The following is a 144179-nucleotide window of genomic DNA, read 5'->3' as shown; positions in this document are numbered from 1 at the left end:
AAAAGTTACATTTTTAAAACCGGTAGTAAAAATATATATCACCCCTTTTCAAACTTTTTCAAATTGTATTTAGAAACCATTATTGTTTGAATTATCATACAGTTATCTATAATTTGACATAGGAAATGATGTTCCAACCTGGATTTTAATTTCCTTATCAAAATGTTTTTCGGGTAGAAAGGCTTTGAATTGTTCACTGAACATTTGGTTTTTAATTTAACTTGTTTTTTTAATGAAATTTCATAATTTTGATGTGATGTCATGCATGGCTACTGCTGCTTGCCGTTTTGGTTCATAGTTTATTATAAACCCTCAAGTGTAGACACGAAGTATCATTTTCTGTCAATTCACTATTCGAAAATGCACAATGCATATATTGTTTAATGGACATTAATTGAATGAGTAAGACTGCAGTGGTAAGAACAGTATTTTTTATTTTCATTGGAAAGTTTCTACATAATTAGTACTAATCGAAATGCATTCTCTTCCAATTTCAGTGCTGGTTTTTATAACTTCATTCGGCGTTTGGTGTTGCCGACCAATAAGGCTTTTTAAACATGTTGAGAGCTTTCAAAATATGAATAACAAAATGGAGAAAGGTATTATTATTATTCAAATAAAGATGAAATGATATTTTCGTATTACCAATGTCTTGAACACAGATTTATTATGTCTAATGCCAAATGATTTGAGACTTTTGTTTTCATCGTTGAAGACATTTTTACTTATTCAAAACAGGTTTTCTTACCAAAGTCACAGACTGCCGTAGCTATATTTGTCACAACTTTGCAGTTTAAATGCTATTCGACTTTATATTCGATATTGTCCTTTAACATTTTTGAATTCTGCACACTGATGAGTCCTATGTAGACTTAACGTGAGTCAGTCGTATCAGATTTTAATCCTGATATTTTTGATTTGTTACCAAATAGTTTGATATGAATCATTTGCAAGGATAACATTATTCATGGTTTAGGAATATCACTAGCCTTTTACTTAACTATAGTGTGCGAACATAAATATCATTTATAACGTCATGTTTTAAACACTAAGTATTGAAGCACGCAGTTCTCTGAAGCTCACATCTACGATATATGTTTACGAGCAAAGATTATAATGTCTTATATAAAGTTAAAGTCATCCCATTTGAATTGTAGGTTAAAAGCAGTGTTATTATTTACACAAATTTCCGTATATTTTATAACAAATGCACTTATGTAATGTTTCAGAACTTTTTTGTTTTTAAAATCATAGTTATTTAGAAACAAATGGTCCTCGTGGGATTGTTGAAACATTTTTGAGTATCTAATATTGACGTCTTTCTTTCACCTCGAAAACATAGCAATTTTAATAACAAAGATATATAGACTGTACGTGACTGACGTCACTATTGAAACTGTAACTTAAGTTATATTTTAGACAATGCCTAAGTTAGAAATTGACAATTTTGTTGGTTTTGCTCGTTAGGAAATTATATGTAAACATGTTATAATTTCATGCCATGCATTAACTGTTGATTGTATTCAACATGTTAAATTTTTGTGTCAAAACTGCTGCCTTTTGAATGTGTAGTATATCGGACCGATTCTAAGATCAAAAGTTTTTAAGATTCCTATCATAATCGAAATATTCTATCATACCATGTGTTATGCTAATTTTAACATGAGTAGGCATTACATGTGTCAAATTTCTACCTCTGTATGAATATATTCTCAATGGTCATGCCTACTCATGTTAAAATGAGCATAAATCATGACATGAACTTTGATTATTTCTAAAATATGCACCTTCTGAAACTAAATTGGTACTATTTATGAAACCGTGTTAATTGATTTTTGAGTTAATCAGTTTTATTTTTTGACTATTTTAAAGACTTATCAAGTTTTTCGTATTCTTTCAATGGTATTGTTACAGTTATACTATCATATGTTTTGTTTTAATTTCTGCGTCTTAAAAGATAAATTGAATAACGATATTTTTTTCATAATTGATGAGTATTCGTCTTTTCTGTGTCTCCTTCTTTGAAGTTTACACTTATATGTAACATTAAAGATCTAGAAATTAACAATGAGTGTCGATTGAAAACAAAACTTTGCGACAAAAGAGATGACTTCAGCTTTCCAATTGTGAACTTTCCATTTCTATCTAGCAACAATCCAGCAGCACCTGCATACGGTGTATATATTCCCCAATTGATACGAGATTCCCGTGCTTGCATTTCCTATCATGATTTTGTTGACAGAGGGTTGGTGCTCACAAGGAAGCTATTAAATCAAGAGTTCCATATGTTGAAGTTGAAATCATCTCTTCGTTAATTTTACGGACGCCATCACGTGTTGGTAAACCGTTATGGAATAACTGTTTCACAAATGATATCGGATATGTTCCTTACGTCTTAACTACAATCCCCTTCCCTTTCATGAATGTGACCTACCGAATTAGACTATTTACCGGATTTATTAAAACATAAGCAGCACGACGGGTGCCACATGTGGAACAGGATCTGTTTGCCCTTCCAGAGGACCTGAGATCACCCCTAGTTTTTGGTGGGGTTCGTGTTGTTTATTCTTTAGTTTTCTATGTTGTGTCATATGTACTATTGTTTGTCTGTTAGTCCTTTTTATTTTTAGGCATGGCGTTGTTAGTTTATTTTCGATTTATTAGTTTGACTGTCCCTCTGGTATCTTTCATCCCTCTTATCAAACATACAAACAAACTGACGAAAAACTTGATCGAGCACTAAAAGCACCAAATATTATGCATACCTATTTACAATTATCGATATGCCTGTTAACATACTGATGACAACCCTTCATATGTGTGTGTTTAATTTTGATACCTGTGCAAATCTGTGGTAACGGCAGAATGGCTAAAAGAACCATGTTGCATAGAAAAATATTAAGTATTCCGTGAATATACTCCTTCGAAGTACGATAACTTCAGAAATAAACGGAAGGTAACACAGGTACGTCTAAAATTCAAACGTTACCGTTAAAATAAAGAAACACCGATGCGTAAACTTAAAATAATGATTGTTGCATGAAGGACAAATAGCGATATTTTTTTTAGGTTTCATGAAAAACTGCATACACTTATAATATTCATAAATTCTAAGTGCAAATTGTCGTTTAAACAAAACACACACCTTCTCAATATTTGCAGTTGAAAAAAATGCATTTCGTTTTATATTTTGAACACAAAAAAAATGTGCTTAAAACTAACTTTAGTCTCTCCTTATACACCATGATTAATGTATATTTAATAGTTCGTAGACGACCAAGTAGCACAGTGAGCACAAACAGTGGCTAGTCGTCCGAGAGAAGCATACCACAAGGGATGGTAAACAAACGTCTAGAACGCAGTACGAATCCATAAAACTGTTGTACAGGACGTTTTTCAAAATCGTTTATATCAGGAAACATATACAGACATTTTCCGCTTAAACGCGCTTAGAATAAAATATGTAAACATGGAATCATTTAGTACAAACAAATTGTTCATCATGTTCATGAATATACTATTTTGTTATTTGTAAATTGTGTGTGTTTAACTTAAAACAAACTTACCAAGGACAATAGATCTATCGTTTCAAGAATGTTTTAAAGTATGTTCTTATTGTTGTGGGCAGTGCAACATAATAATATATCATCATGTGATATATATTCTTCCACTTGTATATATAAGATGCAATTTTGCTTTAGTTACTTAAAAACCTATACCATTCTATTGTGATGTATTTCATTTTATTATTTCATTGTTATAACACAAATCATTGTAATCATATATTGTATGAAATTTAAAACCCACAAGGGTCCATAATTGGATTAATTAAGTCTTCTTATTCTTATTCTTATTCTTGAATATTAATCTATGGTCTGCCTGCTTTTAAGAAGATTAAAAAAACTGAAATTTTAGATTAATCTAAAGAGTTCAATTGTAATTGAATTGGAAACTTAAATAATAAGTGATAAATAAAATAGCCGTATGTTTGATAGTGCAACAACGTCGTCAACTTAGCTAATGTTCCTTGTTGGCAGTTAGAGAGTGCAAAAGAAAGGATTAATATTGACAATTGAATGAACAATTCAAGTTGATTGATTGCATGCTCGCTTATATTTAAAAAATGCTCACTACTGAAATAAAAAAAGTATCTTTATCATTTGTTATCTTAACAATACAAAGCAAAAACATCCATTTATGCAGATGATGGTCTAAAAGGCAGCTTTTAAGTTTATTTGAAGGCTTGTTCCTGATTATTAGTAGGTTCATTGCAGTTATAAGAATTACATTGGTTTTTTTTCGGACATGTTAATATTGATACATAACAAACAATTTTGCTTATAGTGCAATTTTATCATTTCTGAATATTTCTTTTTAAGTTAGAGTATTCTCTGTAATTATTCAGCAATTAACATTTCAATTCTGTTCTATTCTCTTTGTTTGATTTTAAGAATAAATATATCATATAAGAACTAGCATTACTGACCATTGATCTTGATTTAACAAAAACTGCAGCGTATGATGTATTGACGACCGGGCAAGGTAGAAAGAAAAGATAATCAGCTTGAAATAATATATAATGTAGCCGTATGTTAGATGAAGGTTATGTTGATGTGAAATACAAGTCCGATGTTATCGCATCAATTGGGAGACATATACTCCGTATGCAGGCGCTGCTAGAATATTGGTTCGTAAAAATTGAAAGTTCACAATTGTGAAACTAAAATCACCTCTTTTGTTTTGTTTTCAACAAACCCTCATTGGAGTTTTATATATGTAAGTCAAGGTATGATACATACTTTACTGTACCGGTAGCATCCTATATCTGTAGTACGATCGGATAGATTCGTTTAACATAGTCACCAAATTTTGAACTATTTAGTTAGTGAACATCATCTATACAGCGGAAAGTATAGATAACTTTTTTATTTCTTTTTAAGAAGTTCATGTATGAAGTTAGCCTCATAGGAAAAAAAAGAACAAGTTGGCAAGAAGAGGGACACAATTGCTTCTCATTCAGTAATTTTTATAACACAAGGGTTACACAGTTTTACATCCTATATACAATTTGCAAATAACTAGACTTAGTTCAATTTGATTATAGTGTCATAACTGTTTATAAAGCAACTAATACTAAAATATATTTATCGCGTCTTTTGGCCAAAGATAAACGGTAGATATGGACATATATATAATCAAAATGAGTTGTTAAGTATACAAAACTTTTGAAAAAATAACCTAATAACAATTATAACAAAATCACAAGATAACACATCTAACAATTCTAAATTATTATTCATATGTTATTTTATTATTTTTATAAATTTGTGAAGATAAAAATATATCTCATTAACACCATATTCTCCCAGTAACATAGATATACTGTTCCCAGATTCTCCCAATAAAGAAAAGAAAACGTTCAAAGGTATGACATATCACAACTGCTGATGATCCTGACATGGAACCAGCATGTGAAAATAAGTTATAGGGTAAATGTTCATATTTTCAGTTTAATTGCAGTCAAGGCAATTGTATAGCGATCCACAGTATTTTGTTTATTGGAAAGACCTCGCGCTCTTTTTGTAAGGACAAAAATCAACTTCAAATTTGAGAATAGGATTCTTTTTTTTCAATTACATTTAGGCAACAGATCTTTTATAAATCACCATTGTCTTAATCCTATATGGCAATAATATTATATACTTGTATTACTCATCTTTAATAAAAAATAATATAATTTAAACTCACAAGATTGCTCCTTTTCTTTAATTAGATTTGAAGAGATCTGACCCTTTGAAATATGGTATTTCGAATGGCTAGTTAAGATTATCACTTACATAACACTTTCTAGCATTAAATACGATGTCATTGAATCAGTGTTTATATAATACAGATTAATACATTTGTTCATATACAGTGGGCTTCTTTTGATTCTTTTCTTCTCTATCAACTATAGTGTCCCATGCACAGATAAACCATGCTTGACCACATATGATATTTATAAAAAAGAGAGTCGAAAGATATGAAAGGCGCCATTCAAAACACCATGGCAAAACACAACACACACAACCGTACACAAAACACAACATATCAAGAAAAAATGGGCAACACCAAACCCTACCAAAAATGGGAGGTGAGATTATTGCAGGTGTTTTGGAAGGATGAGCAGATACTTCATATATGGCGGATGACGTGTTTCTCATGTTAGTACAAATATTGTGATAAGTCTAATGCGGCAAGTAACATTCGCGGAAAAGGGGACACGATTGTCAATAGGACAAATAGAACACATACGTTGTCATATGGGCATCATAGGTTCTATAATGGATAACCAACTCGTGATGGTGACAGTTAAATTTACAAAGGAATGATTACATTTCTTCACTTGGAGCTCTTGGTTATATAGCTTTAACTCTTTATCAATGAAATCACGATGATTAAAAAACAAGCCCCGGAATCGCAAATCAACAGGGAGATATGTACTAATTATGGAGGCAATGCTGGAATGTTGTTACATAAAAATATAGGTACTTAGTATATCAATTAAAAATACAATTAAAAGTGATATTTTTCTTAAAGATTCTGATAAATCGATGACATCAAATAATCAAGTATTCATAGTATTTCGAGCTTGTGCCATCTTAACCTAGGTGGATAGCTCCCTTAAGATCTAAAATACCCTTGAGGTGGTTAATCATTAATTTATTTATTTTACCAGTCAGGCTAGCAAAGATTCGACCAACAATGTTCCATAGGCGAGTGCACGTGATATGAGAGCCAACAATACATTTTTAATGCACCTACCTAACATACGGCTTAATTTTATATCAATGGAAAGTTAAGCATGTGTACTTTCCAAATATCCCGGTCGGCAATTGTTTTTAAATCGGGGTCAAAGATCATGGGTGCAAGTTCAATTCTCTGAATTCTCGCAGTAGAAAAATCGAGTTAAAACAACTGCAAAAACGAAACAATACTATAGGAATACAGTATTACTACTGGGAAACAGATATGTCTATCATAGTATTATTTAACTTTGGTCGATTTTAACGGTAACGTTAGCTGCATCACATCTGATAGATCTTCTTAGGATATTTTCAAGAGCTAATATGTCGATTTTTCCCTATCCGAAAAATAGAAGATGTTGTTTTACAAACAGTTAAAACATGGGCTGATGGCAAAATTAAACAAGTGATATTCGACAGGGAACTGAGTAACGCGCCCTTGCCTTACCACTGTCGGCAAAGCTCCTCGAAAAAAAAAAGAAATATTGATATTATACGTAGCAATTCTTTTGAATTTCGATTGATGTGATTTCATTAGACATTTTCCCTGATGTTGAGTGCAAATTGAAGTGCACACAGAAGTTATTCATCGTAAAAAAACAGTGCAGTTTAGCTGATTGTTGTTATACAATATGGCGGACGGATAGCCAATTCCAAAACCCCAGACTAAACAGTATGTTGAAATAGCCTCTTCCGAAGATACATCTTTAAAATATCAGTCAGTAAGAGACCTTAAACCTATTTTCATAATGATTTATGTGGCTCTAGTAAGCCTACAAGAGATCAATATCTCACGCATGTCGAACTATATAAAGCAGTTGCATGTCTAATATATCCCAGTCACTAAAAAGGTTTACAATGAGTGAGGGGGATGTGGAGGTTATACTTTGATAATCAGGAAGACAGAGAGGAATGTTTACTAATTGTATTGTCCGTCGAAAGGAGCTTATTCAAACATATGCCAGAAATCCTATGGTAGCTAAAGATGAAAACCCATCAAACATTTGGGCGAGAGTGAAAAATGTACCCTATTCAGCGGATGCTAGAAAAATCCAGAGAGCAGTAGAAGAGAAACAATTGCATCGTACACAAAACAAATAGGTAGAGGTTAAGAGTTGATGGGCATCTAACAAACTGTAAGACCGGTGATTGCTTTGCTGTTTGTGTTCCCATCCATACACCGCTATTATACCAAAAACTTTTTTTATTATGAAACATAGGGCTATAGTCCTCAACGGGGCACCTATTCGTCGTTTTGATTATTCATTTTTGTACGAATACTATTTTCTTTAGTGATTTCTTTACATTTGTACTGTCCTTTTATTTTGTCTTGTATGCTTATTGTTCAAATGTTGATTTTTTCTCTGACATAGACACCTTGTGCCCGTGATCGAAGGTTGACTTTCTTTATTAATCGGAAAAATTACTGAATCCGTGCTCATTTGCATTTTAAATACCATAGATGAATATAATAGGAAATACCAGGAACAACCAATGACACGCGTATATAATGTATTAAATGAGTTTGGCTAAGTAAAGCTTCAAGTGATTGTACAGGAAAGCTCCGAGTGATTATACAGTAAACTTTCAAGCGATTTTGCAGTCAATTAAAATATGCGACATTGAAAAAAAATGAATACAATTGGGTTGCTACTCGGACAATGACTTTTAGACTTTCAGACAGGTAAGACTATAAATCAGAAAAGGTAATTGTGAACATTCTGGTAGTAACGATGGGTTTTTCGATATCTATTTAACATTTTTGATCGCTGCTCCGTGACGGTTTTGATTGATTTACTCGGAGCCCAACCATCCTAAGGAAAACGTTTTGATGCATATGTCGTTTTTATTATTTTATTGGTTTATATGTATATAAAGGAGGTTTTGATTAACCAAAATTTTAAACAGAAACGTTATACAGTAACTAATTGAGTTCATTAACCTTTCCATCAAGCAACTTCTTAAAGTTGCAAATGTCGGAGTCTCGCTTGAGAGTCTCACGAATATCAAAATGTTATGCAAGTCCTGTATATGATGTTGCAAAAATAAATACTCCTAGAATTTTTCAGTTGTTTACATTCCATAGCATGCACATGTTGATTGTAAAAATAGTTCAGGTAGTTGTTAGTGCATACAAGTTCAACACATCAACCTTTGGGTTGAATCTGAAAAAAAGAAGGTTTGTTACGAGGTAAAAGGTAGCAGCATATTTCATATAAATATCGTGTCAATTTTAACATCAAAATAAATACTCTTCAAAACGTATTTAATCCTGTACATTTCAATTAGGAGAGATTTTCGGAAAGTCAGTAATGAAACTAAAAATAGAGTCAAACTTTTACAATGCTATATATATAGATCTATAAAAAACCTGGTGTATATATGGGTCGCGACAAAACGCGTTAAGCGAAACTTCTGTTGGCATTTAAATTGATTTTTAGAACTGTTTCCTATAATGATATATATAACTAACTACTATGAACATAAAAAATCTTCATACGTGTTCATTAAATTATCAAGGGTTAGCAAGGAAAGAAAAACGCTTTAGACTGTATTCATGGGTCATTTTAAAAAAAATGTCGCATTTTCAGTACACCCATGCTAAAATTTTTATTTTTAATGGAAATTTCAGTTTTAATGGTTTAAATGAAAGCTTGTCGGATTTGTGATTCAGAACATTAATAATAAACACACCTTGCATCTATTTTGATAAGATTAAACAAACTGCACTTAAGGCCGATTTTGGGGGTATTATTGTGCGCACAGTGTCAGAAAAACACATTTCAAAGGATTTTTTTTCCGATTTTCTGATCGCTTTGATATCTACAAAAGGGACTTTTTAAGAACGTTAATTATTACTCTAACGAAAATTCGTACCTTCTTTGTCATTGAATGTAACATAATACCTACAAACTAAATACAATCAGCGTGCGGGAGGTATATGTCCATCCTGTAACCGTTACTTAAATCAGCTGTTAAATTATTCTCCCTATGAATGTTGAATCAGCCAGTGTTGATTTCCAAAGTGCAGAGTAATCTTTACATTTAAAACGCCTCGTTTTTTGAACGACAGTGTAGAGAAAAAAAATTTCAAGACATTCAGTGTAAAAAATAAGAGTGTACTTTTTTCATGTCTATGCTGTTACCAACAATTCTGATTAATTACACCAACAGTATGCTTATAAAAAGTGCAATAACGTGTTGGAAACCAAATTCACAATAGTAAACCATAATCATTTCACCACAGGGAGTAGTTATTTTACAACAGCAATCAAAAACGAAGAAATTTGTCTATCTTCTTATGTCTATCCTGTTACTATGGTTGCTATGGTTACAGTAACAGGATAGACGATTATAGACAAAAATATCTTTAAATTTTTTATCTTAACATATACATGATATAGGTGCAAAACTAATAGAATATTTATTTGTTTGAACTCATCTTAAGGTTATAACGTCTTAATCTTCACAATTAAGCATTTGCAGGTGCAATAATGATATCGGTAACAGAATAGACAAAAAGGTAACAGGATAGACTTTTATACAGTGATATATCGGAAACGTACGTTCCTGTTACCAATGAAATAAAGCGAAAAGTAAAATAACTTATGAGGGATTTACTTGATGTTGGGTTTAGTTGAAAGGGTGAACAAATGCCAAACAATATAAATGGCTGTCTTTGACTTGCATTACTGGTGGTAATTTTTACAGCATTTGAAAACCAATAAGAGACTTAATGGTATAAAAGGAATACAAATCAAAATTGATAAACAAAATCATAGTCTAAAATCTCACAAGTTGCAGATGACACAACTCTTTTTTTTAAATCTAAAAATGAAATAAAGCATGAACTTAATATAATTTAAACCTTTGGATCACTCTCTGGACTTAAACAATAGAAACAAAACAGAAGGTATATGGCTATGTAACCTTAAACACTGGAAGGACAAATTTGAAAACATTAATTGGAAATATAACATAAACAGTCTTGGTATTTATTTTGGCTCTGACAAGAAAGAAGGTCAAACACGTATTACAGAAAAACAGATGGAATAATCAGAAACAATATTATCGATTGGAAAAAAAGGAAAATAAACATGATTGGTAAAATCAACAACATCAAAACACTTGTTATACCTAATATTATATAATATAATATAAAAAGAAAATAATAATTTAGGTAAATTTTTGTTTAATATTGAAAAAATTCGTAATATGTAGTTGTATTATTTATTTATCATATGAATTTATTTTCATTCTCCGCCATACATGTATTGTGTATAATTATTGTATTTATATTTCACTGATACAAAATATTGTAAAATTGTATATTCTATAAGCTGTATTGCTTCTGAATAAAGTATTATTATTATTATTATACTTTCATTTAAAAAAAAAGCCGTATTTTAGGTGGGTGCATTAAAGTTATTTACTAGACGTCTTGTTTCAAATATAACACTCGCCTACCAGGAGGTTTTTATCTTACAATTATATTTCGTTAGAACGTTGTGATGGGTTTTCTCTAAAGTTGTGTTGATGTTTTGATTGTCGAGAAAATGTATATAGATTTGCAGGACGCATAACGCGCAATGTATTACAAAAGTTGGTAGATTCCTTCCTTAAACTACCAATTGCTCAAGCAAAGTACTTGACATGTTGATGTTTGGACTTAATCCATCATTATGGTTCCCCAATATTTTTTATTTTTGTTTAAGTGGATATCATCAACTCAGTATTGAGTGCTTCGGTTCTTAGATGATCAGATACTAGTTGAACAATTTCTCGTTCATAGATATAGAAATGAATGCGAACATAAGGTTCGGATAGATGATCTGGATGAGTTAAACAATGATGTGTATATATATGTCCCAAATTGGTCACCAAGCCCCTATCGTTTCTACATATGTAATCATTACTGGCCTTCTAGTTTAGAAGTTTAAGCGATCTTGAAGACGATAAATATATATATGAAACCAAGGACAGCAATTAATGTTTATACATAGCATAAGAATAAAACAACTCTACTTTGTTTTAATTTCCATTGTGTATAACAAAAAAAGTGTAAACAAACATATAAAAATCCTCACTAATGGAAGTTATAGGCCTGATATCTTTGATGAAGTTTAATATATATGGTCCGAGAACGCAGTTATCGTCCCTTGATTTTCGTTATCCACGAATACAGTCTCTTGTGTGGACAGTGTGTTACTTACCAATCTTTTTTATAACCCTTCCAAATTTATTTCTTCATGTATTATGCCTCAAATATCAAGTAAGGGGATACAATTACACTGTGAAAACAATTGTTTCATGAATTTTCAGTAAAGTTGTGATTTGGTACAGCTAAATAAGGTTAAAAATTAGCATTTTCGAAGCTGTCAAAAGATTTCAAGACCCCCTGAACATAAAATTGTCCATATATTTGGAGTTAAAGCTGATAAAGTTTTCTAAAATTTTGATATTATTTGTCCAAAAAGTAGTACACCACACTGTAAAAACATCATTGAGAAAGCCCAGGTGAGATTTTTTTTATTTCCATTCATTGTCTAAAATAAATGCACTACGAAATAACTATGCACTCGGAGCATATATGTGCAACTCTCGTCTGGCGTACTTTTTTTTATTAACCTAGTATTGTTATTACAAAATGCCGGGTGGAATTTATTTGAAATATATATATATAAATATATATATATAACAAACGATTTAATGTATCTTTATTTGAAATGTTTAAATTGCTAGAACAATAGTTTTAATTTCATTACAGGAAGAAATAAATCTGTTTTTAAATCAATCATGATATTTCTAATTTACAGGAAACAAAAGAAATTTTCACATGGTATGATGAAGGGAAATTGGAATGATATTTACGTGTTATTTCCTAAAAAGATATGCAGAATTTTTAGTAAAATATTTAATTTGAATGCATTAAAAAATGTCTCATTCACGCATGAAAACATGTATCTCTATTTTACCGACGTTACTTACATTAAAGGGGTCTCATTGGGGGGTTCTGATCCCGGATCCCGCTTACCGTTTTGTCAGATTCCCGTATCCCGCTTACACTATGTACGTAAGCAATTCTTATTTTTTTTTGTAATTTCCCGTGTCCCGCTAGACTTCATTTCCCGTTTTCACGGCACAATAATTTGACTTTTACGTGTTACGCTTAAAACAAAATCGGCATTCCCGCGTCACGCTTAGAGCCCAATGAGACCCACATTAAAGTCGACAGCATTTAAACGGGGATCGCAAAGTAAACTGCCATATAAACAATGATTCAAATGTTTCAGTTTGTTTCAAATAGAAGCAGAATAAGTATGCGTATACAATTTGTATTTATATAGAAAAATTAGTCGACTGTAGGATACAAGTCCTTTTTCCAGCACGACAACAATAAGCATTGTGATTCAGTCGACAAAGAACGGTTAAGTTTGAATTAATTACTAGTCAGCCGTGGACATTGGGTGTAAAAGTTGTTAATCAAATATTTATAATCTATCTTCCGACATGTTTATTTTTGGTTTGTATACGTCATCATCAAACTACGTTTCTGACGTCTATATTTTCGCGGACCATCGCACTTCAGCATGAACACTGTACTTTAGCGTCCCCATCGCACTTTAGAGTCCTACATATACTTGATAAGTTATACTGAAATTTTTACCCCTTAACATCGATTAATGTTTCAAACAATAGGCAATTAAACAAACTAATAAGTTCCGGAACAATGCGATGCGATTTCCTTTTTAGTCATGTTATTATATGTAACATACCACCTATTACCATATCTGTACGTTCGACATCTGTCAGTATCTTTCAGACGCATCATCAAATGGTGAATTCGGGATTTGCTATATACACGGTTCATAATAACAGGGATGACTCTCCTAATTTAATCATTGTCACATTATTTCAAAAAAAATTCCTGTAGACATAATAAATTCTTTAGGGGCCAGTTGAAGGACGCCTCCGGGTGCGGGAATTTCTCGCTACATTGAAGACCTGTTGGTGACCTTCTGCTGTTGTTTTTTTCTATGGTCGGGTTGTCTCTTTGGCACATTCCCCATTTCCATTCTCAATTTTATTCTAGACTATCTACAGTATTGTGCACCAAAGAAACCACAGTGGATGAAGACGACGAGACACCAATATTATATCTTTTGAAAATGCGTCGCCAAGATTTTCTTTTTCTTTTTAAATTGGTTGTGGCAAGGGGTTTATCAGTTTGAATTTGAGATACACAGATTAAATCGTTAAAGATATTAGAATCAAAGGGAAACAGTCTTTGACACTATTTACTGGCAAAAATTAAAGTCATAACTATTTCATAATTTTTAGATAGAAAATCGTACTAAAGTATAATAAAGTCTTAATTCATGCAGACTTCTTATACGTTCAGGTATTTCACAATTTTTTATGAAAATATTCTTTATAAAGCTCAAAATTGTCAGTATTCACCTCAGAAACTAACAAAACCTTTAAATAGATTTATTAAGTCAGGTCATTAAAGATTGCATATTTTGGCGTTAATATTGATTCACTTATAGAGTCTTTGCATCGGAACTAAACACATTTATTGAAAAACCAGTTGTTGGCATGACACGGGTTATTTTTTTCTCATATATTTTATGATGGTATGATACTAAACCCCTAACGGAAAGGAGTGTGCCTGATATTCATATGATGAAATCATAATCTTTCAATCAGTTTAATTGAAGTCTGGAGCTGGCATGTCAGTTAACTGCTAGTAGTTTGTTGTTATTTATGTATTATTGTCATTTTGTTTATTTTCTTTGGTTACATCTTCTGACATCAGACTCAGACTTCTCTTGAACTGGATTTTAAATGTGCGTATAGTTATGCGTTTACTTTTCTACATTGGCTAGATGTATAGGGGGAGGGTTGAGATCTCATAAACATGTTTAACACCGCCGCATGTTTGCGCCTGTCCCAAGTCAGGAGCCTCTGGCCCTTGTTAGTCTTGTATCAGGGGTGTGGAAATATTTGTTGTGAGCACTTGTCCCTGGGCAAGTAAAACTAAAAAATTTACTTGTCCGGAAATTAATTTACTTGCCCTGATGATCCCAATAAATATTGAAGTATTTCTTGATAGATAATATATGATTCTTACTTAGCAAATAAAAGAAATTCATGTTTAAATATGTGTAAAAAAAAATAGGAAAGTAGGAAATGGGTGAACACCAATGGGACAAAAACCTAACAACAAACCAACCCATGAAATGACATGTGAAGGACAATTTTGCAGCAGTTTTTGAATAAAGATTGTAGCCAGTAGGTACATTTACTAAATTTGAGGACAGTGATTGAAGAAATGTAAACCAAATAACAGATAAAACTATAGATTTTGTGGTGTTTCTCTCAACTGACACACTTGTTCTTTTCTAGATTATTTATTATTGTCTTCATGGACTTTAAAGCGTCCCTTCTATTCACCACTTTGACAACAAATAATGTAGACCTTTCATCTATAAATAGCCAGGGGCAATCTGATATCCACGATGTCTGAAATTCTCGCTTCCGTTTTTTTTTCTTCAAATACTTGGTGTCCTCCATTTGCATTTAAGGTTTTCTACACGACTTATGACTCTTTTTGTCTTGCCTGCCCAGCTTTTTATTAAGTATTTATTAATCTGAATCTCGATACAAAATTTAAAGAAATGACACTTTCGGTAAATGATAGATAAAACCTAATCAACGATCCAAGGTCAATGGAAAAAGCCAATGCAATGTAACGCGACTCGGGTGCGCATACTTATTTTTTATTTATTTTGGTAATCGATCTATTTCCGGTATCAAGTAAATTGGTCCTGTAATATTTATCGTCATGAACATTGATGTTTTTACTTGCTGAACATTGGTTTCTTTTGCATAAATTAAACATCTTTATACGTCTTGAAATTAATTTTATGTTTTTGTTGGATTTGAACTTTGTCTTTTATATGTTTTTACTTGTCCACGGGCAACCAAGACAAAAATAATTACTTGTCCGGTTATTCAAATGTACGAGTCGGGCGAGTCGGGCATAGCATTTCCACACCCCTGTGTATTATTTCAATTTTAGTTTCTTGTGTACAATTTGGAAATTAGTATGGCGTTCATTATCACTGAACTAGTATATATTTGTTTGGGGGCCAGCGGAAGGACGCCTTCGGGTGCGGGAATTTCTCGCTACATTGAAGACCTCTTGGTGACCTTCTGCTGATGTTTTTTCGATGGTCGGGTTGTTGTCTCTTTGACACATTCCCCATTTCCATACTCAATTTTATAAAGTTAAAGGACGCCTCCGGGTGAGGGAGTTTCTCGCTGCATTGAAGACCTATCACAGGGCTTTGGCTGTTTTCTGGTCTATGGTCGGGTTGATGTCTCTTTGACACATTACTCATTTCCATTCTCAATTTTATTTATAATTCTATAACAAAGGAGAAGAATTTGATTTAGAAAAGACCAAGTTCCCTACCTAAATAGCAATATATTCAATCCGTTTCCGTGATATACCTTTCCCGACTTATTCGATATTCGATAACGTAAAAAGTGTCTAAGCAGAAATTTGCTGAACCAGGCACTCATACATCCCGGCATTGTGTTATTGTGCTAATGCAAATTTTTGTATTCTTGTCCCTCATTTTCGCTAATCAACTTTGCTTATATACTCTTTTGCGTTTCTTTGATGACATGTTTGTTTGATTTGATATTGATTAAAGTTTATAATATAATGTTGAATGCTGTAACCCAATTTTTGACTTTTGTATCTATTATATAAAAAAAGTAGATGTGGTGTGATTGCCATTGCGACAACTCTTCAAATGAGACCAAAATGTTTGTTTTGTTCTCTCATATGTATCAATATTATAAACTATTTTCGACTATCATACAATGAGAGGTTTAGCTAGCTACACAACCAGCTTTAAAAAGCCATGTGTTACATTGGAAAATATCTGTATTTTTTTGGAATTGTACAAAATGTTAGAAAAATAGTTTTAATTTCATTACCGGAAGAAATAGATATGTATATAAATCATTCATGGGAATTCCCACTTACAGGAAACAAAATTTGATGTTCACACGTTATAAAAAAGGGTCCGTAAACACTTGTTTTGAACAACCTTAGATGGACTCTCTTTTGGTTTGGGTAACTGTTACACGTAAGTAAAAATTCCCTGTAAGTTTATGCTTATTCAAAAGGATCGGATTGAGATATGCATCAATATATTATATAATGCTCTATGTATAGTTAAATCAGTTGATTTTGTTTAATACACAATTGTTTTTCGTAGGTATTCTTCTCAGTGAATGTTCCGTTTGCTTGACGTGGCAATTGCACGAAAATATTTTAAAGTTTCGATGTCAGACTACGAAGATCAATGCGAGAATTTCTTTTTTCGACCAATACAACCACGAGCAGGCATATTGTGTTCTTCCTTACCAATCATCGTTCTGTATAAGCTACATCAATAACAGGAGAATCTATCAAAATCTCACGTCAAAGGAAACATTCCTTGAAATAAGAGACCAAATTGGTAAACATTTAGATGGGCAATGGTCTTGCCATTATGGTAGAAACCTAGAAATAGGATATGTTGGTGTAAAGATTATCACACAAAAAGGTATAATGTTTAACAAATAAAGTATGAAATCGCATTCATTAGATATTTTGGAATATATAAGTTAATGAGGAACTTGACTGTTAATTTAGGTATTCATGTTTCGACTTAATAGAACATATTCATCTGGTGAAAGAGAGAGAGAGAGAGAGAGAGAGAGAGAGAGAGAGAGAGAGAGAGAGAGAGAGAGAGATCAAAACCATAACATTTTGTAGATAAACTAAAGATGTTTTATGACATGTATATGTCGACTAAATTTGATGAAATTTGATGAATGCATATTTTTTATGAGTTTTTGTTTCATTTTAAATATCAATTTTTATCACATTGAATGTGGCTTTTGATTTTTTTAGTTTATCAGTTGTCCGGCAAAAACATACGTGTTACTGGGGCTTCCATGATCAAAACAGGTAAACCCATGTGGTTGTCATGTTTCTCAAATATCCCGTTGATGGTTAAAAAGGTAAAGTTTTATGCAAATAACGACCTTTACATTACATTGACAAAAGACACAGCTGGTTGCCATTCGTCTTTTAATAATGGTGATTGTGAACCCGATCAATGCCATTGTTCTGAAGATGGATATACATACTTTATGAAACATAATGGATTTCCCATTGCTGATAACGTTTCACTACAATGCAAAATGGAATTTGAACTTGGTTTAGAAATGACTGATTGCATTTTTGTACACGTTATAGGTAAGTAAATTTACATAATATTAATTTATCAATAATATGCTAAAACACTTTAGATAAACAGGAGCTAAACGAAATATAATACATTATCATTTTTAATACATCAATTTATATTTTTAGGATCAATATGCGTATTTTATTGAAAATGTGACCAGTTTGTTCAACATACTATATTGAATACCAGTAAACAACAACACAAAACATCCAACCTCTAGTATCTGACATGTAGGCTAAATATGAAATTCACATCCTCTTAAAAGTCAAATTATAAAAAATCAAATATCAATGTAAACATGAAAGATATTTTCTGCAGGATGTTTTTTGGTAACAAATATCAAAAATTCGCACAATCACTTTTCTCTTTGCTAAAGCGTTACAATTTTGTAAATATTGAAGAATGACTAAAGATACAACAGGGACATTCAAACTTATAGAGTGAAAATAAACTGACAACGCCATGGCAGATAACAGAAAAAAACAAAAAAACAAATGATAGTACACAAGACACAACAAAGAAAACTAAAGACTAAACCACACGAACCCCACCAAAATTGTGGAAATCTTAGGTGTTCAGTTCAATATATATGAGAAGATGTGGTATGAGTGCTAATGAGACAACTTTCAATCCAAGTCACAATTTGTAAAAAAAAACCCGTTATAGGTCATACTACAGTTTTCAACACGCAGCCTTGCCTCACACAGAACAGTAAGCAAAAAAGGAGCCCCGGAAAGGGCCTCACAATGACGAGTGTAAAACCATTCAAACGGGAAAACCAAGGGTTTAATCTGGGTTAAACACTTATAAACTACATCAACAAACGACAACTACCGAACATTATGTTCCTGACTGGTTTCCTTCAAATACAAATTAGTTCTTTTATAAAAAAGAGGCGAAAGGTATCAGAAGTACAGTCAAACTTATAGACACAAAATAAACTGACAACGCCATGGCAGATGACAGAAAATACAAACAAACAAATAATAGTACACAAGACACAACAAAGAAAACTAAAGACTAATTTTCAACATCTAGATGTAAGTCAACATATGAGGAAGAATTAACTTTATCTGTTATATATCCTTGATCTCTGCTGCCCTGGAAGGGTAGGCAAATACTTCTCCACAAGTGGCACCCGCCGTGTTCATGTTATAACAACTCTAGTTCGATCGGATAGATGCGTTCAATATAGTCAGCGAATTTTGGATTAAGTGAGAGAACATCATCTATATAAATAAAGGTAGGACAATGTTGCTCGAAAGTTATAAATCGAATGAGAGCAACAAAAATCCGAATCACAGAATAAAACTGAGGGAAACACATCAAATGTAAGAGGAAAACAACGAAACAACTATATAGGGGAAAGTAAAGTTAAACAATATTGCTAACTTCTGTTCTTTTCTTTCTTTCTTTCTTTCTAAAAAGTTCCTTTATGTCAGCCTCATAAGACTAAAGGCACAAGTAAGCAAAACAAGAGGTGTAATTTGTTACCATTGAAATATTAACAGTTTGTTGGAAAACACGTCCTCCACACGTAACAATTTTGTTGTCAATCAATAAATCAAGCATTCTGATAATGTCAGTTCAAGAGATGTTTTTGTTTGAATCAGAGTGATTTTTCAAAAGTTACACTTATTCTTCCCAACGACAAAATATAGGTCGCACTTTTTAAATACAACTGTTTCACAATCCATGACTCGTTTGGTAAGATTCATAATTTTCTTAGATATCTAGTTTTGTTAACATATTGGCTCCCAGATATCATAACAATGTTTCATCTCTTAGATACACAACCAGAGTATATTACCAGTAAAAATACACATTGCCAGAGTTCAGATTGAATTCTTATGAATCCCTAAAGGTGAACTGAGAGATTTGTTTCAGCTCTCAACAATTAGATGCAAATACATTTTAGATTATGCCTGACAGACCTATGTTTTGACGTTGGAACTTTTTTTTCTAGGATATACGTTTTTACAAAACTTCATAGTCTCATCAGTGTTAGCCACAGAAATAGTTTGTAAAAGAAATGTTATATATACAGATGGGCGTAGTTCTAACCTGTACAGCAATTACACTTACTAACTAGTCATTATGACTTGTCAAAATTAACATTTTTTACAGGATTTAAAGGTGCTCTGACCAGTCCTAGGACCACATTCAAGTTTACTCGAAAAGATGATTTTGTCCAAGGACTGTTTTTATGAATGCCGAAAATGTATATTAAGATACTTTTATACATGTTATATGTCAGCTTCGAAATCAGTCATGTCATCAGTTAACTTTGATTTTGATTTTGCAGGTTAACTGTTTGCTGGTCTGCTCAATGCCATGCATATTTGTGAATAGGCCCGCTCTACGTCGATTGTTTTTAGCGTATTTTTTTCTTGATATAAACAATACTGATTAAATAGTAACGCATGAATTTGTAAATTAAGTACGCATACAGCTGTGCTTTTCAAACTATTTTTTCCTTTGTATAAATTAAAAACGGTACTGGTTACAATTCTAAATGGCATTGAATATATATTCCAGTTAATATCACATTCTTTAAGAGGTATATACTTGTATTTCTTATAAAATGTTAACAGTTCTGATCGGTTTTAAAATGTAGCATAACTTTTATAAACTTGGTTATCAGATAAATTCGATAAACAATGCCTATTACACATTTTTGGAATTGGTGTACAGTTACTGATATTTATCATGTTTATAGTCGGCTAACTAATATTTTTTCTGCACCAATTAATAGTTACATTGATTGTTTACAAAAATGAACCTACTTGCTTTAGAATCACGCATCTGGCGTATTAGATTATAATCATTGTACCCTTCACACTACTGGGTCGATGCCATTTATGGTTGACGTTTCGTTCCGAGGGTATTTATAGCCCAGTAGTCAGCACTTCGGTGTTGACATCATTATCAATTATATGGTCATTTTAAAAACATTTCTGTTACAAAACTTTGAACTTTTCGAAAAGATTACCTTAGCCTTATTTTGCACAGCTTTTTGGAATTTGGTCCTCTATGCTCTTCAACTTTATACTTAATTGAATTTACACCTCTTTTGATCTGAGCGTCACTGATGAGTCTTATGTAGACGAAACGCGCGTCTGGCGTATATACTAATAGTGCTGGTACCTTTGATAGCTATTTTTGTAATTAAAATGTTTTTTACATATTATTTTCCTGAAAGATCTAGACAAACCAAGAATTATACAAAACCAAAACCAGCAATGGTTTGCAATGGATTATGTCAAAACAATATGTTACGCATTGGTACAAAGAATAATCTTCAAACTAGAATGGGATTGCTTTAATTTGAAACCAAATTCTACAATCAAAAATGGAACTCTCATCATATCGACGCTGTCATTTCAAGTGAGATCATACATGAATAATAAAATATGCACATGCAAATCAAGTTACAAGAAACTAGAAAGTGCAACTTCTTTCACAGTGAAGGTCAGCAGTAAGTATATGTTCAAATTAGCTGGCTTAATTGCAGATATAAGCCGTTCATCATAAAACAGTTTTCAACAACTTTATAGGTTCAAAAAGATAGTTCTAAAAGGAGAAATTAGTCAAGATGCTTTTTTTTTAACCAAATATATTTAAAAAAAAAAATAATGTGAAATCAATCTTAGAAAGTATTAAAACATCGGCAAATATTATTTTTGAAATGTTCATTACTGATTACAGACGCAAACATTTTAAAATTGATATAATACAACACTCACTACAATGTAAACACTTGAGAATTTTAACTCAACATTGTCAATGCCTTCAGCTTATATTACAACATTAAAGGATCAGTTCGGTATATTGAAAGTGTTCGTTCATATAGTTGAGTAGTATCAAGTTAGTTTCAGATCAGTTCAGACTGGTGGAGTATAAAATCAATAAAGTCGAGTACAGAAACATGTCATTTATACTTAACGTGATTTGTAGTTTTTTTGTATTAAGTATTCCTTGATAGAGTGGTGTTTTCTATATTTAACCTAGTAAAGCAGGGGTTATAAAATGTATTTCCCACATCCATTTTACGGACAACATCACAAGTACACTAACCGTTTTGAAGATGACGATGGACAGGTTACAATTGTTAAATTGTAATTTAAAATCACTGAGTTATATTACACTCCATGTTAATCCATACAACAGCAACACTAAACATATGGAGAAAAACTTACTGCATTTCCGACGTATATGCCATCACGTTGTTAAAGAGGCTCTTCTTTCGAGTCGTTCGTTCTCTGTCTTAAGTTGTGTTTTGTCGACAACTATATATCGTTACGTATTTTTCGTTCTTTGCCATAGTGTTGTCAGTTTAGTTTCGACTTTGAGTATCCCAAAAAAATTAATAAATAAAAAAATACTGAACTCCGAGAAAAATTCAATCGGAAAGTCCCTAATCACAAGGTAAAATCAAATGACAAAACGTATCTGTTTCTGATAATAAACTTAAAGTATATTTTCTGTAGTTTGCTGCAATGTTTTCAGAAGCTCCAGCACTTGTATTGAACAACAAGTTTGTTTGCAATCAGTCGACAACAATCTGCATTGTTTGTAATGCAAGAAGTGAGCTTCAAGTTGTGCACTTTGGGTCCTGGATTCATTTGTACAATGCACAGATCATTAGATTTGTTAATGGTTCTAACAATTCAAGTTCATCAACAATTAAATTCGACGCATGCAGCTTTGATGACGAAGGAGAATACGTATGCCAAGCTCATTCAAATGAAAATGGACTAGTTTTTCTAAGCAATACTTCAACAAAAGTTAATGTTAAAGGTAGGTAGGTTTTTAGATTACAACTGGTCAATATTTAATCAAATGTATTTGTGTATGACAACTTATATTTCAATTTACACGTATTGGGTAGCATAAGGGCTATTTAGATATAGGAAGGTGTGGTATGAGTGCATATATGTCAATATATGTAAAAGGATGTTAGTTGATTCTTATAATAGTTCATTGTTGTCAAGCAAGTTTAATTTATCGGTTGAAGACCAAACATGTTACGGTTTAAATACTGCTTTTATATCTGTCGAACGTTTATGTCTAGAAACAATGTCGTGACCTTTCAAACTCGTACTTGTATATTAAGTGACACGAGTGATTTACTAATTGTCTTTTAAAGAACAAGAAATTAAGACTAATAAATGAGACATTATTAAAACCGTCATTGGATTTTTTAGACTGATATATCAATATATTTATGACGGTTTACTGGATTGGCGATAAATGCAGTTTCCTTTTTGTGACAAAATTGTCGAGAAACATTCATAGTATCTCCCATATTCAATACCACTGTTTCAACAAAAAAACAAAGGATATCACAGAATAAATTAACACTGCAGGGGTGTGGAAATGCTATGCCCGACTCGCCCGACTCGTACATTTGAATAACCGGACAAGTAATTATTTTTGTCTTGGTTGCCCGTGGACAAGTAAAAACATATAAAAGACAAAGTTCAAATCCAACAAAAACATAAAATTAATTTCAAGACGTATAAAGATGTTTAATTTATGCAAAAGAAACCAATGTTCAGCAAGTAAAAACATCAATGTTCATGACGATAAATATTACAGGACCAATTTACTTGATACCGGAAATAGATCGATTACCAAAATAAATAAAAAATAAGTATGCGCACCCGAGTCGCGTTACATTGCATTGGCTTTTTCCATTGACCTTGGATCGTTGATTAGGTTTTATCTATCATTTACCGAAAGTGTCATTTCTTTAAATTTTGTATCGAGATTCAGATTAATAAATACTTAATAAAAAGCTGGGCAGGCAAGACAAAAAGAGTCATAAGTCGTGTAGAAAACCTTAAATGCAAATGGAGGACACCAAGTATTTGAAGAAAAAAAAACGGAAGCGAGAATTTCAGACATCGTGGATATCAGATTGCCCCTGGCTATTTATAGATGAAAGGTCTACATTATTTGTTGTCAAAGTGGTGAATAGAAGGGACGCTTTAAAGTCCATGAAGACAATAATAAATAATCTAGAAAAGAACAAGTGTGTCAGTTGAGAGAAACACCACAAAATCTATAGTTTTATCTGTTATTTGGTTTACATTTCTTCAATCACTGTCCTCAAATTTAGTAAATGTACCTACTGGCTACAATCTTTATTCAAAAACTGCTGCAAAATTGTCCTTCACATGTCATTTCATGGGTTGGTTTGTTGTTAGGTTTTTGTCCCATTGGTGTTCACCCATTTCCTACTTTCCTATTTTTTTTTACACATATTTAAACATGAATTTCTTTTATTTGCTAAGTAAGAATCATATATTATCTATCAAGAAATACTTCAATATTTATTGGGATCATCAGGGCAAGTAAATTAATTTCCGGACAAGTAAATTTTTTAGTTTTACTTGCCCAGGGACAAGTGCTCACAACAAATATTTCCACACCCCTGGACACTATATTTCTTTCAAATTATTAAGCGCTTGTTCGGGCAATTTCCAGTGAATATTTAAAGAAGAAATTATTTATCATGATGACATGTCTTCTTTTCAAAATACGACATGGCTTATTGATCAACTATAAAGCATTCACAAATAGTATGCATTTATATCTTTGTACATTGTATGACTTCATTTTTTTTTCATAACGAAAAGTTTAATAAATGCTTTCTTATTCTATACACACACATACCAAGTCACATTTTATAATAGTTAACCTTTATAGATAAAGGTACGGTCTTCAACACGGAGCATAAGCTCACACCGAACAGCTAGCTATAAAGGGCACAACAAACTACTACTGTTAACCCATCCAAACGGAAAAACTAACGGTCTTATCTATAGAAAAAACGAGAAACGAGAAACACTTATGAACCACATTAACAGACGACAACCACTAAACATCAAGTTCGTGACTTAGGACAGGTGCAAACAGTTGCAAATATGTTCCCTGCGTCGTAACTACAATCCCCTTCCCTTTCATGAATTTGACCTACCGAATTGGACTATTTACCGGATTTGTTATCACATAAGCAACACGACGGGAGCAGGATCTGCTTACCCTTCCGAAGCACCCGAGATCACCCCTAGTTTTTTGTGGGGTTCGTGTTGTTTATTTTTTAGTTTTCTATGTTGTGTCATGTGTACTATTGTTTGTCTGTTTGTCTTTTTCATTTTTAGCCATGGCGTTGTCAGTTTAATTTAGATTTTTGAGTTTGAATGTCCCTTTGGTATCTTTCGTCCCTCTTTTGCAGCGGGATTTAACGTTTTAATGGTACCAAACCTTCTACCTTTCCTGAAACAATAGTTTAATATTACAACATAGATAGACACACTATAAAATATCAATTGGTAGGGCTTAACTCAATCCAAAAACGTAGTAACACAAATTTACACACAATGAACGAGTAAATCTGAACTGTGAAACACTGTTAATACATAGTTAATAAAAATAAGGAAGAAAAATTAAAGTTAAAGTATAAAAAAGCTGAAAAAAATACTTAATATAATACAGAGGTAAATGTCTATATGATATTCCGTTTAGGAATACCAAGAAATTGCTTGTACACGTATTTCATTAAAACTAATCTAAAACTTGGTATATGTGGGTGAACATCAACAATATAAACAATTAGTGCTCGATACAACCTCGTGTTATTCATGTACAGGCGCCAGAACACTAATTAAGGAGAAAGGAATTAATTTTGATGTTCCTAGTACGAAGAAGTGACAATTTGTAGTATTTACAAACAACCAACGCTGCAATATAGACCAGATACATGATTACATTCAATAAGAAAAAAGCATTACAAATAGTATCAACAGGTCAAAGTAACAAGAAAGTACGAGTTGAAAGTACTCGCAGTTACTGACAGCTAGTTAAAAGTCAAAACAATTGATAATAAAAAAAAATGTGCATCAGAGACTATAAATTCAACTAAAACACATCGCAGGGATTAAGGGCATACGATACAGTTACAGGGGAGGTAAAGACGTTGCTAACGTAAATTGTTATTTTCGCTACGTCAAACTATGACTTACCGGGAAAAGATTTAGTTTTCGACTGATTTTTATCATTCAAACCTATTTAACTTGAAAACGAGTTCATGGACCCCTTTCTTTTAAAATAACATTTGGTTTGATTACGCCAGAAGATTTTGTGTGTCAATTTTCATAAAAACGTAAAAAGTGCAGTTCTTTTTTTTAAATTTGATAAATATACAGCAAAAAATTATGTTTTTTCTACATTCATGAACATTTGATAAATAATGTATCAATTGTTTGGATACTTATTGAATACAGAAATTATAAACTATTTAACAAAAAGAAATTGTGTTTATCTTTTAAAACAAAAAAGTTATGTCTTTCTTTCGAAAGGGATAATAAGGCGACAAATCCGAATTTTCAGCAAATATACAAAATTGCGACCTCATTTTACTCAAAAAGTAGCATATGAAGGTATATTTTTTATTTCATATTTGATTAAATCAGGTAAAAATAGTCTATAAGGACTTGTTTATCAAAATGTAAATACGGGATCAAAACTGTATCATATCCCCTTAAGTATTATAACGTCATGGACAGTCAAAGAAGACATGACTTGTGTAATGCAAAACATAAATGTATCAACAATGAGAAGGATAGTCAGGAGTTTACTTCTCTATACAGGTAAACAAGATAATTAAAATTTTATTCAATATGTAACATGAAATCATGTAACAGACGTGGACGCATCCAATTGTACGAGGTCACTATTTATTTATGTCTATATTAATAGTTATATTGGGTTATATGACAATCGGTAATTCCCGGTGGTCATTCCGAAAGTCAATAAGATGGTATCTTGGCGATAATACAAACGAAATATGATATAAATTATCGTGTAAATAGAGTTTAAACTGTTTCTTTCAGACATATTGTAATTTTAATGTACGATTTAGTATGTTATAAATCAAAAATGAGAGTTTGGGTTAAATCCATGAACATGAATTTGACAGCTAGTGCCTTTTTACAATTTTTTTTTCAGGACCACCGTATCTTGTTAGTACAGCTATATTCGATGAACCTACCTTAAAAGTTTCTGTTCAGATATATTCAGCACCGCGCCCATTAAGTATAGAATGGTTTGTAGAAAAAGATGTAGTAAAGAACTCTTCCAGATTTGAACAAATTTTAGAGATTTCTTTGGTTAAGAGAAAAATGCATGGCAAGACAATTTCAACGAAAGGGTATACAGCAAGCCTTAAGATTAACAATTCTGCCACGGGAGGAATATCATCAGTTTCTATTTCAGTAACAAATGAGTTTGGAAATTTGACAAAAGTATTTGTCTTAAATGAAAACAGTAAGCACCTTATAGTTTACAAAAGAAAAAAAGACAATATTGCAGCAAAACATTAAAATTTCGTCGCTATATGTAAGAATTGGTTGCCTCATTGAACCAACCACATCATAGACCCAGAAAACTATCAAAAGTATTTTCTTCGAAATAAGTTCAAAAACATATTGTTCAATTAAATAAAATATTTCAGATAAGATAGCAGTTGAACAAAACTAGTAAAGAGGCTAACAAAAGACAACGGCATTTCTAGCAAAGCAAGATTAAATATAACAAAAACAATATGACGAAGAGTGAATTCAGATTCTTGCACAGAACAAAGAGTAATTCCAAATCAGTTATATTATTGATTGATTGATTGTTGGTTGCTTTTCGCCGCATTAGCACAAAAAGGCTATATCACGGCGATCAGTTATATTAGAACTACAGACTAAATAGTTACCTGTTTAGACAAAAAAGGAAACAGTATGAGTACACTGTGTTGGATACAAACATTGAACACAATTAGATGTACTGTTTAAAACAGACAATAATTTATCATCAACTAAATTTTTGGTTGTTGTTAATGTTCTTAATAGGCTCTACCTTAGTATTCATTTTCATTCTTTTTTTTCCAGAACTTTCAATGACAACGAGCTTGAATCTCCGCGTTGTATTATTTGTAATATTTGGAATAGTATTACTGCTTGCCATGATTGTAGTTTCAGCAATTCAAATTAAACTTCGTAAGTGTTTCTCCATCTCATCTCTATTTATTTTCATTTTCCTGAAACATTTTTAAAATTTAAAAAAAAAGATAAAAGTGTTATCAAAGGCTGCAATTTAATCGATTTTAATGTAACGCCGTCTCAAATGATGGAATCGAATCACAACTGTAGAAAAACTATACCTCACTATGATTTGTAACACCATATATAGTTTAACATGTTTATGTCGATATCGATTTGATACCTCGACATCATAACATATCTTGAACTAAATCCTTTACATCAATAAATTCAATACAGCAACTATAGATTTACGTTCATGACATACAGGACTTTATCTATCGTCACCTTTACCTTTTCTGGTATAGATGCTGATATATTAAATTAACTGCTTTGTTTGTCTTTTGAATTTACTGGTCTACAAGTGAGAGGCTTAGCTAGCTATAACAATGGTTAAGTCAACAAAACAAAATTCCTGTGCCAAGTCAGGAATATGACATTTGTTGGCCATTCGTTTGATTTGCTTAAACCTTTGGTTTGGCCATTAGGACTTTCCGTTTTGAGTTATCCTCGAAATTCGGTATTTCTATTTTATTTTACTTGTTAATCGATTATAATATTTGATTATAATTAAGATATTTACCTCAAATCTATAGAATAGAACATTAAATCCCACTAATTATCAACATATTATTTTTTACGAAAAAAAAATGAATACAACAATAAATATACCATAGGCTCTATGTGGGTAAAGATCGGAATGAATTAGCGGTCATTCGTTTAAAAAATCACCCTTGTAGTTAACACTGTTGTCGTAAATTGTTTATTCAATTCAAATACATTAAGATACTGTTTTGTTAATAGGGTCTGGTAGACAGAATGCTCTAGGGTCAGTGTAAGTATTGCCTCTTGTCTGTGTTAAGTTAGGGAAGTTCGCTTCTCAATTTCAAAATAATAAACGTTTCATAACACTAGTATATAATGATAGGGGAATATTATAGGAACCAGCATATCCAGGTCAATATGCTTGTTTTCGATATTTTAGTCATTGAAATTTTGGCGGAAAATATCCTCTCATGATTTTTCATTGCTTTATCAGTGACAAGTTTAAGTTCTATTACAAATAATTAAGATTTTATTAGACTTTTACAGGTGGGTGATAATTATATATGTAAAAGATTTATAAACAGAAAAATGGGGGTTTTTGGGCAAATTTTTTTAAGGCATTAAATCAATAAAAAGTGACAGTTCTAATTTGCTTATTTCTTTCAGATATTTTGCCGCGACCCCACAAGAGTCAAATGCTCACCAATATGATACGTCTGAACAAATTTCTCAGTATGAAGAGATTGATACAATTCAAAGTGCTCAGCTGAATGAAAATTCGCAAAATATATTTGAAGAAGCTGATAAAGATGACAAGGAAAATAGAGAAGAAGAAGAATGTGAATCCGAAGACGGATATCAAATACCGCATGATTATTTAGAAGTATTCTGAATCATTTATGAGACGAACTACAGTAATAATTTATCTATCAAGAATTGTTAACATTTGAAATTACAGAATACAATTAAGAAGTTCAAATTGGTAGTTTTGCTTGATTTGTAAACGTATTCATAAGAAATTTGTGCAAACATGTTGCCATGGTTATTGTTACTTGAAATGTTGACGTAAATATAGATAAGAGATCCAAGTTGAAGTTGTATGTTTGTGTTCTACTACAAGAGGAAGAAGAACCTTACGTTTAAAAATCTTAAAGAAATAATGATAAACGACAAGAAATGAAAATGAGAAAGAAACAACAGTATAACAGTTATACGTCGAGGCACAGTTGATACCTAAACTATAGACGCGCGTTTACTTTCAATTTATTAATTTGTACTGTTCTAGCGTTAATTTTAGCAAGCTATGCAATTACAAAACCGCAAATAAAGCGAAACTGATAGTAGTACGATTTATGTCAAACGCAACTGACACGTACAGGTTTTGATCTCACAACTTCGGTCTTGACACGGCTGTGCAAACCACTCGTCCAACCTTTCAAACGTTCGGAGAAATATGTATATACATATACTGTAGATTCATCTTTATATTAGTCAACAATCTTTCTTACGAGGGTGCTGGCTCGTTATGAGTAACGATACATGTACACAATACATAAATTATATAAACGCCACAAAAGTACACAAAGCAACACCAGTAATAAAATAGGAAACATTAAATGTATTTAGCAATACAGATTTCGGATATTCTTCATCTGTATGATTATGATGTAAAATAAATGATATCAATCTATTCTGATTCAACTTTAACAATCTTGAAATATAATAAAAAAAGTTAAACCCGATCATCTAGAGAGGATTGTTCAATTCTAAAATTTCAAAAATAACGTAGGTTTCATATTTATTGACAACAGACATTGCAAAGATATACTTCAAATAAAAATAGTAATGTGCGTTATGAACTGGTACACTTCTAAAATTTCAAAACCATAATTAAGATGTGACAATAACATTTGCGTGGAAATGCATTCCTAAGCAACTTTATTGACCGATCTGAGCTGGTAAACTACTCCAAATTTGACAATCGTATAGTAATTACAACAGAGTATCTAAACATTCCAAATGAATAGCAGTCTGATAATGATAAAAAAAAAATAATAATATATGTTGCATGTTTTGACTGACGTTAAATAATTGAACGTGACTGCGTACTTGTACATCCCTGCGTAAGGAATAGATCCCATCAATTTAAGCCTTTATTTTTTTAGAGTAGACAAAGGTTAAGATAGCAACTTAGACTACGGTAATAAGATTATTAACCCAAATGAAAAAAAGAACAGCGCGAATTTGAACTACACCTTTTCATTTATTCAATTTCATAAATTTTAGTCGCTTCGATAGCCGTTTCTTCGTTTGTGAAATTGCTATTTTGACCTGCCAACATACTGTTTACCACATTAACACTGTAGAAGATACACATAATGTGTAGTCTTGCAATTAACATTGCAAAATATGGTGTATTACGTACCAATAGAGTGACTGTCAAAGAGCTCTTGGTGAAATGTGTAGGATGAAAAATCAAAGGAGAAAGATAGTGATATGCCATTTTTTTTTTCAACCACTTCACAACTTATCATGTCGTAAATCTAAGTCGAATTATCATAACACATCATTAGAAAACAACATATTATTATTTCAAAAATCTTAATTACAAATCGATCTAAACAACTTACGGACTTCCAAACATATAAAAAAAAAGATGATGTAGTATGATTGCCAATGAGACACATTTCAACAAGAAACCAAAACAACATAGAAACTATAGGTCACCATATGGCCTTCAACAATGAGCAACGCCCATATCGCATAATGAGCTATAAAAGGCCCTGCAATCGCAATGAAAAAACAATTCAAACGAGTAAACTAACGGCCTAAAACGACCACAAAATTTTATATCAAAACCAAAGGTACTTTCAAAGTAACGCAATAACAAACAAAGAAACAATATATACTACTACTATTTGAAACCAAACTCAGATTAAAAAGTTCAAAATTTTAAATTTGAATCGCCTAATGCACACTTCTTTTATATTGCAAATTGACATAAAGTTGTTCACAACTACGCTGATGATACCATTAGGGACGAAATGGATGAAAAACCTTCATGATAATGAGAGCTTTTACAGTATTGTTTTTATTTTACTGTGTATAACTATGGAAGATGTTAACTAAACAACCGACCACAATATTTATACAAATAACACACAAACATGTACATATATTTTCAAAAAACAAGGAATAATTGAAAAAAAAAACGGAAATACAAAAAAAAAAATATTTTCCATTATTATTACCATATTTGATTTAACATATTAAAATTCATTTTCCGGACATGCATATCCTGATTTATTATCACTTATCGGAATAATAATGTTTTTTCGCATACATTTGATTGTTTTATCTCTTTTTTTTTTCGAAAGTATTTAACTTGAACTGTAAGAAAACACAGAAGGTAAACAGTGAATATGCCAGCTTTAGATGGCACTTATGGTAGAATCAACGTTTTGGAATAAAGAACGACAACTCTTTCTACACGACCCATCTGAAAAGTTTCGTCACTCTTGTAAAAACTCGTACATCTTTTTTATGGCTGCCGAACGTTTCAACGCGAACTTTGAAAAAAAGGGACGGATCGAAATAATTTCGATGTTAAGTACGACATGAATTTTTATTTGTTTAGAAAAACAAGAATTCAGAAATATTGGTAACTTGAGTAGTTTATTAAAATTATATTGTACCAAGGAAATTACCGAAGTTTGGACAACAACATCTGACGCCATGTTTCGTCTGCTTCAACTTTCCATTATCAGTGAGGTCAAAACCCTAAATAATCACAGGTACTTCATTTAAAGGTCACAAAATCATAATTGATGATAACATATTTAGCATAAAAGTTCCGTCCAGCCATGGGAAAACAGAACAAACCTCTACAAGCAACACATTTCGAGATTTTTCTTTGTAATAGCCATGCGGCATGCGGGGTAAACTCCGGCACACTGGTTGACCATGACTACATGTGCTTATGTTACTTACTTACTGCCACATAATTCCTCATATCGAGGAACAGTGATAATGACGTTGGTTATACTGTCGATTGTACATATGATTACGATTATTCATGTAACCCACAGACTAATTCAATTTAACAAAAGTTTAAAACAAAGCAAAACATATTCAAATAATTTTGTACTTCCTTTGACATGTTTGGCAAACTCTTTCACTGATTATGCCACATATCATATATCTTCCTTATACAGTCATAGGAGATTAAAAACTGTTTTGTTTTCTCTCTATTAGCAGTGGCGGATCATGCACTTTTTGTAAGGGGGCCCACTGACTGACTTAAGGAGGGCTGCTCCATTCACGCTTCAGTGATTCCCTATATAAGCAACCAACTGCAAAATTTCATTGAAATTACCAATTCAGGGGCAGCAACCTAACAACCAGTTGTCCAATTCATCTGAAAATTTTAGATCAGATAGAGTTTGACCTGATAAACAATTTCTTCACAGCCTGTCAGATTTGCACTAAATGCTTGAGTTATAAGTCAAAAGCTGATTTTTACCCCTATGTTTTATCTTAAGCAATGGCAGCCATCTTGTTTGGTCGGCCGCGTCACTGGACACAATTTTAAACTAGATACCCCATGATGATGTGGCCAGTTTGGTTTAATTTGGCCCAGTAATTTCAGAGGAGAAGATTTTGGTAAAAGATAACTAAAAGAGGTAGGGCCAATATGCCGAGGATTTTTTTCACAGAAGGGCCAATTTCAAAAAATGCCAACAGAGTAAAATTTCCTATAAAAACCAAAAATAAAAATGCTTTTTGATCAATATCTCGATTTACATATAGTATGATATGTGTGATCAATAGTTAATTTAACCCTAAAAAAGGATGAAAGTCCAATATCCGGATTTTCGGGTGTTTTTATGTGGAAAAAACAGGGAATCCCCCAAGAAGGACATTTCAAACCAAAGAAAAGTTATACTTTTTATGACTGTTGTTATTCATACTACTTTTTACTTCAAAAATGAAATTGGTTTAGTGTGTCCTTTTTACATAAAAAACAACTTTTTAAAGAAAAAATTGTAACATCGATAAATTGTACCAATATAGTTTCTAAATAAGAGTCATAATGATAAGAATCGCCGTAGCTCCACCAGTAGAGCACAGAACTACTAATAAATGACGGTTTTGAAGAAAGGGTTCGAACTTCGCTCAGAACTTTTGCATTTTTTTGTGTTGTTATATTAAATTTTAAAGTTTCTATTATATTTTTTCGGTTGTTTGCTTGATTCATAGAGTCATTTTGGTTCATTTTGACTATTCAGTTAGTGTACTAGTATATAATTTTACGTGTATCAAAGAAAAAACAATGTATCGCTTGTTGTGTGCAATCCTATGACTGTCCATACTCTTGAATTACTTTCTATTCATGTGTTTACGTTATTACATATATCCAAGGGACAACTGCCGTCAAACTGATGTAGGTGCCTGTACATAACCAATAACACGAGAATTAATTCTATAGAAATTAAGCCTACATGTTGCGGGTGTAATATACACATAACTTAAAATAAGGCCATTGTATACAATTTTCATAACAACAAAACACATTTCGTCGAAACCTTTTTTGAACATGGTATTATATGTAACAAATGCAGTCAACAACAATTTTGTCGCCAAATCACAAACTGTAAAGATACTAGTACTGAAATTTTTACCACCGTCTATACACGGGTACATAACTCATCAGAAAAATAAAACAACATAACAGAACAAATCAATTACACTACAAATCGTGATTGTAGGTAAAACATCAAGAAGCTGTTGCATCTGTATCACAACGAAGGGTCGATTTGTTAAAATTACAGAAAAGGCAATACAACATGAAGTAGTAACACAGGGTGATCTATGACCAACTGATGTAAGATGTTCTGCGGTTAAAATATATACATGCACATGTATTTTCTTGTCTAATCTTATAGACGATAAAGCCTTAAAAGACCAGGACAAATACTGTGTAACAGATATACATATTCAGAATGAGAAAATCACGATTTGAATTAGTTCGATATCATTTGGCTCCTTGAGAAGTTACATGGTATGGCACCTTGCATAAAGGATGTTAATAATAAAATAAAATCAATATTAAAAAATCATTAGTCATGGCCTTGTTTTTGTAGGAATACCTGTTCAAGGTATGAAAATAAATGATGTGACGTATTTTTATGTACTATAAATAGCATCTATCGGGCTATTTAAAACATTATTTACCTATCTTATCGAATGAAACAAATTGCCGACAAATTGTCCCTACCTCTTTACGAAAAATGGTTAAAAATTTATTATAAAGGGCAATAACTCCTAAAGGGAACATATCACCATTTTGATCCATCTATAATAATATTCATGATAATAACCAAAAACAGCAAAATTTCCATAAAATTACTAATTCAGGGGCAGCAACCTAACATCTAAAAATTTCAGGGCAGTTAGATCTTGACCTGATCAATAATTTAACCCCATATCAGATTTGCTCTAAATACTTTGGTTTTTGAGTAACAAGCCAAAAGCTGCATTTTACCCCTATGTTCTATTTTTAACCATGGCAGACATCTTGGTTGGTTGGCCGGGTCATCGGACACAATTTTTAAACTAGATACCCTAATAATGATTTGGGCCATGTTTGGTTAAATTTGGCCCAGTAGTTTCAGGGGAGAAGATTTTTGTAAAAGTTAACGGACAACGGACGACGACAGACGACGGACGCCGAGTGATGAGAAAAGCTCACGTAGTCAGATACGACCACAGATGTATATTTAGCATATGAAAAACACCATTTTTTTTAATATCAGTTGAAATCAAATATATTTCGATTTTGGACCCTTCAAATTTAAAATGGACCACATCATGCACATGTAATTTGAAAACAGGTATCAGGTGAACCCAAACATTACTATTCAGCAGCAGTCTCTTACTACAGATTTTCGTAATTTTACATCATAGCCCTACAAAAATATAAAAAATAAGGACATTTTTTATTTTTTCTAGCTTCTCTCATGTGAAAGCGGTACCTTTTTGGTCACTATTTATGTATTGCATCTGAATAAGAATTGTAACATTTTATAGTGACTGAACCGGTTTAACAAATACTTCTCAATAAACAGAAAAAGAAGGCAACTTGGAACAGCACCATCTATGCCAATATGTATGATGAAAAAATCAGATCAGAATAACATGTCAATATGTTAGTTATATGTCCTTGTGAACATATAGTGAGAAAAGGGAATATTAATAATTCTGCAGATAATGCAATTTCATCAAGTGTTCTGTACATTTTCTGTTAAAATTTTCACACAATCAGTGAAATATTCAAAAAGCCATAACTAAATTTTTTTGAACTGGAAGTCACAAACAATGACACTTGTTCCATTTACCAAATGACTCATGTATTTCTGTGAGAAAAAAAAATCAAGTGCAATTTTAGAAATTAAAGGAAAAGAAGATAATTTTGCGGCACAATGCCACATGTTAATTGTGAATATACTTACCAAATATATTTTCTTTATCATGATACTGACGGCAACATTATCAAGGAGTACACTAAGTATGGAAAAATGCATAAATTACAGATAAACTAATTAAAACACCCTATTTTGTGTGCATCTCCTGCCATATCAATATTTTTTGCATTTTGCATCTATATATACTAGATGAGTAAAAACCAATGTAAATATGGTAATAAAATTTTGTAGTAAAACACCCCAAAAAATGTTGTATTATAACCCCAAAATCAATTCTAATCTTCTTTTTGTGTACGGAACCTTCTAGTAAAATTTCATAGAGATCCATTCACTTATACTAAATTCCATTCTAGATTTTACTTATATTAAAACTATTGTTTGGAAACAAATGTGTCTTCTGAAAACAACTACAACATGGTTAAGCATTACGTGAAAGCAAAATTTTTAAATGCTTGAATTTCTCATGTCCATTCTCAATTTTATTTTGCAGTCATATAAAACTTGAAAAGTAAGCTAACAAAAAAAAAATGCAAGAAATGAAGTAAAACTGACTCTGAATTATGACATGAAATTGATGTAGAACCTACAAACTGAAGCTGATCAGGAATATGAATGTTTATTTGTTCGAGAGATTTTTTTTCACCGAATCCCTTCAGCGCTATGAATTAAGATTATTTAGTCAAAATTTAACACTAGTATTAAGGTTCATCAAAACAAATTAGCGAATACGGCCTTATTTGCACCTAAAAACTACTGTGTACAGAATTACTTGTGCGGTTTGGGAATTTTTGAATGTTTTTAGATAAGTTAAGTTCATTTTGCATATCTGAAAGATAAAAATCATTTTTGGTGAAGATCTGGATTCAAAATATTTTTTTTGTCCTCTGCTTGATCAGACTTTTTTTTCATCGATTTGGGAATTGAACATTTTTTTATAAAAAAGAAAAAAATACCATACCCACTCCTGCCTTTTGAAGTTTAATGATTGTTCACTAAACGTTTTCCATCTGAACTTATAATTTTATTTTAAACAAAAACTATATGTTAATGTAGCCCAGGACATTCGTCCTGAACATGCATGAAATATTTGCAACTGGACGATAAGTAACCAACAACCAATCAATCAATAGGACATTGTCTTGGTATAAAGCTGGCATTAAAGGTAGCGCCTTCCTCATATTAAAATAGTATGCCACAATCATCATTAAGGTAATTGTTTGTGTGTGGTGATCCAGCCAACTTATCGAGATGGCCACCATGGCTAAAAGTAGAACAAAATAAAGATGTTAGCTTATAACTCTAAAACCAAAGCATTTGGGGCAAATCGGACGGAATTAAATTGTTTATCAATTTAAGATCTATCTGATCTGAAAATTTCAGACGAATCGGACATCCGGTTGTTGGGGTGCTGTCCCTGAATTGGTAATTTTTAGGAAATTTTGCTTCTACAAAAATCTTCTCCTCTGAAACTACTGGGCCAAATTTAACCATACTTGGCCACAATCATCATTGAGTTATGTAGTTTGTTTAAAAAATGTGTGCACTGACCACTAACCAACTAAGATGGCCACCATGGCTAAAAATAGAACATAGGGGTAAAATGAAAGATTTTGGCTTATAAATCGGACATGCGGATTACATTTTTTATCAATTTAAGATCTATCTGCACTGAAATTTTCAGACGAATTGGACTAAGGTTGGGTTGCTACCCCTGAACTGGTAATTTGATAGGAAACTTTGCCGTTTTTGGTTATTATCGTGAATATTTTTGTAGATAAATGACCAAAATGGTGAGATGACCCCTTAAGGAGCAATTGCCCTTTACAGTAAAATTAAAAAAAAATCTTGATTTTTTTTTTGTAAATTTTCAACAAATTATTTTCCTCTATAACGAAACGAATGGGCCAAGTTCATTATAGATGAAGATAATTGTAAGAAGCAAGAATGTTAAAGAAAGTAAGATCTACAGACAAACATTATTATTAATAGCTGACATACGAATCAACTCGGTATCTGGTTAGTGCATCGGACTACTAACACAAAGGTTCCTGGTTCGATTCCCGTCTTGGATGAAAAGTTCAGCAACCGAATTTTCGGCTCTCTCTTGACAACATTTGCGAGTATGGTCTTGAGGAAACGATGATAGTGCGTCGGAAGGTGACGATAAATGGCTGATCTGTGTTAAGAAAGAGCCATATTTCTTGCACGTTAAAAACACCCTTGTACATTTCGAAAACGAGCAGGCTAATGCCGCTACAAGGCAGCACTCGCACCCGCAAAGTGGAAAGCGATTAATATAAGTTGCAAAACTTGTTTCCCAATCCACTATAAATAAATATGTTTAAACTAAACTAAACTCGGTAATTTTCACAAGTCTGAGAATCTTTAGGAATATATATTTTCCTTCAAGAGGTGAATGTTTGGCAGACGTGTGTGCGTGTTTTCCAAATGGTTACTGGTTTGCTCACAAATACACAATTGACATAGATAATTGAATTTCGAGAATAACTTGTGCAATGCGATTTGAATCTAATGTAACTACAAGAGTTTCAGACTCTACGGTAAATATAATAGGTATGTTTAAAGAAAACAAATAAACACAAAGCAAATATCATTGATAATCAACATACTATCTAAAATTATGAGTAAACTAAAAGATAAGAATATAAAATTAAAAACATTTTTTAGAGAACAAATTCGTAAGGACGAAGACATGTATGGGCTGCAGGCTCTGTCAGGGTAAACAGTCAAGGTAACAAAAGTAACGAAAGGATACATACAGTCCAAAAGTTAAGCACCACCTATCTTTATGGCCTGTTTTTTTTCATTTAAAAAATCAGTTTATCCTCGAAAGAAAGAAAATATACCATAAACATACCGTAAACTTAAATTAAGTCACTTTTGCAGGTTGAATGCATTTGAAATTTGCGTTCATACAAATAGTGAAAAGTACACATATCAGAAACGGAATTTAACTTCCACTGTGATTATGATGTTTAAAACAATTAATCACCCAATATCATTGTCAATATTTGAGTCAATATGATGTATAATCATCTCCCTTCATGTAAAGCACTATAATACACTCTGTACAAGCCTTCGGAACTTTAGTTGAGCAAATAAATTACATTCAGCAACAATTGTCTCTCTGTTTCTCTTATACCGCTAAGATTTTAAAAAGTTGAATCACTGCGATTAAGATTTTTCTAATGGTATCTCAGACATATTCGATATGGAGACATGGAAGGCGAAAAGATAGTGTCCATTGCGTGTAGCTCTTTCTACTCGGTTACAATCATTGCCCTGTGTTGTCTAGTATTATCGTACATGTACAAGGGTCTTGGCGCGGCAGGTGGATTATCAAAATGTGGGACTGCAATGTTTCTAAGTACCAAATCCCTGTATGTTTGTTCGTTCATGCTACCCTGCAGATTATGCATGTCCATCGTAAAACAGTATGATATGAAACCCCATACTGTAACACCACCAGCAAATGAACATTTTGCTGGCATCTAATGTCCCAAAGTTATTATGGTCACTCGCCCTTTTGAAACGTAATTGACGGTGCCTGAAAGTTCGAACAGGTCCCTTGACAACACGCCGTGTTTCCAGAAAGCCGCTATGAATCGTTCAGAACAATATGCTAACACTAACATGACCACCTTGAGGTCAATGGTTTCTAAGCCGTGGGGTAGGAGTTAATGGGTTGGCCTTAGCACGACCAATACGCATTTTTTCAAAAACATGTGATAACAATCGAAGCATATGATATATTTTTTGTATCAGCCCGCTAAGAACCAATTCGAAAAAATATGGAGTATACGTTAATTTAATGTTATTTCATACAGTAAAAATCATATGTTGTTTAGTAAGTCTATATGATAAAATGAAAATAGTAAAACACTTACTCTTTAATAATCATGATACATGTGTATGATATGTTTTGTATGTATGGCATTATAGTTCTAAGTTGAAAGTCAGTAAAGATGCTAGTTTAAATGAATACTCAAGAAGCTTGTCGAACTCAAACAGGTGACATGTTCCCGGGGTGAAGGTTTAACAACGTGAAAACAACACTCACTATCATTTCAAACACTGAGTCTTAAAATAAGAAATAAATCGTTTACAGAAATACATTCAAAGTAAGATGTGTCAACGTACATACAACATTCAATCAAACAAAATGTGTTTACCACAAACTGTTTGTATATATAAACGGAGGAACGATAATAAAGATTAAACGTTAGTATAAAAAAGCAAAACACTATCATACTGTAAACACTCACGGTTCATTACAGGCAGTATTTTATTTAAAAATAGAAATATGGCTGAGCTATTCCGTCATCTCACCAAGCATTTAAATAACAGGTATTTTTTAATATCAGTTAGAGACTAAATCCGGCAAAGAAAATAGTACACTTGCCTGGAGATTTACGATTTATAATTCTGTTATTAAGAATGAGAATAAATGACTTATTGAACTTATTGTTTGCTCCATATTGTCTTTTGAACCATAAACAAACAAACAAAAAGTTATAAGGTTGCAACTTTGAAAAAAGCCTGTGTAACGCAGAACTTGAAATAAATTAATGAAAAAATACTGAAATGAACCTCAAGTACCAAACAACCCACACATTACAGTTACCTTTTATCTTTTGCTATTGTTTTAGATAAACCTGTTCTAACAACATCAAATAGCTCATATTGCAATACGTCATCATCTGTTAAACTGTATTGTACTATAGTTGGCGAACAATCAACGGTTGGTTTTCATCCTTGGACACATGTGTTTAATTGTGTTCATGTACGTTACCTCAACGGTATAACTTTTGTAAATACATCTACGTTAGAAATGTCCAATTGTACTTACCAAGATGCAGGAAAATACTTCTGCAATGCATGGAACAAATACAACGAAAACATTTACAATAATAACAGTAGCACAATTGTAACTGTCAATGGTATGTTTTTGCTTAGATTGATCTGGATTAAAAAAAATAAAACGAACCAAAAATTAACAATCTGTAATCAAACAATTGTAACTGGCCTTTTATACAGATAACTTTCACTTAAACAAAAATATCTTGCTTGTTTATGTGGTTAAGTTATCTTGTAGCAAACCTGAACTAATGCTCAGTTGTTTGTACGGTATTGATTGTAACCATTAATGAAAGCGTATGATTTGGCAAGCGTTTCTGTGCAATGCCTTGTTAATCATTCAACTTATCAGTTTCATATTACAGTTAGCTACTTTTACAATTAATGAGAGATGAAATTAGAAACAATAACAATTTTGTTTTCACAGTTTTTTTTAACTTGATTGATTTAATAGTTCGCGTAAAATAGTCATCATTTAAACATATATCATTGTATATACTTTCGTTGAGATGGGTTTTGCACAGTTTTCTATTTTTTTCTTCAAATGTTGTTTTTGATGATAAACAATGATAAAAGGATGTAACATTTCCATGACATGTCATAGACAATAACATAAAAAAACAAAAAGTAAACAAAGACTCACAAAACCAAAGGACATTTACATCAACATGAACTCCAATAAAAAAAGGGAGTGAAATCAGGTGCTCCGGAAGGGTAAGCATTTCCTGCACCGTATACGGCACCCGTCGTGTTATTTCTTTGTTCACGTCGGTAATGATGGAAGGTAATTATGACAGAGGAAGAATATCAGATAAGATTGCTGACACACTTTTTTCATAATAGCTCTTTAGCTTGTTACGAAAAGCGTTGGATGAAAGTTAATAAAAAAAAAAACACATTCTGATTAGCTGTCATTCTCATGGTGCTGACAGTTAGTTCTTGCTTTTCCTGAAAAATCTTAATATTGTACTTTCTAAACAAAGCGAAATTTACAAATGAAACTTGTTTAGATTAGATATGTCATTGCAGATATTCTTCTGATACAGTCAAATGGCATATATATTTGCCCAACTAGACAACTTGTATAAATTGTCACTCTACGGCAAATATTATGTATAGGCATTTGTTTCAATTTTATCTATAGGTCCTCCAAATATTTTGTCAGCAAATGTATTGCGAACACATCTTTTAAACATAACAGTGGACATATATTCTACATCCATTATTGAAAAACCAGTTTGGATTATAATGTCAGATCAACAAGAATTTGCAACTGTTCTAAACTCAACTTTCCGAAGTACAGCTGTTTCGTTACCTGTCTACAAGAAAATCATTGCATGTCAAGGATATATCACGACTTTGATTACAAACGATTTTAAAGACCTAACATACACCGTATTAATTAAGAATTTATTTGGAGAGACCCGAAAACGCTTTATTAAGCGCCAAGGTAAAATTATAATAATAAGGATATAAAATTGCATGCCAAGTTTTAAAAATGTCTCTACCATTGATCTGTCAATAGTATTTATTTTTGGTGTAGAATGATATCAACATATTCGATATTTTGAAAGCAATTTATTCATAATTATATTTTTAAATTTTCTCAAGAATGTGTGCGAACAAGAAAAGAACACAGTAAATTTTCATTTTGCTTATATTAATAGATATATAAAGTTTTATACAACTTACATTCATTTACGATGCATTAGAAATAATTGAATATGAAAATTAGTTATATAATCAACATGAACCAATGTTGGTATAAATTTGTTAACAGTTATACTTATACATTTCTAGAGTTGGCAGTTTCATATGATTGTCGGATTTTGATTTTGATTGTATCGGTCTTTGGAGCTTTTTTCCTTGCAACTACAGTGACACTAGTTATTCTCCGAGGAAGACAGTGCAATAGTAACTATATATAAATTAGTATCATAGATGTTTTTTTATGGGCATTTTCAAATCATAATTATACCACTAGATAAGTAATTTTTAACTGATATGGTCATTTAAATCTGAAGAGCATTTCATTAATCAACAATACCTTATTGAGACCGATACCTTATTTCGGTAATTTTCAGACGATTAGTTTTGTTCAAATATTTCGTTTGCAGTCAACTAAGATATACTTAGGCGATATTCGTTAATAGTTGTTACCCGAAGACAATACCAACGCTATAAATTGGCTTGCCAGATTTAAAAAGTACTGAAGTGACTGTTATCAAATATTTCAACAGTATTGGATTAAAAATTCCAAAAATCTTGAGAAGATGAAATCACAAAATAACTCAAGGGAACATTGAAAACGGGAAGTCCTTAATCAAATTACAATATCAACAGCTTAAACACATGAAACGAATGAATTACAACTGCCATATTCCTGACATGGTACAGGCATTTTCTTCTGTGGAAAGTAACCTTAACTCTTCGAAACTTTTCAAATACTGTTAAGACTAACATGAAAGTTTAATAATGCAATTTGTCTCATAGTTTTTTTGCGGGAAAAAGTAAGGTTATATGAGATACACATCTACGAGACAGAAACACTACGACGCAAAATATATTTTTTTCTCTATAAGCAGCAAACTGTCTTCAATAATAGTAAGCTCTATATAATACTAAATTTTGCAATTTTGAAAATATCCTGAGTCTAAATAATTACCAATACTTATGTCCTATTATGACTTATATTTTATTTTCATTTTTCTAATTATTTTTCCTCGTGTAAAACAGGTTTTGTCCAAATCGTTGGCCCATCGGAACATTTAGCAACCATTTCTGTGTAAGTATCATGTGTTTACTTTAATAAAAACATTCGCGCAATAAAAACATATCAAAGGTCTATTAATTCCCCAGAATAGATAGTGTCTGTTTTGATGTTAAGTTATAATGAGGCCTCTCATGACCATTTTGAATTTCACATATAATTATAAACACTCTAATACTACGTTAACCGAACAGATATCAAAATCAAGAATTTAGTAATTTCATTTAAGCTATATGAATAATTCCTACTTCCGAGATATCAATTTACAGATGTTGCTTTGTTATCCGATATGATTAAAAAGTAAAATCACAAACAAACTAAACTCAGGGAAAATCAAATCGGAAAGTCCCTTATCACATGGCAAAACCAAATGACAAACCACATAAAAAGCGATTGGACAACAACTGCCATATTCCTGACTTGGTACAAGCATTATCAAATGTAGAAAATGGTGTATTAAACCTGATGAATTGCGCTAAACCTCTCACTTCTTACAACAGTCTCATCAATTCCGTTATATTTACAATGATGCGTGAACTAAACAGACATAATAAATAAAATATGGGTACATCAGTCATCATCATGATCATGGTGTTTCAGAAACAATTTAACAGAACACAAAAGCATTTATCAAATTCAAAACACATTCATTGCTTCGAGTGTCTGACGTCAGAAAATGTATAAGTCACATATGTTTGTCGTTCAATGATTATACAAACAATTTCAAAATTTCACATGGGCATTGTTAGCACACAGGGTTAAAAAATCAAAGGTATGTATGAATTAATTTAAGCAATAGACAGAGATTTGAAATATTCTATAAATAGATTATTCCACTACGCGATTAAATGATTTTGACGTGTGTGAGTCAACGTATTTTCTAATTTATAATAGAAATATAACATAATGCCATATTATAGAAAAATAACATACTGACAGGATCTTTTATAGTCACGTTATAAGAACCAAAGAAACACACCAGCAAAAACGAAAGATAATACAAACACATTGACAGGATGTATAAATACCGAGCCACGTAAAAACAGAAAACAATCCAACAGTAAAAGTAATATCAATAATAGAACAAAGACAATTGAAAGAACAGTATAACACGTTAAGATGACAAATAACGTCAGGACGCAGAATCTAGATACATTCATACAATATGTATTATTGAATTCTGAAATGGTTAAGCATGCCGTTTAGGTATGTCAAATACAAGAAAACCAGGAGAAGCTTTTATAAACATATGAATACTTGTGTTTGTTATACTGGCTTGTATATTTTGTAACTCCTCATGGCTGTATTGTGCATGTTGTTAGTATTAATTGTTTCATTGGTCATCTCTTTACTGATGTACTACATTCTCTTTATGAGAATCAAACTTGTATTCTATTACTGAAAAAAATATTACACAAGGGTTTTCGAGGTCAAAAACTAGTCAATACACTGAATAAATTTGTCATTGGTACAAGGACATCATTCGTAAACAAAAAATGAACATGCAGACATCGTATACGTTAAGGTATTTCACATCAAAACTTTATGTTTAATTCCGTACAAAGCAAACATATGTAAGCATCAAAACAACCTCCAAAGGGCTAATTTACGTCATGTTGTGGATCTGCCTTTACTGAACATTATTGCTGTTTACAATTTATCTTTATCTATAATAATATGGAAGATCATAATCAAAAACTGGCCAATTTTGTTAAAATAACATATTCAGGGGCAGCAAACCAACAACGTGTTCTACGATTTGTCTAAAAACTACGGTAAGATCTTGACGAACAATTATACTCCGTCAAATTTGCTCTAAATACTTTGATTTCAGAGATATAAACCAAAATCTACATTTAATCCCTATGTTTTATTTTAAGCCATGGCGGCCATCTTGGTTGGTTGACCGGGTTAGTGAACACATTTTCAAAATTATATACCACAATTTATTCCAATAATCGGAAAATCATTCTGATGATGTTTTTTTTTTTAAATGGGTTTCACCACCCCAATAGTCAGCATATCACATATATCAATTATATGGTCATTTGAATAATTAATTTCCTGTTGACAAAACTTTAAAGGAGTAGGTCCGGTAAGGACCGATTTTGGCCTCAAATTTCAGTTTCATCTGACGAAAGATTTTGACCACTTTTTAAACACTTAAGTGTCTATTTTATTTGAATTAATTAGTTTATGTGAAAGATTTTAACAGATTTAGTAATTAAAAACGATCCGATTCAAGCTCAAATATGAAAAATCTACCTAATATGCCGAAAAATGTCACTTTTCAGATGGTTTTTGGTAAAAATGAAAGTGGCCGCATCCGTGTTCATCCTCAACCTTTATATATGTTATGTATTATCGTAAAATACAACTTACATTTCAATATTAAGGATGAACACGAATGCGGCCACTTTCGTTTTACACGAAAACCGTCTAAAATTTAACTAAAATGCTAGAATTATGAGGAGTTCAGTAATTTAGCATGACTTAATGGTGCTAGTACCGGATATATGTGCATTGTATTGTCAAAAACAGCCCATATTTATGTAGCAGAACCATTCTACTGTCCAATAAATAACTAAAGGTTTACATATTAACAATTTTGTAAAACTGCTATATTTTGGGGCCAAAAAGGGGTCTTACTGAACCTACTCCTTTATCGAAACACTAAGTATTTTCTCATCCCAGGAATGGACAACTTTAGACGTATTTGGCACAACCGTTTAGAATTTCTGGTCCTCAACGCTCTTCAACTTTGTACTTGTTTGGCTTTATAACTATTTTGATCTGAGCGTCACTGATGAGTCTTATCTAGACGAAACGCGAGTATGCCGTATTAAATTATAATCCTAGTACATATGATAACTATTGAGATCATTAGATCAATGCCACTGTTGGTGACCGTTTCGTGCCCGTGGGTATCGCCAGCCCAGTAGTCAGCACTTCGTTGTTGACATGAATATCAATTATATGGTCATTTTTTATAAATTCCCTGTTAACAAAAAATAATTTTTTCGAAAAACTAAGGATTTTCTTATCCCAGGAATAGATTACCTTAGTCGTATTTGGCACAACGTTTAGGAATTTTGGATCCTCAATGCTCTTCAACTTTTTTCTTGTTTGGCTTTACAACTATGAGTCTTATGTAGACGAAACGCGCGTCTGGCGTATTGAAATGGACACTAATCGATATGTTAGGCTGACGACATTTCAAATGCAATGAAAGGAATCGTGGTATATATTGTAAATAGTTACTAAGATATCCATATTAAAAGGTTATAGATATGTTTGTCTTGATAATTCAATTGATGAAATTTTGCTATTCTTTGGTGAAGTTATTGTTATGAAATGTATTATTTTACAAAAATACTTGTTAGGGTTAATGTTCATCAACCAATGACTGATTTTGAACTTGATTTGCAAAGCGTTTAATCCAATGTGAAATGATCGCATTGTTCATTAACATGATCATTGAAGTACATTCATTTTACTCTCAGATTGCATACAATTAAAATTCAATTGAAAAAAAAGAGATTAAAAAATACATTTGTGCATATATCATGTATATCGAGCAAATATCTTAGTCAACTCGATATGGCGAAACATTCCAGTCATTATGTCAGGATTAACGCTTCATGTGAAAGATAAACTGTCGGTTTTGGATTTTGACGATCTTCAAATTTTCGGTTTCAATTCAACAAAATCATATAAGTTACAACGTGATATAAGCAGTGTTTTGTCTTATTAAAGTGTGTAATTATGACGTGCATTACATATCCATTATGTCATGTTACTATTTTGTTGCAAGAAAATACATAATTCAAAACTGTAAATATCTCCCGAAATAACTATTTGAGGACAGTTGTTACAGCCAGAAATCACCTTTAAAGTGTAGCCAACAAAAGACACAAATCAATAATTAAGTTTAATAGATTTATTCTACAAAAGTTTACAAGAAGTATTACACTAATATTACTGTCAACTTAACTGTTAAAACATGAGTCCCATCTTTTATCATATCTGTATCCGGGAATCCAATCAGAATATAACGTCCACTACTACGGTCAAAATCTAGTATGATAAAAGTGTCAAGCCAACTGATATTTTATTAATGTCTATCGATGACTATGTCTGAGAGTTTAATTTAAGTGTCTGTATATTTAAAGTTGTCACGGAAATCTCTAGAACACTCTAGAAATGGAAAGTCCTGGAAAACTACAACGGAAGTTTCTGGAAAATCTAGCATTATAAATAACGCCTTTTTTTTTCTTAGGATCATTCTGGAATCTTAATGTAAGTCAAATGGAAAGTTATAAACATTCCATCAGTATATTTGATTGTTCCAGTGAATGTTTTGTAAACAAATATCAGACCATACAACACAAATTAGGCCAACGTAAATAAATACAATAACTACAATAACATAACACAGTAACCCAAATGAAAAGGTGTACAATTGATTTGAAGATTAATTGGTCGGTACACTTTCACTTATGTCAGCCTTGGTATCTATGCTTTAGTTTTTGAGATGGAGCCGAAAATTTCATGTGTCCCCTTTGTTCTATTTTTAGAAACTGTCGCCGTGTTTTTGAATGAATCAAGTCCCTTAAAATTAGATACTACTCTCAAGAACATTCAATTACATTGTTTAAGCATTTAACAAACCAGCTTCAGAGAAAAAGATTTTTTAATTGGACTTTTACCAGAAATGTAAAAAACATACATCCTCTGGGGGTCAATTGACTATTTTGATCATCGTTGCTTATTTGTAAATCTTACTTGCTCGAACATCCCTTGCTATTTATACTGTCTTTCTTTCAATTATGATATTTAAAGATTATTATATGTTCTGTTAAATTGTTCCTTTTAAAATTGTTATACGATAAATTCTATTTATAACTTTTGGACTATTTTCTATCTCGGTCTATTTCTGAAAGTTATTCTTACATACTTTTGATTTTTTAACCCTATATGCTAACATTGCCTATGTCAATTTTAAAATTGTTTGAATGCACATTGAACGACAAATCTATGTGACATATAAAATTTTCTGACGTCAGATATACAAATCAATGAATGTGTTTGTAGATAGATGTTTTTGTGTTCTGTTAAATTGTTCCTTTTAAAATTGTTATACGATAAATTTCTATATATAACTTTTGGACTATTTTCAATCTAGGTCTATTTCTGAAAGTTATTCTTACATGTACATACTTTTGATTGTTTAACCCTATATGCTAGCATTGCCTATGTACATTTTAAAATTGTTTGTATGCACATTGATCGACAAATCTATGTGACGTATACAATTTTCTGACGTCAGACACACAAACCAATGAATATGTTTGAAGATAGATGTTTTGTGTTCTGTTAAATTGTTCCTTTTAAAATTGTTATACGATACATTCCATATATAACTTTTGGACTATTTTCAATCTCGGTCTATTTCTGAAATTTATTCTTACATACTTTTAATTTTTAACCCTATATGCTAACATTGCCTATGTAAAGTTTAAAATTGTGTGTATGCACATTGAACGACAAATCTATGTGACGTATAAAATTTTCTGACGTCAGACACACAAATCAATAAATGTGTTTGTAGATAGATGTTTTTGTGTTCTGTAAAATTGTTCCTTTTAAAATTGTTATACGATGATGACTGATGTACCCATATTTTGACTATTTTATTTATTGTGTCTGTTTAGTTAACGCATCAATGTAAATATAACGGAATTTGATGAGACTGTCATCAAAGTGTGAGGTTTAGCGCTATAAAACCAGGTTTAATCAACCATTTTCTACATTTGAAAATGCCTGTACCAAGTCAGGAATATGACAGTTCTTGTCCATTCGTTTTTGATGCGTTGTGTTATTTGATTTAGCCATGGGATAATAAACTTTCCGAATTGATTTTCCTCTAAGTTCAGTATTTTTGTGATTTTACTTTTTTTTATATGGCATTTTCCATATTGGCCCTTATATAAGCCGTAGACTCTCATATCACGCCTGATGGCTTGATATGAGTCGTGGGCTGATACCACGGACCATATGGAAAATGACATGTAATAATATATTTATCACATATTTTCAAGCAAGAGAAAAAAAGATAGCATATACCAAGTGATTTTTGAAAAAAAAAACAAAAAAAACATTTAACGAACAAAATTAAAAAAATCTCTTCACAGTGAGTAAACAAAGTTTTGAGAAAAGTTTAACACATTTTTAACAATAAATATATTAATTCTCAGAATTGTTAACATTAAACAACTTAAAGTGTTACATTTCCAATTAATGATGAGGAAGAATACACCGTATCGCTACTATGGAAATATGTTCCACTTTAACTTTCGATGTCATACAACAATCACTTTTATATTGTGGCGTCATATATTTACTAAAATCATTATGACTTAAAAAAAATTACGGGAACTTTTGTGATTTCCACTGTTGGTTTTTACATATTTTTCTACTACAGCAGATTCGTAACTTTCTAAATTTCTTTTAACTGTGTTCTCATTTTTCATTTTTTTTTTGGTATTGGTATGAATTTACATCCATCTTCATTTGATTTGCGAGAAGAAACCTCTCCTGATCGTATATACAGTTAGCTGCTTCGAATAACAACTTGTTTACAAATAGTTTTTGATTATCAGGTTACCGAAAGTTAAACTCGGGGGCTCGATATGGATTTCAAGGGCTGATATCGATATTGGCCCCGAGGGCAGATAACCAGCCTTGACTTCCGGCTATTATTGACCATGCAAAATCGTACATATCAGTACAAAAAATGTGATAATATCAGATTATTACATGGCATTTTTCATATCTCATGTATTATCAGCCCTAGGTTCAATATCAGCCCAAGAGCTTCATAGCTCGCGGGCTGATATTGACCGAGGGCTGATAATTCATGAGATATGAAAAATGACATGTTATGATCTTTTTATCATATGCCTCAACAATGGAGAAAAATAACAGATTAATATAATGATCCATTTACGTGGTTCTAAAATAGAAGTTCAAAGATTGAAAAGTTCACGCACGTCGGACACGGCCAAATTTAGTAAATTCGATATGGAATGTTTCTATCATTAGCCCCAACAGAGGAGAACAGTATTTTAATATTGACCAATCGACAAAATAAATAGTTCAGCAATATACATAATGAACACTTCCAAGTTGGAAAAGTCAACTTTTTTTAAAGTAGCCTTCTAAATTATGTTTGAAACTTTTAAAAACGCATTTAATAAATATTTTTGCTTAGTTTTGTTTTTATTATTTTACACAATATACTTTTCACTATCCAAATAATTGTTTTGTATACTATTTTGTAATGTTTTTCACTGAAAACGTAGCATTGAGATGTATTTTCCGGAATTTGCCGAGTATCCTCGGAATGCAGTACGATAACGTTACGGAAAGGCATGTGATAACAATCGAAGCATGTGATAGACTTTTCGTATCAGGCCGCTAAGGACCAATTTGAAAACTATATAGTTTTCAATAATTTAATGTTATCATCATACAGTAAGAATCATATGTTATTTAGTCTAAGTATTTGATAATATAAAATACATAGTTATATCTAATAAAAAATATGTTCTATCAGTAACCTGACAACGGGTTGTCGGACTAGTCGGAAAAATTCATAATATATATATTATAACCCATTGATCATTCCTTTTCGTTTTTGCTCTAACTATTGTAGTTAATGAGATGTATGCAAACAACTTATTATGTTCACTATGTTCCATGTTTATCCATAGCCACCATGTTTGTTGATGGATCAAAATTTCGGATACAATTCATAAGCAAGCTAACCCAAGGCACATCCAGTTAAAGTTAAAAAGTAATTGGCTTTTTTTACGAGAAGATTTAAAAAAAAGTTAGAGACGAAAACATGTAATACAAATAACGATATTAGTGTATAAACTCCTTAAGGGCAGTAATGAATGTTCCAACTTTACTGAAAATATCATAGCTGGTCGATTTTGGATTATTCATCACTTAAACACCATGTCTAGTTTGCCCAAATTGCTAGAGTTTTAAAGATGAAACTCAAAAACTGCATTTGCCCCCAGGTTGCTTTAAGCCATTGCAGTCATGTTTGTTAATAAACTTAAAACAGTTTCCCGAAGACACATTCAGTTAATGTTTAGTAGTAGTAGACTCAGTACATTTTTTTTTTGTAGTTACAGAGTTAAACATTTTAATTTGCGATAAACTTATAAGTGTAAAATTGTCTTTAAAACTCGTTCAAGGTCAATTGACAATTTTGATCATCCGAAATGTTCATGTAGATCTTACTTTATTAAACATGTTTGCAGATTTCAGGTCATCTTTATCATCAACAAAATCAAGATAATAACGAAAAACTTTTTTTAAATTTAGAAAAGAAGATATGGTATGATTGCCAATGAGACAACTCTCCACAAGAGACTAAAATGGCACAGAAATTAACAATTATAGGTAGCCTTACGGCCTTTAACAACGAGCAAAGCTCACACCGCACAGACTGCCATAAAAGGCCCCGAAATGACAATGTTAAACAACCCAAACGAGAAAACCCACGTTTCTTCTAATTATGAATTTAGTGGCAGCAACGCAACCAAGGATTGTTCGATTCTTCTAAAAATGTCAGTGATGATAGATCTTTACAAAGTACACAATTTACTACTAATTGTCAGATTTGCTCTTAAGGCTGAAGTTTAGGAAATTCAAGACAACACCTGCATTTAACACGTTCTAGTTTTAACCAGTTTAAAAAAAAACACATGGTCTGCTTACTTTTACACAAGAAATGGTTTTCAGAAAGAGTTAAGCTGTATATTTTCTTTTTTCCATCTACAACATATTTACACATTGGGTGACATATTTGTACCAGGATCTGTTTATCCTGCAGAAGCCCCCAAAAATTCCCTAGTTTCTTAGGGGTTATGGCTACTCGGTCATGTTTTTTAATTTTGTGTTTTTATCGGATTTGTTTCACCATTACTTTGTCACATTGTTATTGACTAATGAGTTTTACTGTGCGTATTGTTGTGCGTTTGTTTTTCTACATTGGCTAGAGGTATGGGGAGGGTTAATATACAAAAAAACATGTTTAACTCCGCCGCAACTTTGCTCCTGTCCAAAGTCAGGAGCCTCTGGCCTTTGATAGTCTAGTATGTATATTTGTTTAGGGGCCAGCTGAAGGACGCTTTCGGGTGCGGGGTTTCTCTTTTCATTGAATACGACATGGTGGCCTACGGTTTTTGTCTGCTCTATGGTCGGGTTGTTGTCGCTTTGACGCATTCCCTATTTCCATTCTCAATTTTATAATGTTATTTTTCTTTCTTTTCTCATTTGTCTTATAACAAGCTAAGGTGGTTTGGTATCATTTTATAGCTTGGAATATAAAGAAGTAGATACAAATTGGTCTAGATCTTTAATGAAATGTGCAATTTATTTTAGGGCAGTGTGAAATTAATGTGAACGACTGTTCAGGTAAATATTGAAAGTTGTCACATAAGGCGAAATAACTCATAAATCCGTTCTATTTTCTTCCTGCGACGCATGACCAACTGAAATAAGAACAACATTTGTAATTAGATAAACATGATCGTCAATGTATAATTCTAATACAATTTGTATGTAACAATTTTTTTCATTGGCTCAAAGGTGCCGTCAAATCTACAGTTGACCAGGCGTAACTAAGGAGGGACAACCATTTTGAAATGATTGCATCAACAAATGTTCGATTACTACTATACAAGCGAAAATAAAACAACACCTACCTCGAATTTGCCGTTTAAATGTTATTTTATCCGAATTTGAAGCGTACAGGTAACATAATAACCTCCAGTTTTTAAGTTTTCATTTGTATGACGTCACGTTTACCAATGACGTATTTGCGCAAAAATCATTCATAAAGTTTCGCGGATTTTTTTTTATATGTCAAATTTAGACATCTTTCCAAGTTTTATCGTATTATTTCTTTTTGAAATGCATTAGAATCGGAATAACAGTACTGTAGTTGAAGAATTGCCACCGTCATTTGCAACTCTTCAACTACAGTACTGTTATTTCTTAAAGCAAACCGCACATTAGAATACAAGTTTGAAGTTATTTAAAATCAAATTATATGTTTCTGTCATTTCACAAGTAATTTATCAAAAAAAATTTTTTTTGTCTTACAAAATGTATTTTTGAAACAATTGAAATCCAAATAAATTAATTTATTTCTACTTATACATGTTATATGAGGACATTTATCTTTTTTTAAGATTGTTTTTTCATTGAAGAATCAACCCGATCATTTCACATTTTAAACGACGTGTTTTAAGGAATTGCCTAGCTCATGACCTGTGTTAGATTATAATGCAAACTACAGATAACTTAGTCATTAAATGTTTAATGTTGTATATTGACGTGATGTGTATTTAGATCATTCATGATTGCATTATACTTTTGATAAACTATAAAAACCATAGTGCAGCATTACCATATTCCATGCACGTTTCAAGTGCTGTAGTGGGCATATGGATGATTATTTCATGATGATTTCGACTATTGTGTAACAGTGACAATTGTATAAAAATCAGATTACAAAAAATGGAAATCGTTCACTTCCATTACAGTCGCTAAAAATAGTTAATATTGACAACAATATGATTTGCTACAATATAAATCGTGGACGGTATCAAATTATGATGTACCCTAAGATGTATTATATGTCGATCGTTAGGAACTTATAACATTTAAGTATGCGTACGGAAAATGTGATTAAAATATTTTAGAAGCAGATTTTGCATACGGCGTATATATCTCCCAAATGATACGATATCCCCACGCCTGTATTTCTTTTCATGATTTCAATGGGAGAGGGTTGCTTCAGACGGGGGAGCTTTGAACAACGAGTTCCAAATGGTGAAGTTGAAATCATTCCTTCTAAAATTTAACGGACGCCATCACGAGTTGGTTGACCGTTATGGAATAACCTTTACACAGATGATATCGAATATATTTCTTACGTAGTAACTACAATCCAATTCCCTTTTCATGAACGTGACCTACCGAATTTTAAAACATTTTACATTTACATTTACATGAGCAACATTACGGTTACCACATTATCTGCTTACCTTTCCTGAGTTCGAGCACCTGATATAACCCCTAGTTTTCGGTTGGGTTCGTTTTGCCCAGTATTTTGTTTTCTATGTTGTTTCGTGTGTACTTTTTTTTTGTCTGTTTGTCTTTTTCATCTTTAGCCAAGGCGTTGTCAGTTTATTTTCGATTTATGAGTTTGAATGTTCCTCTGTTATCTTTTAATTCTTTTAATTTTGTTCAAAACATATGCATGAAATTTTAACCTCTTAATCTTTAAGTTAAAGCGCCAAATTCTATCAATAAATACCATTTCGGCACCTGATATATATTTCATTTCATTTTGCCATTTGGTTAGGGACTTTCCGATTGGAATTTTGGTCGGAGTTCAGTATTTTTATGGGATTTTACTTTTAACAATACTTGAATATATTCACGATTTTTTGGACATAGATCATGTAGATAGTACAACAAGTTGAACAGGTTCTGATTACCTGATTACCGTTTGGAGCACCCATGAACATCTTCGATTTTTCATATGTTCATGTTGCTATGTATTTAGTGTTCAATGAATTGGTTTGAATAATGTTGTTTGTATAATTGTATATTGATAGATAAAAACAAAGAATGAAAGATACCTTTATTGCTGATGTTAATGCTTTTTCAACAATTCATCAATATGTTTACTTCATGGTTATGGATATATATACATGACATACCTATTTTGCAATTTTATTTGGTTAAACTTTTTAATCAAATATATAAACCTTTTATATGTAAATATCGTATTTCCGCCCATAGCTATGGAATGCCATGACTGTCTTCTGATGTTGATTTTTTAATATGTTCGGTGCTTTATGCATTATGTTCAGTAGTATCTATACTATGTTTAGTAGTATCTACACGTTATGTTTAGTTGTTTTCATATTATGTTCATTAGTTTTCCTATTATGTTCAGTAGTTTTGACATTATCTGCAGTAGTTTTGACATTATGTTCGGTGTATTGGTTATTATGTTTAGTAGCTTCATTATTATATGCAGTGGTATTTAAAATATGTTTGGTACTTCTGATGTTATATTCAGTGCAAAATTTCATTATGTTCAGTACATTCGACATTTTTAATCGGTAGATTCAATATTATTTGCAGTATATTATGTATTCCCTTCAGTGGGTCCGGTTTCTTTAGATTTAGTGGATTATTCATTATGTTCAGTAAAAGTATCAGTATTATACTCGGTTCAATAAATTATATGTTCAGCGGTTGTATCATTATGATGATGCAGAAAAGATTTGGGAAATCAATAACGGAATTTGTTTGAAAAAAACCCGAACGCGGATATTTTTGACGGACGTTTTCTTCATGGTCATCATGTTTATTACGGTATGGAATGAAAATAGCAGAAATGGAAGTAGTATTAAATCGGTTTGATTAACGACCCCACGCTAGATTTTTTTTTACAAGAAAACATTACATGAATCAATTTATGAGATGTCACGACTTCTTGATTGTTGTTTTCTAAACTTACAGTGGCAAATATTTCAGGTAGAATTATTACGGCGAGAAAAATTTTCAAACAAGAAATAAGCATGTTCATGCGTTGTCGTTGATCCACCATTATTATAGAGAGACGACAAAAAAAACAACGACAGCAAAAAACAAAATATAAAAACATTTTCTATGGTTTTTATATTCTTAGAAGGCAACTCTTTATTGTTGGTTGATTGTACATTATATCAACAACACCTTGTACAAATGTTCTTTTTGAAGACAAAAAACAGTTAAATATATTAAACAAAACCATCCGTCACAATGATAACTGAGGGTTTAGACTTGGAGTAACGGAAACCTAACACGAAAAATGTAAATATTTTAATCTATTTGTAATAATTTGGATATATGGCATAACACGCAGATAAAAGAAGATATATCATAAGTAACATAATGTGTTAGTAACATAATACGGTCACTAGCACAATGTGTAACGAATTTATTTTACCGACTATCTTCACATGTGGTATGTAGACTTATGGCCTTATCAATGTGTTTTTAAAGACTTCAGCAATTTAGTTTAAACATGTTGAAGATCCTACTTCCATTTTCTATACAAAAAACAACTACTAACAATGACAACGATGTTACGTTTTAGCTTTACATTCGTTTTATGAATATATTTCAATCGTTTATTATCATTTAACCCTTTCAGATAACATTTTTGTTTTGAAAGGGGAATAACTTTTTACTAAACTCACATGGTTGTTAACCCTATAATATGGTAACCAACCATATATGTTTTAGGGCACCCTATATCAAATACACATAGTCACCACGTGAAGTCCCTCAACCAATCTTATCCCTATAAATCTAACTATGGCAATGGTGTTTCAACGACAGCGCACGCAACTGCTTGTTTCTTGTTTGAAAATTCTTCTTTCCGTCATACACCGGCGTGAAATATTTGCCACCGTACGTTCAGAAAGCAACAATCAATTAGTCATGACTTCTTACAAATTAAGTCAGGCGTTTACCAACATGGGAGCGTGAACCAGACCGATTTAATACTGCTTCCATATCTTCTATTTTGATTTCAGCACGTATAAAAGGTGTCCATAAAGAAAACGTCAGTCAAAATTATCCGCTCTCGTTTTTTTTCTCAACAAATTCCGTTATTGATTTCCCTACTTTTACTGCATCATCATAAGGTTATAACTGCTGAACATATAGTGCATTGAATCAAGTATATTACTGATACTTTTACTGAACATAATGAATAATCCAACGAATATAAAGAAACCGGGACCACTGAATGTAATACATAATGTACTGCAAATACTATTGAATTTACTGAACATAATGTCGAAAGTATTGATAATAATGAAAAAAGCACTGAATATAACGTCAGAAGTACCGAACATAATTTAAATACCACTGCATAGGATAATGAAGCTACTGAACATAATAAACAAAGCACCGAACATAATGTCAAAACTACTGAACATAATGTAAAAATTACTGAACATAATAGGAAAACTACTGAGCATAATATAGATACTACTAAACATAATGCATAAAGCACCGAACATATCAAACAATCCCAATCAGAAGCCAGTCATGGCGTTCCATACATAACCTCAATACAGAGACAGGCATATATTGCAATGTAGAAAATAGATTATTTACTATGTGCAATAACAATATTGTTGAAGATGAATACCATGTTGTTCTATAATGTAATAGATATGGTGATGTAGGAAAACTATACATCAAGAAATAGTATTGGCAATATCCATCCACTTTTAAACCTATACAGTTGTTGTCAGTTCACAATGTTAAAAACTTAATAATTTAGATATTTTTTTCTTTAATATTGAAAAAATCGTAATACATGTATGCAGTTGTATCACTTAGTTATCAACTGATTTGTTTTTCATTCTCCGCCATACATGTATTGTGTATAATTATTGTATTTAATTCCACTGATGCATTCAAAAATATTGTAAAATTGTATATTCTATAAGCTGTATTGCTTTTGAATAAAGTATTATTATTATTATTATTATAAGTTGGTCTTTTGCTTTCTTGTCATGGGGTTGTCATTATGTTTTTAACAATCGACTTATAATGTCCATTTGTTATCTTTTGTTTATTTGATTTTGTTCATAAACTGCACGTCCTGGTTACAACAATTTTAATTTTGAGGTTTTTATATGTTTCAAACATTCCTTTTGTCGGTTTAAAAAACAGTTATATTCTAGATTTTTTCCAACTACTACCACTTGATGACATACATTTGTACAAAAATAAAAAGGCGAAACAACAACCTACGTATTGCTGTTTTTCATTTGAAACAAAACCAACTACAAGTTCAAGATTTACATTAAGATATTTTTTATTGTACCAATACATTTTATATAATACTCATATTCAGCTACATAGGAATTATAGACATGACTGTCAATACTTACTTGAAAGGTGACATAACACAAGTAATATAGCCATGAAGCAACCAAAAATCATCCAATATTCTTTTCCTATAAAATCCCCAAAAAAAATATTGTTACACTATGAGTCGAAAAAAAAAGTTACCTAAGAAGCAACATGTATCTAGAGGTCATTATTGATATTGAAGGCTAACAACATGCTAAAACAGTTGTCAAGAGATAATATGTCCCCTTTTAAATTTGATACTCTGTTTGCATTGCATATTGCATTGCGATAATAGCTGTAATTGAGTACTGCCTAATTTGCAATACACTTGTATGTCTTGTAGATGTATGCAACTATAATATTGCAACTTTTCATTATAAGACCTTTAATTCATCTACACAATAATGAACACCGATCGGTGGAAGAACTAGGCAATGTTTAATCGTTGATTTATTCCTTATTGATTATTTGTCTTATCTGACGGATGATTTGTTTGATCGGTTATATATTCCATATCGTTGATTTGACTTATTTGACGGATTATCTGTCAGAACAACTGTGACAACCCTCATTGATTTAACAGTCAATGAATATATGTAGGACTAGGAGATGCGATTTGGACACAGAAGTGAGATGGCCACGCTTGAGTGCGATGATCTACGCCGAAGTGTGATGGTCTATTTGATACATGCTTGCCAGTTTTGTGTCCTTTCTTCAGACGTTCACTTATCATATAAGTAGATATTTTAATGTAAAACAAAAGGTGGTATTATTGCCAATAAGACAACTCTCCATAAGAGACCAAAATGACACAAAAATTAACATCTATAGATTACCATACGGCAATGATCAATATCCATACCGCATAGTCAGCTATATCAGGCCCCGAAATGACAATATTAAATAATTTGAACGAGAAAACTACCGGCCATACTTATGGTTTGTTTTTAAATTTAAATTCATTATTGACCATCCTTTTTCAATCATAGAAGTTTACGGAAATCAACAATGAACATTTTTTCACTGGTATAGTTATGATTTTGTTATTATCATTATATATGTATGTTGGCCTAATTTATGTTGTGTGGCCTGATAGATGTTTACAGAATAATCTTAGAATTGTGCAGCTTCGTAATCACTGGAACAATCACAGAATGATTGGAACTTTCCATTTGACTTACATAATGGTTCCAGAATGATCCTGATAAAAGGTGTATTATTTAAACTTCTACAGTTTACAAGAAACATTCGTTGTATTTTTTTTAGGACACATATTTCTAGAGTGTTCTAGAAATTTCCATGACAACTATGTATATACAGACACTAAAGTAAAACTCTCAGACATAGCCATCGATATACATTAGTATTCACAGCATTTGGATTGACAGATTGAGAGATCGTACTCTACGATGTTCTACATCTGATGATATTGCGTGACATGGATTGTTCTCAATACATTCGAGTTTAGAATCAAACTCTCTCCATCACGATACTAGTATTATAAACGAAGCACTCATGAAACAAACAACATATTAAGCATGTTAAATAGAACCGTTGGTAGATTTCCACCGAAAAATCCTCCCCGTTTCGCGTAATATTTAAAGTTTATTAGATCTTTATTATGTCAGTAACTGCTAGTAGTTCTTTTTTATTTAGTTTATCATTTTCATTTTGATTACTCACTGTTATTACCTATTCTGACATCGGAGTTTAACTGTGTGTATTAATTTTTCTCTCTTTTATATCTACAGTGGCTAGATGTATAGGGCAGGATTTAGTTAATTTTTATGTAGATGATTTAGTATGACGTTTATTTTTACTGAACTAGTACACTTTTTAGTTATGGGACCAGCTGAAGTCCGCCTCACGACAAAAGTTAAAAAGTCTGAAATTGTTGTCTCAGTTTATTTGAATATTTACTCGACATCTTTATTTGTCTGAATGATCTTTAAAAACATTTCAAATAGTAAGAATTTGTCTAATAAGGTTCTTGGTTTTTCTTGATTAGTGTCTTGACAGTATGTACATTTTTAAAAAGTATCTCTACCTTCCTGTATCATCTGATAAGGGTCTTGTTTAGTTTCGGCCAATTTTTGACTGTCTTAATTCTGTCCCGATCATTCTTGACATATTCTTGACATTCAAAATAATGTCTGAATATGTTTTGATACATTTTTAACAGACTGAAATCTGTCTGAATATATCTCGATAATTTCCTAACGGTCTAAAAGATGTCTTGACACTATCTCAACAGTATAAATTTCGACTGAACTGTGTACAGACACATTCTGCACTGTTTAATATTACTACTGCTGTTATACATGTTATGTACTCATTTCTATTTATACTTAACTAAACTTTGAAGAATACATTTCGTGCACCTAAATGAGAAAACCCAGAATGACCTCCACGGAAGATTGATTTTAATTTATTCTTATTAAAAGTGATTGTTTTAACTTTGAATATATTTCATAATTACTGACAAACAGCATTCAGATTGTTGCCATTTAAAAACTGCCAGTCAAATTTTCTTTTCGTAAATGGGTGACTTAGGGCAGTTTAAAAATGTGACTTACACAGGCTAAATTTGCTCACATGAATTTCACATCAATCTCACGTGAAATTCACATGAAAAATTTCACGTGAGATTCATCTCAATCGAGCTTATACATGAAACTCACGTAAAAATGTTCATGTTAATTTCACGTGAATTGAGATTCACATGAATCTGATTTGAAATTTTTCACATGAATTTCACGTGAAATTTACAACAAAAAAATTGGATATTTTTCATGATTTTAATTAAATTTGAAAATTTAGATGTTATTTGAATTACTCTATTTTAAAAATTCATGTGAATTTCACATGAAAAAATTTTACGTGATTTTCATGTAAAATTCACATGAGTTTCACATGAAAATCACATGAAACTCACAAAAATTGTTTTCACGTGAGTTTCAAGTATAAGCTCGTTTGAGGTGAAATTGATGTGAATTTCACGTGAAATTCACATGAATTTAAATTCACGTGAAATTGATGTGAGTGAAATTTGCCTGTGTAGTGTCTCTTTTGGACCCTGAAATTCATCTTTTTTGTATTTGAGGCTAAATACGGGGGGAAGGGGGGGGAATAATGTGTCCTCATCTTGATTCAAAAACTTGATTCTTTTACAACCAAAAACATTTTGTATTCAAAAGTGAGTGTTGAATGTCAAAATTTGTTATCAAAATTAAACAGTTGTTACAATTCTCTCCTGATTTTTTTCTCTAAAAAAACAAACAAGAAAAACATGTTCAGATCTATACTTTGCATGTCTGCTTGAAATCCATTTCATAGGTCCGATGATGGGACAATTTATATCTTTTTTTAATCTTTTGGAAATTATTAAATATGTTTTAATGTTAAAATAATTCACCATCCGTAGAGTTTTTCTATCACTGTGTAGAACGAACTTAAAAGTAAGTTCAAGTATATTTTTTTTTAGAATTTATAGTACCATATTGCTAATGTATTACTGTATTGCACGGAAAAAAACCTGATACATAATCTATTTCCTATGTCCTGCAAGCACAGGCAGAAGCAGTCGCGGAGTTTGAGTCTTTGTATGCAAATATCTGGATAAAAAACTACTTTAAACGACTTCCACTCAAAAACTGAAATTAGTATCTTCTGCTTGCAGGAAATAGATTATTCATCAGTTTCTTCCATGGAATACAGTATATGGTACTTAGAATTCTAAAAACATTGATACTTAAACTTACTTTACAGTCTTATGCTTAATTTGCCAATGTATAAGTCAATATAAAATAGAAAATGAATTGGGCGATGTGTCAAATAGACAACAACTCGACCAAAGAGTACAGAAACAACCGAAAGCCACCAATGGGTTTTCAATAAGATATGATTTTGACATTGGCAAGATAAGCATATATCAAATGAACTTTGTATGAACCATCGCACTTCAACGTAAACATCATTGCATTTCTGCGTAGTTATCAATAAGATAGCGTCTTAATCACACCAGCGTGATAAGAAAACGCACTCCAGCGTCGAATCATCGCTTCTCACTGTGAAAGCAAATGGAAGGATGAAATATTAATATAACAATTTAGATCCGTATTCACAATTGACAAATCAACATCCGATCGACCGAAAAGGCTCTACTTGTGATGACCTCCGTAAAATTAACGAAGGGAAGATTTCAACTCCACAAATTTGAACTTTTGGTAAAAAGGCTTTCTTGTAAGCAGCAAACCGTTATCAAGAAAATCATATTAGGATATACTTGCCCTGGAATATCGTAAACACTGGAAGCTATATACTACATGTCTATAAAAGCGTAAATTTCATAATGTAGTGGATGAAATCGTTTCTGTTTCCATAAAGTTTAGTTTTCAACCGATCCTCATTGTCAATTTCTAGATTTAGGTCAAGATTGAAGGTAGACTACATGTAGCTGTATCTGTTGTATCCTTAGTCGCAAGTTCATTGGGATAAATGAATTCAACATAGTCAGCAATTTTGAAATATTTAGTGAGAGAACATCATCAATATAGCGGATAGTAGTTTAAAGGGATACTGCTTACTTTTATCCTTCGTTGGAAGAAGTTCTTGTATGAGGTCATTTGAGTAAAAAAACAAATAGACAAGAAAAGAGGGATGGAAGATACCAGAGGAAAAGTCAAACTCTTAAATCGAAAATAAGCTGACAACGTCATGGCCAAGAATGAAAACAAGACAAACAGACAACCAATAGCACACATGACACAATATGTAACACTAAAGTTGTTCATATTATAACAAATCCGGTAAGTAGTCTAATATGTGAGGTCACATTCATGAAAGAGAAGGGGATTGTATTTACGACGTAAGGACCATATACGATATTATTTGAGAAACGGCAATTCTATAATGGTCAACCAGCTCGTGATGGCGTCCGTAAAATTTACAAAGAGATAATTTCAACTTCACCATTTGGAACTCATGGTTTAATATCTTCCTGGTGAGCAGCAATCCTCTATCAAGAAAATCAAGAAGTGGGGCGCGTTTGATGTCATTTTAAAGTCGATCATTTGTTGAAAAAGCCGTCCTTCTAATGTATCGTATAGATTGTCAAACAATATTTTCATCGCTTGAGAGTAATTATATTCATAGCAGAATCTGTTCTTTCCAGATACGAGATACTTGTATTTACGTTGTCTTTCTATATTAGAAAACAAAACAGGGCCAACCTTTTGAATGTGTATTTTAGTTGATAAATGATAATACTTGTGTGCAGCCTAGAAACAACAGTCAGAAGTTTTGTGCTGCTGCAAGATAAAAAAAAATATGAGCTGACCATTGTAGACAAGACACAGTAAGCTTTACACCCGGAACTAAATTATTTAAGAAATGTAAACATTCATACATATACAAAAGTATCACATTTTTTATTAATAGAATCGATCAGAAATTCGTTTTACGTCTTGCTAGTATTTGTTAAAGCTGATAACGAATAGGTTCGGTACATTGTTTACCTTGTTAATGCTACAAATGATATGAATTCAATTAACGTGTCTCGAACAAATTTATAATTCGAAAACTTTTTTTTAAATGTTTCAAAACCATAGTCGATTGGATGTTTCGTCATATCATTATAGTATGCAATATAACGGATTTTACTTTTGCTATGCGTCATTTCAAATTATTAGAATCAAACCTTCACAATTTTGTTCTGCTGCTCCAGAAAAGTATGGAATTAGTAATGAAGCAATACCCAGCATAGTGGTCATCAATGACTTCAAATGGTCTGAAAAAGAGCAATAGAGTTATGAAAAGTTAAATTGGTTTAATCAGATCATGTGTCCAACTCTTACTTAAAATTATCTGACATATTGGTCTGTTTACTTTCTGTACTTATTGAATATTGCATCAGTGTTTACGGTCCTTGCCAGAAACGCTTAATCACAGGACTTATCTATTAATCTTAGTGTTAAACATAATGTTAGAAGTTAATAACCAAAACGATTATGCACTTTTGCGATAACTGTTGTCAATCTTGTCCTTTCTGCTTTAGTTTTTCTTTATAAAAGAAAATAATAGCAACTAGTTAAGCTCTTGAATAAATATACACTATAACACACCTGCGAAATTGCGGTCATTTAGAGCATTGTTGAAAGTGTGTAAACTGCTACAGAGAGAATGTTTGTAAAATATTTTGTGTCTGGAGAATTTCAAAAAAGTACCTGGAGACAGCACAATTTCTCCAAATCTGTATATTTTTGGGGTTTTCTGTCAAATTTCATTATTTTCATGTTTCTGCATACTATGAACATACGTATACTATAAATAAAGTGTATTTGCTATAAACTATCAATTTCAAGTTTCTTCTCTAACAGGTCGGGACCACTACCTTATATTGAAATGCATAAATTAGCATACTTATGTTCTCGCACATGTAATTGTTTATTTACATGTGACGCAATTTATTTTTACCTAGGTTTTTAACCAATCCACTAAATGAGTAACAATGCATGATGGACTACTACGTGTTTACAATCAACAGAGAACACGTGTTATTTACTGTAATACAACACATTTTTTCGTGCAATGCGGGATTTACAATTTCGCTTAGTTTTTCATTTTGTGTATCCTCATTTATAGTTCGTGATGCAAAGTATTCCTTTCATGCTCAGATTAACGAAGAGTTGTTTCTATGCGAAGAAAAAAGGGTTTGAATTACCCGATATATAACCATTAATATGTTTGATGATGACACGGAGATTTCATGTATTCGTCCACCAGACAGCAACGAAACAACAGCGAAAAACACAATTACCCATGAGACAAACTTTCTAGACCGTAGTGTAAAGTAAGCCGTCGATAACAGCCGGTGCTAATATTCACGAGTACAGCAATTTGCGTATAGACAATTAAAGGCAAATGTGTGACCCTTGAATTTTGTGTTCGTAAAAAAGGCGAAAAAATATTTTCATACATGACAGTGTTAACAAAATCTATAGGACTTGTATTTATTTTTTGTCACATTTCAGTATATCATACTTCCAAGCTGTTCCCTTAATTTTGAAGGTAGTGAAGTCAGCAACTGTAGTTTCATTTTGTTTTCGTTTTTTAACGGGCTGGAACATTTGCCAAACTGAATAAAATCATTACAGCTGATTTCCTAATGTTTGCAAAGTAAAACTTTGGTTGGTTTGCTTGCTATGTGTGCATAGTTGTTTATACAAGCTTTGAAAATAAGATTGACATCTTTAAACAATATATATATATATAGGCATAGTTTAACTTGTATATTTTATATTTGAATTTAATTGGTTGTTATCCTAATATGATTGTACAATATACAAATAAAGCAAGCAATCTAACCAAAGTTTTGCTCTACATGCATTAGGAAATAAGCTGTAATGATGTTATCCATATATTATGTATGTGCGACGAGATGGAAAATTTGATATGTTTTGTGAAAATTGCAGCGTTGGATCTAATATAAAAAAGAAGATGTGGTATGATTGCCAATGGGACATCTGTCCACAAGAGACCAAAATGACACAGAAATTAACATGTATATGTCACTAACGGCCTTAATTATATAAAAAATTGAACGAAAAACAATAATGAAACACATAAACAAACGACAACCACTGAAATACAGGCTCCTATATATACAAACCTATATACGTTTTTATTTATTAGATATATTTCTTCTCCTTTTATATATGATATTGGGCCGGTTTTTTGTTGTTGTTTTTTTTTGGGTTTTTTTTGTTTGGATTGTTTTACACAAGTAATTGTTGGGTCATTTATAGCGTACTTTTCGGCATTGAACCTGTGACTGCTTACTTTACTAGATTATGTATTTATTGGAAAGATTTCTCATTTGGCACTCATACCTCATCTACTTATATCTATATACAAAGCACATATTTGAATACAAATAATAGGTAATATGGCACCATCTGTGATCCAGAGGCTTTAAACATTGGAGATATTTTACATACGTCAATATGACAGCAACCGAACAATAAAAAACCTCTGAGGTATATTTTGTGATAAAATTAGCAACGAACGGACTTTATCGATGGATGAAGCTATACAAAATGTATTAAGCTATATACCATATTCGCTCAGTGGCGGGTCCAAGGAGAGGGGTTCAAGGGGTTGGACCCCCTTTTTTTGAACGATCAACGCATTTGAATGGGGACATGTAGTTATGTAGTTGGAACCCCCATCTCCCCTTTTTTATACTGGGTTAGGACCCCCCTTTTTAAAATGGCTAGATCCGCCCTGCCGCTTTCATAACACTTATTTTTAGCATACTGAATATTATGATGTTCTTACTTTCAGTTCAGATCCTGACAAAAATTTTACTCATCCAGTACAGAAAGAAGTGTTTCATTGAAAGTTTTTGTGTTTTATCTAGGCAGAAATGATTTTTGAATGACATTATACAGGTTTAAAAGAGCTCAAACAAATTTCATAATGGACAGTGGTCATTTCATCTGAAATTTCACTGTTTCAGGTCGTAAAATTATTGCACAGGTACAATGCATAACAATGGACAAAAAACCTGTTCAACAACTTTAACAAGGCGAAATTGAAAGTCGAATAGTGAAGCCCGTAAACAATACTTTTTTAATCTGAGCATGCAAATCGAAGATTATGTTATATATTTTACAATAATCATATTCGCAGAACAAAAACATATAATTTGAGAATCCCAGACACTATATTAGTTGACAGTTTTTCCACTAATTCCACGTGTTTTCCCTTGTAGTAAATTCATAGTAGCCCACAATGCATTGTAGCTCATTGAGTCGATTGGTCAGTTTTTCAAGGCCGTATTGGCCTTGTGTTTGGGAAATTACTATGCAAATATATTCTGACGTAAAGAAATCTAGAGTTCTCGACCTGTCTAAGGCGATCACTGCATTATTATATAGAAAGTCTCTATCAATGCGAAAGTATTTGCCCTTTTCCCGAGTTCTCTGATGAATATAATGTGCACGTTTAAAACCGGAAGTCTTGTATGACTTAAAAGTTGGTCTGACATCCCGGAATTGGTTTCTTAATAATGTATACTCGATGAGAAATATTGATACAACTTAATATAACATATTAATAGAATGTATCATCTTTATATTCATGATATCAACCAGATATAATAAGACTGGTCCTAAAAACAAAAGAAACATACCATGGAAGAATTTGTTTTCCAAAACAATCCATTTTCTTTCCAACATCCATGTCTTACATAAATGTTAAGCACCTACAACATTTTATATAATTATTTATCAAAGTAAGTAAGTGTTTCATCTTACATTATTCAACATAGACATTTTTAAAGCATTATACTGAGTTAATTTTGAAATGGTTTACTATATAACGTAATGCTCTCAGATTAAAGCTTTGTGTATGTAAAGTATCAACCATGTACTAAGTTTGAGTAGAGTTTGAGGAACGCTGGCAATACTACCCAAACTGTGTGTGAGCCTTTTCCAAGCCAAGGGCTTCTAAATCCCTAGAACTTCCTTTTTTGTTTGTTTGTTTGTTTGTACTTGTCTATCCCAAATTCATGCATTTGGTTTTGATGTTATATTTGTTATTCTCGTGGGATATTTTCTGATGATTGGTCCGTTTCTGTGTGTGTTAGTTACATTGTAGTGTTGTGTCGTTGTTCTCCTCTTATATTTATGCGTTTCCGTCAGTTTTAGTTTGTTACCCCGATTTTGTTTTTTGTCCATGGATTTATGAGTTTGAACAGCGGTATACTACTGTTGCCTTTATTTAAATAAAACTAATTGGCCGATTTTCCTTATTTCATATATCGACATTCTGTTTCGTTTAAAACTTTATTCATAATTTTATTCTATTTTTTTTTTTTAACTTTTGCTGTGTTTTATCATTGCTAAACGCCTGATAAGAAGCGACTTCGCTAACGTCTTACTTTCTTCGTTTCATTTAGTTTCTAGTGGATAAAATTGAGAATGGAATTGGGGAACGTGTCATAGAGATAACAACCCGACCAAAAAGCCAAAGGCCAACAATGGGTCTTAAACGCATCGAAAAAACTCCTGCATCCGGAAGCATGCATTAGGACCACTGCAAAAATACGGCGGGGATACACATGTTTTTGATATCTCAACCTTCACACTATAACTCTTGCTATAATGGGGGAAAAAAGACACACAAACACGCATAGTATTACTCAGTCCAAAGGAAGTTCGAGTCGAATGTCAAAAAAGATAACAAAAGAAACTAAACAAAACGACCTATAATGGTTTACTTTTATAAATGGTTATTTGCATGGAGAGTTGTCCCATTGGCACTCATACCACATCTTCCTATATTTATGATACTTAAATTAACAAAGAACTACTATCAGTTACTGACATGCCGGCAAAAGACCCAAATTAAACTTATTGAAAATTATTCGTAATTACACAACATCCAAACTCATGTATGTATGTATGTAAGTATGTATGTATGAATGTATGTATGTATAGATGGACGGATGGATTGATGGATGGATTGAGATATTTTATATTTACATCTGTTCCACACTTCCCAGATAACAAAGCATGACAATATGCCACCTGCTGCTCCAATGTATGACCATCCTAGGAATTCGTATGAACAGTTATCTGAAAATATTTATATCAAATGACTTCAAATGCATAATATATTTCAAACCAGGTCGGACAAGGAATTTGATCTGATTTTTTAGTTTTTCCATGTGTATCATGCATATGACAGGTAAGCTCTCACTCAGATCTCCGGTTTTCCTATATTTTACACATGTTTATAAAATTGTAAAGCTGGAACATACATGTAGATCTTTTGATTGATATGTTTCATGCTTATATTTCTTTTCAGATTTTGGTTGCATATTAATATTTGCCTTTTTACATGTTTAAAAAATATTTTCAACATTTTCGATTGTTATGCCGTCCGTAAAAGTAAAAAAAAAACCAGAAACTAACATGTTTAATTCTTGCAATGCTTACGAATAAAAAAATAACCGTTTCAATGCATTAAAGGTCGAACATTGACCGTGTCTTTAGCAAATTGTACTTTTAATGTATTGTAATTATTTGAAAAGCATATCAGTCTTTACACTGTATTCATTGATACTGTAAGAGTGTGCTACTGACCTAATATGGTATATATGGCCTCAGTAAATTCCATATGTGGTGAGAGCGAAACTCAAATCCCCATATCGAATTTACTGACCCAATATATACCACATTACGTCACTAGAACACTATGTAACCAAGTTATCTTTGATTCTTCTTTTGGTAAAGGACTTTCCGTTTTTATATTTAACTATGGAAACTTAAACATATTGCTGCATTTCAACATATAGATGTTTGCCATTTGGTTACAATGATAAATATGTAAAACAGTGGTTCAATTTTTTTCTACAATATAAGTTCATTTGTAATTTTGACCGAAGTCTTGATGAAGGTAGTCACATGCATAGTGAACTAATTTAGGACGTCAACATTTATATTTTGAGGTTTAAAGATAACCACGACACCGTTGAGGTAATAAAATCTATAAGTGATTATCTATTATGATACAATTATTGTTGACATTAGTATATCTGTCAAAGTCATTCTTCATGTAGTCAAATGGATCTCATTTTCTTTATTTAGAAGCCAGTAATTTTTTTTGTATTCTACTGATTCGTTTTGAATATCTTGGAATATAAAATCTTAAAGTTTTACCAGATTTTAATACGTTAACAAACACAGTTGCGTTATGTATGTTGGTCCCATGAGTGCATGTCCACGGTCCATTTAGGCTGTCATCAATATGCCGGTTTAGAGTAAGCACGGTTGTGTTAGTTTTTAGATTCTGCAATATTTCATTATTGTTGATTGGCACGCAATACGATGTCGGAAATGGCATCACACAAAAGCCTTCTTCTTCATTTGACGGGTTACGGAATTCAACAGCCAGATGCAAATTATCAACCTTACATTGAAGGGCAATATGTTTTCCTTCAATGTTCCATGTCAGACATATATCTATGTCACAATAATAAGCAGCTGAAAGATAAAACATAAAAAAAAGAAACTCAGTGTGCATCATTTTTAAATAACAATTCTCATAACCACAAAGCAAGATGCGGCACGAGTAGTCTCAGATTTACTTCAAATTTGGTTTGTTGGTAGTTATCGATTAACTAACAAGAAATGTTGATGCCGCTGTTGCCATGGTAACGGGTCCCCTTGGATTTTGACTCAAAAATGCATATTTTGACTTACAAAAACGATCCATTTTAAGCAGGTATCATGTACACTTTGTTCATTATAATATAACCCTTTTTGAGTAGATTAAAGAGAAAAATAAGTCTGACGAAAAGGGAAGAAGGGGTAGCACTGATCTAAATAGTGGCGTTTTCAATGTATTCAAGAAAGCAAATTATAGGCATTTTGCATGACATAATTGTACAGTTTTGCATCCACAACCAATTATACTTAGTTAATAAATTGAAACTATCACTGATGCCTAGAAATAATTTGTCAATAAGGTTTGGGAAATAGGTCGCTAGGGTGGTTGTTATGGGAACGTAAAAGTGTCATTCAAGGAATTTCGTGTTTATGGTGAAATTATTTTGACATCGTTATTAAAATAGCTTTAAAACAATGAAAAATACAAAATAAAAATCATTTGGGACATGTTGTGCATTCAATGACCTGAACTGAAAGATAACCTAAAGCTAAATAAAGGCAACAGTAGTATACCGCTGTTCAAAACTCATAAATCCATGGACAAAAAACAAAATCGGGGTAACAAACTAAAACCGAGGGAAGCGCATTAAATATAAGAGGAGAACAACGACATAACACTTTGACCTTTCGACAAAAAACGCACACAAAAATGAATGCTTAAAAAAGCAATAACTCAAATAAAAATCAGTTGAGGATTTCAACGAAGTCCATTTTTTGCCACCCAAGTTCGAACTTGATTTGTTTTTGAGATAATACATGTATTAGTTTCATATCATTTGATGGGCAAACTTTAAGACGTACAAACAGACGTACATGTATGGACGTACGTTTAGTTGGACAAGGGTAAAACTTAATGCCTCTCCGCTTCAGCGGGGGCATACACAAATGTTAAAATTCATTGAAGGACGGAAACTCTACTCTAAATAGAAAATATGTAAATCCCTTTACTCAGAATATTTAAACTCCTGTCAGGTTTTTCTAGATCTGTTTATAAAAGTTTTTAAGATGAAAGACGATTCAAACTTGCATTTTACTCCTATATCTTATTTTAACCATGTTGGCCGTCATGGAATACATTTTAAAGTTCTTTCTCTTATGATGACTGTTGTCTAGTCTGGTATAAGGAGAAGTCTTGTAATTTCATTCGTTTAAACGGTGCATTAGAGTGAAATTAATTTCTCCTGGGTGTTTTCATCAATGTAACATAAGGGGCGTTAAGTTTTCTCGCTTCACAATTATTTTCGCGGTTTTTTATTGCCCATGTAATCATTCACCACGACACCGTCAATCTGAACAGTTCGCTTTTTTCTTGGTAAATTTTACTTCTGGTTAAAAGTTTATTCAGCTATTTGAGAGTTTTTTGTTTGAAACTGATGTTTGAATTATATATTATATGTGTATATATATATGTATGATTATGAATTATGTTCATTTCTTATTAAATATAGAGCATCGGCGTTGTCGTGCGACTATCCACTTTACAAAGTCTTTGGTATTTAGTATAGCCTTTTTATGGCGTGTATATTCAGAGTGTTTATATATATTTGGATATTTGGTACAAATATTGAGTATATTTGGATATTTGGTACAAGTATTAATTATAATACTTGGATATTTGGTACAAGTATTGGTTTTATGTCTACATTGATGGGTTGTTTATACCAAGATAACGGTACAAGATAATTTTGCCGAAAATGTTACATTTTAAACACTAACGTGCGTACTTCACTAAATCCAATCACTGTGTGTTAAAGATTTGAACTGATTTGATCAATGCAAATGCTAAAAGTTTTGTTGGAGGTCTTTGTTTAAAATGGAAGTTACCAAAGTCGTGTTTAGTGTCAACATTAACATATGAAACGCATTTTCACTAAATACAATATTTGCATTCTAATATTAAGACTGAACACAAATAACACCACTTCCATTTAGACAAAAAATGTATTACAATTAGCACACATGCTTAAATTTCAGTATTTGTGCATGTTACAATGATTCAAGTACCTGACACGTACGTGTTCATTGTATTGTCATTGTTCTTATACAAATTATATTCATCTTTCAAACGTAATCTACTTTCTTATTAATAGCGTTAGAGTTTACATGTTTAGCAACTTGTAATAACGCTATATTTCTAGGCCAAAATGGTGTCCTATTTGGCCTAGTCCGTTTGATTATTATTTTCAGAGGAAAATAATTGTTTTTCTAAAAGTTTACGAAGACTAACACAATGTTAGAGTAAATTTCACTTGGCCATGTGGCTCTATCAAAAACTAATAATTTGGTTTAACACACGACGGATTTTGTTTATCTTCCACTGTTGAAATAAACCATTTCTGTTGAACAAACATAGCAATGAGCAGATGCAGTATGGTTCTATAAGTAAGGGAGGACCATTTTAAATTTTTTGATGGGGATAACAGATACTTAATGAAACGAATAAAATTATCAAAATCATGCTGAAAAGGAATAATCAATACTTATAACGAGTGAAAATGATTATTCTGTCTATGCATAACCACTTGCTCGTAAGGTCAATCCCAACCAAAGAAATACACTAGTCATCCTCTTAGCTGTTCTGATACTTCTTCTTGTAGGTTCAAAGGGCTTGTCTTGAAAATAACATTTGGTGTTTTGTGGAGAGTTGTCTCATCGGACGAGATCGTTTCATTATTGTATTTGAAAGAATAATCAGTCTCATAAAATTGAATTGTTCAAATACTTTACTGTTTTAGATTACACATATTATACGTATGTTCTTAAAGAAAACTGCATGTTTAATAAAACAAAATGTTTTTTGTCCCAATGAAACCTAAAATATATTGACGCCGCGTAGTTTTTCTACATAAATAAATGGTTTCTAGGCACTTTTTTAAATATAAATAGATGTTTGCTATGCATTTTTCTAATATAGATACATGGTTGCTAGGCCTTTTTTTCTACCTTAAATGAATGATTGTTTAAAATCGTAAGTGGTGACAACCCCTAGACCTTTGAGGTTAGATTTATGTAATAGTTTATCAGCCCTGAATCAAATGATGTATAGTTGTTAGGTACTTTATTTTATCAAATAAGGGTGGTTGCTAAACACTTTTGAAATGACCTTGACTCTTTATTGTGCATATGTAAATAATACAGTTGCTTTCACCGTCCTGGACATTTCCTCAATGTGTAGTATGCCTCTTTCTATTACATTTCCTTTAAAATTTCAATTAATATATACCAAATAAAAGGTAAAAGTCATCGGGTCAAATATTTGGTAATTTAATTGCCAATAGTTTACACATCATAGCCATTCAATACTTATTACTTTTTGTGGATTATCTTAACAACATGGCCACATTTGAAAATGACACATTTTTTGTTTCCAAAGCAACTATCCTAGAACCCAATTTCCTAAACATTTTGTTATAATTTATTGACATGAAACATTGATACGTTTTATTTATTACCACAGATTTAATGGAGATGGATGCAAAAAATGTCCATTCTGATAATGCAAAATGTGTAAAATTTGTCTCCTCAACTATAATGAAAAATGACCTTCGGTTGTAACAATATTCAGCAAAATATTTTTTATATATGACATTGTCATTTTGTTTTTTAAGTTTCATGTTTCTGAAAAAAACATTTACAAATATCGTTATAAAAAACCTGGTTTTCATGACGAAAATAGATGTTTTGTCAATGCTAAATTACTCAAAATGTACAGGAAATATCATTTACTTGGTTTCCATGGCAACCGTGGTCTATCAACATTTTGGTGGGCTTTTTTCTTACTTTTTGACAAGATCACATGTTTTGGCTTTGTTTCAGACAATTCAGCGACTATGAGTGCCGACCCCTTATATAAAATGGTTGATGGTTATAGAGAATTACTCTTAAAAATGGAGGCATCATTATATTGTGTATATAAAAAAGAAACGTTGATGAATTTGCTTTCTTGTTGTACAAGAAAATTGAAGCTTTTGTGTAGTCATCTATTTATATGTTTTTGCGTTAGGTTCGAGTTTAATTTGATGTACACATATGGTTTATTTCTAGGCTTACTCTTTTGTGTTTTTCCTTTACTGCGTGCATTTACTTCTATGCGGCTAAGTTAAGAAACTTTGAAACGTTAAAAGTTATATACAAATGATATGAAATTGATGCCACTGTCATACGAGTGAGATGTATAATTAACAGGTTCAATCCACAATTTTCTAAATAAAAAGAAAATGTCTGTACAAAGTCAGGAATATGATAGTTGTTATCAATTCGTTTGATGTGTTTCAACTTCAGATTTTGATATTTGAACTTTTCGTTTTGAATTTTTCTGGGAGTTCAGTATTTCTGTGTTTTTTTGTTCTTTTTTGCAAGAAAAAAATGGTTTAAACCAACATTCCAGATTCTAAATTGTTTAATTTAAATATTCGTGAAATTTTGGTTATGATCGCTTAAGGTCTGGTAACTTTTACAGGGGTAAATTGCCCTATTCAAATTGTTTCAAAAAGTTACTACACTGAATGAAACCCTTAAATTTTTTTGAAAGATCCTTGTGCTTTCTTGTTAATCAAGAGTGCTGCGCATATTTCTAGAAAATAAAACTTTAAAGAAAACAATATTTTAAGTTAACCTGGCAGCATATAACGTCAAAATATAGGTTCGTTCCTATTTTGACTACAGCTTCATATTCGATAACTGTGCAGCCCTTTTCTATTAGGTGATATCCTTAACTTTCTATTTCAGTTTAATTGTTTTTGAGAAATATCGTCACTGGTAACCCGTTTTTTTTTAAATTGAGAATTGTAACTATGTTTTCGTTACATTTGTCTTCGTTATTCAAGCACTTTGCGGACTCGTACAATCAATTACTGCAAGGATGTTGAAACAGTAAGCGATGCGTATTGACATTATTAACCTCAACAATTTCGGGTTATTGACGGTTTCTGTTGAAATTGTTTGACCTCTGTAGAAACCAGCTAAAATAAAATAAGTTTTCTGTGTTATTTATGCCCTCTTTATGCTTCACTTGTATGTAGACACTTTAATTTACCCCCAAGGGTTTCCGCTGGCCCATTTTCGCAATGTGCGAAAATAATAAATGTGGTTATTAAAATTCGTCATTTGCGAAAGAATTTGGTAAAAAATATATATATAACGATTTTATGTCATCCCTTTCTCTACGTTTTCCGTTTTTCTCGAACTTTACCTGATCAGACAATACTCGTTAAGATTTTGACAGAAAGTCAATACTCAGCAGATTGCATGTTATAGCTATCGACAATAAAGGACTAATTAATAAAGGCATTGATTGTATAGTTTGAAAAAATGATATGGTGAAATGGCGTACGTCACATCAAAGATTTGTATAGTGATCATAGAAATCCGTGGTCAAATGTCACATGAAGTGTAAAATCTCAAGTTTGTTTATTTGCAGACGACTGCCTACTTTTTCGAGAGATTAACAACCCATCAAACTCTCCTAGAAGATCTAAAAGCTCTGGAATTATGAGCACTAAATTGAGGAATGAAATTTAACGCATAAAATGCTAAATAATGAGCTTCAAACAAAATCTACACACTTTTACCAACTAGACAACAACAAACTATAACAGGTACAAACAAATACTTACCTAAGTCTTAATATATCTGATGACCTAAAATGGACCAGCCACATAGGGAAAACAACGACAAAGGCAATTGTTCACTAGGGTTCCTGAGAAGAAACTTACGCCAGTTCCCCCAAGAGTGCAATAAAAACTAGGATACTTAGCCATAATAAAATCCGTACTAGAATATGGTGCTGTCATCTGGGACCCATTCACCATCAGGAGAACAGGAAATAGAAAGCATACAAAAAAGAAGACCACGTTTCATCTTGCACGATTATTATAAATCCAGATAAACCGGGTGCGTCTCAAACATTCTTTCTAAGCTGAAACTACGACCTCTCAAAGAATAAAGGAAACATCAGAGGCTGACTATGTTCTACAAAATGGTTAAGGGATTGGTGCCGGCTATCGATCCAATTGATTACTTGCAAGAGATCAGAAACAAACTCCAAGGCAAAAAACTTTAGTGACTTTCAATTCACAAACTTCGTAGAAAGACAAGAAACCAGAAATTGCAGATCGTACAAACTGATAAACTGCAAAACAGACATTCGAATGAACTCTTTTGTTTTTCTTCCAAAAATACAATAGTGCATTGCAACCATCCGGACGAGCTAATTGGATGTTAAAAGACATTTGAGGGTTTCACTGCTGCCATCCAACGTTTGAACTAACCAGTCCCCTCTCCTTCCAATACGCATATGTTCGCGATCGGATCCTGCACTGTGTTACAGACAAGTACAGATACACATACAGAAAGGTTTCATAAACCCCTTGGCAACGCACGTTATCGAATCAAACTTTCGACGTCTCCTCTCCTTCTTTTAATGATAACCCAGAAAAGAAAACTATTGTTATGATGAAAAATGTTAAAAAACAAGAAAAATATCTGATTTAAAACATTAACCTTTGAACATGTTGACTTTGCTATAGATAATTGATTTGAGAGAGTACTTTATAAACGACGTGTTTCAAGCAAAGTTTTACGTCTCAACTTTTTCATTTATATAGAAAAGTGAAACTGTCGGTATGAAGAAATCTATGCAAAAGGTTGGGAACAATGAGAGAAACCCTTCAATGTAATGACTATACGTTAAAGAGGGATAAATTTCAAAATCTTTTTTTTTTTTGTTGTAAAAAACACTATTTAGTACAAAAAGACATACTTTTCTTTTGAAGAAAGTTTCCAAAAGAACTGTACTTCTTTCTGGTCAAAATATGTCCAAGAATTCTGTTATATTCCGGTACTGATATCATGTATATCTTCTTTATCGAAAGTAGGTGGTTCCTCATTTAGAAAAGTTGTTTAAAATATAATGAATGTTCCCCCTTTTAAGTTAAAAAAAAGTTCTTCTTGAAAAAGAAAATGTTGCGTTTATTCATTACAGTGTAAGTTTGAGAGAATAATCATAGACAACAATGTGCAAACTCATCTTATTAAGGGGGGAAAAGGGGGGGGGGGTAAAAAAGAAAAATTAAACGAAAAATATACTTATGTTACTTGGCGATGAGAAATAATAAAGTGGCAAAAATATATATTGTTTTGGCCAAAGAGGTGACGAAAAACAATTTGACTCAGGATAAATCCTGCCCCCAACTCTGCTACAGTACAGGACTGTCAAAATATGTGCAGTTCAACTTTCAGTATGAGTATAATTTGTACTACCAATCTCTATGCAAATTAGGTCCATGTAATTATAAAGAGTAGTCTTATATTGTATAGTTTGGTTATCTGAATTTTTCTGTACATATGTTATGTTTGTCATTGGTTCTCTTTATCAACTTTTCACTTTCATCCAATTGATTTGTTCATTTGAGACTATTTATATTGTATATATATATATATATATATATATATATATATATATATATATATATATATATATATTATATATATATATATATATATATATATATATACAACTCGTCTAAACATCAACCCAACAATGTTAGATCTGTAAATTTGCTTTCGCAAATTTTTGGTTCTTTCCTCGCCGGGATTCGAACCCATGCTACTGTGATATCGTGACACCAAATCGCCTGCACTGCAGCCGTCCCGCTAGACCACACGACCACCTGGGCTCTATATATATATATACTGATATCTTACTGTATGTTTTGTGTGTATGGCATCAGTTTTGATTCATTAATATATTTATTTTATTTTTCTACTCTGTCTATGGAATTTAAATTTGTCAATTATTGGTATTTTTTGATACTCAAACACCAGGGTTTAAATTATCTCCCGTGTTGATTGACACTTTCAACCTTATAGTAGGTTACTTTTAAATGTATAACTAGAAAATAAGAAATCCGAAATTTAGCTGGTAAATATTCATAAAATTTTCCATTGCATGGAATTTAAAAGCACCAGGTACCGCCTCCTACAATCGTAATCAAAAACTTTACATCTGAATCCATGACTGAATGTTTCATTTGTCATTATTTACACTTTTATCTACGGATTTATCAGGGTTAAACTTTTCTGGTTTTAATGTATTGAATTTTGTATTGTACTAACCTCAGTTGGTAAAAGCAGTACAATTTACAAGATGAACACTTAAACTAAATGGCTATGTGGTATGTAAATGTTCCTGTACTTACGTGTAAAATATATTATAAGAATAAAAACATAAGTCTGTATCATTTCTTCGATTGTTTTGTTATTCAAGTTGAAGCAGCCATTTAATTTATTTGTTTTAATAGAATAGATTATAGAGATGATTACCTCATCTGTTTGTGTAGGTTGGTAAACAAGATAAACAATTATCATATGAACAAATAGATACAAATTAACCCAAAAAGTGCACTCGATGATCATATCGATGGTTCAACAGTAGCTTGGTTAAACAAAGTAAAATAATGACACAGATATATCTACATATAAAGGTAAAATACGTTTCAAAACACTTATTAACAGTAATCTTAATTGTATAATAACTATAAAGATTTTCTTTTAAGGATGTACTTTGGGAGGTTATGGAAATTGGTGTCAAATGTTCTTACTCCTTGGTATTTTTCTATTGATACAGGGTAAATTATTTACCCCATAACACCCATTTTTCTTTGTATAAAATACTTCAATAGCTCATAATTTAAGCAATTTCTTTTGTTTTGTTCTTTCGATTTGAGACCCAAATGATACCAATGCAAATGTAAGGTAAAAGTCCATGTCAGCCTTTTCCCGCTTTTTTAAAAACTCAAATATATAGAAAAGGAGGTCCATGACCTAACATTTTTTTTAGCTTATTTTGTTCCTTGACTGGTTCTCTTTCAAAATGTTGTATCAATTTTAATTTCTTGATTGTTTAAATTTCACCTAAGTACATCCGTAATACAAAATATTTCGTTCACAACATTTTACACAATTGCATAGTTTAAATTTTATATGATTGAATTTAATTTGAAATTAAAAAAACTGTAAGTACAAATAATTTTAACATGTTTGCTTCAATATATTGAGATCATTTATCTTAAACTTAAAAAAATGCATTTGTTTGCGTAATATTACACATACAAGTAATCCTTTATACAGATAATACAATTATGGACTACTATTTTTCTGGTTTATTAATGATTACATGATAGATAATTGTCTGTATATTGCATGTATTATGATAAACACACATAAATTAATATAGATAACAGATAACCACCCTTTAAAATACACGTCTAAAAATAAGGATTACTTAGTACATGTAGCAATTCAGTTATACGATATAATATAAATGCACATGACTTTATCGGCGAAAAGGTTAGGTCAAGGTTTACAATAAACAAACATTGATTATAGCATAAGCCACACAAAATGATGGTTGACAATTTATAATCAGTGCTGCAGTACTGTTATAATTTATAACAAACTTAGACGTTTTTGATTTTAAAGAACGTAATCTATGAATTACTGGTAAATTATTGAGCTAGGGATTTCGTTACAATTAATTACTTATAACATTCAAAAAATATTTCCATAGATCTAAAGATTTGGTTTTGAAGTTTGGTTGTACCTGCAGAACTGTTACACTTATTTCAAACGGGATAGCACATCCTCATTTTTACGGTAATGTTGTTAACCGTGCCCAAAGTTTAGAAACTATCCTGGTAAACTTATCGATCCTTTAAAAAAAACTTTTTCTAAAAGGTTACCAATTCATCACTGTAATAAGATCATTGATTATGTTTTTATTGGTATTAATATTGATTTTGTTATCAGTAAATAAAAGAAAACTAAGTATAACTTGTATGTTTTATACATATACACATTCGTGGATCTGCAATCTGTCGTAACCTGTATCTTTGCATTGCACAAGCTTTTTCTCTGAATGTTTATGACGTCTTTACACTAAATTCATTGGATGTTGGATGTGTACTAATTGATAATTTAGTCTTAGATGCATGATTTTTTTATTAGTTGTTAGTGGCATTGAATAAGCTGTAAGATAACTGCGAGTACTCTTAGTACAAGTACCCGGCCACGTCAACTTTTTTTTTTTTTTTCATCTGATGAGTTAAAACCTTTTTCAACTGATTTTTATAGTTCGTTCTTATGTTGTACTGTTATACCACTGCCTCTGGTTAAGAGGAGGATTGGGATCCTGCTAACATGTTGAACCCCGCCGAATTCTGTATGTATGTGTCTGTTACAAGTCAGGAACTGTAATTCAGTGGTTGTCCGTTTGTTTATGTGTTTTATATTTGTGTTCCGTTCATTTTTTGTACAAAATTAGGTCGTGTGTTTTCTAGTTTGAATTGTTTTACATTGTCATGTCTGGGCCTTATATGGCTGACTATGCGATATGGGCTTGGCTCATTCTTGAATGCAGTACGGTGACATATAGGTGTTAATTTCTGTGTCATTATATTTATATTTAAACAAATATTCAGTTAATAGTTTTTTGGAAATTATCAATAGGCTTATGTTCAAACTTCCCAATGCTCCTTTGACAGCATGCCTGTATCAGCAATTTTGATTACATATAAACGTTTCTTTCTATTTCAGAACCTCACCATGTGCATGGATTGTATGATTTAAGACCTAAATTCCATAAAAACTAAAATAGTAAAAGCAAGTTTTGTTTGTTTAAAACATCTTTTGTTTTATTCAACAATATATTGCATGGTGCTAAAAAAATGGTTGTTTTCGCATAATACATAAATCATTATTTTATTTATTATATTATCATTTTGTTTCTTTTTTAGATTACACAGTATAGTCTCTACGCTTTACTTTTAATCATATCCTCATTGGACAATTGCTGTATGTAAACTAAGCTTATATATGATATCTTTTTACAATACATCTACTGCAATTGCAAATGTTTCTTTGGTTGGATGACAATCGATCATGTTGATCTATTTTTCGGACTATCAATTAAAAATACTATAAATATGAATGTTTCACTTTATTATACTACAAATATAAATGTTTCTCTTAAAAACGTTTGTGTTTTCTTGCACTTATTTTGCTTATTCAGTAGGTTATGTGGTATAATAATAGCAATGGGTCAAACAGTCTACCCATAAACAATGTGATTTTTCTCTCCCAAAAACTGATCAACTGGTAATTTTAAATATATTTAAAAATAAAACAGTTAGTTGCGGTCTATGTCAAGAAATTAAAAACAAAATAATGACTTACTATTCAATGAGTCGCTTGTTTGAGAAAGACAAGCTGAAGGACACCTCCGGGTGCGGGAATTTCTCGCTACATTGAAGACCTGTTGGTGACCTTCTGCTGTTGTTTTTTCTGTGGTCGGGTTGTTGTCTCTTTGACACATTCCCCATTTCCATTCTCAGTTTTAACTTTGACATGAAAACTTCTATCCCTTATATATTGTAAAACAATTAATTAAAATCAAAGTTTTGTAGTTCAATAATGTAAAGATTTGTTTTCAAAGTGGAAGTTATTTTGTTTCTATATTTGTTTATAAAAATACAAATCAAATGTATTACCAGATTTGTTTTCATTTTTGTAAAAAAATTAATAGATATCACATATGCAATTAGGCGAATAACTCATATGTTGTCTTATAAATTAGCAAAGAGAACACAACAAAAGAGCACATAGTTTTATATTAACATTTACCAAGTTCATTTATGCAAAGAATTAGAACTTTTAAAGATATTAATTTGAGTACACAACTAGAAATCTTAGATACTAAAGCCCGGATATTAAAATCTGACAAAGCAAAACGAAAAACAAAATATATATATTTATCATATACTTAGACTAAATAACATATAATTTTTACTGTATGATAATAGCATTAAATTTACGTGATTTCCATATTTATCGAATTGGTGCTTAGCGGGCTGATATGAAAAGTTTATCACATACTTCGATTGTTATCACATGCCTTTCCGTAATGTTATCGCATGGCATTCCGGTGATACGCGGCATATTCCGGAAAATACACCTCAATGCAACGTTTTCAGTGAAAAACATCACAAAGTAGTGTACAAAACAATTATTTGGATACTGGAAAGTATATTGTGTAAAATATTGATAAAAAAAACAAATAAAAAACAAACAAATTATCAAATAAATGCATTTTTTAAAAGTTTCAAACACAATTTAGAAAGTTACTTTGAAAAAGTTGACTTTTCCTAACAGTATTCATTATGTACATATATATTGTTGATTTTTGTTTGTCAATTCGTCCATATTTAAATGTTTGTCTTCTCTGTTGAGGCATATGGCAGAAAGATTTCATGTCGAATGTACTAAATTTGGGGTCCGACGTCCGTGAACTTCTCACTCTTTGAACTTCTGTTTGGCAACTACGTAAAAGAATTGATATATGAATCTGTTATTTTTCTCCATTGTTGAAGCATATGATAAAAAGATCATAACATGTCATTTTTTTCATATCGCATGTATGTTCAGCCCTCTGTCAATACCAGCCTTCGAGCCATGCGGCTTTTGGGCTGACATTGAACCTTGGGCTGATAATACATGCGATATGAAAAATGCCATGTAATAATCTGATAATATAAGTCTACAAACCTTTTTTAGTGAAAGGGTGTATGTAATGTTGAAATGTAGTTGTATCGTCGCCTCTGACTTAAAGTAGCACAATACAAAGATTTTATAACTCCAACTCCTAAGTTTTAAAATACTGTAACTTTCCTAATAATGCTTGAACATTTATATTAGTGGTAGTTATGGATACCTCTTTCAAAGTAATGCAATGTAAGTATTATGCAACAATTATATAACCAATTATAATGTTAACTGTGTCTACAATATTTTTCACAAACTTTCCACTTTCAATTGAAATTAGCTTCTGCATAGGTATTCATAGAAGGTTGCAATTGATTTTATTATATGTTGTTTCTATGGCCATTATCTACAAAAGGTGTCTCCGATTTCAGATAGAATGTGTAGAACAAATTTCACACCTAATTAAACATTATCTTATTTTATGTGGTTAGGAATTTTACACTAATTGGAGATTTATGAGAGAATGAAATACCATAGGGACAATTTGAGACACCCTTTTGAAGCCCATGATGTGTTGATTAAGATTTCGTTAAAATTTTCTGTAGAGATGATACAACTAAATTCATATAATTGAACTGACCCAGATTTTGCCACTAATTACATAATAATTGCATAATAAAAATTTTGCATCCATTTAAAAGATTAATCTTTTATTTATCTATATATACCTCATTTATTTTTTGTATGCATTCATAAGACATTTACAGCATTGTAAAGGTCAGTGATTGGAAGCAAACAAATCTTTGTATTGTGCTACCTATAGTTACAGTCTTTAAAGCAGGGGACATATCATAATTTTATTATTTCAGCGTCCGAACCTAGAATAGATTTGCAAGCTACTACATTTATGAAAAATGGAGCTAAACTATTTCAATTCAAATGCTCGTCAAATTTTGCTTTCATGGGATGTACTGTTGAGATTATACTGAACAATAGAACTTATGATTATATAAGATATTATAATAATGCATGCGTCCACTTATACGGTAAATGTAATTACACGAACTGTGAATGTTCCACTGATTGTAAAGAGTTTACATGGTTCGTCACAGCAAAAGACAATTCAGTAAATACAACTTTTGGATGTAGATCTAGACTTAAAGCAGACGATATAATATATTCAGCAATAGTATTTGTTAAATATGACATAAAAAGTAGGTATGCTTGTTTCTTACTTTCTGGTGTAGCTTGACAGGCAAGTTGTCTGATATGAGAATTGATATCGGCTGTTCACATTGTGCATTACTGTTTGCTGTTCTATATTGAAATATGTCATTACAAATAGTTGAAGCTGTTCTGTGATGAAAAAAGGATTGGTCATAGATTTTACATGTCGATTTTATTTTACTTCCAACTTCTTGTTATATTTCCTCATATTTCTGTAAAATTTGAGCACTGTTATTTGGTTATAACGATTGATGAGAATGCGAAACCAATGAAGATAAAAAATAAACTTTTTAAATCGAGCAATAAAAACATTAGTTGTTTTCGACACCAAATATATGTTTTCATTATCCTACTTGCCTGATTTACTGGGTACAAAGTTTTGACAAAATAGCCATTTTGAAATGATTTATTATATTTTGTTGATGAATGCATGTTTGACTTAAGTTTGATTAATTTATCATTGTAGGTTTTACAATTTTCAACAAGACCTTAGATCCAATCAGGCTACAAGGTAAAATTTCGAAAACGTCAAGTAGACCAGACAATTCAGATATACCGTTGGGAACTCAAGGTATCAATTTTTATGATAGATAAACTGGCTTGTTGTTGAAGCAATTTATTCAATGTTCACAGTATATAAAAACAAATACCTCAGGAACTGAAAGTAAGTGGAAATATGTATATTTATGTCGTGCACATGTTATCATTTTGCGCAGGTTATTACTTAACACATTTGTGAACAAGTAGTTACTTGTATGGTGCCTAAATACAAGTTATTACCTGTACAAATAACTTGTACAATTGTTCTGAAGAAAAAATAAGAACTTGTACAACTCACTTTGAATTTTATTTGTTTCTTCTGTGTTTAATGTTTTATTCATAAATGCTTTTCTTTTGCTTTGTTAGTCTGGCATTTGTTTTTTGCATTGTGGTAGTAGTATTTTGATTTCCTCTTATTTATTAATTTGTTTGTTTAAATTTGCTTAGTAGATTTCAAGTGTATTTTAAAAACTCGTTTTGTGTTTGTTTCCTCCTTTTTCACACGTGTTTATTATAGTTGTTTTTTTTTTAAATCTTCAAAGGTTACAGACGAACGACAGACGCAAAGTAATAACATTAGTAAATTGTCACCTTGAACAAATTAAGCTTAACAATGTGTTGCCACATTAATACAGACTACTAGTGCAAAGTGACAAAGTTGTTAAAAGCAACACAAAAACAAAAACAAAAATGGAATTTTAATACCATTTATTTTGAAACGTAAATGATTACAAAAAGTTGCATTTATATTATCATATCATACACAAACCAAAGTAAAGTCTAGTAGATCAAGTAACCTATTTGTTTGCATAAGAAAACGAAACATGACATCTGGAATTACCTAATAAGTTCCATCTTCTGCATTTTCATTTGCCTGTCCGCATAAAGAAAGCAATTGTACTGTTTTTTGACATTTACCTCAGTTGTCTCTGGTATGACCAATATTGTCAAATCTTTTCTCTGAATCATTCACATTAATTTCAACTAATTAAACCAAGATTTTCCCTTATTTTGTATCCATTTTTTACAAACTTCAGCAATTCATCTTTTATAATGCTACAGTCCATCGGATCTCGGTCTACTATTTGCTCTGGTATTATAACATTGTCTCTAATTTCTAAATCTTTTTATCTTCCTTTGGAAGAATACAACATTTCATTAACCTATCTTTGTTGGCCTGACAGGGCTCTGTTTTCTTGCACGTAATATTTGGAAGTTTGTTTCTATGTCAACACCTTTTTCAGTGCTCGTACCAGTTTCATCATTTGTGTCAGTGTTTGTGTAAAATTAGTTTCGTGTGAATACTGACATATAAGACAAAATATTGGCACACCACAAGTTAATTATTTCATCATAACATATTTTTCAACACTGTTTTCCATCTTTACACATGTTACATTTAAGTCTTTAATACTAAACTAAATGGTTTTGCTCATGTATTTGTTTAGTTATTAGTACTCACATGTTTAAATCTATACCTTTAGGCTATTAAGTAATAAATTATTTGTATAAACGATTTGTTTGAACATCAGATAGGCCAGGGTAGAAATGTGATTTTGTACAAGTTATTATCGTTTATCAGTAAAAATTGTACTAGTAGTAATAACTTGTACAATTATATTTGTACAAGTTATAACCTGTATAAAATAGTAACATGTACATGACATATACATTTAAAAAAAAATAATCACTTAATTATAATCAATCAACCAAGAACCACTTTTGAACGAAACAAACAACAAAGCTTTTTTACTTACTTTATTACGTACGGAGCTACAAAAATACAGCTAACAATAAAAAACAAAATGAAATTTCAATAGGTTCACATATTTATTTTTTGCAGGATGGGTAATTGCAACTTTTACATTAGTTGGGTTGTTTGGAGTTTCTTTTATAACGAATATTATATTTGTCGTCCAGCGTGTACGACAGAGAAGACACAAAGGTAAGCTTACATGTATACACAAACATTTTATTTACATAATAAGGTGAGAAGATGTAGTGTTGTCAACCATCTTCTATTTTTTTTATTCATAAATTGGACTATGTAAAGTATTGTTGTAATTTTTTTCCCCATTTAGACTCACTCTTTCGATACGTACGATAACCATTGCAGTAATTCTTTGGCGTAATCCCCTATCAAACGAATCCTGATTTTTTTTATGGTCCACAGTTCCTGTCATTCATTCCTTTTTTAAACAAATGACCAATAATCTTTATCAGTTATATCAGTACAATTGTAGAGTAAGATGTTTTGTCTGACCAACTGTTTATATGGGTTGGATATGAGCAGATGTACAGATGGGTTGTGTCACTTACTCAACTAAACTAAATACATTAATCTCCAACGTTAAGAAATACTCTAGGTTAATAAATTTGGTGTAAAATTAGTAAACAACATAAATCTTACATGTTAACGTCATAAGTATCTTGCCTACATTTGTGTTTACTAATGAAATAAACATTACAGATTGTTTCAGTTATAACATACACATAAGACATCTTGTGGTTGATATACTGCCATGACCAAATCTGAAGAGGTCTGATAAAAAAAAAAGACAATTGAAAAGCTTGGCCTTTGTGATTTATATTTTTTTTTTACTAAAATCACATTTAGATTACATGTTTCTTTTCTATTATCAACCTTAGGAAAACAAATCTAGATGTCTGCATAATGCTACAATTTCCCGTAAACTATAGACAGTCTAGTCTAAATGGTGTCGGGCTTGTTTTAACTCATCGACAATGACTAATGATTGAAAATACTATCATATTTTTCTTAACAGACACACACGAATTAAAACTGCATATGAGTTATTCAAACAAAGGTAAGCGAATAATTTAGCTAACGTCTGTTAATACAATAATTTGAAAAGCCAATCGCGCTGGGGTTCTAATAATGTGTTTCTTTTTTTTTCTTTTTTATATATGTGGGGAAATTAATTGAAATTTACAAAAGTGCAATATAATAGTAATTTGGTTGAGGTACAGACAGTTCTGTTTAATTTAATTTGACCCATAGATGTTATCTGTGGACCAGTTTTTTTACCAAATAGTCATACAAATTGTGACGGAGTCCGATTTTCCACTTCACCACTAGAAATTCTTTAATTTACTAGCTTCTTTGCTTTTTCGAAAACGCAAGTATTAAATTTGCGTTCGTTGTTTGAATGTTGATATTTACAACTAAATAAATCATAAGTGGGATGTTAAAATTAAGTCGTCTCTTTCATTGTCTTTCTTTTTAATTTCCTTTTCTATATTACATTTATTTTTTTATATTTTAATCAAAGGATCTTTTTCCAATGACGTGGACACAAATGAAAAAAGTATGGATCCAGGTTAGTAGTCAGATAGTTGTGAATTGTATTGATCAATATTGAAAATTTATTATTTGTTGTGAATTCGTTCTTATTATTCTATTATCAAGAGTAAACGGCATGTATGTAAAAAAATTATTTACAAAATTTGTAAATCATACTTTTGAATATTTCGGTGCATGTTATCTTCATTGAGTTTTTTTTTATTATATAACATTATATTTCTCAAACACTGCTCCATGGATTTCTTTACATGACAATATCCCACGCAAATCAAAATTAACTTCTAAAAGATTTGAATAAAAATTACATGATTAAAATAGTGCTTACCAGTTTCTTCCTTTGTGTGAGTTTGAAATATGAATAATAAAATAATATTGTAATACTTTTGTAACTCGAACGTCCCAATTATGAATATCATATTAATATTGGAGGTTCCAGATTGATTCGGACTACAAGTTCATGTTATCGTCCATAATATCCATATTTTTGTTGCTCATAACTTGATATCGACGTTTGATTATTTCCAGAAAAAATTGTATTCCTTAATTATTTTGGTAGAAAATATATTCAGTCAGTGTTGCTTACATATTCTATTAATATTTACAGATAATAAACAGTCACAAACAAATACAGCAGCGCATAGATGTAATGATGAGGATCATGGAAATGAAAACAATACAGTAACACCATTTGACGAAATGTTACCAAATAATAACTTCTTTCATCTTAATTGATGCATTATGCCGTACATGCTCACAAAACAATCAGCATTAACAAATCAATCTGCAAATCAACTTATCATAGATACGCAGCAGCAAAAACATTGTTTCTATTTCGTAGTCTTGCCTCATCTTTAAATTTATAAAAAACAAGCTAATTTTTGTTATATTTTCCCCACAATATACGTTATTAGTACGTTCCCCTTTTTAAATTGTTATACGATGATGACTGATGTACCCATATTTTGACTATTAATTTATTGTGTCTGTTTAGTTAACGCATCAATGTAAATATAACGGAATTTGATGAGACTGTCATCAAAGTGAGAGGGTTAGCGCTATAAAATCAGGTTTAATCCACCATTTTCTACATTTGATAATGCCTGTACCAAGTCAGGAATATGACAGTTCTTGTCCATTCGTTTTTGATGCGTTTTGTTATTTGAAATTGCCATGTGATAATGTTCTTTCCAAAATGATTTTTCTCAAAGTTCAGTTTTTTGTGATTTTACTTTCAAAGATTTTTTCCTGCAAATCTTATCATTAAACGCAATATACATCCGTCTCCAGACTTTTGTTTGTGGGATTATGAAATGTCTCGCCGTCATGAGTCCACACGTGATGTAAAGGTTTTATGAGATTCTTATTGTTGAAAATTTGGTAAATTTCGAACATTTTCATGGCACCTATGTTTCTATCTATACCATTTTATATAACAAACACGTTTGTCCACACCAAGCTTATACTTACCTTCAATAATCTGAGTTATTAGGAGGAGGTATGATGAGGTACAGATGTTATACATATTTTCGTCATTTGAATGCATTTTGTATTTAGAAAGTCTTAAGAAATGTCTGATTTATTTAACGCAGCAAAAAATCGACAACATACAGTGCTCATTTTTTTTCTAAATAAATCAGTCCTTAAATGAATGCAAATTTTGTGCGAACCGTGCGGTACAAGGTCAGTTATATGACAGGCTAGGATTAAACTTGATTAAATTTTATTTCTCAATATATAAAAAAGAAGATGTGGTATGATTGCCAATGAGACAACTATCCACAAAAGACCAAAATGACACAGAAATTAACAACTATAGGTCACCGTACGGCCTTCAACAATGAGCAAAGCCCATACCGCATAGTCAGCTATAAAAGGCCCGGTTAGACAATGTAAAACAAATCAAACGAGAAAACTACGAGAAAATCAAGTACTCTCGATTTATCGGAATCATATTTGATATTTTGTTGATACTTTAGATTCTGATTTGAAAGCTTTCAATTTCTAGCTACAATTCTTATCATAATGGTTACAATAACAGTTTTAAATTCAGCGTTATTTGCATTTGCATCGAATACATGTATAAAAATGCTTATCATACTTTTTTTTTTATTGTTATACATTTTTTTCCCAAATGGAATAAATAGCTTCTTAAACATGCTAAAATAGAACCAGTACAGAGCCACTCAAAATAGATATAATCAAAAACAGACCAACAGTAAAAGTATTATATTAATCAGGACAAATAAAAACAACGCGTTTTTAAGATCGTAAATAACGTTAATATCCATATCCCATCCTTTAAGACCATTCGGTATTATTTTTGAAGTCGATATAAAAGTTTACCAAAAACGTTTTGGTACCTTCAATTGAACTTTTAGAGAAGAAACAAAACTTTTCCTGAAATACATCTACAAAGACACTGGTCACTATAGCATAAACAAGTGTGCAAACAAATCTGTCACATGAAAAAGCAAACGAAAGGCAATGATGATGAGAAGTTATTACTAGCCGATGCAAATTTGTTTCCACATCTTTATTACAAAACATAGTATAAGAGGGAGCAATACTACATCAATCCGAAACTAACCCAAAAGAATTTAAAGAAATAAATCAAATTTAAACATTAAGAACTGCTCTTTCCTAGATTTAGACATTTCGTTTTTACAGGGACAAATTCGTCCCTTATTGTTAATTTTATCTTTTGGGATTGTGATGCTTCTTTGGCACCATCTAACGGAGTTTGTATTTCGAAACTCGTTCGCTTTACCCGTGTCTGTTGTTATTTGATTTTAACAATCGTTATCTATGTATTACTGGTAAATTATTAATTCAGGGATTTCGTCACCACAAATTACGTAAAACCTTTTCTAAATTCTTCCATAGATATACATATTTGATTTATAATTTTGGTTGTAGAAAACATATTTCAAACGGGATAGCACATACTCATTTTTAAGTAAATGTTATTTACTCTGATCGAAAATTTTAAAACGATCCTGGTAAACGTATCCATCCTTTCAGTAAACTTATTCTAAAAGGTTACCAATTCAACACTGTAATTAGATCATTGAATATTGTTTTTATCGGTATACATATTGGTTTTGTTATTAGTAAATCGAACGCTAACTTAAGGTTATTGTAATATACATATACACATTCATGGATCTGTATGTTTGTTTTGCACAGGGTCATGTTTTGCTCTGACTGTTTATGGCGTCGTTAATCTAAATCCATTTGATGATAGACATGTACTGAATGATAATTTAGTCTTAATTAGATGCATGATTTTTTTCATTGGTTGTAAGTGGCTTCCCTGCAGGCACACAACATTGATTTGACATTGAATCAATGTTTATTTTCTATGTTGAATCAATGTTTCACCCACCACTTTTATTCCCCTTTAAAAGTGTCCTGTACCAAGTCAGGAAGATGGCCATTGTTATAATATTGTTCGTTTCTGTGTGTGTTGCATTTTAACGTTGAGTCGTTTGTGTTTTCTCTTATTTTTTAGATAAGACGTGGCACGGTACTTATCTATCCCAAATTCTTGTATTTGGTTTTGATGTTATATTTGTTATTCTCGTGGTGTTTTGTCTGTTGCTTGGTCCGTTTCTGTGTGTGTTGCGTTTCGGTGTTGTGTCGTTGTTCTCCTCTTATATTTAATGCGTTTCCCTCGGTTTTAGTTTGTTACCCCGATTTTGTTTTTTGTCCATGGATTTATGAGTTTTGAACAGCGGTATACTACTGTTGCCTTTATTTGAATTATTATTAGATTTTGCAAATTTGTATCAACGTTGAAAGTCTATTTTGAATCAACGTTGATGTTCAACTTTGAATCAATATAGAATAATTTTTGCTTCAACATTGTTTCAACCAATAACCTAATTTGAATTCAGATTGAATTCAGGGTTAATACAATATTCCACACAGAATCAAAATTGGGTAGTGGTTGTGTTTAACTGTGTTTCAACCTAAAACTTAAAATTCATTCATCCTGTATTTTCTGTGTCTTGCAGTCCATAATTTTATGCTGTAGCAATACTCAAGCTAGTGACTTCTCAAGGCACTCGACATGCTAAATGCCATAGCAACATTCTGCCGCAGGAAACTTCATGCAATTACTGCTCCATCCGACCCAAGTATAACAAATAATCTCCAAAAAATTGTTTAACTTTAAATAAAGTCATTGTCTAGTTATATTTGACATGGTGTGGGTTTTTGCTCATTTTTGAAGACTGTATGGTGACCTAAAGATGTATAAATTATAAATGTTTTTTTGGTTGATGGTTGTCTTGTTAACAATAGGTACACCAATTAAAAGTGGTTGGGTGCACAAAACTTTGAATACATGTAGATGCCATTCACTGTCAATTACCCGTAAAAGATTACTATTTTTAACAATAAAACTGAGTGATCACATTCGTTTGATGAGAGCATGGCTTGACCATGATGATGTCAACAACCCATCATCTGAATAACAAATATGTGTGTTAAGGGCTTTCTACGAACCATAATTTAACCACCGATATTTTTTTTAACATTCAGCGATATGCAAATAACAACACAACTTATCATCCAAGAGAATTATTGAAAAAATCAGCAAAAACAATATTTTCAGTATTGAACTATTATAGCTGGGGCCTTTTATATCTGACTATGCGGTATGGGCTTTGCTCATTGTTGAAGGTCGTACGGTGACCTATAATTGTTAATGTCTGTGTCATTTTGGTCTCTTTGTGAACAGTTGTCTCATTTGTAATCATACCACATCTTCTTTTTTATATTCCAATTTTCGAAAGCACACATTCCTTATAACACATTTCATTGCCAAATGTCTATTTGAAATGTCTGAATGATCAAAATATAAAACAAAGTTTGCTGTTCCTACCCCATGTATTCTAATGTCCAACCACTGATTATAGAGAAATTTTTAATACGATAAAATTAAAATAAATCTATTTATTAATAATAATAGTGAAAACTTCAACTTCTTTCTTCTCACACCTTGTCTTTTTGGAGCCCATTTTAGAAAGTTTGTAGTTTTGTCTAACACTTGTTGTTCAGTGATTCCATGTGATCTTGATGATGACATCTACAACATCAAAAGTTATAACATTGTTAAGTTTTATTCTGTTCAACACATTTAACTATTAATAATTTCATAATGATATTATTTTTAAGTATAAATCAAAAGCATAAAAACCTGTGAAAAATAAATGACAGTTAAATATCTCAACTAAGTCTCAACTACATTTCCTTTTATGTATACCAGAAGGTATAATCTGCAAGAAAATCATCCTAAATACTACATTTCAATTTGAACAAATAGAAGGTTTATCATCTATATCTTTTTCTGTATTATTTGTGCTGCTGCATAGATATCTGTCTAATTGACATATACAGGGGTGGTAAAGGGGGTTCTTAACCGGGAAACACGTAAAATTCAAATTGGGGTAAATGAAGCACGAGAAATAAAATCGTAAATATTAAGGAAAAAGTACTAGAATTCGAAGTAATTAGTCAGTTGTTTTTCAAGATCACACATTTATGATAATGTACATGAAGACCCTACAGTCACCTTTTCCCGTCTGCTAGTTGCATCCGATTCGGGAGAAAAAAAGTATTCATAACTTGATCGCAATAAATATCCTTGTAACACATAATTTAAAACAATCTCTAAACTGACTTCGAAATTAAGTCCCTCTTTTTATTATCTTGTATGTGGGACAAACATGAGAAACTAGGAGTACCAACACAAAAACACGGACAATGAATAAGGGGAAACAAAAATAACGTACATGTACCAAATACAAGAAAACGAGAAATAAAACATCAAAACATGTGAAATAAAAAGGCTAAAATCTCTTTACCACCCCATATACCCTTCATATATATTTACCTTGACAAAACTCCACTTCAATTTTGACAGTAAAATATCAAAGGTCCAACTTGGTATGTCACATAGGCATAGCTTCTGACCTTTCGATCCAAATTTTGTAAACAAGCCCCCCTCCTTTTTAGGAGATTTAGTGTAACTGAATTGATCATGTAAATAACGATTAAAATTTCTTTTTACTTTTGATTCAATTATATGATGATTTTAAATAGTAAATGATAAAAATTCATGAGATCTTGGGAGAAATCTTGGGAATGGTAACATGCTATAAAACACCCCCCTTTTCCTCGCGTAAAATTTCAATTTTTCAGTAGTTTTCATAACAACATGATCAACTGATGATATGCTCACATTTCTTAAATACGATACCGTAATCACATCAATTACTTTAAATACTTACGATAACAATGTAAAAGCTGTATACAGGAAAGATATTGTGTACAATCACAGTGATCTCGTTAGCGGATGTTCAAACTTTGGCAACTAAACGACTGCGTATGCGAATATTCTTAAAATAGAAATGTTAAAAATGCCGCGAAAATTTAAACGTATTTACACTCTTGGTATTTTAACTGAATTTTGTCTCCAAATGACCGTAGATCGCCTCCGAATAACCTTTTGACGTCAAGCAACAATCACTTTTTTATTGTGACGTCAAATTTTTGAATTGTTATGTCAAAGTTTACGGGAACCTGTGTGATTCTACGTAATGGCGGACAAATTTGCATACAAGTGTAAATACGTCTTATAGATCTATCGGTTGTTTATATTAAAAGTTTTGAAGCATTGTTTATGTACTGATGTACACATCTTTGAATTGATAAAGAAAAGAAAAAAAGAATGAAAACAAGATATTTGACATCAGTAGCCATGGAAAAAAGGGAGGTGGCATATATTAAGGGAAAGGGGTTATTCACAAATATTTGTATTTACTGTATGATGATGTATACAAGCTGGTTCTATTAATTTATTTTGGTGAAATTTTAGAATTTCTATTATTTGGGGTGCAAAGTTCATTTTTATGCTAATTTATGCTGATATACACTGCCATTGTTTTATATATATAATTCTATAATCAGTGTTTCAATTAAATATAAATCTACTAAATATTCTATTTTATGTGAATATCATTGTTAATTTAAAAAGAATTGTGCCTAATACTTCTTTTTTGACAATTCAGGTATCCACAACTACTGGGTGTTATATAGTTTAGCCAACGTTGATTCAATGTTGGTTTTTCAACACAATGTTAATTCAACGTTGAAACAATGTACTAACTTCAACGTTGCATTGTCAACGTTGAATCAATGTTGAATATTTGTTGATCAATGTTTAACCTAAAATCAACAAAGAATCAACGTTGATTCAACAAAGTGTACCTGCAGGGTTTAATCTACCTGTCATGAATCAGTTACTGCGAGTACTTTCAGATCTGTACTTTTGTTTTTTGGGATATACAAGAACGTCCACTCATTGTATATTTGTATTTGCATCTATTTGATGAGTAGAGCCTTTTTCAACTGAATCTAATAGTTCGTTCTTAAGTTGTACTGTTGCATCACTATGCAACGTAGGTGTAATGTTGGATGGAAAGGTGGATTCCGCTAACATATTCAACCCCGCCAAAATCTGTATATATGTGCCATTGCCAAGTCAGGAGCCTGTAATTTATCGATGGTCGTTTGTTTATATGTTACATATTTGTTTTCGTTCCTTGTTTTTAGTATATAGATTAAACCGTAAGTTTTGTAGTTTGAATTGTTCAACATTGTCATTTCGGGGCTATTTAAAGCTGACTATGTGGTATGGGCTTTATTTTTTGTTGGAGGCCGTATGTTGACCTATAATTGTTTATTTTCTGTGTCATTTGGTCTCTTGTGGAGATTTATTTAATTGGCGATCATACCCCATCTTCCTTTTTTACGGACTGTTAAAAAGTAAACCAAGACGCAACAAAACAAAACTAAATAAAACGTCAGTCGTACATGATTGACACAGATTATTTCAGTTTATTAGGTCATTCCACTTTTCTGTGGAAAGACCTATTGTTTTTCTTTTGATTATTTTTTTCCGCCTAATTTTGTTCTTGCGATAAATATTTGTTTCGCAATATGTCGCTTAGATATTTGGTATATGATATCGAACAGTTTATGCGCTTTTGAAATTTACCCTGCGTAACCGAATACTTTTCTTTGTAGGAGTTATCTCCCCAAACACTGTTTTCCTTGTGTCCACGACTCCTTCTCAATCGTAAAAGATTACGACAAATTTATTTTATAAAATTGCTCGTTATATATTTCGCATGCTTTGTCCAATTTCGACCGAAGCAATATGAACGCTCCATATGACAGTTATTTCCCCTTTTGTATTTGAAATTTTGAAATGTATTTTAAACTGAAACACCATAAGGGATAGAGACCTAGGATCTTTTGATTTGAGGTCCTTGGTCCAAAAAAATGAAAATTAGGTCAAGGTCAAAGGTCAAGGTCATATTCTAATTTTTGAATTTGTCTTATTTTCACTAATTTTCATTAACCTTATAAGATATCGACAAATTATTTTGTATAAATTGTTAGTTGCGACATGTGGTAACTAAATAATTTTAGTTGAAAGGGTGCGTAAACAATGAATGGGAGTTTTCGTCCCTATCATATCTTAAATTATATGTAAAGTGATATAACTTATTAACCATACATATTAGAGACCTAGGATCTTTTGATTTGAGATCCTCAGTTTGTGACCTTGAAATTGAGGTCAAGGTCATAGGTTAATTTTACGTTATAGATTTTGGCCTTTGCTTTAAATTCATATCTATACATCATAAAGCCATATGAACTGACATTCTAGACTGATTTTTTATGTTTTAATATCAAAATAGATATTAACTGGTGAAAAGACCTTCAATTGTTCTCTCAACAATTGGTTTTTAATTTTCTCTATTATTCTTCCAATATACAGTCACTGAATAAACCTATATAAACCATCATGCACTTAACTGAAATAAAAGACTTTATGCAAACACTTTCATATAATTTCCTAAAACACATGTTTCACAATACAATTCTGGGACGATTGACTTCTGGTTTTTGCTGCTATTTTGCATCGTATATCCATTTCAAATTACCCTCTGGAAAAAAATAAAAACAAAATAAAATTACCAATTATCAGTCAATAAAAATAACACAATGAATAGAATTATAAACTGCAGAAACATTATTTTAAGTGAATATGTTTTTCTGATGTCTTTCTGCACAAAAACATCAGAATGTATCTAAATTTGTATATAAACAGGTCCATTTAAAAAGAGGGACAAAAAATAACAGAAGGACATTCAAACTCATAGATCGAAAATAAACTGACAACGCCATTGATAAAGAAAAAAAAACCAGTCAGACAAGTAATAGTACACAGGACACAACATAGAAAACTAAAACTAAGCAGCACATGCAACACAAACCCAACAACAAAATTAAAGGGAGAGGTTATCAATAAACAACCTGAAGTACAGTATACTAAGGAATCATACAAGTGTCCTGAAGACATCAATATCTCATTTTATTCCATCACATATATTTTGTCTTCTTTGTAAACACATAAATGCTTGAATTTATACCGTGTCGCTAGGTATACATAAAGAAGTCTATATTTAAAAGAACGTGCAAACCTATGATTGTGTATGATAAAAACCACAATTTGTATACTTGTGCTTGTAAAACAAATTCTTTGTAGAGGTGTCTATATACAGGTAAAAGCTGGCTCTTTATTCTATTTTAAAACCGAACAAACAACAATACACTTGCCGCAAAAATGGTAACATTTGTATAAAAAAGATACCTTGTTTAAGCTGATTGTTCAGTTAAGTCTGTAAAACTCGTGTGTTCTGAATTATAAAACATAACAGTAATGGTTTAATATATGAAAAATATGTATGAGAAGGTATTATTAACAAACTTACTTCAATATGTATAAAAAATGCTTTTGTCGACAAATGGTCATTGTGAACATATTACTACATCCAGAAATAACCAAGTCGCAGTCATGCATTACAGAATCACAGTCATACATTATGAACAGATAAAACCGGACATTGCTTAAATCATAATATCGTAATTTGTCTAAGTGACAATTTTTCAACATTTATTTTAACATAATATCATAACAAAAGTTTAATAGATGTTCAAGGTTGTGTAACGCCATGAAACGGAGGAAATATTTCACAGCCTTTTCGAATACGCCTTTCGACTATTATCATTTCCGTTGATCAACCATCAGAACGCAGACGACTCAATAGTGAGAATAGTTGAACTGTCTGATATATTATATATACTAGCTGTTTTTCTTTTGCCATATAAAATAAAGTATTAATATATGTACTTTTTATATTGGCCCTGTAGCATGCCCTTGATGTTAGCAATGGCCTCGAACAGTTATTCCTATTCTATTACAACAATCTTTATTATATACAGAATAATACATGGCACAATCCGTATCATATGCCGTATCATCCCGAGATACTAATATCAGCCAGAGGGCCTGTAGGCCCAAGGGATGATATTGGTCGAGGGTGAAACGGCGTGTGATACGGATTTTGTCATGTATTATTTTGTGTATCATATATTTTTAAAAACCAAATTAAAATTGTAAAAAATGCATTTGTGCAGAAGAAAACTTCACGAAAATTATGACCAAATAAACAATAAAATTTCAGATATTTCTACATCTTATTGAACTATTTTATAAAAAAATCGATTTTAGTTGAAATGATAGGACGTTTTTTTTTAATAGAAATCATTTTTTTCCCTAAGCCTGAAAATGAAGCAACTGGTTGTCAGAGGTCAAACGTTGACGTCATTCTAATTATGACGTCACGCCAGGTATGCAATACTGGTTTTGCTATGCGATATGGGGTATTCGTTACAAGGAAGGTGATACAGACAGGAAAAAAGAACCTTTATTAGATATACAAAATTGCTCTATTTTGTACTAAATATATGATAAATATTTATATCTTGGACATGTAACATAGCCAATAAGAAACAATATATATGCATTACTACCAAAGCATAGCGTAACTGTTAATTATGTTAAAACTGTACAATAATTCATCAGATACTATTCCATGTGTATATTGTCGTCAGCGAGTTTGACTTGCTTTCTTTATACAAATGAGTAGTTTCTTGTAGAATATAATTCGTATTATCTCAAAAAAAAAGGAAAAAAAGTCAATCATGGATTAACAAACCATCATCATTCTCTCTATTTGGGGTGGTGTGTGTGTTTACGGTCCCTGATTCAGCTTGTTTTTTTGCTGAAAAAGAAGTGAAGATGAAGCACAATGAATGTATTCATTTGAAAACAATAACAGGCACAATGGACAATGTTAGTAGTGTTGCCGATGGGACCAGATTAAAATCATTATAATATTATAATCTAGATTGGGGCATATATCAAAATACATCCATCAGCAACATGACGACTAACACCTAACCGTTTCTTCGTTGTTGCTGCCAAGGTATCATGCTATTACACAGGAACAAACATACTTATCAAGGAAAACAAATGTGTACTGTTTTTATATTGGATAACAGCACATAGATGTCAGTAAATATTCACCAAACTACGGGAAATCATACGAGGTTTTTACTTTTTATTGTAACCTCAGCAACGTCTCATTATTACGAATGATACTTTGTGACGTCAACTTAGCTATACAAAAAACTTAAAAAGTCTCACAGAGGGAAAACAATGACGTGTGTCCATCACTAAAACATTTGTCATTTAAAATTATGTGCTTTACATATTAACTACAATGTTTGGATATTATGAAATCAATACAACAAGACAGTAAGAAATTTGGCGTTATTATACATACATTTTTCCAAAAGGTGGTAAAATATCAACAGTATCACACCTAAAACAATACCAACACCAATGAAATATTCTTTATCTGAAAATATACAACTATTTACAATAATCTGATTTTTTGTAATATAATATTTTTCTCTAAAATACTTCTATTAAACATTGTTTTAACAGTACCATGGGATGAAACCGCTGATTGTTTTGTTGCACTTTATCTTGACAATAGTCTGGTTTTATTTAAAAACAAATATCAAACCCTAAATAGATACAAAAAATCACAAAAATAATATTACAAAATCACAAAAGGATAGAAAATGTGGCGCGTGATTAAAGCTTTTTGTAAATCTTGACATTTAAATTTCTAACATAAAAAAAACACACACACATACACACACTAAGAGTAAGTAGTCCAGGAATAAAAGTTTTTCCTCATGGAAAATGGAAAATACATACTGTATCGCATTCAATACTAACTAAGTATGATGCTGTTTCTAAGCTTCGAAGGACCAAGATCTATGCTTAGACAGTATCATACAAATAACAGAATAATAGAGGTCTGCACTGTGAGAGGTATATACAAACATGTTGTGGCTGGTTGAAACATTTTGACCAATGACTGTGGTGAATCATCACAGTATGAAAACAAACTGTATGCTTTTTTTGTAATATTTGTAAATTGACATTCGATTGACATGCCTATATGATTGATACTCCCCCTTCCCCCCCCCCCAAAAAAAAGACTAACACGAGGACAAAATACTTAATCTTCTAAACTATGGGAAAGAGAATACCCACAAAGATATTTTGAAAAATTTTAAAAACACGTTTGTCAGAAAGACGAATCAGTGAGTACACATCATGATTATATACATATCTCGTTTAAAATTCACGATTTGAGAAAAATTATTTTTGAATATGACTTTTTATGCATATAGCATACAATGAAGGCAACAGTAGTATACCGCTGTTTGAAAGTCATAAATCGATTGATAGAAACAAATCCAGATTAGAAACTAAAACTGAGGTAAACACATCAACTATTAGAGGAAAACAACGATACAACAGAAAAACAAACAACTAAACGATCAGATACAATGTTTATTGACCTAAAGATTGTTGACAATATCTTCCACATTGATTCACAAAAATGCAGCAATTTTATTAACAGATTTTTTTTTTTTGATAATCTAATATTATTCATGTTTTACCTACATTTGCATTCCGTGTAAAAGAAACCTGCAATCATCGGAGAGACGGTAACGATACAAATCATACCAATAAAAATCAAGTGTCTCCCCTCTGTAATAAAACATATTATTACATTGGTTGCAATGAATTACATTGATTTCCCAGTTAAATAAAAACCGATAATTTCACATGTAAAATAAACGTGGTTATTTCACTCTTTGACGTCATATAACAATAGGCGTTGTCAAGACGTCGGTAACGGCGGATCAAAACAAATGGTAAATGCGTTGAAAAAAGATATAGTTCCTCACCTGCTTTACATTAATTTCTTTCAAAAACGCCATTTGTTAATGTAATAAAAAGAATAACTAATTAAAAAATTCAAATATCGAAAAATATTCAACTCGTGACCGAACAACACTAATAATTTTCAATTTGTTATGTTCCGTGTATATATAAATCATGTGATCTTTCATTTCATTAAGTTCAATCATATGCTGAAAAAATATCTGTTTTTTGCGGATAGCAATATTATTAAAGAACTTTCAGTAATGTTAAATTTAAGTAATTGCCATTCCATAGGAACAGATAAATGAAGAAGGATACATACCTTCTATATAAATTCTGTTAACTGTCATGTATAAATGTATCACTCAGCTCGACATGATGTGATATATAAGGGGTCAGTAAATTCAATATGTGGGTTCGATCTTCGCTTTCACTCCATATGCAATTACCTGACCCTTTATACATCGTATTAAGTCACTTACACACCATGTAAGTAATAATATTTATTCTAAGAGTTTTTTTTCGTATTTGAGTTTATAGTCTACACAGAATATAATGGCAAACAATGTTTACAATACATGATGTATAACATTGAGACAAAACACTTTAATAATATTACTTACTAAATATGCAAATACATACATCAGTTCCGTTCAAGCATGTGCATTCTGAATAACAAAAGCATGAAACACATTATTAATTTGAAACAAAACAAGGCATACGACACCGTTAACATTACTTGTAACTTTTTTACAAGTTTTACAGAACAGTGCTAAAGTTTAATATATTTTAAAGCTAGAACTGAGGTTAATAAAAGAAGTTCTGTAATCGTGATATTGAAGTGATGTTTCCAGTTTTAAAAAGTAAAAGAAAGTCATCAGGCAGAAATAAATTTACTAGTCACTAGTAATGTAAATTAGACATCAATGAATGCATGCTCATAATCACTTGTCTGGATTGAATTTCATGTCAAGTTCTATAGGAGGCATTAAACATTAGGTATTATTTTAGCATTAGATGCATGATTTTTTATTAGTTGTCAGTGGCTTTGAACTAGCTGTCAGTAACTGCGTGAACTCTCATATGTGTACTTAGTGTCATTTTGTTATTGGGATGTACATGTAACCGGCCATGTCCAATCTGATTTGTTACTAGATCAGATTTATCCCCAAGTTTGAAATTACACGAGCAACACAACAGGGATCACATATGGAACAGAATCAGCTCATCCTTCTGGATCACCTGAGATCACAAAGATTAATCTTTAGTTTTCTTTTTTTCTAACGGTGTCAGTATATGTTTCACTTATGAATGTGATTGTTCCTTTTATATCTTACGTGTCTATAATAAGGTTGATCACACAAAACTAAACGTTTATCATTGAAACAACCAACCCGATGACAGTAAAATCACGCTAGGAATATGAATGTTTTTTTTTTTGTTTTATCTATATACATTATTATGTGCATATACAGTTTTGATTACTTAATCATCAAAACATTTCGTAGATATATCGGTTAGGATATCTATCATCATTAATACATACATAAAAACAGGTCCATTTAAAAAGAGGGACATTACTCTGTAATATTCTCGTTATTCTTGCAAAAACAAATTGAAACAATTGAGTAGTTGTATTTGTCAAAATTCAAATGAAATAAAAATTAGTTACCAATCTTCCTGCACCTTTTTGAAAACGTTAAAAGTGTATGATATAATAAGCTTGCAATTATAATCAGGGTGAAACCTAACATCGTCCATGCATAGAACTCTTCATAACATTTGCCTAAAATATAATTTTACAAACAATGTAAAGTATTAATAATCATATCATGTATTTACCGTGTTTACTTACTATAAAAATAATACAATCCTATACTTGTATAGTACAAAAAAGAGGAGTCAATAGACCCATATGTTTGCTAAAATAATTGATTACGTTGTTACGAGATTTTATGATGTTATGGCATTGTTTACGTTGTACTAGTAGCTAAGCATTTGGCATTGAAATGAATGATTTCATTAGGTTATGCTCTATTTTAAACGGAATGAATCGCTTTCTTTGTTGTATTTTTAAAAGTAACTATAAATAAGAAGATTAGGTACGAGTGTCAATAAAATAACTCTCCTTCTTCATAACAATTTTTGAAAACGATATAACTATAAGTTACGGTACGGCCTTTCAACACATAGCCTTGACTCACGAAGGACAGCAAGCTATTTAGGTGAAATAATTGAGTTAAGGATGTACTTAGGTGAGGTTTTGGAATTCGTGTAAATTTTTCGGACTCTTTGGTGTTTTTCCATACAAAACAAGGTAAAATATTTTTCCCCATTACACCCATTTATTTTTTTCATGTAAGACTAAATAGCTCATGAAAGGTCATTTACCAAAATTTTAGAAGATTCTTGATTTTATTTATTTTGTTTTGGGACCCAAATGATACCAATGCAAATATAAGGTAAAAGTCCGAGTCAGCCTTTTCCCGCTATATATTAAATCTCAAATATATTGGAAAGGAGTTCCATGACCTATCAATTTGTTTAGCTTATTTTTATCCTTAACGAATGCTCTACAAGCTTATAGTATCAATTTCAATTTCTTGATTTATTAATTTTCACCTAACCTCACCTAAGTACATCCTTAAACAATTCAAACATTAAAACTAACGGTCTTATTTTTTCTAAAAAACGAGAAACGAGAAACACTAATGAACCACACCAACAAATAACAACAATTGCCAATATAGACCGAAGATTGAAATTTCAACGAGTTAAATATAGAATAACCATACATTGTCTCGACATATCAATGTTATTTGTACAAGGCTTAGAAACAGGTAGAAAGCGAGGCTGTGCCGAGCATTTCTACCTGTTTCGAGCCGAGTACAAATAACATTGATATTTCGAGACAATGTATGGTTATTCTGTATATACTGCAACTCTAATAACTGTTCTAAATGAAGCATTTAGGGTACAAAAACATCATTTCTTAATTTTCAACGGAAGACGTAAAATTTGCGCGAACCTGTATGTTTTATTGACGTCATAAAAAAAAACTCTACGGAAACATATTGTCAACGTCATAAACAAGGTGATATACGGTCAGTGACTGTATATCACATATGAATATACGGTCAATGCAATTTGACTGCTCAAATAGCACAGCGGCAGTATATAACATTTTTACATGCGTCGACCTTCATTCTTAACTCTGGCATTACAACAATAAAAAGACACACAATAACATATCGATTGCACTGCTTGACCCGATTAAAAATACATTGAAAAAACAAGCTAACATATACTGAACTTGTAAGTTCGATCTATGAACAATGTCAAACATATGTCTTATTACAAGTCAAGTTTTTTATCAAGTAGTTCGTTTCTATGCATGTGCTTCGATTGTTATTTTGACCTGCAGTGTTTCTGGTGTTTCGTTGTTTTCTACTTATAGTTGATGTGCTTCCTTCGGTTTGAGTTTGCAACCTAAATTTCTCTCAATCGATGAATGACCTTTAAATAATTGTATTCTTTATTGCACTTACTTCTTGTTTCTGTTCTTTTGTAGATTTCTAAAAGGATATATACATTGAAAGTTAAACAATTTTGATTTCGCATTTTAAATGAATTCATTCTTAATAGTATGTTAATTGTTTTTAGTATACATGTTACATGTTTTCATCAGATATTCAATAAACAGATGACTATAGTCTCAATAACCTTTTCATAAAATATCTTTCATATTAAAAATATACCTACCATGTTCTGTACTATTTTCTGAACAATTGAGGAAAGTGTTCAGACATTTGCGTTTTAACTTGATCTTTTAACATTTTTGTTATCGTTAATATATACTAGTCAACAAAAGAAACGAAACAAGACTTTTTTTCAAATTTAAGATAAAGTTTTCCGTTTATAGGACCAATATAGAAGGTAGTAATACTTAATAATTATGGAAATATAAATTCGTTTAAAAAAAATATTTTTTTGCTTTCGTGATGTTTTTTGACGATTTTTTTTTTTGTTTTTTACAAAATTTATATAAAACGACAATTTGAAAAAAACAGAAGTTTCAACTAATGATGCCAACCTCTCATTTAAAGGTAAAGACAATGTTTGCCATCAATTTGTTTTTAAAAATCATACAGTTTCTTCGTTTATTTGTTTACCAAAGTTCGGTCCCACGAGAAATCGTTAAAATGTATACATTATCAAGACAGTATGTGTAAAGTGATATTCAAAAAGCGGTCACAATCTTAAAACTAATCCGAAATGTTCCAAATTTACTGTGTGTTGTTTTCATATCCAAAGCATTGATTTGAGACAAAAATAATATATTTTTTCTGCATTTTTTGAGATTTCAAAAAAACACTTTTATTTCCTACAAAAATTTGAAAAAAAAACAATATTTCAACCCATTAGTTACAACATGAAACACAACTTGATTAGCATATTGAATATTTTTGAACAAAGTTGAAATTTTATTTAGTACTTAGAAAATTACGTGTCGATTTTTTTTCAACTTTCCGCAAAACTTATTTGCACCCCATAGTCGTTTGCAGGGAATTTAGATACTTTCCGACAAGTTTTGATTTTCATTATCACATGTGCATACATTGCAAATGAAAGCTTTTTAAAATAGTGTATTTCATTTTGTTTTATATTTAATACTTTTTGACAAATTTTATTTCAAAGTCGTTTCTTTTGTTGACTAATATATGTTAAACAGGCTAAATAGTTATCAAAGGTACCAGAATTATAATTTAGTACGCCAGACAAACTAGTCAAAACATTTACTTAATGTTACCATTTCTCAACGTAAAGATATCTTCAGGTATTAAAAAATGGAAAACAACACGTTAAATAATTTATTGCGTCCGAAGCGCTTTTCTGGGTTTACCTTCATCATGAACGCTCAAAGCCAAACATTTGAAATCTGAAGATGTATAAGTACCGAAAATCGTTGAAGAGCTATATGTCAAAAATACCTAAAATAAATACCCAAATTCATCTAAAGTCAACTTTATTAAGTTTACATCCAATTCATTTGTAATATTCTTTACAAAGCACAAAAATGTCAGTAATCACCTCAAAACTCGCAAAACCTTAAAAAAGACTTATTAAGAAGGGATATAGTTACGATACTGTTGTTAGGTCTTAAAATATTGCATGTGTTTGCTTTAATATTGATTCACCTATAGAGTCTTTGCATTGAAATTAAACACTGTTATTCTAAAACTAGTTGTTGCCATGACATGGGGGATGTTATTTTCTCATATATTTTAAGATGGTACACTACTTAACTTCTAACGGGAGGGATTGTGCTTAATATTCATGTGATGAAGACATAATCTTTCAATCAGTTTGATTGAGGTCTGGAGCTGTCATGTCAGTAACTGCTAGTTGTCCTTTGTTAATTTATGTATACGTGTCATTTTATTTAGTTTCAGTTGTTTCCTATTCTGACATCGGACTCGGACTTTTCTTAAACTGAGTTTTTACTGTGCCTACCAATGTGTGGTTGATTTTTCTACATTGGCTAGAGGTATAAAGGGAGGGTTGAGATCTCACCAAAAAATGTTTAACCACGCCGCATTTTGCGCCTGTCCCAAGTCATATGACGTCCGTTATCCCTGAACTAATATACAATTTTGTTTATGGGCAATCTGAAGAACACCGCCTGGTGCGAAAGATTTGCGCTTCATTGCATACCCATTGTTGGCCTTCAGTTGTTGTCTGCTTTTTGGTTGGGTTGTTATCTCTTTGACATATTCCTTATTTCCATTCTCAATTTTACTTACTCTTTAATGTTGGTTCATCTCTTATTGTTGTATTAAATCTAGCGGAATATTTTCACAGACTAATGCTCTTAATTTTTGGAAAATATAACGCTGTTCATTAAGTTCTGTATGTTATACAGATAGTCATGACAATAATCATTCTAAATTGTACTTGTAAGTCATAACAGTTTATATTTAGCAACACGAGCAGCAAGCTTTTAGATTTCCTTATTAGTGTTTTCAAATAAAAAATGTAAGTACCGATATAACAATATCTAAAGACTTTGTTTGATCTAGTGTGTTCGATTGATAAATTTCAGCTTCGAAAAGAAAACAAAATACATGACATATACAGACAAAGCAATATTTTGTTTGCCCAATTGCACAACATTTTTTTGTTTTGTGTGCTAAAGTTAAAATGAATTAACACCATTTTTGCTGCAATGTTAAAGGAATTATTTTTATAAAAAATCCCCGTGACCTTTGCATGAGTTTTTGTGCTATTGCACTATCCAAATGAAGGACATTCCTATAAAAGTCTAAATTGTATGAATGGGGAAAGTCAAGGACGTCAGCGCGATAACGTTGACTCTCATTAAATATCTGTTTCACAGGTTTTAGTAAAAATGCTCCTGATATCGTTATTAGTGTCCCGTCCACTTTTTCCGAATGTGACATACCGAACTAAACTTATTACCGGGTTTGTAATAACACAAGAGACATGCGGATTAGAACCTGATTACACTGCCGAAGCATCTGACATCGACAACGTTTCGGGTCGCTTAGTCTTAAGTTTTCTATGTTGTATTTGTGTAATACTAATTCCCGCACCCGGAGGCGTCCTTCAGCTGGCCTCAAAACAAATATGTATACTAGTTCAGTGATAATGAACGCCATACTAAACTCCAAATTGTACACAAGAAAATAAAAGTTAAAATAATACAAGACTAACAGAGACCATGTATGTATGGGCATGTCTTACGTCAGGAGCCTGTGATTCAGTGGTTGTCGTTTGTTTCGTTGTTACATATTTGTTTTTCGTTCATTTATTGTACATAAATAAGGCCGTTTGTTTTCTCGTTTTAATTCTTTTACATTATCATTTCGGGGCTTTCTAAAACTGACTATGCGGTATGGGTTTGGCGCATTGTTGAAGGCCGTACGGTGACCTATAGTTGTTAACTTCTGTGTTATTTTAGTCTTTTGTGGAGAGGTGTTTCAATGACATACATACCACAACTTCTTTTGTTATATATAAATGAAAATTATTATAAACTATCCTATGGGAGGAGGAATATTATACTGTTATTAAAAGTTTAAAAAAAAAGATCATACGATAACATCCTCGCTTGACACTCGTTTCATTAAAAATTAAATCCGAAATGTTTAAGCTAGAAAGATAAACAAGATAAACTGTGTTTTATTAAATACATGTTTTCATTTTTATAAGAGATATCTTGGTGTTATTCTTAAATCAAGTCAAATACACATTTACTGTTAACTAAAGGGGGAAAAAATACAATGCTCACGTGTACTAATTGTACGCCATGTTGCTCAAAATAAACCGTAAAACCTCTACGAGAAAACTGCGTCTTATTTGCTTGTAAAGAAGAAGCTCACTTCAACCTTTATAATAATTACGCGTTAATGCTTTTGGTCATTGTATCCTTGATTCCTGGAAGTTTTATCACGTGACTGGTAGCATATAAATAGTCATCTGCTATTTTTTTATAATACAGTTTAATGAATGCAAGGCATGAAATGACACATGTTAAGATTTGAAATTCATAACTGTACATTGAGGGTATTGGGTGTGCTTATTTTACCATTCCCATCTCAGGGTTTCAATAATCAGTTAAAACTCGTTCCATGTATTCACGTGTGACAAGTACACTAGCATTGATAAGTGAAGAAAAATGACATTTAAAAAGAATAACAGACGTACCTTCTTTTAAAACAGTGATGTTAACAGTTGCCTCGTCAATATTTGTACCATGAGTGCACTTCCATTGCCCGTTGATGCTACTCTCAATATGTTGTTTTACGATGAATATTGTAGTATTTGTAGCACGACTTTGTCGTATTGTGTTGTTAGGAGAAGTATAACATTCTGGGACTGGAAATGGCGTCAAACAATGGGCCAGTTCCTGATTCAACGGATTGTAAAACATAACTTTCCATGACAGTTTATTTACTTTGCATTTAAAAGATATTCCATCTTTTTCAGCTTGCCAAGTAAGACAGACTTGTATGTTGCAAGAAAGAATTACTAAAAGAGAAATAATAATATGTAACATTTTCTGCTTTATACTCTGCTATAAGTAAAATTAAAAAAAAAAATACTGAACTCCGAAATTTAAAATGGAAAGTCCTTATCAAATGGCAAATCATGAGCTCAACACATCTAATGAATGAATAACAACTGTCATATTTCTGTACATGTCAACGATGCGTGAACAAACCAAACAGACATATCAGGTAAATATGTCAAAAATAGACCACTAGTGTCATGATTTAATTAACATCACACAAATCCAACGGATGTTAGTTATATTCTAAACTGAATGCAGTTTCTTCAAATATAATAATTATATGAAAGCGTTGAGCAGAAGTGCATTTATTTCTTAAGAATTGAAATTATGTAAATTAGTGGCGGATCTAGTGGGATGGTTCCGCGGTTTTGAAATACCCTTTTTATTTTGATGATCAATGCATTTGAATTGGGACATTTATTTAGAACTCCCCATTTCCATTCTAAAAATGGCTGCATCCGCCCCTGTAAATTAACAATGATTAAAATATCAATATCAAATATTCAAAATGTAGAGCTTTGTAGAATAATACATATGCCTCTGCAACATACATTCCTGATAATTGCAAGACAAGAAAACATGTATGCTCCTACTTCTGATTGATTGTCGAAGAAAAAACACAGTTATTGCATGTAACACTTGGTAACTATCTTTTTGTCAGCTGAACATTAACCATAGATAACATACTCGTTCTATTCGTGTAAGGTGAGAATGTTCCAACACAATCTACCAATGTTGTTATTGTGTAAAATTGTCTCAATAATATGACAAGAGCAAATCGTCAAGTGCAGGTAAGATAAATATGAATTTACCAGTATTGCTTATGTACAGTATCAAAATAGTTAAAATGAAAAATGTGTCCTTCATTTTGATCTTGCGTGGTTAGGTATTTTTTTCTTTACTGCAGTTAGATGAGACAGACAACAGTCCATACATTTTACTTCTGAAATAAACAGACTAAATGAAAATAAAATAATGGACACATGTACATGTACAAACATAACAACATAACAACATAACAACAGTTTTGTGTAAAAAAAAACAAACTGAAAAGGATTAGTAGTTTGACTTTGAATGAGAGGCCGAACCTACTTCCATGGGCGTAAATGTTGGTATAAATTGGTTATAGATAGGAAACTTAATTTTTCAGTAAGGATAGAATATATAAGGAAAAATTTGATTTTTCAGTAAGAGAAAACATTGAATGACAGAAATAGTAAATATTCAATGAAGTAATTGTTTTTCTTAAAATCTTTCAAAAATATTAAATAACAAAGGGGGTAGGTCTTATTTTCTTCTGAATCTTAAAAACACAAATATTCGAATTGAATTAAGTATAATCATCTATGTTTGATTTTTCTAGGACATTTTCTTACATTTAAAATGAAATTAATCACATATAATTTGTTCGAATTTCAAGGATAAGATGCTTTTGTTGTATATAGAATGATACTATATAAATTATTCTTAATATTCTCAGGAAAAAAAAACCTTACAGTTTAAACTATTGTTTTCTGATGAAATTTAATTTGTACTGTATTCTTTATACAAAATATTGTCATTTTGTCAGTATTTTTTTGTAAACGAGAGGTTTGGCAGGCCATATTACTAGGTTTAACACACAGTCAGCTTCAATGCATTTTTGCATTGTATTTTGTTGCAGTTCAGTGTTCCTGTTGTTGCATTGTATTCCTATTTTAGTTGGTATGTTTCACGCGGTTTTCGTGTGCGACCTTGATTTGTTTTGCTTTATCGATTAATAATTTTTTGATATAGCCATGATAAGAATACGGCTAGTAAAAATGAATTTACCCAATCTTATTGTGAGTTACAAGATGTTCTCTTTAAATACAATCAAGCATATGGAATGTTACAAGGACAATATATAAGGCATGTGCCCTATGTTTCCTTTAAAGTATCAACGTATTATAAAAACATTGATGAGATTCGATTTCCAATGTGACAACGTTCTACAAAACGACACGCACATTTACCGCAGTGCCTTCTACAATGAACAAATGCCACACCTTATTGTCAGCTATTTGATGTGTTGATGGCCATGACTTGACAAATGATTAAACTATTGATTCAAAAAATATTAAAGCCTCATGTGTCACCCTAAAAAAGTAAGTATACCAGACATGAACCATTTAAAGTAATATTCACTTTGAAGGGTGTGACTGGTGGGTTTGTTCGTCAAATAGAATTATACCTAACTTAAATTGGATAAAACGAAAAGGCAGCCTTATACTTAGTTTCATTTCAACTTTATTTGTCGGTAGCAAATACAACAAATTAAAAGTGTACACTTGTTTAAACAATGTTGAACCATCCCTTCATCAAAGTAAAACAAAAAGAGGTTTATTCTCTGAAAAAAAAATCACACTAGTTGAAACATTACTATAACGTTTTCTTTATGTTAAACACCGTTTTTAAATCATAATTACAAATTGTCAATACAATATTTGTATAAAAGGAACAGTTTAAATCGCCTGGTTAAACAATCCTAAGATCATAACGATTATTGTAGGCTTTATTTTTATATTTAACATATCAAAGAAGATCAAATTACTAACATTTGACCTGTACTTTCAAACTTTCTATCATATCATTTGTCGATGTTTTCGCATTACCTTTAAACAATTTGGAGGTAATTTGATAACCAACTTTAATTTAAACTATTATACTTGATTAGATTGCGTTATGATATTTGATATTTGCTTCACCACGGTTCACTTGAACATACTTTTTGAAAGTAAACTGAACTAATCAAATAAGAAATGTTTTTCGACAGTATTTGGATAAATAATTTGTACGTCTATGTATGTGTTTTGGTCGGGAATAGATAGTTATTATGATAAAAATTCGTTGTATAGAGTCTATGCGTATATTGAATTGATTTTTTTTACACCTTTATAAACGAGTGATCTGAAAACTATTTAAATAAAGAATTATAGGTTTTGATACTTCCATTAGATACATCAATTATTGGATAACTGTTCCTTTTTTGTTATTCTGTGTACTCTATCATAACCTGAATGTATCACCATATATTTTTGAGAACATACTGTTCGTTGTTTTTTGTTTTATAAGAAAGTAACCTTAACTGTTTTTTTTTAAAGGTAAGTGAAATAACTCTGTTTATTTTACTTGAAATTTCTTCCAGTTTTTCTTGTTCATTTCAATAGAATGTCAAAAACAAATAAATGCCCGGAAACAACATCATGCATAAAAAAAGACCACACACAACATGGATATTTATAATTAATGTTTTCATATTATATTTCTATCCTTTACCAACATTAAGTCTGAATTGAAATTCAGAAAAATCTTTATATAAAGCTAGATACGTTATCTCCGTAATAAATATGAAACAATCATTGTTTTTTACTTAATATATCAGGATTAAATCATATTTAAAGTGTGAGTATTCCGTAAAAAAATAAGAAATATAAGTTTTTCCACCGTAAAACATCTATGTTCAAATTATTTGGCTAGCATTCAAATTTAACTAAAACGAGACCAGTAATAGATTTGAAGAGATGATCGAACTGATTGTAAGTAAGTATATCCATGGGTTGTATAAAAAAAAGCGTGATTTGAGCAATATCGTTATGTTCCAGTCTTTGGAAATGCTATATACTGATATACTGACATATGTGAAAGTATATTTGGTACTAAGTCTAGGTCCTTCCTCTGTTCCAAGATTTTTCACATCTTCATGCAGCTATGTCATTTAATTTTATACGTAAAGATTAATGGTTTACTTTACACTAATTCGTATACAGGTTAGTATCTTTATTTACAGTATTTGTGCATCGCTACTTTATCTTTTGGTGCGTGTCTTTATATATACATGTATGTTGTGTAATCCTTATGTGAAGCTTGTGTTTGACAAATATACTATGTGAACATGTGTGTTTTTCCCCGCAAAAGAGGCATTCAACCTCACTTGCATAACGCTATAACACCATTTTAAGAATAGGAACAATTCATAATAGTGTAATTAATGTAAATATAACTGCAACACTCCAATTTGGTGCAAACATTGGTTAATGAAAATTCCAAAGATTTGTGTAATGATTATCTGAGACTCCATAGTCTCATGTTTTGCACCTAAATGTATCGAAATATGTGCAATAATGTTGATAGCGCCTACAAAGTTTTCTTCATGCGGCACCCAGTTAAATTTATTTGCCAAGTGCTAAATAATGCTTCAATTTGTTTACGAATAAGTTTTGTATTTGACATAAATTATGATATTTCAACTAACCTGCACAAGGCAAAGGCTCCAAAATATTTGTATGCACCAGGAGAGTTTTCTATATCAACTGCAATAGAAATCTATTATGATTACTTTGAAATGAACCAATGAACCGATATATGTATCGTAATAAAATAATGGCAACCGTTCAACTCTATTTCTATACCCATACAAAAAAAGAATGAAATGTATTGCATAAACGGAATGTCACTTGAATACGTATATGTGCTCGAACGTCAAGGTAGTGCGTCTGATCAAAACTTTATGACACACAGAAATGTGATGATCTATTCTTTGGATGTATATGGTATGTTTATTAAATGTTAATATTTTTTTCGAAATCATAGAAAAATGTCTTTTTTCTACTTTTTATATATAATATTATTAACAAGGAAAGTATAAATATATGTCTCGAGTTTGTTATTGTTAAGTTATAATTAGAAAAAAATGTCTGTAAGTCACGTAAATCATTTATAAATTATCTAATTTGTGTTACTCAAGATTATTCAACGGCTTTCTTTGATACACGGTGAAAGTACTTTTCGTGGGGTAACAGTTTCGTGGTTTTCGTGGATGACTTTATCCACGAATTTATGTGTCCAACGAAATAAAACAACCATTGTCCAAATCAAGACATTGAAAAATCCCCTTCGTTAAATTTGACTACTGATGGATACGATGTAGAGAATATATTGAATAACGCCATTTCCGAGAATACATTAATAGCAGATACGGAACTACAACCGCATGCAGGCCTAGGTTTATACCAATTTGATCTTTAATAACCTAAACTGTTCTTTTGGTCTTTTACTTCTCATAAAAAATATTTTTTATCAATGCAAGTCAGATTTCCGGTATAGATTTGCTACTATGATAAAGTGTTCATTTTATATTCTCATAGTTCTCATACATATGGTAAACAATAATTTCATGCTGGGCTTGATTTTGATAAGAAGTATTTGACAATTCAAGATACGGTTATGGCATTTGTTTATGTTACTGTTTTCTTTAGGTGACAACATTATGGCCTAATTAACCACTCTGATGGTCTTTAATCTGTTGATCACTTTATCATGGGTTAATTAGTGTTGTCACTACAATTTACACGGGTCAATGTTTACTTTGCAATTTCTTTCAATCCAGACCATTTGTAACCTTCGTTTCTAAAGGCTTAAACTTATCAACATTTTTTTAGAAACTTAAATCTACGAAAATAAAGCCCACGAACATGTCAATATTGCTGCAACCACGAAAATTTGATACCCACGAATTAAAGTATTTTCATAGTAATGCTCGATTTCCTTAGTTTACAATATTTTTTTCAATTACTGATAATAAAATATTGGTCAACTACAAAAACAGTTATTTAATCTCAAATATGTTACAGCAAAACCCTGTTAACAATGAAATACGATCTATATATGAGAACGCACTAAATCATATCTTCACGTAGCTCCTATTTAAGGCTCGACATTGAATATCGAAATGCACATCTGATGCAGAATAATTGATATCATTAATATCATTATTACTGGATCGATGCCTATGGTAGTTATACAGAATGATATCAGCTCAGTAGTAAGTACTTCGGTTTTGGCATTCAAATTTTGATATTTTTTATTCAAATGTGCTGCTACAAAATATCAGAAACTATTTTAAATTAAAAAGGATCTCATGTCAACCATTCATAACCTGCAGGTTGAATCAACAATTAAAATGTAAGAATCAGGAAAAGAAAACAATAGAATATACAGATTAGCCACCTTCTCTGGTATTTAAAGATCGAAGATTACTGAAATATTTTCTTAGTCAGTTTAAACACCGATGCATCATTTTGTTCCGCACATTCGTTGTTTCGAACTTTCAGAATTTCAAATAAGACGTAATTTTAGTGCCTTTTCACCATTTCGTCTGTGACGTCACTTATTTCACTTTGTTTTCTGTAGTTAGTTTATACTTCAGTTTTATCATATATATCTTTTATATTCATTTGATCAAATTTACTATTTGCAATAGCATAAATTGTTGTAAATAATAAGGATGTTCTTATTCCAAGCAGAAAACCCTAGCCGTATTTGGCACAACCTTTTTGAACTTTTGATCCTCAGTACTGTACAACTTTGTACCTTTTTTATATCTGGGCGCCACTGTGTGGACGAGGCGCATTTCCTGCGTATTGAATTTTAAAACTGATGGCTTTTGTTAGTTATTATTCAAGTGTTTCTTTCCCTAATATGTTCTTCCATTTATTTGTATTGTAGTCCTGTAATGTTATGTTTTCATTTTAATGTTATATTTAATATTGCCATTAAAGTGCGAGGTCTGGCATGCCACGAAACCAGGTTCAACCCACCATTTTTTCTTTAAAAATCTCCTGTACCAAGTCAGGAATATGGCCATTGTTATATTAAAGTTCGTTTCTGTGTGTGTTACATTTTAACGTTGTGTTTCCGTTGTATCGTTTATTTTCTCTTGTATTTGAGTGTGAATTCACATTACTATAAGACGTGTCATGGTACTTTTCTATCCAAAATTCATGTATTTGGTTTTGATATTATATTTGTTATTTTCATTGGATTTTGTCTAAAGCTTAGTCCGTTTCTATGTGTGTTACATTTTTTATGTTGTGACGTTGTTCTCCTTTCATATTTTATGCGGTTCCCTTAGTTTTAGTTTGGTAACCCGATTTTGTTTTTTGTCCATAGATTTACGAGTTTTGAACAGCGGTATACTACTGTTGCCTTTATTTATGGATTGTTGCTTTTGGTGTAAGCAACGTGTGTGAAAAACAACTCATATGTATGCTTACTGGTAATGCTTCGTTTGCCCTTTCTAATATATTCAATGCGTTTGTAGATCTTTAGTAAATGTAAACATTGTAGCTTGTATAATTTTAAAGAGTTAAGAACACATGTAACACAACTGGTTCATATCAATTATCATGATTATATTCATTGCAAATTGTTATGGTTTTTGTAATGCTAATGCTACCAAGTCATTTTATAATTTATTTTTCCAAGCAGATCAACATGATAATTGTGTTACATTTGATAGATGTGTTTCTCCTGCTGGCGGAAGTGGGTATGTAAAAAACCAGTGTTATCAATAGAGTAAGATTATATAGAACATATACTCACTTAGGCATACAACGCTTTTTTTCTTCTGTGTTTTATTAATCAGACTAACCAGAATATGTGTATTATAAATTGTTTGTTTGTCAGTTTATGTTTTATCTACTAGTTTTAACGGTACTCTGGTGTATTTTGTCTCTCTTTACGAAGCACTAGTGTAAGACTTTTTTACATATTGAAACGATAAATCGAAACTTGTTTCACTTAAAATTTGCTGCTTAAAATGAATCGACCGAGGTGTGGACCATGTGGACGTAATTATGACTTCGTTAATTGCTATTGACTATATTGTGGTTTTTCTGTGATGTTTTGTTACATTTTTTTTTTGGTCTTAACATTATTTTATATAGTGATTGTCTTCGAAACAAAATGCCATATTATTTGGTAGTTTGGTGTTTTGTTTTCAAATTTAAGAAATTAAATAATAGATAAAAAAAATCAGTCAGGACTTAATACAGTTAGCACCTTTCAAATCAACTTTGATATGCATAAAATAATACAGCTATCGTAATTATATATTAGTCTTACAGAATGCCTTGTCGTTAGGTAGTTTGTTTTATTGCTGTAGATATAAATCTAGAAATTTCAGTTAGGACTAAATTCAGACAGTTACCGTTAATTTTTCTATAACTTCTTCAAATCGAATTAGATTTCCATAAAACTATCCAGTTATCTCAATCATTTACTGATATTTGAAAAGCTTAAGGAGGCTCGCAGGCATAAGATTTTCAGAAAAAAATGAAACATTTATTCTTCATTACAAATTGTATTAATTACCTTAAGTGGTTGTTACTTTATCATATGGCGCAAAAATCATTCCAAAAAATCAATTCGTGTTGACCGCCGCTGACTGTTAAAATGTAGATGTCAATGAAAAACCTCCAAATTATCTCCCTTTGGTGCAAAAATGCCATTTTTTGGCATTAAAATTGAAATATATTTTTTAACTCATCGGTGACCTATATTTTTTATTGTTGTTTTCTAATAAGCTGTACGTAAACTAAATAATTGTAAAATTTATACGATTTCTGTAATTTATTTCTTTTTTTATTTCAATATTACCGCTATTTCTCCTATTAGTTCAAGAGAAAAAAGGACATTAGCAAAAATGTATCCTTCTGTCGAAGGCAGATTGTGAGCGTAAATGAACGGTGACCTCATTTTTTTTTATTTCATTTTGCTATTAAGTATAAGACAAAGTTCATTTATAGAAAAATATATCGAATTAAAAATTCGATTTAAACCCGCGAGCCCCCCTTAACAACAATTTAAAGATGACTTTCTAAACTAAGTCAGAACTTAAAATTATAGCTATTTTACCTGATGACTAAATCATTTATTTTGACAGAAATACAGGAACTACTGAACAAGCCGGCATTCTGTAAGATGAAGTAATAATTAAGACAGATGTACAGTTTAATGAAAATCCATGTTGATCTGGAATAATGTTATAAATAATCAAAGTTGACTATCCAAATTTAATCATAACTAAACATTTCAGGTTTTTTACTTCTTAGTTAAATCTTTTAGTCTGACACCAACGAGCCAGACCACTAATTAACCTGGAATTGTGTAAGATCAATATAAACTTTTTATTTGTATTATGTATGTTCGTGGGTGTCAGGAAAAAACCTGTACTTCTGTGAGGTCTACGGTATATTTGAGATATAAGATGATGACCAGTCTAAACAAAATTTAAAGGTTAAGACTTGAGTTGAGAAAAGTCGGGACTGGTCGAAACCGATTGAGACTGGTCAAGACAATAACCAGACTATACAGAAATAATCAGACATGTTAAGTAAAGTCAATACCATGTCGACTACAGTTAAGTTCAGTTGAGTAATGTCGAGATTATGTCGTGTCTTGTAAAATGAAATCATATCTTTTCAGATTCTGAGCAGTCTATAATGAATCACATTTTTCAAAACATGTTATTACCAATGATAACATTTTAAGACTGTTATGGCTTTTAATTGTTCATAGTTTCAGAAATTTACCCTTGCTTATCGAGGAAACAGCTGATCTTATCTTGCTTTTCCTGATTATAAAATATATGTAAATAAAATAACGATTTTTTAAGTTATATGTGAGCGAGTTCTTACTTTATTACAGTGTCAGATCCTGATCTGGAATATAAAGGTGAACAATTAACAATAAACGAATCAACTGTATTGCAATTCTACTGTTCAACAATGAACGCATTTTTGGGATGCACAGTTGAATTTTTAAGGAATCGAAAAACTTACGATGACATAAGGTTTATAAATAACACTTGTCATCATAAAGACGGAATTTGTCAACCTTATCGGTGTCATTGTTCTAAAGATTGTACAACAATTAGTTGGAATTTCACAGCGATGTCAAATCACGTTAATTCTACCTTTGGATGCGGAGCAAGAATACAAGACAATGGGAACATTTATAAAGCGAACTCATCTTTGCAATGGACAGGTAGCGGTTAGTATTATATTTATATTTAAAGAAATAAGAAGGTGTGGTGTGAATAGCAATGAGGCAACTCTCCAAAATATACCACCAGTACATATGTATTATTCACTGGCACTGTTCGACGATGAATACAACAAATATCGCTATGATACACCCTAAAATAAGAAACGAGATACTAGTAACTAACAGTAGAATCTGTGTACAAATTATTGAACGAAAAAAAAATATGTTGCAGACAAACAAATTAAAATCAATTATGTCTAGACTCCTGACATGGGACATCCACATACATAATGTGGCGGGGTTAAATTTGACTGAAGTCACCAACCCTTCTGTTTACCTGACAAATTGATTTCACATCAAAAGAACGTATACCAAATCATTTGAACATGTTAGAACATGTAACAGATTAATGACAAATCAGATGATTAAAGAGCAGAGTTCAACATCACACAATCAACCACCTCGTTCATGTCGCCTAATTTTTAGCCAAACAACAAAAGATCTGCGTTTTCAAAAATTGGTATCATCCCTCAGCTGGACTTCAATTTATGCCTCTTTTTTCACATTCGTGCAGACAAAATAAAGCTATATTTATTATTGACTCTATGAGTAATTATTTTAATCTTGGAATTCTGGCTAAAACAATGTTTAGGAATAAAAACATGTGTAAGTGTAGAAAATTAATATACAACAAAGACATGTTTGATTAAGTTTGTACTCATTTTCAGATTTTATCGTCCTGCAGAAGAGTTTTATATTGCTAAATGTAGGAATAGCCACTACAGGTTTTCCAATTACAACAGTCGAATCAAACCAGTCATCTGCAGGTAGTCACGGAATACAGAATCATGAATGCATTTTTTTCACGCTATGTGATCTCTGATCTTAATTTTGAAATTATTTGATATCAATCCAAATATGCTTACGCAACCAAAGAATATGCAACGAAAGTAAATTGATATAAACGAGAGGAGAAATATTTTATGTTCAGAAAAAGATAATTATCATAGTTGTGTCCTACCTAACAAGATTCACCTACAACTTTGTCAAGAATAGTTAAAATTTCATGAATAATGTGCGTCCAAAACGCTTTTATGATGTAAGCACTATTACAAATTATCCAAACATTTGAAAGCCATTAATAAAAAAAAATATAAATGCGATCTATATAGCCAAAAAACCACCAGTATTATACCATAGCAATGAAACATTGATGAATTAAGCGCGTTTGCAGACTAAGACAAAATGACTTCTCTTGCATTGGAAAATATATCTTTCATGGGTAAATTGAATACATTTGAAATCCATAGCAGGATAATTGGTGGATTTTGGGTATTTCTAACGCAAAACTATAGTATGAATAGTTTAATGTCCTATTTTAAATTATGATTTAAATCAAATTTTGTTGAAACAATGATAACGAAAATACCAACTTTAATTTTGATGTACTTAATGCAATAGTTTTGATATTATGCAATCAACATTTTAAATTGTTGACGCTTTTTCCTACATGTATCAATATAAAATATACCTCAAACTCATGGCTACGTTCAAACTATCATTATCCATTATGTGTGCATGATATGCTCGGTGACATGAATATATATATATATCTAAATTGAAAGCTACGTTCAAACCTATGATTGCGTTGGATAAAAACCGCAATTTTTATACATGTGCATGTAAAACAAATTTCGTTGTAGAAGGGTATAAAAACAGCACAAACAACATTTTCCAAAAGACAAAAAAAGTGAAAAAGTATATATAAACATAACGCATTTGACTAACAGGTCGAACAACTGATGTTCTTTAACCCTGCTGACTGCCATTGGCGATTGCCAAATAAAATTAATCACACGATGTAACAAAATGGATCTTAATATAAATTTAATACTAAACAAAATTTTTTTTTACTTGTGACCACGATGTTATGCCACAAACATATGGTGTCAATATTTGTTTAGTACACCAGATCCGGCTTTCGACAATAAATGTCTCTTCAGTGATGTAAGGGATCGAAACGGTATTTAGAAGGCCATATTAAAAGTACCCTAATTTTTAGAAAAAGTACCCTCATTTTTAGATACGACTCTTGATTTTTAAGAGTCAATATAGGATGAACGGATCATATAAACCGGAGTGAAAATATGATACAAGCCCAAACAAAAAAAATATAAACGAGTCTTAATTGAAAACTACGTTCAAACCTATGATTGCTTTGGATAAAAACCGCAATTTTTATACGTGTGCATGTAAAACAAATTTCGTTGAAGAAGGGTCTAAAAACAGCACAAACAACATTTTCCAAAAGACCAAAAAAGTGAAAAAGTATATTTAAACAAAACGCATTTGACTAACAGGTCGAACAACTGATGTTCTTTAACCCTGCTGACTGCCATTGGCGATTGTCAAATAAAATTAATCACAAGATGTAACAAAATGGTTCTTAATATAAAATTAATACTAAACAGAAAAAAAATGCAACGATGTTATGCCACAAACATACGGTGTCAATATTTTTTTAGTACACCAGATCCGGATTTCGACAAATAATGTCTCTTCAGTGACGTTAGGGATCGAAACGGCATTTGGAAGGCCATATTAAAGTACCCCCATTTTTAGAAAAAAAAGTACCCTCATTTTAAAATACGACTCTTGAGTTTTAAGAGTCAATATAGGATGAAAATTTACAGATCTAACATTGTTGGGTTAATGTTTAGACGAGTTTTATATATTTATATATTCTACAGTAATTATTTGAAATTGATATCCTCTCTATGTATATTAGAACTTTGATACTTTTCTTCTTTTTCATTTATTGTAGCTGTTGTCATTGCTGTACTTACATCGTCGAACGTATTTATACTTACTACTTGTATTCTGATCGTGTGTTGTTTGCAGAAAAGACAACAAGGTATATTGGAATATAGTATTAGATGCACTTTCAATGCCAAACAAGACGCATGTTTAAAATACAAAAAAATAACAAGTCAGTTAATTTCGGTTGCACATATTGAACAATGCGCGAGATATACATACAAATAGATATACGAAGATTTGGTATGAGTGACAGTGATATCACTCTGTCATCTGAATCACAATTTGTAAAAGTAAACTTTCAAACGTAAATAAAACGATCATCAACTCGGAGTCTAAGCTAACAACGAGCAGCAAGGCACAACAGACCCCAAAATGACAAACTACTGGACACTCTCTAAAAATGAAATATGCATTATACAAAAATTAATTAAAAAAACTAAAACAAAACATTCAAAAGCATTTGAACTGAAACAATCAAGCACAGACTTAAAATGACGGAACGAATGGAAACAACCGTCATATTAAGCAATGTCAATCATCTATATAAACTGAAAACATAAAAAAAAACCTAAAAACGTACTCCAACAATTCTTTTATAAACAGCATGAGACCAAAATTGACGAAAATACCTCCAATTGCACCATAGTAACTAAAGTATGTATGCTGGTACATTTTGTTTAATTCTGTGTTCTTTAATAAACAAACAACGACTTACGTTGCAAAATACCATCTTCCATTGCATGCAGTACTCATAAAATTTAATGTATTGCGTTGTAACTGCAGATTTCTTTACTTTCTAATTTCTTTATTTTGTAATACTATTTTCAGTTTACATACAGAACAGAATTGGGTTGTTATATTCCCTTCTGTATATTATCAATATCATCTTTCAACATGTTTTATGTTAAAAGGGTAAAACAAAAATATGAAAAAAATCGATCTCTTTTAAAATTGTGTTACTTTCCAAATGGTTAATAATTTAATGCAAAAAGCAAACATTTCCAAAATTAAAGGCAACTTACATATCGACATTCAATAATTTTAGCTAGTTTCAAATAGTTGTTCTTGTGTAGTTGGTGCTTTATTGCAATTAGAGCATATGTTCTAGTCAAACATTTAACATTATAGAAATAACACATAGCTGAGAGACTTCATAAGCAGATGTACTATATTGAATGTTTTGTAATTATTTTCATTTAACTTTTCAATTCAAAGTAATAAACACTGACGTCCTGTTCATACAAATCAACTGTATTGAAGAAAACTAATACCAACGTACACGTGATGGGTATTGGGCAGTTGACATATGATAGTGGAAATTTCTTCCTAGTATAAACCAATAAGAATGTAGCGTTTCGTCGTGAGGTATAATTAGTAGAAGTAGTCTACTGAGAAATCACCTCAATTAATTTGACTGCCAAAATATCCATAGTAACTTTACGAAGAATTTCTTTTAGTACATGTATGATAAAATGTTGAACAAATAACCTGCACTTTTATTATCAAAATTACATAATCGAAAAATGTGTCACAAGGCAATTTAACAAATATCCCTTTAGCAATGTGATAAAGAAATACAATGTGTTAGTCTAACGACAGATAATATTTTACCTGACATTTGTGGACAGGCATGTTAGTGTACCACAGACATATCATCTTCATTTTTTACAGGTTTAGGTAAGTAAATACTTGGCAAAGTAATACAAGTCAAATGTATTGACAAACACAACATTGGTCTCAGACAGAAGTTCAATAACAAATCATGTATACACAACCAGTCTAATATTGGTCTACAAATGATCATGAAAAAGGGGAAAAAATACTGTTCTGTAGAAAAAGTCAAAGCAGCTCATGCTTTATAAAACAAAACAATTATCTATATCAAGAGTTAATCAATATTTCAGAGTCAGCACAAAAGGAACAGGACAAAGATAAGAAACAAGTGGGGAGAAATGAATATGAATGTAAGTTATCAGATTATAATGTTAATCAGTATTTTGATGTTCATTGATGTTTTTCGTTTATTTTATTTCTTAAAAAAATCTATGATCTTCAATTTCTAAACCGTATTGCTACATATCCAATGTAAGAAATAACTGCACAGGAATTGTATTTATTTGAATAGTCTTATAATTTCTTCTGTAATCAGTGCTAGTAAGGGATAAGGATTTCTCTAATGTTTGTGCTATTTTCACATTTCTTAATCGGTATGAGAAAAATATTTCTTCTAACTAGTGAAATATCTGTTCTCGGTGGATGATTAGTCGAAATTTGATTGTGACATTAAAATGTTTTGTTTTCTTCTGAATTCTATTATTGTTACGCCATGAAAAAGGCGAACATGCCTTATGACGTCGCATATAAAGAATGCATGTTTCTGAAAATCTTTCAAAATGAAGGATTAAAATCATCAGAGAAACAGATTCTGACACTATAATCTCGTGTATTATGATACTTCTCCACTCTCGACAGTTAAATTTTAATTATTTAAAAAGCTCGGCCAGCCTCGCGCTTTAAATAATAAAATGTAACTGTCTCGAGTGGAGAAATGTCGTTATACACTTGTTGCAGTGATGGAATCTATATGTACACCTCTGAGAAGCCAAAAATGTCTCGAATTGAACTTATTTTCCTAACATGATTTTGGTTTATATGACTGTAAAAAAAATACTGGTGAAGAAAAATCATATTATTGTGGCCTTTTTTTGTGATTATGCCCTTTAAAAATACAAAGGTTTGATGATTTTCCATTTTGTATCAAGGTTTATCCATTTTTTGGCTATTATCGTAAAAAAAAATCCCAGTTTCATAATTAATTTGTTTTTCTTACTTTCAATAAAAATGAAGTGGACAAATGTGTAAACTTTTATGATTTATTTCTGTTTTAAGAACAAAATGCATATTGTTTGACTTTTTTGTTATAAATGATTGAAATACAAAACTCAGAAATTTGAAAAGAAAATTTGATAAGGGATGTACATGTTTCTTGTACACTCATTTCTTGATTCCCTTATTCATTTTCTCAAATTTTGATTTATTGGTCATGAATTTTAAAAATGTAGTACTCAATAACTCATCATTTTAAATACACAATTTTCCATAGAGTAAAGTTTGATAATAACATTTCGTAAATTCATTGATAGTTTCCACTGTATCACAAGGTTTGGAAATAATTCCAGAACGAGATTTTAGCAAGACTGAAACGTCAGAAGAATTCATTCTGAAGTCTTATTTTTCATGGGTAACACATATGTACCAAATACATGTTTCTCATAAAAAAAACCTTCTTCTTACAAAATGTAAGGATGTCATGGGCCGTTCCATTATCAGATTCAAAGGCAATGCAGTAATGGTTTTGGTTTTACATGTACATTCCAATGCATGTGCATGTACATCATTGTATCAAGGAAATTATTTGTTCATCATATCTTAAAATACTTTCGAATACTTTCAAAATAAAATGGAGAACAAAAGAAAAACGAAAACTCATTCTAGATTTCATAGGGATATCTTTTGTTAAACGAGTAAGATATTCGATTATTAAACACTACCTGCATTGTCATTTAATATGTGACTCTGTAAATCAATGACAACTAGAAAACACCCGCGAAATCGCGGGTATTAGAGCTTGTGAGATTTTGTGTCTGGAGAATTTCAGTAAAAAATTTCATATCTGGAGAATTTCAAAAAAGGCATTATCATTTAATATGTGACTCTGTAAATCAATGACAACTAGAACACACCCACAAAATCGCGGGCATTAGAGTTTGTGAAATTTTGTGTCTGGAGAATTTCAGTCAAAAATTTCCTATCTGGAGAATTTCAAAAAAGGTATAAAAATGCAAAGGTACTTGGAAACAGTTTAAGTTCTCTCCCTTGTTTCCAAAGTCCGTTATTTTTTCTGTTGTTGTAAAACAAATTATGTCTGGAGAATTTAAGAAATGATATCAAACTTCATATAGGTACATCAGTGAAGACAGGACAATACTTCTTCATTGTTCTTAGCCCTTTCTTTTTTCAAAGTCCGTTATTATTTAGTTTTCTGTTATATTCCTTTATTTTTGCGTTTCTGTATACTTTGAACATAAGTATCTCTATCATAAATATTAAAGTGTATTTAATTTTCTATTAACTATTGCTTCTAATAAATTTCTTCTCCATGGTGATCACTGTATGGGACCAAAATTGAAAAAAAAAATACCTCCAATTGCACCGTAGTCACTAAAGTATGTATGCTGGTACATTTATTTAATTTAAAACAAACAACGAATTGCGTTTCAAAATACCATCTTCCATTTCATGATGGTATGATAGTAGTACATTGATCATAGCATACATGGAGATGATGCAGATAAACGTGAAAATAATTGTCTTGTCCCCGTCCGAGTACTTATGAAAATTGTGTTTAAGTTAAAACCGAGATATAATAGTACTAGTTTTTACGATCTAAAAACCACGATATGGACAACGCTCTGATTGACTTATTTATTTATCTTTTTTTATCTATCATTCGATTGATATCAATGTTAAAACCGGTAGTCATGTCTGACTTAAAAGTCGGTTTGATGACGGAACCTCACTGTTTTATTGCATATCGGAGAGTCTCTATATATTATAATATTATATTAATCAAGGTTTAGGCCTACATGCAGATAAACGCAAAATAATTGTCCTTTCCCCGTCCGAGAACTTATGAAAATTATGTGTAAATTAAAACGAAGTATAATAGTAGTGGTTCTTGTGGTATAAAAACCCCGATATGGACAACGGTCTGATTGGCTTGTTCATTTTTCATTTTTGTTATCTATCATACGATTGGTTCTCAATGTTCCGGAAGTCTGTGTGACATGAAAGTCGGTTTGATGACGGTACAATATTCGGACGCCTAAATTTTCGTTTTTCTCCAAAAATAACCCAAACTGATTAGTCATAAAAATGGATGACAAATACGACTATGCATGGTACTTATAGGACACAGAGGCAGAATGATTAATTTTTTGTGGGAGGAAGAGAAGCGACACACAAAATGAGAACTTCTCGTTTAATAGTATAGATATGTTTGCAAACTTTCTGACGCAAATAGTTTTAGAAATTGAGGTTTATAAAATGTTATCATAAGCAGTAAAAAGTAACTATGGATGATTATGCATTAACACGAACATTATTATCTGATACATCACGTAATGTCTAGAGTAAAATATATTTTAAATCTTACACGAAATACTATAGTATGTACAATTATTATTTTTTTTCTATATAACGGCATATAATTGTACGTTGTATGATGTATTTTATTCAAGCTAACACGAATAGTATTATTTCCCTTAAAGGAAATGATTAATGTAATTTTACATGTTTAAGAGTTATATTCACAATGATATACGGTAGTCAATGTCATATTATGAATGACGGAGACATGGTGTAACTTTCAAAAAAGTTTCTTTGATTGAATCAAAAACCCGTTTTGTTGTATATTCTCAAAATAATTATGCCTGAAGGTGAACATTATCGAGCTTAAATAAAGTGTACCCGACGGAATCAGACTTTCTTAAATGGTTCCATGCGAGAAAACCATTTCACATAGAAACAAAATGGTGACTTATACGCAAAATAATATATACTTTAATTTTATATAGTTTTTTTTTATCCAATTGTGAACAATCCTAAATCTACACAATCTATCTATCTATTAATCTATTCACTAAAATACTTCCTACATAATTATTTCGACTTAAACGTGTTGCTAGCCAATAAAGCAAGTTCAACTCACCATTTGTTGTCTTAAACTAATCGGTACAAAGTCAGAAATGTGGGAGATGTAATCAAATACTTCGTAAAGGTGTATATCGTTGGTTTCCTCGGCTGTAGTTTGTAATCCAAATCTGTTTTCTCTCAATTGATGTTTTACTTTTAAACACCGGTATGGTATACAACTGTTGCCTTTATTGGATGTCATTTGTTTTCTTCTTAACATCCGAAACACATACACGCTTGTGAACATTTAGAATTCTTGTTGGAAAGGCTTGTGTTCTTGCATCGACCATATGACCAGAAGGACAACAAATGATATACGCATAGGTATCCTGCATCCTATATCCTTCTTCTATTTGATGCGAATTGATACATTTTCAATCATTGTTTACGTTGCATTTTATGTTGCTGTTCCTGGTTAAATATTAGCAATGTTATTAAAAAGCATAATTGATAAAAAAAAGAAAAAACAAAAAAAAAAACCGGTACATGTGGAAGAGTTAACTATATATTGTCGGTTAAAACATAGTTTGTGCATTGTAGAAAAATGAAATAGTAATTTGTACTTGTTACAATATAAAGGAAAGCTTGGCATGTGTATCGCCGTATGTCGCATTTAAATTAAATCTAGTACAAATAAATGTAACTTATTCCGACAATGAACGCATTTTATAGGATTTGTCAAAATGTCTTGCCAAGACCTTCAAAATGATTTTAGGTTAGCAAAGTTAGGTAGGCCATCGATACAGTAGTTTATTTTCAAAACAAATTATTGGTGCATTCATGAGTTAAGCACCAAGATAACGTGTTTTTTTTTCAAATTTAAGTATTGAATCATTTTTATTGTGTGATCTTGATTGTGAATTGTATTTGTTATGTTTTGAACACATTCTTAAAAGTATGTCATATAAAAACACCAATTTAACTGGACTGTAATTGCAGTGCATGAGTTACAAGTAAAGGACTCTGAAGATTACACGACGTGTGAGGTCAAGTCGAAACAGGTTTGCACAGGTATGGTACAAAAGCATTGTTCATATGCATTACGGTTTGAATTAAGAAAAACAAGAAAGAATAGTATCTTCTCATTGGTACTCGTCCTCCTTTGTTCTAAATCATACCGAAATGTTTGCGACATTAGTCTAAACCATATGCTATACTGTGGATTCAATATCAATCTTCTAGTATCCTGCTTTTTTAGTTCACCTAGCCCAGAGGGCCAAGTGAGCTTTTCTCATCACTTGGCGTCCGTTGTCCGTCGTCGTCTTTCCATTTGCTCCTCTGAAACTACTTGGCCAAATTTAAACAAACTTAGCCACAATCATCATTTGGGTATCTAGTTTCAAAATTGTGTCCGGTGACCCGCCAAACCAACCAAGATGGCCGCCATGTCTAAAAATAGAACATAGGGGTAATATGTATATTTTGGTTTATAACTCTGAAACCAAAGTATTTAAAGCAAATCTGACTTGTTGTAAAATCGTTTATTAAGTCAAAATCTATCTGCCCTGAAATTTTCAGTTGAATTGGGCAATGGGTTGTTGGGTTGCTGCCCTGCATTGGTAGTTTTAAGGAAATTTTGTCCGTTTTGGGTTATTTTCTTGAAAACTTTTATAGATAAAGATAAACTGTAAAGAGCAATAATGTTCAGCAAAGTAAGATCTACAAATAAATCAACATAATTAAGGAGTTATTGCTCTTAATAGTCATTTCTTACCAATTATTCGTAAATTTTTGTACTCTTTTACTAATATCTTCTCCTCTGAAACTACTAATCCAAATTTATCCAAAAAGGTGTGCGTTGACCCGGTATACCAACCAAGATGGTCGCCTTGGCTAAAAATAGAACATAGGGGTAAAATGTAGATTTTGGGTTATAACTCTGAAACCAAAGCATTTAAGCAAATCTTACAAGGAGTTAACTTGTTTATCTAGTAAATATATAGCAATGGCCATATTACTGACTTTGTACAGGACATTTTTAAAGAAAAAAATGATGGGTTGAACCTGGTTTTATGGCATGCCAAACCTCGCACTTTAATGGCAATGTTAAATATAATATTAAAATGACAACATAATATTACAGGACTACAATACAAATAAATAGGAGAACGTATTAGGCAAAGAAACACATGAATAATAGATAACAAAAGGCATCAGGTATAAATTCAAAACGCCAAAAACGCGCCTCGTCCACACAAGACTTACCAGTGACGCCCAGATATAAAAGTTCGAAAGTAAAAAAAAATCCAAAATTGTACAGCACTTAGGATCAAAAGTTGAAAAAGGTTGTGCCAAATACGGCTAGAGTTTTCTTCTTGTAATAAGAACATCCTTATTATTTAGAACAATTTATTCTATTGCAAACAGTAAACACGCGATTTTGTGGTGGAATCCGTCACTCTAAAACAATATGTCAGCAAACTTATTCCTTCTTTTTAAATGATCTGCAATAAAAGATGTGTAATTTTTATGCGACGTCATCAGGCATTTTTTTATGACGACACAATAACAAATTCTGAGGAAAGCAAGAAACCTTGATGGCATAAACATGATAAACGAATTTAGACCAGTGCATAACTGAGATCAAACAAATCACACTTTGATTAAATTAAGATAATCAACAGGTCAGGGAAAGGATAAAACAGGTAGGAATTACAGAAATATATAAATGTATGTATATCTGTGTGTTTTCAGTGCACGAAGTGAGAAAATCTTACGAAAACTGTAATATTGTGGAAACATCAAACCAATATGTATCAGGTATGGTTTGCATTTACATGTCTAAAATAAAGAAGTAAACCTTAACATTTAGTATTTAAAGATGTATTATGATTGTCAATGCGAAAATTCCAAAGAAAAAAACTAGTGACCGGATTTATGAAGAGAACTTCAATATATTGAATGAAATCGTTTATCAGAAAAACAGGAGATTACACAACTTTTCTGGACAAAAAAGGCTGTTCGAAAGAGAATCGGTGTCCACATTCGGCTTACAATAAACCCCTTCTTCACTTTTCTATAAATTATACCAAAAGCCAATGCATGATCATAACGACAAACCGGTGGGTCCCGAACGATCATTGACACATTATGTAAAACGAATCGAATTACGAACCTTGTAAATAAACTCATCATATATACCAGGACTAAATTTTGTATATACACCAGACGCGCGTTTCGTCTACAAAAGACTCATCGGTGACGCTCGAATCCAAAAAAGTTTAAAAGGCAAAATAAAGTACGAAACCATGGATTAGAGAAATCTTTTTGTATTCATACTGCGGATGCAGTTAAAAGAATTATTAACAGATTAGTCATCGGATATAGAAATACTTTATCAACTAGCATTGCATCACATAGGGATTATATTCAAAGAATTACACATTAGTTAGTATTAGCTGAAATTAATCAGCTCACCAAATCGATGTATATTTACTTCAAAACCTTATTCCGATATACAAGTAAGATCTCTTTTGTTTTGTCTTCATGTCAACCGCGACAAACACACATATATACATGTTTATACCTGGCCTTGGCCGGGATAAAAGTCAATTTGATAGTTCGAAACGCTTAGGTTAAAATTCGAATTACACGTCCAGGCCATGTTTAAATCTAGAACAAATATATTGCTTCAGGAATTATTATTATCACTAGAAAATAAGACAAAAGCTATCCCAAAACTTCATTTTAATGCAATACTATCAGAATTTTCAAGGGTTAACGTAACGGAAAAACCTGCAGATTTGGGGTGTTCAATAGTATGACGTCATGTTGAAAAAGTCTTTAATGCCTAAAATAAAGGCAACAATAGTATACCGCTGTTCGAAACTCATACATCTATGGACAAAAACAAAATCGGGGTAACAAACTAAAACTGAAGGAAACGCATTAAATATTAGAGGAGAACAACGACACAACATTAAAATGTAGCACACACAGCAACAAAACAATAATGGACTTCGTGGATCAATTTTTTTTATTTTTGTTTTGTACATTTAACCGAGCTTTAATGCATTTGTTTCTTTTTTTATTATGCCCTACAATGGGATTAAAGATTCCGTAGTTTGTATTTGAATTTCAATTTTTAACACATCGAATTCGGCATAGTGGTATCATAAAGCTTGCAATATATGTGGATTTACGTGGGAGGTAAATACTATCAGCCTTATCATCATCAATCCGATATGCTAACGTTTATGTTTGATTATACATGTAATCGATAAGCCAATTTGTTATCTGTTAGTCGTGTGTCAGTCTAGTTTGACATCCTTTTTTCGCTTAGTACATAACAGTGTGGTATAATTCTCGTTATGCATGTATCTAATCTTACACACTAACACAGATGAACATATTAATTGATGTTACTATTCACCACCCACGTGCATTCAAATGTATTGTAATCTTTGAGCAAACACTATTTTGAACTTTGGTTATCAATTTAGAACTGTAAAGAAAACTGCAGAACCGTTATTCCTAGTATAATAAATTACAAACACACTTATTGCATAAGCAATTTGTAAACATCTTAAAACAAAATAAGGTAAAATTCCGCAAAATTTGAAGAGCAGTCTTGACGCATTAAATTCATGACAAAAGAAGGCGTCAAGTGAATGAAAACTATCAAACTGAAGATAATGTTGTTACGCTTAAGCTCTGAATTTGAATAATATCGCATTTATTTAGTTTTCAGGTAGGTATTTTTCATTCTAAATGTGTATTCCCACATTCAAGAATTTCCAAGAGTGAACATGGTGGATTTCATCTTAGTAAAGACATATCAATAGATATAGGTAGAGGTGGTATGAGTGCCAATGAAACAACTCTCAATCCAAGTAACAATTTATAAAAGTAAACCATTCTGGTCAAGGTACACGGAGACTTGGCTCATACCGAACAGCAAGCTATAGAGGTCCCCAACTATAACCAGTGTTAAATCGTTCAAACAGAACAACAAACGGTCTAATCTATAAAAAACAAGAAACGAGAAACACTACATAAACAGACGACAACCACTGCACATCAGACATGATAAATGCTTCAAAATTTTTCATCAAATTTCGCGAAATTTTACTCAATTTTGGATTTGACAGTAAACAGTAGTCATAAAAATAAAACTCATTCAAGCTTTAGTTTTATTAGTTATTCATAGCTTTAATCTTGCAGGTTAAATAAAACAGCCCTTTCGACGAGAATCTTTTCTTCACTTTAACTTTTTTAATGACCATATTTATTCTATTTGAAAAAAATCACAATATTTTTTTGTAAGTCGCAGAAGTATTATCATTTTCACAATTCTTTGGCAATGTTATAAATTCAAACAAATATTTGGCTTGCATGGATTATTTCTCAATACTGTTATTGGATATGTTAATTATTACTTAATTATATCTCATAGATATATACTTCATTTATATTCAGAGGACAATATCAGAAATCCTTACGAAAACTGGAATCCCATAAAAGCATCAAATCAACCTTTAACAGGTCAGTTAGAATTTACAATGTACTTAATAACCATTTCCATTCTCTATTTTATTACAATACTACATGTATAAAGACTTCATGTCTTCAAAACAGCAAAACAAATATGGTTAACGTTGTGAAGATATAAACTTACACACGTGTTATTATCGATATCATTTTAGACTTTATCCGACATGGTCAATTCTTGTTTGTTATCATGGTTAACTGTTTTCTAAATTGTTTGTCGTTATTAGAAAATAAGGTATACAAGGTCTACAATGACTTTTTTTAATATTTACTAGTAGTAGACTAGAAGGGTCAATGTTTATTCAAGATGATGTATATTTGTTTACAAAATGAGTTGATTTGTATCATGTGGTGGTGATTGAGAACAGTATTTGGTTTGTCATGAATACATTGATAAAAGGTATGTCATATTATAATATACATTCAACCGTACGTTTATTGCAGAGCCTGTAATACAATCAAAGGATTCTGAATATTACATAATTCGCCGGGATGAGTCAAAACAGATTCACCCAGGTATAGTACACAATCATTGATCAAATGCATTGAAATTTGAATTTAAACTTAAAACAATTTTAATTATGTAATGCAAGTATGTAAAAACATAAATCAGAAAACACAAAACCAATATTTATACAAGTCTCTGCTGATTTTTACTCTATCGTTCTTCATGTTTCTGAATCATAAGTAAAATTACTCTAAACCATACTGTGAATTTAATATTGATCTCTAAACCTCTTTTTTGTATTTTATGAGTAAAGACAAACCAAAAAGTAAAACAAAAAGTCGTCGTTGCTTCTCTCACAGTTGATGTTTACAAAACTTAGTCTCTTCTACAAGCTTCCATACTTTTATCTTCCGGAAAATTATGGGTATGAAAATATGAAAACTTCTTATATTCTTTGTTGACATATTTGTTTGGTTTTGAAGTGATTACGATCATAAGACAACGTTGATTATGATCTTAAGGATGTTCGCTACTCTGTTAAAAAATAACAAGCTTTTTAAAAGACTATTATGAATTGATAGTATATTAATAAAGAAACTCAAAAAGTAGAAAAAAATGGAGGGTCCGTGTGCTAATTTTCGAGATATAAGCCATTTAAAAATTTGGCGGGAAATAATTCTCTCTAGATTTTTCATATATTTAACATTGGCACCTTATTTGTTTCAAAAACTACGAAAAAATAACAAAAATTTTCTAAAATTTTGAAATATGGCTTTTTAAACTTTATGTAATAAAATTATGAAACGAAAAGTAGGGGTTAGTGGGCAAAATTTTTTAATGACAATACATGGATAAAACCAGAGGATTCCGAAAATCTGGCAAAAAATAAAAAAAATGGAGGAGCAAACATCCTTAATCACTTCAAAACCTGTTATCTTATTTTTGACATTTTATCACGTGTTTTAGCTCCATTGACTGTTTGCTTGTCATAGACCAGTATAGGATATTCATCAACGACGTGTCCAGTTTTGACCCGATTAAGAAAAGTTAACACTATATATGTATTTACAAATTATATGGTTGGACAAAATTGTTTATTTTATTGTAAAAATGAGTTTAAAAACGTTATAATTGTCAGATTTCGGAAATTGTGGGTATAAAACTATGACGGCGGAAATCGCAAAACATTATTGTTGTCAAATCGTACAGGTTTGTCTAACAGGCTATTCGGATATTCATTCGACCGATTCATCTGTTAACCGCTAGTTTAAGTTGATGTTTGGAGTTGAAGTTTTGTCTTTCACATAGTAAGCTTGTCTTTGAGGAGTCCTGGTTAAGTTTGACTTAATAAAATATCCAGTTAACCATAGACAACAGTACACAATATACATATTTTTTAATCATTTTAAAACGTTTTCATAGATTTTTCTTCCCTTTGTGTTTGTCATGATTCTTAACACAGAATGATTTACCATAACTAGCAGATTTGCTAAAATACTACTTGTAAATCAAAGAAGCAGTACACATGCATGTGTAAATGAAGAATACTTTTAAAAGCTTGTATTATGGTTCTATTCAAGGAAGGAGAAATAGTTTATTTTTATTATTCTGTATATATTATTCCCACAGTTTGAAATGTTTAAACAGAATAGTACAATAGCCGACACCTTAACACATTGATAATGAAATTGAGAAATGGAAATGGGGAATGTGTCAAGGAGACAACAACCCGATCAAAAAGCAAAGCACACCAGAAAGGAACTTTATTATAACTTTTAATTATTCTGTTCTTCCGATATTATTTTCTTTTGTTTATTCGTTTGGTGACACTGTTTGGTAATTAGAAAATCCATAATAATTTGAACCGCAAATATTCTTATCAAATAGACTTTCGTTATTCAAATTTAAATATACATTGAAATAATATTGGTAAGTCCTATTATATCGTCTATTTTGGCAATATCAATAAATTGTGTGCAAACACTGGAGATATTTAGATTGCGATAAATCATGATTAAACGAACATTTTTTACATAAGAATAGGCCTGTGCTAAGTCAGATAAATTGAAATTATTTTCAATTCGTGTGATGAGTCAAAGTACCATTTAAAAAAAGTCTATGTTTGGTATGAATTTACTTTTTATGGTTTATCTACGTCCTAATAATAATTTTACAATATTTACATTGCAGGAAACCGTGTTTCAGATTTGTCGGAACAAAGTCGGACATCTTCCAACATATCAGTGATATCTAGTAATCTACTCATCGGCAAAACGAACACATGACAGTCCCATAAGCTGCATCAGAATCTTGAGTAGGAGAATGAACCTACATTATATGGCAAGAACTGTTCATCAATTGCATATCTAATGTCCGATTAACTAATCAAGACTTATTGAATAACGTATTCTAAATTCTTCACAGTGGTGTAATAGATTTTAAAAAAAATAAGTAAGCTAATACTGTCATTTGTTAAACTGTTTTATATTTGCATCATAATGTTATTATAGAAAAATTGATACCAGCTGCTCAATATTCAAATGATAATTACATGAAAATGTTAAGCAAAGGATAGCATATAGGCTGGATCATATTGTTTTTGCAATGGAGGAAAACGAAATTAAGGCGTTTTTGTTTTTTGAGCAATCTATCTATTTTAAATATTAATCATGTTAATTGTGCGTTTCTCGTTTATTTTAATCACAATTTAAGACAATAATTTCCAAAATGTGCACCAGTATGTACAGTTGCGATAGTTAATTTCCACCAGACGATTAATTATTCAAGAATTTGGCTATTTTGCTAAGCTTAAATATGAAGACTACCACATTAACATTGACGGCAATGAGACAGATATTCGTTTCATTTCTATTGGTTAGAAGTTAACTTTTAACATGAAATTTTAATTTTTAATTACTTAATAAAAAAATATCACAAAAAATCGTATTAATATGTCAATATTTATATTTCCGGTCAGTTTATGACACCTCGGGTGTTTCCGTTCTTACTCGGGTATGTAATTAGGACAAAATCTCCCTCTGTGACAGATTCGATCTCAAGTAATTAACACCCACTTAAAGAAAAGTCGGTAACATTTTATGTGTAATTATCGTCTTTCGTCCTCTTTCTAATATAACCTCCTTGATGCTACCGACATATTTGTTTTTTTCTAAATTCTCCTTCGCCCTGCTGTTAACAAATTCAACTATCAAACTGCAGGTTTTAAGGCTGTACTTAAAGAACACAATAAGCTATAACTATTGGTAGGTTTAGAGCTCCTTTTTTGGTTATTAGATTTAAAAAAAGAAAATACTTGAAAAGGCTGACTCTGAATATACCTTATATTTGCATTGGTATTATTTGGATCTCAAATCGAATGAAAAGAAATGCATGATATACTTTAATTTGATGAATTATATCTAATGTGCAAAATATCCACGGAGTCAGAACATTTAGATACATTTCCTGAACCTCAACTCAGTATAAAAATTATCCTGAAGTGGCATTATACAGATTGGAGTGTCTAGCACCCAACTGCCTCTCGCATACATTGTTTATCTATTTTATATAAATCAGAAGATAATGTTTAATGAAGTTTTTTCCTCCGACGATGTATACATGAGTGTATTTTAAATATTTCTTTGTATACTGACCGACTTTAGAAACTCAACACTAGATTATTCTTTTAAATTCTCATTTTCAAATATTCAATTTTTTGCAAAAGAACTTATGAACAAAAGTTCTTTCATTACTTCAATGTTTAAAAAAAATGCCCGTTCGAAAGTTGAATTGATTACGTCATTTTCAACGTTCAAATATTGTGGTATACACTGAAACCCTGGTTTTACATTTACCAATTAACTTGTCACCGTCAAAACCTATGTCTGCCTGCAACATACGCCAAAATGATTATCAGAAAGAAAGGTCAAACAATTCTCTTCGGTACGTTTTGGTTCTTTTTTTCACCTTCTGATTGTGTCGTTGTTCAACCCATTACAATGGGTTTTTGCAATTTTGCAGTTGAAACTTTAAGGCTTACATATTTTTTCTGCAGACAATTCTTTGGCAGTTCAGTTAATAAGAAACATTTCTGGCATAAATCTGTGCAAAATAGCATTCAGCAATTTGATTAACAGTTGACGTTGCGGCCGTAGGTCAGTCTTACAAATGACGTTGCGAAATCAGATTTATTGACGTTGCATTGTCACTACATGGTTATCTGATCATTGATGGTCTTCAACAAACCCCTTTTAAAGGTATCGTTGTTGAAAGGACAGAAAGACGAGTTTCTTACGTCAAATTGTCTGGTTGAAGCACGATCACGTTTTACTGTTATTATGCGGCATTCTAATGGGTTGATTCAGTTTTTTATTCCTCAGTTTTGGCAATATGGAGATGAAACATTGTTTAACTGATTCAAGTGTGGCCAAGGATTAAAAGAACTGTTTCACAAAGAAAAAAAAAGAAAAAAAAATTATTGGTTTGAAATGCCGCTTTCTGAAATTGGTGAGATCTTAATAATTCGGTATTTTAATAACCATAGGTACGTCAGATGTTGATTTTTTCGTATGAAAAGTAATTGTATGAGGATCAAACATGATTTGGTAAAAAAAAGTTTACTAAATGAGTGTTGCGTTTTTAAAGTTTTTATGTAATTGGGATGCGCTAAGAAACCCTCTAATAAGAAAAAAAATATGTATAATTTAGATAGGCAAAAGGGAAAAGGGAGGTTACGTCCAACCTTTTGAACCTTATAACATGATGTACAAAGTCAAGCTGTATTTGGACCATGTGTTTGTCGTTGTTGTATTTCATTCTAATAGACCGATTTTTGACTCCGGGATTTTTTTGACAGGTTACCTCATTTGTGGTTTGACATCCTGTTACTCGGTCAAGCAAGAGCAACATAAATAAGTAAATTTAAGATTTGAATCGTTAATATTTTGAGGGAAAGTTTACTGTTTAATGCTCTCTATACATGACTAAATCATCAGATTAACGAAAACTTTCCCCTCATAAAGCACCGTGTGTATGTTTGATTTTACTTCATTTAATTGTTCGTAATTGACCAAGTACCAGGATGTCTAACCTGCAAAAAAGTTTACCTGTCGAATTAATAAAGAACCCATAGTCAAAAGTCGGTAATATTGGAATAGACTAACTTTGCTTGTGTATTCGGAAAGAATCGGGTGAAAATGGTTGAGTAGGTTCTGGGTGAAATTTCCAGAATTGAGAATCACACGCAAAACTTTAATACAGAAATAAGTACAAAAATAAATAATTATGAAAAATAGGTTTCATATCATTTTTGAAAATTACAACAGGTCACACGATCACTTTAAAGCGAATAAGATTTATAAATGACCAGAGCAACAAAAACAATATAGAACTTGCGTCGTTTTGACAACAATATTAATTTCAGTTTTCACAGAATTCCTTACTCTCAACTTCAATATGTCTAGCAATTTACCCAATCGTTTTACTAAAATGTCGTGGAAATAAAATGAAGTGACAATTAACACCTTTTTGTTGAGGACAGAGGTTTAAGGGGGTTATTCCAACACCCATAAACGGCTGTCGTGAACGACACGAAGGCTAACATGTATAACTGTAGCCGCAATGAAGATTAAACAAGCACACAGCAATGTACGCACAGACAAACTGAGTTAATAAAAGGACTAGTCTGATATAACTATGTATACTGTAAGTGTAGAACATGTTGCGATTTTTTTTATTAATGCGCAAAATGCGACTGGGTTATAATCTCAATAATTTAAACTCACATTTAATAAACATTTCTATGATATAAACCGGATTTATCTTAATATTGCAAAATGAAAATTGCGTTCTAATCTCAAATGTCGAAATTGCAATAATAAATGCACACAATCATTTCTGAATTCATAGTATCAAAATATTTAAAAAAAAATGAATCACAAAAGTATTGAACTTCGAGGAAAATTCAAAACGTAAAGTTTCTAATCACATGGCAAAATCAACAGCTCAATTACATCAAACGAATGGATAACAACTGCAATACTCCTGACTTTGCACAGACATTTTCCTATGTAGAAAGTGGTGGATTAAAACAGGTTTTAAAGCTAGCTAAACCTCTCACTTGTATGACAGTCGCATCAAATTCCATAATAGTGACAACGATATGCGAACAAAACAAACAGACAAAATAAGTAAACAATGTCACAAAAAGGGTACAACAGCAACATGAACCCAACAAACAACTTTGGTGATCTTAGTTGGTCCGAAACAGTTGGCAAATACTGCTCAAAATATGCCACCTGTCGTTTACTCATGTTCTTACAAAGCCATTAAATAGTCTTATTCGGTAGGTCACATTCGTGAAAAGAGAACAGGATTGTAGTTAAGGACAGAAGAAAAATATCCGATATCATCTGTAAAACGGATATTCCATAACGGTCAACCAATCCGTTGATGGCGTCTGTCAAATTGATGAAGTAAAGATTTTTAATACCTTATCAAATGAATTATTAACAACTGTCATATTCCTGACTTTGTACAGGCATTTTCTTATTTGGAAAAGGGTAGATTGAACCTTGTTTTATAGCCAACTAAACCTCTCACTTGTATGACAGTCACAACAAATAGGTACTTCTTATTTACCCCTTTTGAAAAGCAACGCACACTACACGTTCTAGTTCAAAGCATTATTCAAATCCATCTGATGTCTTAGATTTTGTTGTCTTGTCTTTGTATCTAAGGATGTTCGCTACTCTTGTTGTCTCTATGTGGTTTATTTGGAATAATTCAGTCTTTAATGTGCGTATTGTTATACGTTTACTTTACTAAATTGGTTAGAGGTATAGGGGGAGGGTTGAGATCTCACAAACATGTTTAACCCCGCCGCATTTTTGCGCCTGTCCCAAGTCAGGAGCCTCTGGCCTTTGTTAGTCTTGTATTATTTTAATTTTAGTTTCTTGTGACTGTACAATTTGGAAATTAGTATGGCGTTCATTGTCACTGGACTAGTATATATTTGTTTAGGGGCCAGCTGAAGGACGCCTCCGGGTGCGGGAATTTCTCGCTACATTGAAGACCTGTTGGTGACCCTCTGCTGTTGTTTTTTATTTGGTCGGGTTGTTGTCTCTTTGACACATTCCCCATTTCCATTCTCAATTTTATTATTCATGGAGTGCAAACAACTAATTCTCCGCTATCCTTTTTTTTTTTATATAGTTGTAGAACATATACCTGAACATTTAAAAAAAATCCTTTTTCAATTTCCTACCTTTAAAAAAAACCAAAAAAAAAAACCGGTGGAAGTATTAAATGATCAAAACAATGTAAAGAGAATAATTTTAAATTGATGATATCACAAACCAAGAAGAGGGCCCTTTAATTGTTTGTCCTAAATAAATTCCGTTCTTGTAAAATCAATCTGTCACTTCGAGGGGTTGTTGCCATTGGTGTTTTTGCCAAAACTTCAGAGATTTTTTTGTCTTCAATGCCTTTCAACTTCTTACTGTATTTTGCATTTTTAACTTTATTTGATGCGAGCGTCACTGATGAATCTTTTATAGACGAAAAGCGCGTTCGGTGTAAATACTAAATTTTAAATCCTGGTATAAACCATGAGTTTATTCAACCATCTTTTGCGTTGAAATTGTTTATTTGCAAATGTCACCAATTCATCTGCAAATCAAAATGTTCGTTTACAACAACGCGATCACACAGCATCCATACACTATGTTTTTCTCTCTCTTAAAATGCAGGTATGTTAAGCAAATTAGGAAAATTTGAGATGAATTAAGAAACGTGTTATCAAAATTTAACTTTTGGTCAAATTTAAGCATCGATCCTACTTTGTTTTATAAAACAATGTAACAAGGGGTTTACTCGTTCTCTGGTAGCAATATTGAGTATCTATTTTACATATGTTTGATAAGATGATTATGAGATTTTATGTCTACAAACATGTACATTTTCTTATCTTTTGTGAATATATTTCAATCCCCAATTGATTGGTATTTTTATCTCTTAACCTTTCCACTATATGTACAGAGCACGTCTACTGGACCATTTTACTTTATTTTATTGTATTGGTTATTTTTACCTTCGTCTTTTTTATCTAACCCATATTGTTAAATTTCCTAACTTTAAAAAAATACAAAAAAAAAAAAAAAACGGTGGAAGTATTAAATGTTCAAAACAATGTAAAGAGAATAATTTTAAATTGATGATATCCTCAAAACAAGAAGAGGGCCCTCTTATTGTTTCTCCTTAATAAATTCCGTTCATGTAAAATCAATCTGTCACTTCGAGGGTTGTTGCCGTTGGTGTTTTTACCAAAACTTCAGAGAATTTTTTGTCTTCAATGCCCTTCAACTTCTTACTGTATTTTGCATTTTTAACTTTATTTGATGCGAGCTTCACGGATGAATCTTTTATAGACGAAAAGCGCGTTCGGTGTAAATACTAAATTTTAAATCCTGGTATAAACCATGAGTTTATTCAACCATCTTTTGCGTTGAAATTGTTTATTTGCAAATGTCACCAATTCATCTGCAAATCAAAATGTTCGTTTACAACAACGCGATCACACAGCATCCAAACACTATGTTTTTCTCTCTCTTAAAATGCAGGTATGTTAAGCAAATTAGGAAAATTTGAGATGAATTAAGAAACGTCTTATCAAAATTTAACTTTTGGTCAAATTTAAGCATCGATCCTACTTTGTTTTATAAAACAATGTAACAAGGGGTTTACTCGTTCTCTGTTAGCAATATTGAGTATCTATTTTACATATGTTTGATAAGATGATTATGAGATTTTATGTCTACAAACATGTACATTTTCTTATCTTTTGTGAATATATTTCAATCCCCAATTGATTGGTATTTTTATCTCTTAACCTTTCCACTATATGTACAGAGCACGTCTACTGGACCATTTTACTTTATTTTATTGTATTGGTTATTTTTACCTTCGTCTTTTTTATCAAACCCATATTGTTAAATTTCCTAACTTTAAAAAAATACAAAAAAAAAAAAAACGGTGGAAGTATTAAATGTTCAAAACAATGTAAAGAGAATAATTTTAAATTGATGATATCCCCAAAACAAGAAGAGGGCCCTCTTATTGTTTCTCCTTAATAAATTCCGTTCATGTAAAATCAATCTGTCACTTCGAGGGTTGTTGCCGTTGGTGTTTTTACCAAAACTTCAGAGAATTTTTTGTCTTCAATGCCCTTCAACTTCTTACTGTATTTTGCATTTTTAACTTTATTTGATGCGAGCGTCACGGATGAATCTTTTATAGACGAAAAGCGCGTTCGGTGTAAATACTAAATTTTAAATCCTGGTATAAACCATGAGTTTATTCAACCATCTTTTGCGTTGAAATTGTTTATTTGCAAATGTCACCAATTCATCTGCAAATCAAAATGTTCGTTTACAACAACGTGATCACACAGCATCCATACACTATGTTTTTCTCTCTCTTAAAATGCAGGTATGTTAAGCAAATTAGGAAAATTTGAGATGAATTAAGAAACGTGTTATCAAAATTTAATTTTTGGTTTTTAACTTATTATTATATTGAGTTGTCTTCCTTTCAACTGAATATAAATCAAATTTAAGCATTGATCCTACATTGTTTTATAGCAAGGGGTTTACTCGTTCTCTGTTAGCAATATTGAGTATCTATTTTACATATGTTTGATAAGATGGTTATGAGATTTTATGTCTCCAAACATT

General features: G+C 31.4%; 4 protein-coding genes across 7 annotated transcripts; 2 read left to right on the top strand and 2 right to left on the bottom strand.

The window, feature by feature from the left end:
• Positions 1 to 53298: 53298 nt before the first annotated feature.
• On the bottom strand, positions 53299 to 79441 carry LOC143058704 (uncharacterized). 3 transcript variants are annotated; one of them, XR_012973198.1, is made up of 7 exons: positions 79331 to 79429; positions 70623 to 70946; positions 69444 to 69536; positions 68090 to 68161; positions 64595 to 64684; positions 58935 to 59000; positions 53299 to 53447 (listed from the first exon to the last, which is right to left on the bottom strand). XR_012973198.1 is itself a non-coding variant. In XM_076232163.1 (7 exons), the coding sequence occupies exons 4-7, from the start codon at positions 68133 to 68135 to the stop codon at positions 53407 to 53409; spliced, it is 243 nt and encodes an 80-aa protein (XP_076088278.1). In that variant the 5' UTR covers positions 68136 to 68161; positions 69444 to 69559; positions 70623 to 70946; positions 79331 to 79441; the 3' UTR covers positions 53299 to 53406. The 3 variants fall into 3 exon arrangements, 2 of the variants coding, with proteins under 2 accessions (XP_076088278.1, XP_076088279.1); XM_076232163.1 differs by having other exon boundaries at positions 69444 to 69559; positions 79331 to 79441; XM_076232164.1 differs by lacking the exon at positions 79331 to 79429 and having other exon boundaries at positions 70623 to 70758.
• Positions 79442 to 79516: 75 nt separating this feature from the next.
• On the top strand, positions 79517 to 89544 carry LOC143059253 (uncharacterized). Its single transcript, XM_076232729.1, has 8 exons — positions 79517 to 79615; positions 81926 to 81983; positions 84539 to 84883; positions 85363 to 85467; positions 87280 to 87381; positions 88223 to 88264; positions 88730 to 88777; positions 89366 to 89544. The coding sequence occupies exons 1-8, from the start codon at positions 79589 to 79591 to the stop codon at positions 89491 to 89493; spliced, it is 855 nt and encodes a 284-aa protein (XP_076088844.1). The 5' UTR covers positions 79517 to 79588; the 3' UTR covers positions 89494 to 89544.
• A 9736-nt stretch (positions 89545 to 99280) lies between these two features.
• Positions 99281 to 114488, bottom strand: LOC143058892 (uncharacterized). Its single transcript, XM_076232364.1, has 9 exons — positions 114364 to 114488; positions 110903 to 111033; positions 109724 to 110047; positions 105544 to 105570; positions 103668 to 103781; positions 102619 to 102663; positions 101732 to 101818; positions 100530 to 100604; positions 99281 to 99965 (listed from the first exon to the last, which is right to left on the bottom strand). The coding sequence occupies exons 2-9, from the start codon at positions 110955 to 110957 to the stop codon at positions 99880 to 99882; spliced, it is 813 nt and encodes a 270-aa protein (XP_076088479.1). The 5' UTR covers positions 110958 to 111033; positions 114364 to 114488; the 3' UTR covers positions 99281 to 99879.
• A 122-nt stretch (positions 114489 to 114610) lies between these two features.
• Positions 114611 to 137381, top strand: LOC143059178 (uncharacterized). Of its 2 annotated transcripts, XM_076232669.1 has the most exons (11): positions 114611 to 114661; positions 117378 to 117435; positions 119598 to 119942; positions 120665 to 120763; positions 122761 to 122850; positions 124661 to 124720; positions 129450 to 129521; positions 131205 to 131270; positions 133929 to 133994; positions 134445 to 134516; positions 136639 to 137381. In XM_076232669.1, the coding sequence occupies exons 1-11, from the start codon at positions 114653 to 114655 to the stop codon at positions 136731 to 136733; spliced, it is 1032 nt and encodes a 343-aa protein (XP_076088784.1). In that variant the 5' UTR covers positions 114611 to 114652; the 3' UTR covers positions 136734 to 137381. The 2 variants fall into 2 exon arrangements, with proteins under 2 accessions (XP_076088784.1, XP_076088783.1); XM_076232668.1 differs by lacking the exons at positions 131205 to 131270; positions 133929 to 133994; positions 134445 to 134516; positions 136639 to 137381 and having other exon boundaries at positions 129450 to 130187.
• Positions 137382 to 144179: the final 6798 nt, after the last annotated feature.

This window comes from Mytilus galloprovincialis, chromosome 14 (assembly GCF_965363235.1).
Source record: "Mytilus galloprovincialis chromosome 14, xbMytGall1.hap1.1, whole genome shotgun sequence".
Taxonomy (NCBI): domain Eukaryota; kingdom Metazoa; phylum Mollusca; class Bivalvia; order Mytilida; family Mytilidae; genus Mytilus; species Mytilus galloprovincialis.
This window is presented reverse-complemented; position numbering and strand designations above follow the sequence as displayed.

Coding starts and splice junctions, on each gene's coding strand:
- LOC143058704 (XM_076232163.1), bottom strand. CDS start 68,135: ATGTTGGAAAGAAAATGGATTGTTTTGGAAAACAAATTCTTCCATG. Junction 59,001..64,594: donor AGCAGAACAAAATTGTGAAG/GTTTGATTCTAA, acceptor GGGATTTTATAG/GAAAAGAATATTGGATGATT. Junction 53,448..58,934: donor TGTGTTATGTCACCTTTCAA/GTAAGTATTGAC, acceptor TTCTTATTTCAG/TTGGTCATGCGTCGCAGGAA.
- LOC143059253 (XM_076232729.1), top strand. CDS start 79,589: ATGACACAGATATATCTACATATAAAG. Junction 87,382..88,222: donor ACGACAGAGAAGACACAAAG/GTAAGCTTACAT, acceptor TTTTCTTAACAG/ACACACACGAATTAAAACTG. Junction 88,778..89,365: donor TGAAAAAAGTATGGATCCAG/GTTAGTAGTCAG, acceptor TAATATTTACAG/ATAATAAACAGTCACAAACA.
- LOC143058892 (XM_076232364.1), bottom strand. CDS start 110,957: ATGAAGGACACATTTTTCATTTTAACTATTTTGATACTGTACATAAGC. Junction 102,664..103,667: donor AAAAAGGTGCAGGAAGATTG/GTAACTAATTTT, acceptor TTTGTTATTCAG/AATGCACATGCTTGAACGGA. Junction 99,966..100,529: donor TTACCACCTTTTGGAAAAAT/GTATGTATAATA, acceptor CTTCTTTTTCAG/CAAAAAAACAAGCTGAATCA.
- LOC143059178 (XM_076232668.1), top strand. Junction 117,436..119,597: donor TCTCCTGCTGGCGGAAGTGG/GTATGTAAAAAA, acceptor ACTTTATTACAG/TGTCAGATCCTGATCTGGAA. Junction 119,943..120,664: donor TTTGCAATGGACAGGTAGCG/GTTAGTATTATA, acceptor ACTCATTTTCAG/ATTTTATCGTCCTGCAGAAG.